General features: G+C 39.2%; 3 protein-coding genes across 10 annotated transcripts; 2 read left to right on the plus strand and 1 right to left on the minus strand.

Moving 5' to 3' along the window:
• Positions 1-13864: 13864 nt before the first annotated feature.
• SH3YL1 (SH3 and SYLF domain containing 1) lies at positions 13865-96086 on the plus strand. Of its 6 annotated transcripts, none has more exons than XM_065056007.1 (11): positions 13865-13869; positions 50314-50349; positions 62581-62691; positions 63682-63795; positions 64284-64348; positions 67297-67409; positions 69800-69928; positions 71885-72047; positions 72691-72763; positions 73483-73539; positions 95490-96086. In XM_065056007.1, coding segments are annotated over exons 2-11 (1026 nt in total). In that variant the 5' UTR covers positions 13865-13869; positions 50314-50348; the 3' UTR covers positions 95690-96086. The 6 variants fall into 6 exon arrangements, 5 of the variants coding, with proteins under 5 accessions (XP_064912079.1, XP_064912076.1, XP_064912077.1 ...); XR_010471143.1 differs by lacking the exons at positions 13865-13869; positions 95490-96086 and adding exons at positions 76005-77282; positions 79718-82383 and having other exon boundaries at positions 50154-50349; XM_065056004.1 differs by lacking the exon at positions 13865-13869 and having other exon boundaries at positions 50154-50349.
• ALKAL2 (ALK and LTK ligand 2) lies at positions 15183-28644 on the plus strand. Of its 3 annotated transcripts, none has more exons than XM_065056011.1 (6): positions 15183-15443; positions 16380-16711; positions 19249-19302; positions 19415-19495; positions 21823-21889; positions 27968-28644. In XM_065056011.1, exons 2-5 carry the CDS (start codon positions 16453-16455, stop codon positions 21885-21887), a joined length of 459 nt encoding a protein of 152 aa, XP_064912083.1. In that variant the 5' UTR covers positions 15183-15443; positions 16380-16452; the 3' UTR covers positions 21888-21889; positions 27968-28644. The 3 variants fall into 3 exon arrangements, with proteins under 3 accessions (XP_064912083.1, XP_064912082.1, XP_064912084.1); XM_065056010.1 differs by lacking the exon at positions 15183-15443 and adding an exon at positions 15529-15779; XM_065056012.1 differs by lacking the exon at positions 15183-15443 and adding an exon at positions 15764-15934.
• On the minus strand, positions 29955-50079 carry ACP1 (acid phosphatase 1). Its single transcript, XM_065056009.1, has 6 exons — positions 49932-50079; positions 40790-40863; positions 40565-40678; positions 35883-35944; positions 33368-33473; positions 29955-32381 (listed from the first exon to the last, which is right to left on the minus strand). The coding sequence occupies exons 1-6, from the start codon at positions 49972-49974 to the stop codon at positions 32304-32306; spliced, it is 477 nt and encodes a 158-aa protein (XP_064912081.1). The 5' UTR covers positions 49975-50079; the 3' UTR covers positions 29955-32303.
• Positions 96087-144179: the final 48093 nt, after the last annotated feature.

A 144179-nucleotide genomic window follows, 5' to 3' on the forward strand; every position in this document is an offset into this window, starting at 1 on the left:
AATAGGTACATTCTGATAACAATTAGAGTGAATTATGTTCCTGCTACTGGTCTCTGCCAGATACTAGCAAGAAAAAAAGCTCAGCCAGAAGATAACCAAAAGTAGACTATTGTGTTATGAACGAAAAAGAACTGAGGTTGTGTTTAGGCTCAGGTTGCAAATCAGGAGTAAAGAGCTGGATATTAAGTTCATTGCTGGACCATGTAAATTCCTTGGGGTTTTCACAATCCCCTCAATGAATAGGTTACAAAGCAATACAATGGATGATGTAGGATTAAGATACTAGGGAATAAAACCTGTTCTTTGCATTGTCTTCATATGTCAGTAAAGATTTTCTTTTTGACAGATGGATGATTCTGAATTGGAACTAAGTAGAGTAGTATTGCAAGAAATTAGCTGGGAGCAGCAGAAGTGGGCTGCTGTGACCAGTGTCAGGTAACAACTGCTCTGAGGGAGAAGGCAATTTAGGAACACAGCAGGTGGAGCAGTGACTTAACTGACAAGGAGAGACAGTCCCACAGAACCCAAGAGCAGAATATGTCCACTGACAGTAACCAAGGTCAACCAATAGGACAGTGATAACTGGACAAGGTCATAATCATAAGGCAGGTCTGAGATCAAGCAAGAAAGTCAACCCAGGATAAAGTATAGAGTCAAGCACGTGCAGACCTGTGCTGTAGCTCAGACAAGGGCCAGGGACAAGAGCCTAAACTGAAATTGAGCTCCTGAGCCAGCTGAGGCCTCCAACACAGTTTCTCAGAGCTTTTTCACAACTCCTTTCACGCCTGTCTGATCCCAGGTTACACAGCTGCATTCCATCAGAGCCAGCCCTCACCACAGGTAGCCAAACACCTCAGAGAAGGGAAAAGACTGCAGTGGCTGTTGGTGCACTCATGACCCTGACAGCAAGAGTGTGTGGGGAACACCTTTCCAATATTTTAGCAAAAAAATCCCACCATGAGAGATGAATGAGTGTATGCTACTGTGAAAGAAGCACCCAGGAAAGCAAATCAGCTTCTCGGAGTATTTCTCAGTTGCATTCGCAGTATTATTCTCAGTTAACATTGTTGCAGCCCATGCAAGAGTTACACCCCAGGTTAGCCTGCTGATACTTCCACTGAAAGAAAGACATCAAAATGTCCCAAAATCCAGGAAAGATAATTGTGGCACAAGATGTAACACAGTAAATACAGAGTCAGAACTCTGTCACACTTTGTAATCAATGTGGTTGAGCTATCCTATTCGCTATGTAACTCTTCTCACGTTGCTAACATTTGTTTTGTGCTATTCTTTTACTGTATGCTGCAGGTTTTCTATATTCAGAAGTTATGCAACTATCTGTATAGAAGTGTCCAAAAAATGTGTGTCCTTGTTAACAAAACAAACATCTCTGAAAACTTTCCAGGCAGCTGCTTATCTTCCCGTATTATCCTGGGAACAGAATCTCCATGTCTGTTACTGTGCCTCAGTCATGAAAATCAGGAGCCAGTTGAAAGCATCAAGGCTTTGCTAAACATAGTTGATCCAGGCCCTGTATATTACAGTCATCCTTCACAACATGCCACAGAATCCCATTAAGATCAACAACTTGTTCTCTCTTAATGAAGCAAAAATATATTAATGGTTCATGGATGCTCTAATAGCTTCTGATAATGCTTTTCTTATCTTCTTCATAACAAGTAACTAGTTTTAGTGAATACTAGACCACATTTTGACTTGTGATCTTCCATTCCTGTAGAATTCCTGTAGCAGGTCTGGCATTTCCTAAGCTGCCTTACACAAATTGGATGGTTTGACAACTCAAGGATGTCTGGATCTCGGTAAGACACTTGAAAACTCCAGCAACACTTCTAAGTTCCCCTCAGGCTGATTTTATTGGGAGTCATTCATTGCCTGTGAGTTTCAACATCATTGTACTTGGTCTTATATGTTGATTTTCTTTTTATGAGGGTCTACTGATCAAAGCAAGAGCTTTTAATGCATTTCCTTAGTTCTGGAGCCTCTTGCTTTCAGTGTTGCTCCTGTAGCTTCAGCTCTTACTGTTTCATAAGTTCTTGCAATTGCTCACAGGTTCTTCTTGAAGCTTGTATGGCAGATGCTGCTGCTGCCTTTATAACTGTGGTTATAGGTACATCTGCCGCAACTGTTGCTGCTGGTGTGCTGCTAGCTCCTTGTTTCTTTCTAAGGAACTTTGAATCTGTTTCCCATGGGCAACAGCCTTGCTGCACACATTCTCCATCCAGTGGGACTGGCTTTTCCTACTGTCATCACAGGATGACAGCTGGTATCACTCTTGGACAACTCTTGATCACTGTTTCACCACAAAACAAATTGGCAATTCTACCCAGGGAACAACAACAACAAAGCCTTAGTTCCTCAAGTAAACAATATTTTTTTTTCAGTTATTATAGAAGAATCAGGACACATAAAATGGCAGCCCCATTCTTTTAAAATCCACATATACTTGAAGAAATTGTATGCAACCTCTCCTACTGCTTCCAGCCTGTACCTTAGCTCACCAGGGCAAGAATTAACCTCCTGGGCTTATTGCAAGAATGTGTGTATCATTTTATTATGGAACACAAACAGTCAGTTTGCTAGATTCAAAAAAAGGCACATAAAGTCTATTTGAGGAAGCTAACAAAATTAGTTCTTGTGAGTCATCACTGCATTGCTGGTAAAGTGAAAGTATGCAGAACAGGAAGAATAGATTAATTAGTTTCAAACTTGAACTCAAAAAGTTTGCATGGCTAGGATAAACCAGGAAGCAGCAGGCATATGACTTTTATTTTGTTTCCTAGCAAGTATTGATAGGTGGTTTATAAAGGTAACACACTGTTGTGGTTTAACCCAGCAGGCAACTAAACACCACACACAGCCATTTGCTCACCCCTCTCCTCACAGTGACAGTGGGGGAGAGAATCAGGAAAAGGTAAACTTCATGGGTTAAGATAAAGGCAGTTTAAGAGAGCAGAAAGGCAAATAACAATAATAACAGAATACATAAAACAAGTGATGCACAATGCAAACACTCACCACCTCTCAACTGATACCCAACCAGTTCCAACCAGTGGTTCCCCTGACCACCTTCTCCCTAAAGACATACTAAGCGTGATGTCACATGGTATGGAATACCCCTTTGGCTAGTTTGGGTCGGCTGTCCTGGATGTGCCCCCTCCCAGCTTTTTGTGCACCTGGCATGGTGTGAGAAGCTCAAAAGTCCTTGACTACTTAGCAACAACTGAAATATCAGTATTTTATTAACATTTTTCTCATTCTAAATCCAAACCAAAGCACTATATCAGCTACTATGAAGCAAGTTAACTCTATCCCAGCTGGAACCAGGACATAGAGCTGAAGAGCAAAGCATAGTCATCTACAGTATTATAATGAGGGTCATACATCATAACTGTCAGAGGTGTTTAGCTTAGAGTAGAGTTAATTCTGCTTCCAATTAAGGTTTCTTAACAGAAACTGCTGATTTTTTTTTTTTTTTTTTTTTTTTTTTTTAATACAGATATTACAAGATCTTCAGGAATAGTTGGAGGTCTGGAGCCATCAAACAGATGTTTATTTCTGAAGCAGCTATGATCATCAAATTATATAAGAAATAAAGTTGTTTTTCAGAAACTCAAAATAGGTTTTATTGCATGTGATGGGATCCTGGGCTACTACTAAGCAAATGGTTTGGTCTGGAGACAGCCTACTCTAATTCCAGTACATACACTCCAAAAGAATAGTCATCAGCTCAGAGATCAATCTACTTTCTGTGTAAAATTTAAATTATTTTTGCCATATATTTTGCTTAACATTAAACATACCTATACTGAGTTTCATCTGCCATTACAGAGCACATTTGGTCTTTCATGAACAACTCAGTGTCAATAAACACTATCATATTTTCCAGGGAATGCCTCATTTATTAATATGCTGGAAACCATCAGTCTTAGCACAAGTCCCTGAAAGGCTCTACTGATAATCTTCTTGCACTGCAATAATTTGGTCCTTACTCCAATTTGCATTTTCTCTATTCTGGGCAATTATTTACCTATGTAATGACTTTCAGTACTTATTCAGAGGATGCCTTAGTTATGTAGGAAGCTTTTAAAACAGTTCATTGACAGTGTCAGCCAGATTTCCCTGATGCCAACTCCTCCAAAAAAGCAGAATGGATTTCTTTCCTTTACAAAGCTTGTCTTAATAATATTGGAACACAATGATAGGTAGCTAAAACCACGTGAACTGTAGGAAAGCTAACAACAATGGAAAAAAATCCATTTGTGCACACCTAAGACTCAGGAATTCTAATGCACTAAAAAGAAATGAATCATAGCAATGAAACGGGCCTTTTAACTAGACATGAATTGTTAAATTATTAATAGTGCAGAAAAGGAACATTTATTCAATTAATACTTTTGTTCTGTCTTTAGATGGAAGCCAGATAAGATACATGGATCACATAGGAATAAAGGAAAGATTCTTAATTCACTAGTAACTCAAAAAGATATTGGACAACATCAAAAACTGATAAGCATCTTACAGGCACGTAAGGTGTTTCCAGTAACACTTAATTGTCTGCTGAGGAAATATCCGCTCTCCTGATTTTAATTTTATTTATTTATTACAGTGACAATGAAACTGTAGAAGACTGAAAACACTGATTATTTTTTTTTTTTTGTCACCATTCAGGATGAGGAAATGGAGTGAAGGGATTATAAATGATTAGTCTGATTCCAGTCAGAGGTAAACTAATATAAAAAGATTTTAAAATCAATAAATAAAAAATTAAAATATAGGATTCCAGCTAGTCTCAGTCAACATAGATTTTACAAAAATAGATTTTGTCAAACAAGATGGGATGGATTATTTTTTTAGACAATAGATTTTTTGTTGACAAAAGTAACCACACAGATAACATATTGTTAAGGAGTCAGAGAGGTGCTACTAATATAATAGCTCAACACCATCCTGTAGCAAAATGACAGAATGAATTGGCACTTGCATTTACTAACAAGAGATATACAACTGTAAATCCAGATAGAGCACTGGTGAGACCGTTACTGGCGTGCTATTAACTCTTTTGATGTTTCCTTTTACAAAAGGATCTTGGAGAAAAAAAAGTAGAAGGACCCCAAAAAAGAACACACAAGTTAAGGGATGTAGAAAGCGTCAAAAGAAAAATTCCAGTATCAACCGGAAAAAGACTGGCAGTCAGGTGTTCTTGCCCTGAATAACAGGAAAATCTGTTAAAATGAACAAGTAAACACAACAACTTATCTCTGTTATCTTTCATTAAACTATGCTTAATCCACTGATGTCTGAATAGTTAATTGGAGCTGACTTCATTAAAAATTTTGTAGAGACATAAGGTATATGGATACTTCATCAACTGAGAGAACCAGAACCAAGGTTAATGTGGTTCTATGGAGTTAAATAACACCTGAGTTTGAACTTCTGTATGTATTCCTTTGGGCAAGAAAGAACCATGACATTTCCCTTTCATGGCAACAAAAACATACCTGTTTTCCACATTATCTGGAGCAACTAATCGGAGCATCCTTTTATCCTGTACACATACATGACCAATATTGGAATAACATTTCTCTTCCAAAGTATGCTACGGAAAACTGCCAGATCCATTTGCCATTCTCCTGGGATACATTGCTAACAGATAGCTGTTTTGCTGTCAGGGACATCTCCCTTTGAATGTAGGCTAATGAGATGAAAATATTTATTTTTACCATGAACATCATAAACAGAATTTTTTCTGACATTTATACCTCACTGTTCAGTACATAACTGCTTGCCTACACAAGCACTGGCTTGTTGAACACAGCAAGGTTGCTCCATTAATTTCTATTCCTTCACCCAGTTTCTCAGACTGAGAACTTCCTAATACATGACAAGAGCTAGTAAGATGTTTTCAAACCTGGCAATAGTTCATTAGAGGAGCACTCCTTTGTTAAAAACAAAGTTCTGCAGAAATATTTTACTTTCTATCAAACCACAAACATAGCTCCCTAGTAGGTTGCACCAAAGAGATTGCTTCAGTCAGGCAACTGGGGATTTAACAGACTGAAGAGCCAACCTCAAGATCAAGTTTCTTGGCACAGTCAGGAGTTACGGGACATCACAGAGCCAAGAACATAGTAGTCTTGGGAAATCTAGGTAGATCAAAGCTTTAAAGACCCTGGAAGGACATTCAAGACTCGATTCGTTAGACATCCTGTTTCACATGTTCCCTGTGCTAGTCCTAATTCTGGAGAACTCCCAAGAGTGCTCCCACTTCTCAATTAGCTGGGTACACCATTTAATTTTGGAAAAATCATAGAATATTCTGTGATTTCCTGAAATTCTTTTAATATTTATTTTCTACTGTCAATGTTTTTGATGTTTTTTTTATTTGTTCTATTTGATTTGTCTCAAATCAAAGGCAAGATATTTTGAAATGTTGGACTTCTACCGAGAATGGAAGCTCCAGATTTCATCTAGTTCCTAATCACTACTACTAGATTTCATCTAGTTCCTAATCACTACTACTACAGTTAAACCCTTTTTCCTTTCCGTATTGTCCTCTTACTCTTCTAACAAGTAAGGAATGGACAAAGAAAAGGAGACAAATAGCTCTGTCTGAAACAAGGTGGGGTTTTATTTCCTCTGAATCCTGTGTTTTTAAATAGAATAACTGCAGAGGTCACAGCTGCATTGGGCAACACTGACCAGGAAATGTTCTCACTCTATGACAGGCTCTAACAGAAAAATCTGATTGCAATTTCTGACTTAACTGAAACTACCAAAGTGATATTTTCACTAAACTCACACTGCAGAATAAGTAAGATGATGGGCGTAAAAAGCCATATCTATGTGCAGGACTTGATGGCCACTTGATGGCCATCTGCATTCCTTCAGTTATAGAGACAAATTCTTTAGTATATCAGAACAAAATGTTCCCATATTTGCATACAAGAGAAATAACTTCTCAGTTGAATATTTTAATGAGAAATTAACATTTTAGGACAGAAACCTTTCCCTTGTGGCATCTGTCACTGAATCATCATAAAAATGCATGAAGGTTTCCCCAGATTACTATGCCAACTTGAAAAGGTGAAAACAATTGCACTGCTCCTGTTATCCAGGCTAAGCTCAATGTAAAATCTAAATGAATAACATAAATAGTGAATCGTCAGTTAGATTTTTATCTTTTATGATAAAAAATAGGTACTAATTCAGCAATATAAGGTCTCGTCATAGCTGTGTGTTTGTTTTGTTTTGTTTTCAGTTAGCTCTTAGAGTGAAAACTGTAGAAAAGGCTTTTACAACATGATTTCTTAATATGACACTTCAACACCAACAGTAAAATAATCCATAAAAATTGATTGGTCCCACTTTGTAATGAATGTCAGATCCAAGTAAATTTTCAGTTTCAGAACCACTTGGCATCAAGGTTCTGTGAGACAAACTTGGACAAACCTGACATTTTAGCTTAGAATAAGAAAAAAAAAAAATGAAAAACATGAAAATACTACTAACAAACAATGCCTCAAATGAATAGAATGTTTTCACTGGTCTCAAAAGGGTATTATTCTGTTATGTGTGAAATTTTTTCCATTTAAAAATGGACCAGTAATTTTGGGGGGAAAAAAAAGGTCAGGAAAGAGGCTGAAGAGTGCAGTCACAGCATCAAAATATTCAGTAAGTATGTTATAGCTAATATATATATAGCTATACATATAACGTAAAGTCATTTTCTGTCTCAGGAGAAAGACCAGCTTGTAAAGGCCACATAAAATTATTTTTTTACCTTTTCTTTTCCTTTGAGCTAAACCTAAAGATATGGACAATTTTGGTCCATTGCCATACAAGATCTAAAAAATATATTTTTATTTTGTTCTGTAACTAAGTTGGTATCACTGTAATTCTGCCCAATTTCCATTGATTCTTTGCTGCCTCCAGTGGAAGCTGTGTACAGCTGCCTGACTAAAGACACGAAACAATTTTTTAAACTGATTTCAAGTTCTGAAGCTGCTTTTTGAAGCCGTTGCGGTTCCCAGATTCCAGTGCTTATTTTATTCCAGTCTGGGCTGTGATGCAAAAAAGTTCCTGTCTGTTGAAAGACCCCAAAGGGGTGGCTGGTTTGCAGCTGCCTTTATCCCTTGAAACATGGGTGGGACCCACAGGTTGTGCCTGTACCAGAAGATAAAACTAAATGCTGCCAGGGAGGGTTCCTGGCACTGGAACTCAGCCATCGATACCGTTAAATTGTTAGAGCAGTTCCTGGCACTGGAACCCAGCCATCGATACCGTTAAATTGTTAGAGCAGTCCCTGGCAGGTGGTTAGTCTGTGACAACTCTCCTGATTGATTCCTGGGTACTGTTGGGAAGCAAGGCATTCCAGGCAGCATTCCTAATGAGTAGTTTGCGTAAGGCTGTCTTCTCACAGGCTGTGAGAAGGACGGACAGAACGGATGTGGCCCATCCTGCGCCAGCTGGCTTAAGTGCCACAGACTTTATCAATGGTCTTGAGCACATTCTGTTTACTCCTCCAGAAGTAACCCGTGCATGCCAGATCCTGGACTTCCAACAGTTTATCTGACTCAGGATGTTTTCTCTCCTCTAAAGGACAGCAAACGTCCATAGAAGAAGAGACAACATTCACAACCCTGGACTAGCGGATGATTTTTTTATATTACTTCAAGTGCAGAATCAAGAAGGGCTAAGAGTTGAAACCCGAAATCTATAGACTGCTCTTATTAGTCTTCTCCTGATGATGAGTAACTTTCTGCATTTACCCTGAAAGGCATCTTATTTCATTATGAAGTTGGTCACAAGGCTGTCTGGATACAGCTGGGATTGCAAGGCTGGTTTTCAGAAGGAGAGAACCACTGGTCAACAGTAAGCACACATACAGTAGGCTTACAGCTGCACAGGAGGCATAGTACTGCTTATGGCCTGAAAGAGAGTTTCTTAAAATGGGATTAACCCCCCCCCCCCCAATCCCTTAGCTGCTTTTGTAGGCACACTATCTCCAAAGAGTATACTTGCCTACAAGCATTCTGTAAACCCTGATCTTGCTGTCAGGCCCGCTCTGCATCTGATCTATAAGAAGTCATCCAGCTGTCAAACAGACCATCACAGGGCCCGACCATGGAACAGGCAGCATGGTTGCCTACTGATGACTCACGGAAGGAAAAAAGTACCTCTGCTTTTTAAAGTTCTCAATGCTTGTGCACAGCATTCAGATGCTGATAGCGAGTCATATGGGATATCCTTGTGTTGCCTAAGATGGCATTTGATTTTCAGCATAAATTTTTTACGTGGTGCAAACACATTGTGAGATAACATTCTCAAATTTAGTCTATACTATCAAAACATGTTATAATTTATCAGCAATGGCTCTAAAAAACACATGTGATCCACTTGTCTCCTCAAGCTAAGAATCATGGTTGGGAATGAAAGAGGACACTACTCTAACTCTAAAACTACTGAGTTCTTATGTGTGTTGAAGCCATCCTCTTTCCTTTGTCACAGAGATCAGAGCAGGCCAGAAAATGTAATGCACTCTATCAGCTAATGAGACGTCAGCTAGGGCTTTTACTTGTCTTAATTTGATGTGGAAAGACAGTCTTTCCAGCTGTACCTATAATAACTCCAAGTGGACAGATAGGAGTCAACAGTGAACACACATGTAGCAGTCTCAGAACTGCTTACAGCCTGAAAGATAGTTTCTTAGACTTGGATTAACCAACCACCCTCCCTTAAGCTGCTTAAAATTCAGGGATCTGGTCTCTGCTAGTTCCCTCCTGTAAGCAACAGTCTACAGTCAAAAGACGTTTGGCTCGCTTCTTTGCGGCATTTATCTTTACTGTGCAAAATAAAGTATCTCTGAAAACCAAAATATGGACTAATTCAGAGGAGCAGTCTCTAGAGATTTCAGTGAATGCACTGAATACCATGAAAGGCAACTTAAAAAATCAAGACTGTTCTAATAAGATTTAATTTCTTCCTGCTAGTTCAGTAGCATTTCCACAGTAGTGCTGCATTGGTGCAGCACTGTAAAGCTGATTGAAGGCAATTCTTAAACTGGTTCAATAACTGATGTATTGGCTGCCTTTAGCCTTGAATTTATACATTGGGAAACGTTTTAGCTAGAAATTTGGTTTGGGTTATTTGTTGTTGGGTTTTTTTCAACTTTCTGCCAAACATCAAGCTGGCCCTGTCTGTAATAGTGATAAAACATTTGGGAACTGCATCTAAGTTCTTCACTTTTGTTTGCAGCAATGATTGATGGTATTTTAATCCTGTTGGCATCTGCATCAGGTAGGAAGTGGGGAAAATCCTTAAAATGCTCAATTGGCTTTAATACCCCTAACATCTGTTGAAGTTTTTATTCTAGTTATATATGTTCTCTGGCTGATTTCAGTGCTACAGGAATTCTTAATGCCTCATCTTTACTCTCCCCAGCAGCTGTCATTGGGCATTGCCTCTGAGAGTTGAAGGCTCACAGAAATGACTGAGCCAGGTGCATAAATATTATTTTATACTTATGTACAATACATTATATTGAAAACATATTCTGCATTTTCATAACTTAGAGAAGAGATTTTGGAAAGCATCATCTATTGGACGCAATGTATATATTTTTCTGTGTATATTTAAAAAGTAACTATCATACATGTAGATTCCGTGTGTGTGGTCGATATTTGGGAAGTCCAGTTGCCACAACAGCCAACTGATACCCGCTCAATTAACCCAACAGAATTGCCAGCCCTTCTCATTCCATCATATTTATCTCTAGCAGGATTGCTGTGTAACTTGAAAACTGAATATTGCATTTCTTTTGTGAGGAGTGAAAAGTCTGTTTTTTAAACCAACATTGCAACTTGACTTTTAAAAATTTTTATAAGTTTTTGTGATATTTAAGGAAAAAAAAAAGATAAAAATATTGTTTTGGGGTTCTAAGGTCAATAAAGAGCAACACAAGAAGCATTTTTATAGTTTAGTCACATGAGTGTCCACTGAAATTTTCTCCTAAGCATACACTAAGTTCATATATTGGTTATGAGCTTGATTTAAACAATCACTCTGCTTTGCAATCACTTCAGAAGATGTTGCACTTGCTTTTATTAAATATAGATAGGAACTCTTATGTCTGTTATAATCAGCTGAAACAAGAGCATGCTTGAAACTGTAGGGCTCTTAGCATGAAAATTTCACCAGTCTTAGAAAACAGGACTGAAGAGAACACATTTTCTTGTTTTCAAGTACACCCCATAAGTAAAAGAAGTCAAGATATCTTTCCTTTACTGTCTTAGCATGGCATAATAAAATGGAATTGGTGAAAACAGTGACGAATGTGTGTTATTTAACAAAGCTAGAAATTCAGCCTGGCATTTGTTTTGAATCCCAAATGTAGTACTTCTGTTTCATAACCACCAAGAAAATGTGGAACAGCACACTGGCTAAAACTATCCAGCAAATACTGCATTTGATCTTCTCATTCATGTATGCTTACTTCACAAGGTCCTTAGACCGAGGATCATGATCTTTACTTCAAAGATAGGGCATTTTTAATAACATTGTAGATTGATCTATTTGTAGATTTTGATTGCAGAAGTGTTCAGTAATGTCCTGTAAAAATAAGACAAAAAATGTTTTCAATGAAATCTCTCCCCCCAGGACAAGCCAAAACACTCTCTGGATAGCATTACCTCTATGATCTGTTATCCCAGGTTCATGTTGTTTTATGACACTGGGTTTTGAATCTACCTCTCCGCCTTCTTTCAAGGAATGCAAGCAGGTTTTGTCCTGGCTGGGAAGGTGTGTTCACCTTTCATCTCTGCCTGAAGGGACACAAGCTTATATCTTGTAAATCCCAGAAGAATGCTTTCTTCGTCATCCTGGATGCTTAGTGTTGACAAGAGTCAGGCACTTTCCAGTACTCAGGGGAGCAGTCCAAGGACCTGTGAGCTGTCATGGCCGACAGTGCATCTACTCACTTTAGAAGCTTCAGGAGTCAGGCTAAGGGTGGTTGGAAGTCTCAAGGACTGAAGTTTTGGCAATATATGTGCAGAGTAGGAGCCTGGTAGCATTTAGGTGGTTAGCATCTAAGTGGTTAACTCAGATGGAGCCCCAAGAAAATGTATTTAAGAGAATGTAACCTGTTGGATCATTAAATTATCATCCTGAATCTACCAGTGTAAATTTCAATTAAGTACACCAAAGTCATAGGAGCCACTTCACATCTTTGTACAATTCAGTGTGTAAACACACCAGAAGAGACCCTCGCCTCAGTTTCTGCATGTATAAAAAGGCAACAGGCTATTTATCTACCTATCTCATATCTCAGTTAATATGTCCACTGCACTTTGAGTCTACATCTATACTAGTTAATTTAAAGGAAATATTGCTGAGCATTGGAACGAAATTGTCTATGACATTAATCTGTCCTTGGTGTGTCTTTGGCCCATGCCAGTTATCCCATTCCCATGGTGGAGTTACTTCATAAGAGGGATTAATACAGAGCTTTTGATAATGTCCACTGCCTCTTCAGAAGGAAGAAAGCTACATAAACCATATTATTCAACAACTCACAGATCACTCCATGCCAACTGGTCTCTGTGCCAGACATGTCTGGGTACATCTGACTTCCTAGGAAAGGTGCAGGCTGGTGTTCCTGAGTTGAACTGGTATGAATTCAAAACACAGGCTGCTCCTTCCTTATGGGTTGGTGACCAAAAATTACACAGAAATTGTAGCTGTAAGCTACGGGGGAATCCATCCAGGTGTTTAGTTGACTTCCTGAACACCTCTTCCAGTTCTGCAGCTGTATTTATCTTTTCCAAAAGAGATTAGTTTGGGTGAAGGACTACTTGAAATGTAATCATAGAAACAGAACACCAGACTATATACTACCTGACTCGTTTTCCACCCTCCCTGTTTCCATTAGGTGACTCTAATGTGTCAATATTTGGCATGACTAACTTGTAAATATAGCCATACCAAGATCTGTCATGCAAAGGGACATTCTCTCTCACTGTTGAACTGCTCGTTCCATTTATTTTTCTTACTGAGTCTTACAGTGACTGGGAACAAACCACGAAGCTAAAGAGGAGGAAGGATTCTGGACTCCTGACAAAGAGTTCTTGCTCAGTCTTGCCCCTGGGTGTCTTTCTTCATCATCCTGTGTATTTTTCCCTTTTTTTTCTTTTTTCAGTAACTTAATTCTGTTAGCATGGGCTTCTTTGTAGCAATAGACATGCATGCCATTTATTTCACAGAATCACAGAATGTTAGGGATTGGAAGAGACCTTGAAAGGTCATCTAGTCCAATCCCCCTGCTGGAGCAGGAACACCTAGATGAGGTTACACAGGAATGTGTCCAGGCAGGTTTTGAATGTCTCGAGAGTAGGAGACTCCACAACCCCCCTGGGCAGCCTGTTCCAGTGTCTGTCACCCTCACTGGGAAGAAGTTTCTTCTCAAATTTAAGTGGAACCTCTTGTGTTCCAGTATGAACCCATTACCCCTTGTCTTACCATTTGTTGTCACCAAGAAGAGCCTGGCTCCATCCTCGTGACACTCACCCTTTATGTATTTGTAAACATTAATAAGGTCACCCCGTCTCCTCTTCTCCAAGCTAGAGACCCAGCTCTCTCAGCCTTTCCTTGTTGTTAAGGAAAGGTAAATCAGATAACGTAGGTAAAAACAATGAAGCCGTAGTTAGGGAACACGGGGATGCGCAGGGAGCGCTGTGGAACAGAAATCGTCGTTTTTTCCCTCAATCTGACAGCCGAATGAGGCCCACCCGCACAGCGCCCCCTGCCGGCTCCCCGCACGCCGGGAACTGCAGCTCCCCCGAGGGGCGGCGAGGAGCGATCGTTAAGGGCCGCCCGACGGTCCCTCGCGCTGGGGTAACGGGTCCCGTGTGGCGGCCGCGCCCCTCAGCGCCGCCTTGCGGCGGACGGCGGCAGCGCCGGGCCGGCGCTGGGCAGAGCCCGCTGGGGGTCGCTGTTGCCGCTGCCCGCATAGGGCCCGGCAGCGCGCGCTACCTGTCCGCCGCTGGGTGGGCAGTGGAGGGGTGGCCCTGCCCCGGTACCGGCCGCGCCCCCGGGCCCGCAGCCGCTGCCCCCGGGGCAGGCGGAGCCCGAGCGCCTCCCGCGCCATGCACGGCGCCTTTCGGGGCTCGGGAAGTGCGCTCGCCACGCGGCCCGGCTCCCTATTTGCCCGTTGCAGCTGCCAAGGGAGAGGTTTATCCACACAATCAAAGTAAACAGAAAAGTTCAGCCGGATCGTGTTTCACGTTCGAGGGGCTCCGCGGGGAGCGCAGCGGCGGATTCGGGCTGAGTTCGTTTATTCTGGGGAGGTGTGTGGGGAGGTGGCTCTCGCAGGGAAGCACAACGCTTGCAGGACACTGTCCCCCCCTCGCCCTCCAACACCGCTCCCTCCTCCCCCACGACAGCACCTCCCCTTCTCTCGGGCTGTCACCTCTTCTGAGGGAGCGGGTGGCACTGCGTCCTCCTCCTCCTCACCCCATCCGGCCCCGCCGGGAGCGCTTCCAGGCAGCGCTCCGCCGAGCGCCCAGGAAGCCGCCTCGCCACTCGGGACTGCCCTTGCCAAGAATCGGCGAGAAAGGCGACACGCCCGCCTCTTCCACCCAGACCCCGCTCCAGCCAACTCTCCGCGGGCTTCCCGGTCAGCGGGAGCAGAAAATAGCCTTCCTCTTCCCCGGCGGTTCGCCGCCGCCCCAACGCCTCCCCTTCCCCGCCGCAGCCAGGCCCGGAGTTCCCGGTAAACAGGCGGCTTCCCCGCCCGCCCCCGCCACGCGGACCCGGCGGGGGACGGCGGGGAGCGGGGCGGCTGCGGCCGCGGGGCCGGGGACCCGCCTGACGGGGAGCTGCGCCAAGGCCATCAATATTTCAGAAGCTCCTCAGCGCGTTTCTAATTAAAGGTTCGGGCGAGGCGCGCCCCCCCCGTCCCCATCTTCCCGCCGCCGCCCCCTCCCACTCCACACACACACACTTGGGACCGTCTCTTTACGTCGGAGAGAGGCGAAGCAGTGACTGAGCCCTGCCCGGGAGAGCCGAGCCAGGGGGAGGGACGGGGGGACCGGGGCGGGAGGTAAGGGAGGGCGGGAAGGGGGGGGCTTGTGCAAGCAGCGACGCTCCCGAGGTTGCCAAGTGGACTTTTATTGTTTTCCACCCACTTCCAAGTCGATACTATCTGCCGTCTCATGTCCATCCTATAGCCTATATAAGCGGCTGCGCTGGGGCTGGCGGCGATGGAGTAGTCTGTGGATACGGCGGCAGCGCAGGGACGGGAGGGGGGCGGGCGGGCCAGCCGCGGAAAACTTGGACTCCCCGCCGTTCGTGGGCTGCTGCCGTCCGGGGAGAGGCGGGGGAGCGGCTCCCGGGGGGAAGATACCTCGGCTTCTGGGACGGAGACACAGGTAAAGCAGCCGCGAAGCCTCCTTCCTCCCCGTCTCTCTCCCCACGCCCCCACCTCTCCCGCCCCGCTGAGCCGAAGCGCTGCGTGCGGCGAGGCCGGCGGCACTGCGGGGACACGCCGGTGACAGCCCGCGGGGGGGAAGCGGGCGCCGCCGGACGCCCGCCAAATTTGGCAGGAGAGAGCCGCCAGAGGGAGCGGGGGACAGGCGTGTGCGCGGGCCGGCCGCCCCCGGCGGCCAGCGGAGGGGACATTTAGCCGTCCGAAGGCGAGCGGACGCGGAGATGAGGCAGCGCTCCGCGCCGCGGCTGGCTGCCGCTCCCTGCTACTCCCTGTGGAGGTGCCCGTGGCCGCCTGCGTCCCTTCCCCGAGCTGGGAGGGAAAAATAGAGACAGGGAACGCTGGCGTTGCCGTCCCTGCCCCCGGACGGCTGCCCTCAGCCGCTCACTGCCCGTCCCGGCGCGGAGCCTCGCAGCGAACGGGGTGGGGGGCGGGGTGAGTGCCCGCTTGGTGCGCAGCTGGCCTGGCTCTCCGGTAAAAAACTTGGGGCAAAGTTGTCCTCCTCGCCTGCGCTCCGCGGGCGGGGCGGTACGCGGCGCTGGCCCGTCGCGCTCGGGGTTCTGCTCCGCCAGGCGCAGGGCGAGGGGGTCCCGCCGAGGCACCCGCGCCTCGCCCCGCCTGCCCGCGGGGCCTCCATGGGCACAGGCGGGCGGGCGCTGGGGCGGCTCCCCCCGCGGGGCGGTGCGGCGGAGAGGGGCGCTCCCTCGGCCGCCCCCAAAGCTCCCCGCATGCCGGGTCCCGCCGCGGGGCTGCCGGAGCGGGCGGGGCTCCCGCGTGGTGCAACCTGCGAAGCGGTCTCGGGGCTTTCCTCCTGTAATGTTTCCGATTTCACCCCAGTGAGCCTCCCCACCTCCGACCCACCGCCGTGTTTCTGTTCCAGTGAAATAGGAGGCCTCCCACAGCAGCGGATCCGTCCTTCTCACCTGCTTGTGCACCCTTCGGGTCAGACTGCAATGAGTGGACTGAGGTCTCCTGGACTGCTGGGGCTGGTGCTCTTAATGCTCTCAGCAGGATATTGCAAAGAGAAGACTGACTCCGCAGATTTGAAGGACAGGCAAAGTCTCTTAAATCTCATCATGGAGATCATTCAGGAACTGAAAAGGTACCACCTGGAGAAGGACAGTGGGGTGCAGTACTTCTCCAAGCACGACTATAACTTGGATCGAAGGGAAGTGACTGACTACGGAGGATACCAGGATGAGCAGAGAGTTGGTAAGTCACAGTGCATGACTTAGAAGATCTTTGTGGTTTGTTTTTTTTTTTTTCTATAAGGTGCCTTGGTGAATCAGACATCACATCAGGTTACTAATTTTATATCAAGAATTCACCACTCAAAATACCCACAGATTCCCTTTGGTATCAGAAACTGCCATGGCAAATTTGGAGTAGAAAAACTCCATCCACATCTCAGAGCCTCTTACTGTGTGGATAATGTACTTGACTGAAAGTCCAGCTTCCTGTGTGTTGGCTTTGAACAAAACCTATTAATAAGGGAAAAGACTGAAATGGGCGGAGATCAAAGAAATCAGGGATGAAAATGCTCTTTTTTTCTTTTTTTTTTTTTTTTCTGGGAGCTTACCACTTTCTGAAATGTGCTTGGTTTAAGTGTTTTTAGGAAATGACCATAGCAAGAATTCCCCTGCAGAACTACAGTATGTCCTTACAGATCTCACATGCAGAAGTTTTTCCCACAGCTCAGCTTCATTAAACTTTTTGCCCCGCTTGTTGGTCCCTTTTGTACTCCAGAGGTAGCACTTTAGAAATAGCAGGGATGTGAAACACAGAACTCCTCTGTCACTGTACACGCTGTGACTACTTTGGGACACCCCTGCAGTCCTGCTCCTTTGCCTGGCTCTTCCCCAGCCTCCAGTGGAAGCCCCGGCTGGTTTGTGGGACATGCAGGCTCGCACGGAGCAGCCCGGAAGCAGTTGTACCAAGGTGCACGCTGATGCACAGTTACTGCTCAGTTTCATGATGCACTTCTGTGCATCCAGTTGAAAGTTGATTTGGCTTCTCCTGCTGCCATGTCTAGTTTACTGTTCACTGTCACTCCCAAACCCCTACAGCATTACTGCTGCTCATCGTACCCCTCCTACTGAAAGGGACTTTCTGAATATTTTCCAGCAGATGCCTACTCACCTTTTTGCAAACTGTCTTTCATTTTGCGAGTATGCTATTTATTTTGCCTTTATTGATCTCATAGAGCTTTGTTGTACCTTTTCTTCATTCTCACTCATATTCAGATGTCCTCATGATTTGCATTTGTTGGTGGTTGTCATGAAAATGTTACGTCTCCATCTGGATGATTAATGAATATACAAAGGAAGACAATTTTGTTCCACTTGAGATCAGCGCACTGAGAACATTTTGTTTTATAAATGTTGAAAAGTTAAGGAGGCCAGACTAAGCAGGGAACCCTGATCTGCATAACTATAAATCTCAGTGTGGAATGCGGGCATAGTTTTTGACCACCCTACATCAGCATATTTGTGTGAAACATCTGATTTGTGCTGAACAGTTACCTATGTAAAATAATAAGCCTATTTCAGAGCAGATTAGTTGGTAGTGGTGTCATCGACTCCTAAGCAGGACTTTTTCATTCTGTTATTATAATGGAGTTATTCCCAGCAACTCTGAAAAGGACCTACTGCTCAGAGTCTTTCATTTCAGTTTTGGCATCACTTTTCCAGTGAGCCTGTCCCATGGGAAATTTCTGAGTGAAGCATGTGTGTTTTTAATGTTCTTCATGACATAATTAGGTCAAATATGATAAAGTCAATTTTACTTACACTGACTAAAGTTAGAAGTAAATGAAGAATGACTTTCGAGAAGTGTCTAACCTCACAAGTGAATCAGATCTGGATGGAAATGCTCTCTGCTTTATATCTGATAAGAGGTGCCAGGGGAATGAAAAAGGCTGCTCAGGCATTTATGGCCAGATAAATAAAGCACCATGTAGTGTATAATACACAATCAGCACTAAGCTATCAGCATAGAGTTTGTGACGGAAAGCAATCAAAGATAGCTGTAAATCAGGAAGACACAAGCGAGGGTTAGGGCTAAAATGGATTTCAGTAAACCAGTTTCATTTTGCCATCTGCTGACACAGAACGCAAGGCGGTAAACCACAAACACAGGGAGCCAGAAGAGAGCAATTTGCTTGGGATCATTTCCTGTGAATTTTATTTACTGCTAGAGGGGGAGAAAAAAAGATTCCTGTAAGTAGATCAATCCAGTTTCATGATTACAGTAGGATGGTGCTTGTATAAAAATATGTGAAATACCCGTGACAGAAGAGTAGATACATTTGCATAAGAGAATTAGAAGACACAAAACCAAACCTGAATATATCTTTGGCTCTTAGCGTTAGCAGAACATGCCATTTCTGAGCAAGCATGAACTAAAATTTCTTGAAGAATTTAATTCTAGGTAAACTAATATAATTCATAGAGAGCTAAAATCTGACTCTTAGCTAATCATCATCGTTGCTAATGACTGCACACCTAACAGACATTAATTGTTTCATCGTCACAATGTGTCTCACTGTGCATTTTACAGTGGCTTCTTATGTAAAACAAATGCTTGCAATTTGGCCTGCTGTATGCAAAGGACTTCTGACCTCCGTGCATCTGTCAAGACGTAGTGGTGATGTTTGCTGGACAGAGTTAATTCCCTTTCCCCATGCTATGCTTGGCAAGTGTAGTTCCAGTGCAGCAAAGTGACTATTTTTTTTTTTGCCTAACCAACAGAAATAGTTCCCAGAGATCTGAGGATGAAAGACAAGTTCTTGAAGCATTTAACAGGTATGTTTCAAATTTGCATTGGTATCCTTCATTTCACGTGCATACCATAAACTGCATAACTCTTCCTGTGAGCTGTGCTGATTCCTAACTTATTTTTTAATTTCTATTTCAGGTCCACTCTACTTTAGCCCAAAATGTAGTAAACACTTTCATCGGCTTTATCACAATACAAGGGACTGCACTATCCCAGCATGTAAGTGACAAAACCAGAGACTTTCATAAAACAACAGCAAACTCCAAAATTTAATAGCTCAATGGGGTGCCAGTAGTGATATGTTGTTAGAATACATTCCTTGCAATGAAGAATTTTGAATGCTCTAAAATGTACTAAGTACATTTACACTTAGTATGCTTTACAGCATTGCTAGAGCAGGATTAGCATTGCAGTGAGGGAAATGAAAACACAACTTTTCATTGCAAATACACTGCACAGAGTGGCTGTAAACCCTGATTCCTTAGGTACTGCTGTAGATGCCTCTTTGGTGCCAAACCAAAGTGCTTGTTTTTCATAGGAACATGTGTCTCCCCTTGCAAACTTCGATTTAATTTCCAGTGCTGCAAATTCAAGATAGGATCAGAAATCCAGGTGGTGCTATTTCCTTTTCGTTGATTATTTATGTAGAACATATTTTATGGATGTTTTATATTTTGACTGTTCAGCTACCAGTCTACCAGTGATGTTGACAATGAATCTTCGCAACCCTTGTCTTTGGTGCATTATGAAAGTATAGCTTCCTAAGGCTTTCTAAAAAAATAAAGTACTGGTGGACACAAATAAGAAAGCGGATCTTATGGTATCTCATCAGTGTTGGCAGCACAGTGAATTAAAAACAATAAAATCAAACACGGACATTTATAAGGCAGTAGATGTGACTCCAGATTCATCCTGAGGTGGACCTGTTGAGTAAGCAGATGCTATTTTAGTGCAGCCTTTTCAGAGTGGAAGCACACTGTATTTTACTTGTCTGAGGTCAACCAGCTGGGTCAGTAACAGAGCTGTAAATAGAAACAGGAGTTACAGATTCCCAGTTTCAAGTATTAATAAATATATCAGCCCAATATATTTTAACAGCATATTTGGTAAGAATTTTAGACTTTTTGCCTATTTGTAACGCTTCAGATTAAGAGTACCTTGGAAAGATAAGGATTTCTAGATAATGGCTAAACAGATCATGTTCCGTTTACATGGATGGGGACAGAACTAGTCTGTTTTGAACAAGCACATGGTCATATTATTTTTCATAAGGATCACCTCACTAATGTAATTTGACTCAGTGCTAATTGAGTACTCCAAGCTGTGAAGCTAAAAATTGTTGGTGACATACCTCTCAAGGTAATGTATGGATAATGGAGGATAATTTGTATGAATGGCACTTATAGCATATCTATGCTGTGAGTTAGGGATTGTTAACATTGCATCTCTAGAAAATGTTAGATGTAGTTACACATTAATGAAATAATGCCTAATGAAAATTAACATCAGTCACTGGACTGGACTGACTAGAATCTCCTTAAAGTAACTTTCTTCTAGGAAAGTGAGGCCAACAACCTGCTTTAATTCTTTATGCACAGTACGATGTTACTTTTTGTTTATATCCTGATTTCAGGTAATATTGCTCATTCAATGTTGAAACTCAAACGCCAAACAACAAAGAAGCATCTATGGTGCCGTAACACAGTGGTAGCCAGTACAGATGCATTTTTTGGAATACCTTCTGGCACTTTGTACAGTCTCGTAACATTGACACCTAAAAAGTAATCTAGTCTGATGTCTGTCCATAACCAACTTACACAAAATTTGCTTTCAGATTGCCATGTAAAAGAAAAAAAAACATCTCTGGATTAATTTAGTTTTGTGTTGGTTCTGCCCTTTATTATGAATGCAACAGAATGCAGAAGGTACCTAAAATAAGAACTACTAACAACAGGACTGCTGTGGAAAAAAACAATTTTACTAGTTTTAAGATACAGTTATGAATGTGTTTGTATGATGTGATCACCTACTTTGGCAGGATGTAACATTCCTATGTCTAGGAGATGTTATTTGTCTAATTGAACAGTTTTTTCAGGAAGGAAATTTATTGCAGAGTTGCATTACTTGAATTCAAAGACTTGCTCACTGAGGGCTGGATTTCAAAGACAGATGAGCTCTGCTTATTCTTCCTCTAGAATGGAAATACTACAGCCACATGTTCAGATGGTTAAGCACAGACACAGATGTATAAATTTCCATACTTACATACACTTGGAGAGCCTCCAAGCACATTCATGCTGTTTGTTTATAGATAGTGTGTATGCAGAAATTGGTTGCGTAGAGTTATATGTGCCATCAGACAACACTCTTAGTTACAGAATTTTTACACGCTCCATTTCTAAGCATAAGTAGCTCATTGCTATACTGTTGCAAACTATGGTGTTCACTGAATTTATTACAATAATTTGCACACCACTACAACTTTTTATTTTTAAAAGCAAAATTGGTTGCTTTAGTAATCTATTTATGCTCTTTTTTCATGACAGACTATAAAAGATGTGCCAGGCTCCTCACTCGATTGGCAGTAAGCCCGATGTGCATGGAAGGATAAAGGTAAGCTTTTTGTAGCAGTAATGACACTCTACTGAACAGCAAAGCAGCGGATTTTGCGTTTCACACATGAAAATTCATGGGAGTGTCATAAAAATGTCCTTTGGGTAAAGTATTTCCCCTTTCAGAGTATGTGAAGTAACTGGCTTAATGTGACAAATCCTGGCGATAAATAAAGGGTACCCCCTACTGGAAGTCATTATAGGAAAGTCCATGTGCATCAGGTATGAATTCTTCGTAGCAGCATGCAGTAAGCAGAGAGTGAATTTGTTGTTACAGAACAAAACACAACAGCTGTAGCTTATTTTTCAAGAGCTGACTCAGTGCACAACTGGCGGTATTGGCAGCAGCAGCCCTTTTGTGTGTGCAGCTGTACATCTATGGTGTACATTTTGGTATGAGTTAATGTATACATAGCTATACACATGAAAGCTTTATAGATGCAGATAGGTTGCAGGTGCTTTTATAGTAATTCAATTAAAATGTATTATTAGTAGCACTGCTAAACTAACTTTAAGCTATTCAGATTTCTTGGGATATTCATTGTGTTCACCTCTCATGTCTGTGGGTTTATTTGCTCCCTTTTTACCTAAGATGTACCTCTAAATCCCACAAATACTTTGGGAATTTCACTATGCACCAAAATAAAAGCAAAAAACAAGCAAACAAATGCTGTCAAACCAAGATATTTTAACTCTGTGACAAAATACACATCATGTGGAGTCAGTGAGACAAAGCAATAAATGTTAAGCATCTTAGTTTATTTTTTTTAAAGCATTGACATTGTTTTATATGGCACTCTCACAAGCAAACTAGGGAAATGTGATCAAGATAAATGTAAAAATGGCTGAAAAAAATGCAAGTTATTAGTGCTTCACCGTCAAACTGCAAAAATATATTGAGCAGAGTCACACAGCTTCATTTTGGGTATGATATTGTTCAATATTTTAATTAATAACTTGGGTGAGAGAATACAGTATATTTATGGATGGCAGCAGTGTAGGAAAAGGAATCATGATAGAGTTAAAATTTTGAAATTGGAAATAATCTTGAGAAATGAGCTGAATAATCTAAAGCTGGGATAAAATTTCAAGGAAAGAGAAGAATTACGAAGTCATGCAGGAGTGATCAACTGCAGAAATGCATGGCAAGTTGTGAATAACTAGACAGGTCTGTAGAAGATGTAGGGGTTGTAGTGGATCACTGCACGTCTACCATGTCACACTTGAAAAAAAACCCACAACATACTGGAATCTATAAACATAAACATTGTTTATAAAACACCTGAAGTAATCACTGTTGCTGGAATATTGTATTTAATTAAGGACAAAGACACATGGGTACCTTAAGAGTCCAAAGTAGCGCAAAATGGATGACCAAAGACCTAGAAAACTTCATTTACAAGAAGAGCTAAAAATAATTTCGATTATTTAATCTAAAGAAAAGACAAGTGCAGGAAAACGTGATGGAGATATTCAATTTCATAAAAAGTGGCTACAAGCTATTTCTATCTAGTGTGAATAAACAAGACATAATGTGTTTAACTTTGCAAGGATTCTAGCTAGACATTAGAGAAGACTTTTCTAATGGCAAGGCAGAGGTAAGATACTAAATCATCAGATATAACTCAACATTCTGACTTTATGCTAAATTACTCTGCATTTCTTTAAGTATTTTCTGCCTGACTTCATAAAATAAACCTAAACTAGCCCAACTTCAATGCAGAATGTCCAGTAACTGTTACAATACTTGTTGTCTTAATTTGAAACATGCAGCCATGGAGCAGAATCTTATGCATACATTGTGTGTTCAGTGATGGAATCATTGTAACAACTGCATATAACATTAGGACAAATAAAAATTAGTAAATAGGTAAATCCTTTGATCTAACTAGAAGAAACGCCAGGGATTCAACCTGTCGATTGTAAAATCCAGAAACAATTTAGTTATTATATAATGATATTCACCTGAAAAAGATAGCTGAATGTTATTACCAGTACTAATAAGCAGATACATCAGAGAATTCTTTTTCTCCCTTGCCTTAGAGAGTTTAAATCTGTATCATTACATCCTCTCATGGAAACACAAACTCACGGTATGAAGGAACAGTAACTAAAGTGGTTCACCTCTCAAGATGGGATTCCAAGTCCATCTCATTCTGCCAAATAACTCCTTTGCCCAACTGGGAGGCATGTTTCAAAGTATCAAGCCTCCGCTTCTGTTATTCCACACAGACACAAATCCTTACTAGTATCAGCACTCTTGAGCAACTTCTGTCAGTAGGAAGAAAGGCTGTTCTCTGCCATGTGTGTCGTGAGATGTACAAGTGGCTCCATACATTTAAGCATCCTTCCTCCTCAGCTTTTCCACAGCATCAGTTCAATTTGTGTGGGTAAGACATCCCCTCTCACACAAAAGTACAATGCAGCCTATATTTGCTTTCGTCATTTCACAGACTGAGCTGTAGAAAATGGTTTTCTTTGTGTTTTTTCCACTTACCAAATGAGCCTTTTTCTTCACAAAGTGTATAGCTATCTGTAGTCCAAGCTGTTTGCAAGAAGTTGTAAAGTTTTGAACATCGTACCACTTATACTTAGCAAGACGAGAATTCAAAGCCGTTTCTTACTTAAGATGGCTCTCCAGTGTACAAAGAGTTTATTTAGGCAATAGGTAAACACTTCTGGTTCCTGCCATAAGGCTCTTAGTATCAGCTCTAAAGCTCAGATTAAATCCTGAATATTAGATAACAAGAATTTCTTCCATGATACTACTCCACAAAGGTCTAAATTCACAAGTAGAATTTGACTGTTTATATTAACATTCTTAATTATCGACACATACTTCCTCCTTCCTCCCCCCCAATTAGATTTCCTGTTTTACTTGGTAGCTGATTTTTGTTTCATTGGAGTCTTATGAATGGGCTGGGCTTTAGATGAATTTTTGCTTTTTGATACTTTGTCAGATTAGTGGTTTTGATCTATTTTTCAGATCCATAGACATCTGTCCATGTTTAGAGATCAATTTGGGGGTAAGAAAAAAAAAGGCTAGATTTGTTTTTTTATTTGTACTAAAAATGCATTTTGGACTATCATAGTTTTGAAGCACAAAAGACATTGAAACTCAGTGCTAAGATCAAACAAGAAAATAAGACATGAAAACAGGAACTATGCATCTCTTACACACCCAAGGGCTGTGTGATACACTGCACCTTATGGAGCATTCACCTTTTCTCATTTATCCTACACATACGTAACTGGGCTCCATCTTTTCTCTTTTTTTAGAGTGTATGTTCACATTTTGCCCACCCAAGAAAATAAGCACTGCAGGGCCCCACTAACAGCCTTTTTACTGGTTGAGATGCAGGAGTGAAGGCAGAGCAGCATTTCTGCATTACCACATTGCTCAGTAGTCCTTTTTTTCCAATCAGTAGCCTGGGCTGCGTTCCCTGGTCACCAGCAGCACCATCTCTGACTGGTTCTATTCTGCAACACCTTCTCCTTCTCATGTTTAACACAGCTATGCCGGAGTCCTGTCCTTGGTGCTCCTTTTTTTTTTGTCCTTCAGCCTTGTTTTCCTCCCAGTTTCGCAATAGTTCCCATACATACTCCATACTTGCTTTTCTCCACACCCCATGCACATACATCCAACAACTGTTACGTTGTCTGTATCTGCAGCAGGTAAGAAATGTCAGGAACAAGATTCCTGAAGTCTTCACCTGAAGTTCCCAATTCAGACTTTGTGGATTTCCCGTGGCAGATGGTGATGAATTTGGAAAAGAAAATCTTTGACAGCATTTGTCACAATCACTTTGGCTGCAGTCATACAGATTTTACTGTTTTTGTTTGAACAGGTGCCACACTGTTGGTGCCCTCCCTTTTCCACTGCCTGTTCTTTAAGCGTTTGCTAGAGACCGACACTGATCTCAGACTGTTATGCTTAAAAACCTCCTTGTACCATAAGCAGTATTTAAAGGACTAAGGACAACAGACGGATCAGTGCTAAAAACCTAGGGCCTTTACAAGGGTTTCTGAAAACGCTAGGGATTTCAAAAACTGCAATTTAGCTGAGCACTGGGAATCTAAAACCCACAGCTTTTGATCCAATATCCATACAAAAACAGCTACAGATGACAAATAGGCATCTTATCCAGTTCCAGTTTGTCACCCTTAGTGAGCTGCATATTCCTATTAGTATTAGTAATGAAAAACCTATTTATTAAATTGTCAGTTGTACCATAAACTGATCAGACCAAAAGCACGTTAATTTGTTTTTAAACATCACAGCCTAAACAGGGTATGGAAGAGGCACACAGAGGAAATAAGCTAGATGAAAAGGCAAGACAAGGAAAATGTATACCACTTTCCCTTCTAAGGAAGGATATTAAAAAAAAACAAGCTATTTGTCCTATCTGCAAAGCTAGAAAAAACAGATGACATGAAGCTTTTCTGTAACATTATTACATTTCCCAATGATTTTAAAAAACTACAAAGTTAAATGTTTAAATACTACTAACAAGTATTTCTTTAGGCACCATTAGCTTGATTTCCAGGGGATTATGTCAAGTCTGACTGATCTTCATAGAACGGTTTGGGTTGGAAGGGACATTAAAGCTCATCTAGTTCCAACCCTCCTGCCATGGGCAGGGACACCTTCCACTAGACCAGGGTTGCTCAAAGCCCCATCCAGCTTGGCCTTGAACACTTGAACACACAGAGTGTGCACAACTTTTCTGGACAGCCTGTTCCAGTGCCTCACCACCCTCACGGGGAAGAACTTCTTCCTTCTATAAAAGCTAAATCTACTCTTTTTCAGTTTAAAGCCATTAGTCCTTGTATCGCTACATACCCTTGTCAAAAGTCCCTCTCCAGCTTTTGACTTTGCATTTAAATGATTCTATTACAAATTATACTTAAGAGTAGAAAATGTAGAAACTCAACATATCAAGATAATTTAATTTACACTGATCATGGGACAGATTCATATTGTTTGTCTGAATATATGTAAGTTTTAACTGTGAAAAATGACATCAGCAGAACTCTAGTATCAGAGAACCCACTGTTTTTAATCTCCCACATGGACTTTTGTTGTCCATGAGACACACAAGCTTCAGCTCAATCTGTTCACCTGTGAGAGCAGCGTCTTTCACCCATGCAGCTCCTGTGGACTAGTAGGACATAGTGCATTTTTTACTTCAAAATAAGGGCATAAACAGGTTGTCTTAGAAACACATGAAACTAGGCAGACTTGCAGCATTCAATGGTCACCTGTCTAGAAAATGTGGTTGCAGCCAACTCAGAAGTTACTGGAGAGAGGACTGATTTCTGGATTTGTAAATAAGCAATGTAGAAACCTATAATTTTGTATGAATGATTTTGATACCAGTGTCACAGAAACAGCTTTGTTTTCATTCCAAGTACCGATCCTGGGAAGAGTTAATAGAATGGGCAGCAAGTTGAACCATTGCAACTCCTACTCAGTTTGTGTTGCCTCTGTGTTCCCAGGTCCCAGGGGCTATAGGAACGACCAGATTTCAGAAAGTTACTTCTAGTTGTTTCTTGTTTATGAGTCCAAGTTTCTTCACTAACGGACCCAATGAAATACCAACTCCTTCCTAGATCCTTCAAACCTTACTTCGGCAGATTTATATTAGTGGACATTGTATCAACAGCTTCCTGACACCAAGACATTGAGACAGAAATTTGCAATCTGTTAATACTGTCCTTGAGGTTTATTCACATTTTGATTTCACAGCTGCACTTGTAGAACAGGCTGAACATACCTCCGAGCACATTTTAAAAATAACTGTATTTTCCAAATCTGTCAACCTAAATTGAACCACCACAAAAAGGGACAACTTCCAAAATTTCAGCCTTGATGAACAAACAAAACACTAATTTAGCACTCAGGCTGACACAAACCAAACTGAGCTATATCAGAAATGTACAACTGGATTTCTTCAAAGATGCCACTGACTTCTTAAGTTTTATTTACTCTTTTCAATATGATAAATACATTGTTAAACACACGTATGCAAATATAAAATGATGAAACACAATTTTCTTCTTTCTTTTAATCCACCAGATGTTATCACCATGAAAAGAAACACCAAGAACCAAGAGAAGTGCCTTGGAAACCAACAGGGAAATATAACTTATTACCTTTATAACATATTCCATTGTGAACAAGAGATTTATTTTTGCAGATTGACAGACTACTTCCCATAATTCTTTTAACATGCATTTTGTATGTCGTCAACAGTTTGCAGATTGACATTCTTTACAGTAGCATAACTGCCAGTAGTACTTAATGCTCCATATTTAAAAACACACAACTGATGTGTAATGCTGCCAAAAATATGTAAACACAAATATTTCACCAAGAAGATTGTTGTTCTATTGCTTAATTCTACAATTTTAAGGAATGTTTGTTTGTATATCTAGAACTACTAAAAATCTGCTCCACAGTAGTTGTGGTCACTTGATATCCTTCACGCTTATGCAATTTTTTAAAAGTTTGGTTAAAACAGACTTGCATCGGGGTCACATTGTACCCTACGAGTACAAATTGCATGACAAACAGGAACGCAATTCCAAGTATACACATTTTTTTGGACAGTGGAGCATGGATTTTGTACACAAACACAAGCTGCCATTAATTTACTTTATATAATAAATGTATCAAACATTCCAGCGAACGTGCAATATGTAAATACTGTAAATAACAAGCATAAGTAATAAAGTGTTTGGTATTAAGTTGTCCTCAGTTTGCTTTCTGTGCATTGAATCCAGAATTTGATGAACCAGCTATCTTCTGGTAGCTACTATCACATATCCACACTTAAAACTCTTACCAGTAAGTTTGGTAGAGTAAGAAAGAAAAGTCCACCCACCTCAGAGCAGTCCAGCAATTTGGACATTCTCTGCGGATTTGTGAGGATGGACAGATCTCTGTGTTCCAGTCTCGCAAAACGCCCAGACCACAAGGCCACTCCAAGACTCTGTAGCATTTTAAACTAGAATCTTTATGACAAATGTTTGGTGGTTTTTGTTTGTTTTTCCTCAAAAAATCTGCAGTCTGTTAATGATACAGCAAGATTATATGATGAGTGTCCAATAAATCGTTTTAGTACCATGGAACTTTTGAGTTGGCGAGCACTTACTCAGGAAGCCTTGATACACATTTCCCTTTCTTCCTTAAATCAGATTTAAATCCAGTGGTCATAATAAAATGGCTCAAACAGAAAGAAAGTTATTGTATGTGATCTGTAGATGAACCTCAGGTACTGTTCTCTTAATAGTGGCATTGGGCTTTCACTGTATCTTCAATTCAAACACAAAATAACAAAACAAAACCAAACATGCTCCTACTTGCCTTGAGAAATATGAAAGCTAGGAGCTGGGATTCTTGAAATTCACACTTAAGAGCCTTCAGCATCTAGTTCTTTACAAGCAAAAAAGAAAAAAAAATGGCAGAAGTACAAAACCCCATCCTAGAACATGGCTGTATTTAGAAAGGAAGAAATACATATTTTGTCATTTCTTTCAGTGATCACTAAATGTTAAAGTTTTATTTCCCAACAGGAGTAATACATTCACACTAAAAACCTGGTAATTAATGGAATCTACTGCTGCAGGATTCACTTGGCTGCGCATGTGCAGCAAACACATGGCTGGAACTCTGTGCTTCTCTGTGGTTCCACTGACTGAAGTCAGGTCACAGCACATTACTTCGCATGGGAGTCTAAATTAGTATAAATCTTTATAGTAGGGCACCTGAAATCTGGGTGAATACAACTTTCTAGAAAATTTCCTTGTAAGAGAAAAATAGTAATTTATTTAATGACTTAAAAATGAATACAAATAAATTAATCCCGTGGAAGTTTTCACTAGATTTAACAGAAATCAGCATGCTTTAACAGAAGATTCACCTATACTAGAGCAGATTTTTATTTATTAATTTATTTTGTATTTAATCTTGGATATAAGTTTACTACCTAAACTAAAACAAGCCATGGTGGGGGAGAGGAGTAAGAAGGACCCCGTTTTGTATTTTTTCATTCAACTTTATATTTTTCATGAGTGGTATGTTAAACCTGTAAGAGCTCAGTCATCTGTATGATGCACAATTTGCATATTAATCCTATGTTCCCTGTTTCTCTTGGAACCCAAACAATGGTACTGTGCAACTGTCCTTCCTGAAGGCAATTCCTGTTCTATATCCTTGTATTCTACAAATTCCTTTAAAATACCATGGTGCTCTCCTTCCCCTCCTCCAAAAGAAGCTCATTAAAGATGAAATCAACTCATCAGCTTTTTCCTTCTAGTAGAGCTGGTAAATTATTTAGCCAATAGATTACTTGCTGAAAATACACCTCAGGGCTGAAACTTTTAAAATCTGAACTGATTTTAACACGAATAGTTTTGACTTAGTATCACTTTACAGGAAGAGTCCTAAGCCTAGTGAAGGTAAACAACAATACCCCTTTAATCTCCTTTCTGTTACTCCAGCAGCTCAAAGATAAGGATTTAAGACTCTTAAATCTTGACTTTAATACGTAGGAAATCATGTGTTCAACTCCTACTCAGCCATGAATGGGAAAGCTCAAACAATAGTGCTCTCAATCTCCTGAGTTATTTTGCTTTCACTGGAATATTTTAAATGGTCGCTCTGTCAGAGAATAACATTAGATTACACCTAAATACTTCCACTTCTGAGGTTAGTCCATAAAACCACATTTAAGATGGTTTGTCCCTAACTGCCCCTCATTTAGTTTGTTAAAGCATTCATAAAAGAAATGGATGTGGTTTTTTTGCCAGAGTCAGTGCTTGATCTGACCTGAAGTATTATACATATTACTCTTTGTCCCTGAAGTGAAACTGCTATTAACTGGCAAATTCCAACTTTGTTCTTTTACAGTCAAAACTATTGGTACTGCGATAATGCACTAAGACCCTAATTCCTCTATTTTAAGTGTTCCATCTACCACTTGCCTTTTTTAAAGCAGGTTCTTAAGTTTTATATCTGATTGAAATTTTAGCACAAAATGGAAACTTCATTAATACAAACACATCTGTCCTACAGCAAGAGTCCCCATCGTGCAAGGCTGCAGCACATGCACCATGACACCAGGATTCCTCCCTTCCCAGGAGTAACAGGGTCCTCTACCAAAATGCATCCCTCTCCCAGAAGGGAGAGTGGGTAACAAATATAGAGGCTACTCAACTAGTCTGGAAGGCAAACAGAGGCAAAATCAAGGCTAAATAAATAAGAAAACAAGTTGTACAGGTCCAGTTTTACAGATAATATAGTAATACTAGTCCATACCAATGGTGGTATTATTCAAAATATGAGAATCATCATGGTATCAGTGACATTATTGATCTCAGTACAATGACATTTCTAAGGCAGAAATGAAAGGTGATGTTCAGACAAACAGGCATGGATTTTTACAAAGCATCCAATTTTTGTCCAAAAGCAGAACCTTCTACTTCCCGGCCTTCCATTAACTTCATATTATATTACAGATGGCCTGTCTTCATGTTGAACTATAGTCTCAGAGAACACTTTTGACAGGCAATCCATTGCATGGATTTGAGTATATTACTAGGAGATACACAATGTATATCTCACATCTAGACTTTTAAGCTGACCTGTTTTGTCCTCAAAGTAAATGCTACGTTACATGTACTTGTACCAGCGTGCTGGGAACTGACCACAAGACCAAGGCTACCCAGAGAAGTCCTATTTATGTAAATCACTATTTCTGAACTTGAGTTCACCTTAACTACTATAAAAATCTACTAGAACAAAAATTATTTCTTCTTTCAATAATTGAACATTTAAACTGATATAAAACCCCATTTTCACAGGCTCCTGATGACACACATAGAGGTTTGCTTGCTTAAGCTTTGAAATAGTGCTAATAGCAATGTCTGTCTGGGGGCAGGCTCAATGCCAACCAGTTTCTGCCCAAAGGCTGCCTGATGACACCAGGATGACATGCCCAACTTACCACACATGACCTATTATGTTGCAGACTCCCATTGAAAGTTGATTTAAATTAACTCACTAAGGGCACAATGAGAAGATCTCAGTTTAGTTACTATAGCATAAAAAGAAGCAAGACATTACTTCTGCAGTGCTTGTGAGAAAGCACTGGAAGAGTTTACAGATAAAATATATCATTCAGAATAAATCTATTATTACTTTGATGTGTGACAAAATAGTTGATCATCTAGTCAAATTAAAACCTTTCTATATTTTTAATTAGGTGACAGAAAAGCTACAATATAAAATTAAACTGAAAAACTTTTCAACCTACAGAGGCGTAATTACAGTTTAAATACATCAATCAAGTAAACTTTACATATTCCAGGAGAAGCTAATTATTTTATTTTAGAAATAAAATGATGAAGCATTAATGAGGCTTCTCCAAAAATGCTTTACAGCATCTAACACACTGCTCGTAAACAGTTTCAAAGTCCTTTTCATTCCCCTAGAAAAGAACACAGGAAAAAGAATGTAAGAATAGCAATACTGTCTTAAACAAAAAAACCAAACATTTGCAAACTAGTTTCTTGTTGTCAACAATGGCAAATAACTGATATTAGGGAAGAATAAGAACAGTACAAGAACTTGGAGATAGTTGAAATTAGGGAGAAATATGCAAAAAGTATCTGCAGCTCAGGAACTTTCACAGCTGAACACTGTGACTTTAACAGTCCTGGATGAACTTCCCTTCACATATTTCTTCCATTCCCATTTTGAGCCCTTAAAAGCCTTTTCTGTTTTGCTTTACATTCACAGTAACCTGTCACGTTGAGTTTCACAGTTTAAATGAAGCACCATGTGGAAAAAAAACAACTTTCTTTTGAACCCACTTCCTACTAATGCTATTTGATATTCTCTACTTCTTGGGCAATGAACAGCAACTCCTCACTCACCTTTTCCCATGATACCAAGATTTTATAGGACCCTACTGTATCTTGACATGCTTTTCTTCCCTAAACTGAAGTATCTTAATCATAGAATAGTCTGGGTTGGAAGGGACCTTTAAAGGTCATCTAGTCCAACCCCCCTGCAATGAGCAGGGACATCTTCAGCTGGATCAGGTTAATCTAACTGGTTGTTCTTGGCTGACATTATTCAATTTCTTTGACCATGTCTGTCCATGTCTTTATCTCTGTCTTTCCTGATTACATGCTCTTTGCAAGGAGGCTGACCAACCAGGGTTTCACCCAATATTGAAAATATAGCTGCACTGCATTATTTAAATTTCAATAAGTGTTTTAAGCATAAAGACAAGTTTTCCTTTGCTATCCCAATAATTTGTATCATTTTGGTAAGTCCTTTTAAAAATTATGTTTACACATGGCTTTATATAACATAATATGTCACATGTCAACTGTGTGATCTGGAAAGATTATATACAATACATAAACAATTTTTAATCAAGCCACCCAAAGAATTTCTTACACATACATAGTACGGATCTTCAATGATAAGTTGTTTCTGTGGATCGTAAGTTCCAAGTAATTCAATTTTGGCCTTGCAATTTTGAACTTGGTTGCTTTTCCTTTTCAGATCTCTGTAAAAGAGAAAATAAAATTTTCCCATGAATTTTTCTTCAGAATTTTTTGGCATCAGCATCAGATGCTCATGACTATTTCTACAGAACACGGAAAAATAACATGCATCTGGACTCAGTTCTATGGACTCTCTACACTGCTGCTTGTTTTTGTTTCTTTCTTGTTGTGTGAGTTGTTTGGTTTTTTTTAATTGGCTATGGAGGACATACACATAAACTTCATCAGAGCATAAACACGCAGTGAGGCACTTGACCTAAGGCTTAACAGAACTTTGTAAGTTCATAAACTTCTTCCTCAAATCCATAATTAGTACTTTCAATATCCATCTTTAGCTTGTACTGCATAAAAATAATGAAAATTATCTAGATATTTTTCCACAAGTATGAGTAAGCTTCTTCCATCTGTTCAAAACTAGTGTTCTAAATTCCTAGGATGCAAGTTGTCTCAATACTGCCTCTACTCAAGTGAAGTCCTCTGACATTCAATTAAGAGAAAATGGTGAATTGGTGAGCAAGACCTGTCTTCCCTTGGACATGCTGTGACATCTCATCAGTTGCCACATCCTCTTTCTTCTATGTTACCTCCTGCTGATAAATGTAGGATCATAGAATCATTTTGGTTGGAAAAGAACTTTTAAGATCATCGAGTCCAACCATTAACCTTGCACTGCCAAAACATACTGGTTTTGAGATGGTATTTTCCCCATCTACTTAGAAATGGCCACCCATTATCCTAAATGCAGTTAAAATGTACTTCTCATCACCTTCAGACTAAAAGCAGTTCAGTACTATGACTTTCACAATGGAGAACAGTCAGGACATATTACATTCTTTTAATATGATACTTCTCCATACCAAATCATCATTTTACTTCCTCAGCATTAAAAAAGGAAAAAAAAAAAATCCCATAAATACAGTCATAAGCATAATCAGTTTTAAGAAATTAAATTCTAACAATTAATTTTGATTAAGGAATTGATTTCAGATAGTTCAGAATTACAAAATAGCAGTGAGACCACAATACTGCTTTTTCTTAAAGAAAAATCAGGACTTCACTATCATCTAAGAAGTTATTGCTTGAATTTAAAGATTTTCAATAATTTTCCAGCCTTTTATTATTAAGAAAACGTCTGACTATTTCCCTTCAAGGCTTTTGCATGCCACTTAATGAACAGGAAAGGGTCAGATGGCTCTGGTACTAAGGGAAAGGGATGTCCCAAATCTTCCTTTTTTGATATGACATCAACACCTGGAATCAGCTTCCCCTCCTAGTGCTACAAATGGGTGCTCTCAGGGAAAATGGTTGAATTGAGTGCAAGTGTAACATCAAACTTAGGTGTAGCAGTAGCAATATCCCTCCTACAGTTGTAATGTTTCTTCTGCTCTACAGCTCGTATCTTATAAATTGTTAATACAGAAGTTTTCATTTAAGAATTCAAGTGACAATAGAAACAAGCCTAGTCACGTCTTTGCCTGACACACTGCAATCAAGTCAGGTGTTCTAAAACCTTCATTCACGCAAGCTGTGTAAGAGAGGCCATTCAAAACGTTTAGAAAATTCATCAAAATTATACTCCTTTCAGTTAAGTGGTGTTGCTTCTTGAAGTTTTTACATGCTATTAACAGGGTTTTATTTGTTTTTTGTTTTGTTGTTGGTTGTGGTGTTTTGTTCCTCTTTGCTTTGTGTGTGCTTTTCCCTTTTTTTTTCCTAAACTTTACAAGTAATGGTGCTTACAAGCACTTTGATGCTTGCAGTTGATTAAAGCTCAGCCCCTTAACACCAATTATCAACATGTATGTAATTAAGTAGAAATTTTGCTAATGATATCCAACTTTTCACACTAGGCAGCTACCAAGTATTTTGTAAGCACAAATTGCCTCAAAAATGCAGTTAATTAGAACATGGCTAACACCAACAAACAAGACGTCCCCCTGCTAACAACCTTACTTATTTCAGAGCTCACTATATTTCTATTAAAGAACAAAAAAAAGACAAAACCCCACACTATAGTTAACCTCTTTCAAGTTTCCACAGTGTCTTGTAGATCCCATGCAATTAGGAAAACAAATCACTTTGCTCAAAAGACAGTGTGTCCTCCTCCTCCTTAACTATACAGGCATCAGGTGCACATCTATAGCACAAAGTATACTGAATTTCCATATGTTTAATCCTTGAGTGGCATGTACCATACAAATAAACCACTGAATTCTAGCTCATTAAACATATTAGAAGAATCCATCTATTAGGATATTATTCATACCACACATGAAAAAAACCCCACACTCAACCAAACAAAAAAACCCCATGACAAGCTAAGCAGTGAAACATGACATCTGTTTCCAAAGTGGGTTATGAGATATCACTACAAGTAATCCATATGAATTTGTTCCATTTCTTCAATACATTACCTTAGATTGCTCTCATCCATACAAAGTATGTAATCAAAGGTCTGGAAATCATCTTTAGTAACCTAAAATTAAAAATATGTGCTTTAGGCTACAAACCATTTGATTTATAAAAATCAGAGAAAAAAGTATTTTCAAATTTTGTAGTTCTGATTTATTAAAGGAGAAACAGGTGGGAAGAATAACACTGTGTACCTTCATCAACTTTTACAATCATTTAAGGCATTTAAAATATACTCTGTTATGATTATTTATCCATTTCTGCAAGTTTTCCACAAAAAATTAGTTATTTTACCATTTTTTTTTTAATATCTCATGCAGCAACTTAGAAACATCATTAGAAATGACATTTCTAACACTTTCCAGTAACTAAAGCATGTTTCCAGTTGTAGAAACCATGCAATAAAAATGTAGACAAATTACTTTCCTGATAGGAAAAAGAATAAACGTAGGTAACCTGGAATCAGCTGCAATACTTCCAATCTAGAAATTTGTCACTACACAGAAAAAGATACTAAGCAAAATTCAAAGCTGAAGTATGATGGTAAGAGTTACAAACTCTGAAAAACAAATGCACTCACAGTATTTTAAGCCATATAAGTTCACAAAATGTACTATATGATGTGAAAAAAAACGGGCATGTATTGTTCATCTTCTTTTTCTTTCCTGTAGCTTACTGACTCCTGAACATGAATATTAACTACATTCAGGGATCTGAGTTCAGAGTCAGGTAGGCAAAAATTGCAGGTAAAACATAACTACTAAAGTTATCTGTACTGGAATAAGGATGGCTGTTGATGTTTACCAGTGTAATTGTACGTTAGTTTACATTTAAGCCTTAGCTTAGGGTAAAATCTTCGCAGGACAAGCCCACAATGCACAGTATGCTAGTATAAGATATCTCAACCAAGTATCCATAATGAGGATGAATAAATCAAATAAAATGTTTCGTGAGTTGACATTAAGACTGCATTTCACACATAGTCCTATGTGTAGTATCATAACCAAGAAAGCTGGAAAGTTTGTTCAATACAGGTTTTTCTGGCAGGCATCTCTGGGAAGGACGGGCTAGAGAAGTGAGTGAGCAAGTACACAAATAAAAAGGCAAAATGTATTATCCTAGAAGTCAGAGTTTTAATTTATAAAAAATATTTATACATTCAGAAAAAGGTTTAGATGGCAAAACATCCATTTACTTTTTGTGTGTAAACAGCAAATAGATAGTGATTAAGCTCCTATAACAGGGAGTAAGAAAAGACCTATAGAAACCATCACCAGACTAAAGCCATAAATGAAACATTCCACACAAGAACCGGAGGGCTGAGGTGGGAGGGGAGAACATTCAAAAAGAAAGGGTTAATGGCGACAACTAATGCAGGCTTGTTTATTTTCACTGCAAAAATATTTGCTGTATTCAAGCAGTGCCTTTGACCTACAAAAATATTTTTGTAGTGGAACCAGCTCTTTTCCTGGCAACTCTACGCAGTACCTCTACAAGCTGCTTCTGGTTCCTCTACACAGCTAACACTGGCCCCTGTGAAAATCCGTGGGCATAGACTTCTTTGCAGTACAGACATATATAAGAATAAAATAAAAAACAGTGAAAAGGAAAAACACACCTGCCACACTTCCCACACTCTCTGTATATTTGACAACTTGACAGTTACCCCATGAACCAGAATTAACACAGACACAAATGCAGCCTTAAAAACAAGATTACTGGTTGGCTTATACTCTTAAGCCCTACAGTAATATCAGACACAAAAAGCTTAATTGAGCAGACTCCATTGAACTGAAGATATTAATTAAAACTACAAAACCTAGTATGTGGTAACAAATGGAGGACATTCACATTTACGAACATTTTGAGAAGAGCAATGGAAAGTTCAAGTAGTCAACTTTGGATGGAACTATGCAGACAACAGTAACTTTATATTAAAAAAAATGCATATAACCATTTTAAAGACCATCAGTGGAGAAACACATAATCATTCCAGTTTATTTGTTAAACATTTCTCTTTGTTTACATAAGGGAAATGTCCTTTTCTCTGTCTAAAACCCAAAGAGATGCAGTAGTTCTCAAATTTGTCCAGTTGTGAAACACTGTTTATTACAACTTTCCTCTAATCTCCCTTTCACATTTAAGGCAAATGCACGGTATGAGTCATAAAGAAATCAGTTTTGGACTCAGCATGAATAAAAGTGAAACTCATTAATACCTATCTGTTTTGTGCATGAAGACTAAGAGCATAGAGAATTTCAATGGGTGCATAAACATACAGCAACTTGCCATCGAATAAAATTTTAACAAACTATTTTATATATAAATGTACACATTTATTTTTACACTTCAATTTTCACTTCAAATTTGCTTGAACAATCACTGTATATGATGCAGGATGTAACCAGTTTAACATTCCCTCTTATATAAATCATTCTTGTAGCATTTATGTCAGTTTTGACTAAAAAAAGATACAATCCCTGATTATCATAATTATGCACAAAATTACATGAAAGAAAGTGCCTTTCACTGGGTGGGTAACAGCTTTCCATAGAAGAGAAAAGGCTAATTGCATGAGGTAGTCATCTTATGACACTGTTTCAAAGGCAACAGAAGACAAATCCCTTCTCTCTATTTCTACAGCTTCTGCGTTCAATCTTTCTTAATCTGTTTTCAAACAAGTCACACACAAAATTGCATCCTCGAGTTTGTCTATAATAGTGAAATAAATATACTCCCACTTGTACTAAGCTGACCACTCTGAAAAGTCCTATTCCGCATGGCTGAGTCCCTCTCCTTCCAGAAGCACTACAAGACCAAATCAGGTCCACACAGTTTAGAGAATCAGCAGAAACCATTTGACAGAAGTTTGAAAAAAAAAAAAAAAAAAATATTGGCATTACGTAGCTTACATCAGTGCAAAATGAACCTGTAGTTAAAGGATTTGGAAGTTTTCTTTATAAAAGAAACTGCTTGTACTGGGATCTTTTAGACAAATTTTCCTCCTGTTAGTCTTTCATTTTATTGTCTCATTCTTGTTAACTTTCTCTCCCTGTGTACATAACATGTTAGGCTCTTCTGCTTTAAAAATCTCTTCATTTGCCCAAATATCTAAGCAAATGTCTTCATTAAAGTGTTTTCATTCCCTTTCTGCCAGAAGAGAATATATAGATTTGTTTCAAGGCAGAGGATCAACTGGTTTTGGATGTTTTGCTTTAGTTTAACTACTCATAAACCACTGTAGTAATACCCAAGAACAGTTCTCAAGTTTCCAAGGCTTATCTTTTAAGAATACAAACATGTTACACTACTGTGACTGAAACACCGACTGATTAGTTTCAGTACCATTTAGCTTGTATAATGATAATAATGCTGTAGGCACTGACAAATAGTAAACCCAGAACTTGTGAAAGGAAAAGATCATAACAGACTTTTTCCAGTGATTATTCTAATAGTAAAACATTGAAAATCTGAAACGATGTTGTGCTCAATCCTGTTTGTCTTATATAACAGAGATTAGCATCAGCAAAGGTCAGCAAAGGGCAACTGACTAATTGAGGGAATTTATTTTTAAAAGTAAAAAAACTAAACATGTAGTCTTTGAAAGTGAAGAAAGTAAATATGACCTCAGTAAGGTCTAGTAAAATTCTGAAGGGAACAGAAATGGACAATAATAGCAAGACCACTTGATCTTTTTGTTAGCACAAGAAGTAGTGGCATAAACTCAAGCTAAGTAAAGGTGAAGCCCTAAAGGAATTTATTATATCCAGAGAATAGTTAACTGAAGTAAGCTACTGAAGTAAGTTATTCAGACACTTTTCAGTGTCTGAATGATTTAAAGATGCAGACACATTTATTTCTCATCTCTCTGGAATGCAGCATGGAAATACACACTCTTTTGTTAAGGAAAACTGAGATGAGTTTTGGAGAAACTTAAGACAATTTCACTAAGTGACAAATCAGTCTTTGACTTAAGAATGCTTCAAGGGTAAATTTTCCTTTGAGATTACCACCAATTATGCTACTAATCTTGAGTTTGAGTGCCCTCATTCCAGTTTAGCACTCTGATTTTTTTTGAAATATCTTCATGCAAGAGCAGAAGCTTTTTGTGATGATGAAACAGATATTCTACTTCTTTTTGGACCTTTTAAATAAAAATACAATTCCTTGTTGAAACAGGTATCACAGACTACTAGAGCAAGTCCATTGTTAAAAACCATTTAAAGTGTTTCAGAAACATGCCCAAAATACTAAACATTTGAAGGCAGGATTTTTCTATAATGCAAAAAACTGCTTCAATGCTTCCTAATTACACTTCCAATAAAGCTTAATAACAAGAACCCCACAAACTTCAACTAGAAAAGTCAGTCCACTTTGTAGTTCTTTGAAAAACTGCACATCATATTTATTACTTGATACTTAACCATGCATTGGTGAAATGACTTCTGTGATTGTAACGGTTAGGGCTAAACAAGGCATGGGTATGAATAAGAAAGAAAATATACTCTCTTCTACCTGCCGTGCTCTATGTGCTGTCTCAATGCCATGATTTCTTAGACAACTTAAAGCCCTTGCATCTGGGGAGCGCCCCACGTTCCAGTCTGAAACAGCAGCACTGTCTGTCATCCACTGTAACAACAAAACAAATACATACACATATTTAAAGAAAATTAAAGTACGGTACCTGCCTGGCAATATGATTCATGGTAATGCCATGCTTCTTCATGCAAGACTGTCCTCGATAGTCAGGAGGGCTTCCTATTTCATAGGCAGATGTCGCTGCACTGTCTATCCTCCACTACAGAAAAACAAATTCATATTTTTATGTTTTCTTTCTCACTGCTTGTATTTCTACTAACTGACTACGAGGCAGTTATATTTTAGGCAGGAACAGAAATTAATAGCTTACCTTATTTTCAACTTTTTCATCAGTTACAAGTTTTCTAAAAACTGCTTCAGCTATTGGAGAGCGACAAATGTTTCCTATAGAAACAAGAGATTAGAGTGAAATTTCAGATGATTAAAAACAAACACAAAATCAGTAATTGTGTGGATTTGTCAGTACAGATCAGATGAAAGATTTCTGTTTACTTAGGTAGAATGTGGATTGCTTCTGTTATTATAACCCAAGAGATTCTGCAAGGGTGGAAACCCAGGGTCCTACACTGGGGTCAGGGCAACCTCCAGTATCAATACAGACCAGAGGGATGAAGGGATTGAGAGCAGCCCTGTGGAGAAGGACTTGGCGATCCCGGTGGGTGGAAAATGGGACATAAGGCAGCAACATGCGCTTGCAGCCCAGAATCACAGAACAGAACCACAGAATCATTTTGGTTGGAAAAGACCCTCGAGATCAGAGTCCAGCCATTCACCTAACACCGTCACTAAACCATGTCCCTAAGAACCTCATCTACATGTCTTTTAAACACCTCCAGGGATGTTGATTTAACCACTTCCCTGGGCAGCCTGTTCCAATGCCTGAGACAACCCTTTCTGTGAATAAATTTTTCTGGATATCCAATCTAAACCTCCCCTGATGCAACTTGAGGCCATTTCCTCCCATCCTATTGCTTGTTACTTGGGAGAAGAGACCAACACCCTCTATGCTACAACCTCCTTTCAGGTAGTTGTAGACAGCAATAAGGTCTCCCCTCAGTCTCCTTTACTCCAGGCTAAACAGCCCCAGTTCCCTCAGCTGCTCCTCATAACACTTGTGATCCAGACCCCTCACCAGCTTCGTTGCCCTTCTCTGAACTTGCTTCAGCACTTCAATATCTTTTTTGTAATTAAGGTCCCAAAACTGAACATAGTACAGGAAAGACATGTACCTGTTGGAGCATGTCCAGAGGAGGAACACAAAAATGACCAGAGGGATGGAACACCTAAGAAAGAACCGGGTGTGTTCAGCCTGAAGAAGAGAAGGACTGAAGAGAACTGATTGTAGCCTTTCAATATATAAAAGGGGCTGTAGTGACAGGACAACGAGCAACAGTTTTAAACTGAAAGAGCGTAGATTTATATTGCATATAAGACTAGCAACAGGCTGCCCAAACAGGTGGTAGACACCCCATCACTGGAAATGACAGGGCTTTGAGCAACCTGCCCATGGCAGAAGGGTTGGACTCGCTGATCCCTTCCAACACAATCCATTCTATAACTCTATAATATCCATCAATCTGTTGAAAATAAAATATATAGCTTGTAAAAAAACAAATAGGAGGGGTATTCTGTAAGCATATTGATCTTTTCTTCTCCTCCACAAAGAATCCATGATCACAGAACACTGGGCAAAACACGGAATTTTAATACAGAAAATAATTTTTATCTTCAAATCTTCCTACATACTGGCAAATTTCAACTAATCCTTTACTGGAGAATCACAAATATTTGCCTTTAGTGTTTACATTACTACCTACTTGATAAGAAAAACTTTTAGACAACTCCAAAATACAGTCACCACTGCTATGGAACCAACGTCATGAAATGGCTGAACAACCTGTAGTAGAAATGCTCTTGACCACTGAAGTGAAATCACTGCAGGTCAAACTGAAACCTCATCAAGAGCAGCTTTCAGATACCAATTCTAAAATCCCACAAAAAGATATCAATTACAGAAGCTCTAAAAACAGCTAGGAAAATAAATTTTTCAAATTCTTTTTGGATCAAACCGTGGAGGAACAAAATGCACCTGATGGCAAAGCTGAAGTGATGTTAATCAGCCAACAAACAGTTAAGATACATAATTTAGTAAATACATCATCAGTCTTCTCCTCCAGTGACCTCCAATTGCACCAATCACTGGTCTGACCTTATTGTCAAGAAGAATCTACCTCAACAATGAAATAGTGCCTCATTTAAACTAGAAATAATGGATCTACAGCACTTTTGCTCCACTGCTGAAGCTGTAACTCAGTTAACTACCAAAGTAGACCTCTCAAACATGCACGCAAAAATACGTATTATTTGAAAAATAATGAAATGTCTCAACAATAAAAAGTCTATTCAGCTATTACTTGAACTCTTTCTACCTTTCCATCCTTCAGAAATCCTAAATAACTAGATGGATATTCATAACATTTGGTATGTCACCCAGATGCACAATAAATCATACAAACAAATCTTCACTTCCAGTCAAATAGAATGTATGACTTCGCCCGTCTCTGACTTTTGAGCAGGTAAGTATAAAATATCACAAATGGCAACACTAATTTCTATACCTGTAAATAAATCACTCTTCTGCTACTGATTAAATTCTTTCCAAATCTCCAATATTACAAACATTAAATGTCCACGAACAAAGCTAAATTTCTGAGAGTAAAAAGGCATTTTCAGATCAGGCACTCAGCCTCATTTTTATGCCTATATTTTCAAACAAAATATCAAGGTAGATAAGCCATTGCTTAAGAGAAAGAGGCTGCTATGATCTGGGCATTTAATAACTTGCTGCCAATCATGCCAACTATTAAAAAAATGAAGTGGGAAATGAACCACTGAAGGAATACAAACTTGTTGTTGAAGTTTTAAAGAACCTCAAATTACTAAATAGTCAAAAGGAACTTGCTGAACATTGAGAAACTGATCTTGTTGAAACATTAAGTGAATTTTGATGGCAGTAGATCTTCTTCCAAGAGAAAGCACACTATTTTCTTTGTTTGAACTAGTTTATTCCAAGCAGAGAAACTAAATGAGTCTTGGTAGAAAAATAAAACAGAAAAAAGTTGGGTTTATTTATAAAATGAGAAAACAGGTTAGTATTTATTAATAATATAAAAGTTACATAAGATGGTAATAAATTGAAAAAGCTCACTTATTTGATTGAGTTTACACATTAAACAATATAATTTTAATAGGAAACAGAAGAAACATGGTGACATATAGCATAAGACAGAAAAGAACCTTCATAATCTATGAACCCAAACCTTTGATATTTCAAGCATATACAGTATCACTTCTCCTAAAAACTCATCAAGTTCTCCTTTAAACAGCCTATTCCTGATACTCCTTTTCTGTGGTAGCCAGACACTTTCAAATTCCCACTTAATATTTTTTTCTTGAAGTCTATGCTCATCTGATCTTGGTTAACATTACCCTGTGTCTTAAAAACCTTGATTTCCTTCAACTGATACAGAACCCTTGTCAAGCACAGCTGTGCTAAACTAAACAAACCAAGCTCTCAGCCTCCTCATGAAATTAAGTGACCCTTAACTAATCGCTCCAGTTAAGCCAAGTCTGCACTGGTTCTAATTTGAATTTATTTTTCTTGAATACTGACAAAACTACAGACTACTCTGCGGGAAAGGTTTTTACCAATTTGCTTTATAAAATAAAAGAGTCTGAAATATTTATTTAGCTCTTTTGAAAATAACCTGAGATAACTTCTACAATCACGTTTAACTCCTTCATGAGGATCAAATTTGCAATTAATAATCCCCTACTTCTAATTTGTCCATTCTTTCTCTATTGCTTCAAACAGGTGACCATTAAGTATTCTTTTTTAATTACTAAATTCTGCTTCCATTACACCAGCTGTTGAGGCCACCTACTTATTCCTGTGCAATGTTTTCCTCTGTAGGAATGATCCCATGTAACTGTGCATGAACAGTAAGTTTCACTACTACACTCAACATTTCAGTAATAAACAATTATTAATACTAATTCATTAACTAATGCCCAGAATTTCAAAATGGTACATTTGAAATCAATCCTTTGTGGCTTTTTCTGTTTATTTAACCTTCTGCTTTACCTGGATTGAATAACCTGTTCCAAGTTTTCACTCTTCTATAAAATGATCACTACTCAAAATAAATGCCATAAATATAATCTTTGATGATATCATATCATCATGAATGGCACCATGATTACCAAGTGATTAAATATATGACTACTACTTCTAGCAACACCTAGAAACTGCAGTTACATTATTTTTGAAACAAACACGTAACCTAGTTTGTGATCTAAAAATTAATGTCTTTCGTGATGACATATTCCAGATCTTACTGGAGGTATTAATACTATTGCGGAACTGCAATCACCATTTAAATCTATTACTGGGGACTGTGGACAGAATCCCTGAATGGATTTAATAGAAGCTCTTTTCTCCACATACTCTGCAATATTATTTTGATCCTAAACAACTCTGTTTAGCCCTGCTATTCCTTGCAACTGGTAATGTTCATCTCATCATTAATGTAAAGCCTTATCTCACTGACTTGTGCAAACTTCAATCTTTATTTCCCAGTCATCTCTTTCCCACTATAATTGCTATACATTTCATATCCAGTTTTACATCCCACATGTATTTTCCAGGCTTTGTTGAGGTTCCCACAGATGCAAAATATTTCCTAAATACAGATTCATAGCCAGCATTGGGGAATGAAGGGGGAAATCTCACAAAAAGGTTCTTAGAGAGATTACCTTCTTCCTTGGACTCAAACCATATTTTCCTTAAATGTTATCTATACTTTATCTTTGCTACCTATCATCCTCTGTGTTACTTTCTCCTTAGTTGTATTTGACTGATCTGATCATGCTCTTTTTAAGTAGATGTCCCAGTTTCGGCTGGGATAGAGTTAATTTTCTTCCCAGTAGCTGGTATAGTGCTGTGTTTTTGATTTAGAATGAGAAGAATGTTGATAATACAGTGATGTTTTGGTTGTTTCCAAGCAACGTTTATACCAAGTCAAGGACTTTTCAGCCAGAAGGCTGCAGGTGCACAAGAAGCTGGGAGGGGACACAACTGGGACAGCTGACCCAAACTGGCCAAAGGGATATTCCACACCATAAGACCTCATGTTCAGTATATATTTTGGGGGTAGAAGAAAGAAGGGGAACTTTCAGAGTGATGGCATTTGTCTTCCCAGCTCACCATTACGTGTGATGGAGCCTGGCTTTCCTGAAGATGGCTGAACACCTGCCTGCTGATGGAAAGTAGTGGATGAATCCCTTGTTTTGCTTTGCTTGCATGTGCAGCTTTGGCTTTACTTATTAAACTGTCTTTATCTCAGCTCACGAGTTTTCTCACTTTTACTCTTCTGTATGGTGTTTATTTGGCAGCTGGGGTTAAACCATGACAGGAGAAGTTAACAGTATTAAAGTTCTCTAAATCTGCACCATCTCCCTTTATTTTTAAATTTCAAGCTCTTACGTTGCAGTGACATTTTCAGTCATAGGAAACTAGTACCCAAGGTACCCAGAAAGAGTCTCCCCATTGAAATAAATCCTACAAACATCTCAAACATCTCCAAGTATCGTGACTCGAAGTTTCAATCACAGTATCAGTACTGGAACCATTTGTTGTTCACATTTATGGTGTCATGCTTTCTCACTCACTTTCTATGGGGAAAGGATACCACTGATGGTTATCCAAGCCAATGCTTAATCTTTTGAACTCTTATTGCAGTCTGTACATTAATCTTTGATTCACTCCCATACAAAAATGGAAGCGTTGCTTCTACTGGCAGGAAAGACAATTTGAATCCATTTCATGCTCAGGTCCAAGGCTCACCCCTACATACTGTTGATCTATTTCCCTATCTTCATTGTTCCTTATTCAGCTCTCTAACTCCCTCAGACCTTACATAAATGCAAACACATTTTCTTTTTCTGTCTGCTGTTTCCAACAAATTTTAACACCTTTCATCCTCTCACGTTTGAAAACCTGCTTTTAACTCTACTTTTTCCATGAATGGTCTGAGTGCCTTCAATACCGCTTCCCAGTATCATTTGCATCATCCATCAGGTCCCCTTCATAGGAAAGTGTTTAAAACCTTCTATTCACTCTCTTCCATTCCCTAATTAAACTCCCCTCTGAACTTCATGATTTCTAGTTCTTTCCATTCAACTCTATCTTGTCACACTCAGCATTCAATTAGTTTTGTAAGGCACCTTGAAAGGTGCTTGAACAGCTCTGATTTTAGTCCAGATTCCTTGGCCTTTCAATTCACAGTCAATTCAAGGAATACTTACACTCTATCAGAAACACCTAAGTATATAGCTACCTAAATGAAATCAGCTAACTTCCATCTATCCTCCCACTATCAACATACAGTGGGATTTCTCTCAGAAGTTGAATATTAGTGCGTGTGTGTGTATATATATGCATATCTACACAGATGCTGCACAGAAGAAAGGTATTTTCTTTACGTTTATCTAACATTCTTTATCCAAAAAGGGGTATAAATTATTTGTGACAGCTTGCTAAGAACACTCATTACAGCAGCTGTTTTTCATAGCTTCAATATCTTATCCAGGCAATTGCTTTCCCACAGCTATAAATGGCATTCTGATCCATGAAACCTTGTATTTGTCTATACCTGAACACATATTATGGACTGTGACAACTGAACTAGGAAACTCAAATCTCTCTGTAACTGTAACCTAATTTCCTCATACTCAATAAATTGTTACTTTAGAAATTATTTTATGCAGTCTAGATCTCTGACAACAATACTCATACTCAGTGGTTCACAAAAAGCAACCATTTTCTGAGGACCCAGCCAAAACCACTTTGCTTACTGTGTACCTGTCTCACAACTGTTCCTCCATACACGGAGGAGATCAATAAGCCAGTGCCTGGTATAAGATGCCCACACAGCTTGTTATGTTATAGTGGACAAGTCATCACAGAGAAAGAAGCTGACTTATGTAATACAGCATCATATTAAGCTCATTTCTGGAGATGAACCATTAGTTAGATGAGCTACTTAAGAGTAAAAAGAGCAAACTGCATTTTGGTTCACCTCCAGTTTTAATTACTACTTTGCCTTAAACGAAAAAAATTCTCTTCTGGTCCCTTATCAAATACTGTGATTACATAATTTGCTGGGTGCTTCATTTATTTCTCAGTGATGAGGAACCCTTACCATTAATGTAATTATGCACATTAACTAGATTATATTTTGTTGTGTAATTTATTTCTTCTTATCTCATTACAAACAAATAATTCAGTCAATAGATACTTCAGTAATAGGTTTCTTTCAGAAAAATGTAGAAAGAAAATGTAATTTTTCATGAAGGCTTGTATTTTCAGGGATCAGCTCAAACTGCATATGGCAAACTTCAGAATAAATGTGCTTTATTAATTAGCACAGAATATTACACATAAATTTAGTTCTAGAAATCTGTTTAGCACTCTTTTCAGAAATAACCAAGGGTGTTCTTTCTAATAACGTTTAGGAGGAAAAAAATCTATTATGGCATCAGGATCAGTCTTCAAGACTGATAAAATGCATTAAGCAAACTTAAAGCAGGAAGAAGAAAGAAGTTGCCTACAAAACCTAACTGAGTACGTATCGACTGGAAAAAATAAGTGCTTGTCATGTCCACTAGGTTTTAAGTCACACACCACATACCATTACGGTTATTTTTCATCACCCAGTAACATAGAAGGGGAAATTTAAAAGGTATTTACAACATCTGTTCTTAAAAAATCCATCTCATTAATGCCAGACCTGACTTGTTCAGCCTTTCCTCAAGCTTAATAATTTCACCTCACACCTAAATTATTTAATAACAGTTCCTCTGAGACTCAACTGGATTAGGAACTTTTAACAGTGCAAATCACCATTGTGGGCTTACAGACCCATGCATATATATGAATAATTTCATGAAGATTACTACTGCATTTAGAACATAGTGTTTGGAAAGAAAGATGCACAGTAATTAGATGTTTTTATACAAAAATGTTTGTTTAGACCACTGGCTCCCAAACATACAGCAGTTGTTAATCCCTTGCTAAAGAATGTTTTCCCTAAATTATTACTAGGGACTGATTCTACTCTAAGGTAAACATCAGATCATATTTCACACACTAAACTCTTGTTTTGCTATTCAATTAATCTTCATTTCTCCTATTACAACAGAAAAGCAGATAGAACAAACAAAACCAACCAAATAATTATTTAAAAAAAAAAAAAACAACCAAACAAAAAAGCCAATGGTTTTGTAACAGAACTGGCAAAATGCCAGGGATTCACAGAGATCAAGTCTCAGCACATAGGTGAGATTACAAGGGCTACAAAGCAGATAATGCTAAAATCTCTTCTAGCTCTGAGCAAAGAGCCATCTAGCTTGTTATCCCCAAAAGGGAGCAGAAGCAGATGTTTAGGGAAAGCCTGTACAAATGGGGTATGGACCTCTAATCCATGTAGTCAGGTTAGCAACTTGTTGGTTGTGAAGATACAGAAGATCATCTTGCTTATCAGTAATCAATTGTCTTAAATTTCAGGAAACCATCCGAGCCCTTTTACACCATTTACACCCAAGCCCATTTACACTTCTGTTTTCCGTGATTTTTTGTGACCTGAAATTCACAACTTAAACACATAAAGATTTCTTTTTTTAAGTAGTTTCCTAGTTTTCCATTTAGGTACCTCTTCAAAAAACTCATATTCTTTTCACCCTTTTTCATAATAGCCATAACCTCATAGATCAAAATCATCTCCACCCTCTACCAAGTTCTTTTCATTACCTGAAGTCCTAATACCTTTTCATTCTTCTTACAAAGACCGTTCCATTAACTCCAGTCACTCCTGGCACAGTTTTCTCTCCTTTCAGACCTGCAAACCCACCCAGGAGGTACCGCTGCCGCCATGCATCGCCAGGACACCGACTGGAGGGCTCTCCGTTCTCTCCCCGCTGTTCCCGGGGCCAAGCTCTGAGCAGCCCGTCTCAGAAAACCATTCACAACCACCGCGCAGCGCTGCTCTTGAGCAGTAGCGGTTAATTCAGAGCTTATGCTTGTTTCTGCGTATCGAGGAGCCGCTCTGCCCCACCTTCGCGTTTATCAATACTGGATTTCACCTGTTATTTTCTACTAATCGCTCTGTCACAAGGACAACGGGAAGGACATGGATACTGCTCTCTCCCCGGGCAGGCCGACACCCGCCGAGCCACCGCGGGCGGGATGGGACGGAACAGGCCTACCGCAACCCCGCGGGGAGGGACAGCTCCCCCCGCCTCACCGCGCTTCCTACACCCCCGCCCGGCGCCCCGACCGAAGAGCGGCGGGAGGAGGACGGAGAAAGAGCCGCCCCTCCCCTCGCCCCGCTCACCCAGGCACACGAACAGCACCGACTTCACCTCTCCCGCCGCCATCTTCGCCCGGAGCCAAGCCACCTCAAGGAAGGGACCTTCCCGGCTGTCGCGCAACTTGAGCCTCACTTTACGGCACCGGCCGTTGCAGCCGGCTACATTTTTTGCCTGATTTGATTTAAAAAAAAAAAAAAAGGGAAAAAAAAACCAACAACCTTGATGCTGTGCCAAGCACAAGTGTGTGCACCGTGGTGGGGATGGGGGGCGCGGGACACGGAGGCGGCACTCAGGCAGGCGGGCGGTTTGCGGCCGCCTCAGCCCCACCCCGCCTCACCTGCGGCAGGTGCGCGGCTCGGCGGGGCCGCCGGCCGGCCCAGTGCGGCGGCGGCGGCGAGGAGAGAGGAGAGGAGAGGAGAGGGTGTCCCGGCTCGGGCAGGAGTGAGTATCCGGGGGGGTGGCAGGTGGGCTCCTTAGCGGGAAAACTGCGGGGGAGATCCCGGCCCTGCTCAGGCGCCGCCGGGACTTCCCCCGCTGAGGCGGCCGGTCCGCTCCGTCCCGTCGCCTCCTCCTTTACCTCCGGGCGGCCGCTGTCCGGTAGGCATGGGAGCGGGGAGGGAGCCGGCCGCTGAGGGGCCGTCAGCCCTTGGCCGGGCGGGGTTGCTGCCCCCGGGTCTCGCTGCGCTGAGCCGGCCGGGCTGTCACCCTGCACTAAGCGACCGAGCCCCTGCACCGCGAGCAGCGCTTGGTCCTTGCCCCAGCCTCCCTGCCCGCCCGGTGCTGCCGCACGGGGGGCGCACTCCGAGGGAGACTCAAGAGCGTCGAGTCGGTGTTGGCCTGAGCAGGCTGCTGGCGAAACTGAGCACACACGTTCTCCACCTTCCCAGAAGAGCTTGAGGTTTTTGTTTTGTTTTCTTTTGTATCTGGCTTGATCTGTTGGGCTACCCCTGTACCTGGCTGGGTTTTGTAATGCTGGGCGCCGGTCCCGCGGTGGCAGGTGTGGCTGGGACTGGATTCTTCTGCTGCTTTCAAGACTCGTTTGCCTTGTTTTACAGTCAATATGTGGCACTGTGGAGGTTAACTAAAAAAAAAAAAATAAGATTCTATATTTTGTGTCAAATCTGTGACTGTCAAATGTGATGGCTAATTAACCATTATAACCTGAAAATCTTATATGTAGCATATTTTCTGTGGAATGGAACACATTTCCCTTTATGCAACTTCATATACTGAGCCACATGTATTGCTTTTGTTGTAAATGCAGTTGTACTATTTTTTTATATTTACCAGTGGAAATGATGGGTGATCAGAAACATTCGCTCTCCGAGCATCCCCTCCTCGTGCACTGCCGCACTCCGCTCTGAAGCGGGTTGGCTTGCAGCTGTGGGGAGCATGAGGTGCTGGAGCCAGGAGGGGCCATGACGCTGCTCAGGTGTCAGATGTGACCTCAGTGAAGGAGAGAAGGGCAAGATATGTCGGTTGGGTAGTTCTCACGTGTAGCTCTGCCGTGCTTTATAACCTGAGCAGTGTAGGGTGCCTTAGCTCCTGCTTTTTATCGAGTGGAGTGCTTTGAGATGTCAATATAGGAAATAGACTCCCCACCCCCTTTCTCTGCATTTGCCTGTCAGGGGAAAATGTGGCTGTGTATAGAAGTGAGTGCATTGAAACACCTTTCTGGAGTTCATGTAAACCCCAGTATTTTTATGTGTGTATGTTACGTATAGGCACATGCCTACCTTTAACTTTGAGATTAAGTATTTCGTATTTCCACATCTTGGGGAGAGGGCTGGGGAGGATGTCTATCTTAAGCGCTATTCTGCATTCTCAGCCCTCAGTGGTGGGAGATTTACCTTCTTCGGTAAATGTTAACTTCATAGCTTTGAAATGAACTGCAGCAGAACTCGTTCTTTGTTTTGTATCATGTTTCTCACCACTAAGAATTACTGTTTCTGGTGTGATAAGATCTATGTAGTTCTCTCTGGTTCAGGCCACAGCATGTTTAGAGGCCAGAGTCTTGCTGTTTCAGTTTTATATTTGTATTAAGTTAAAAACCTATCAGCCCACTTCTGCTGTGGATCATGTGCATATTGATTCTTGAAGGAGCACATTTCCGTGTTGTTAGGTTTCTTTGGATAATAGACACAAGCATACTAAATCAAATAATCTGATAAAAAATAAGCACGGGGCAGTACTGAATTGGTCTAGATTTTTAAACTTATTTTATTCTCTTTCATCTACAACTTCCTCAAGAGGGGCAGCAGATGGGGAGGTGCTGATCTCCTTTCTCTGGTGACCAGCAACAGGGCACAAGGAAATTATCTATGAAATAGAATGAAGCTACGTCAGAAGTTCAGATTGGACATTTGGAAAAGGTTCTTCACTGGGAGGGTGGCCGGTCACTGAAACAGGCTCCCCAGGGAAGTGGTCACAGCACTAGGCCTGTTAGAGTTCAAAGAGCTTCTGCATGATGCTCTTAGTCATCTGATTTAGTTTTAGGTAGTCCTGCAAGGAGCAGGGAGTTGGACTTTATGATCCTTTTGGGTCCTTTCCAACTTGAGAGATTCTATGATTCTATGATATTTTGGGGTTTTGTTAAACATCCATTACATTGTTGTAAAAGAGCCTGTAATGCAAGGCTGCTATGAAGAACAGGCTGTATGACTTTGTGGGAGAGAAATGCTATTGTGAATAAGACCATGTAAGAGCTTAGGTGGGACTAGGGTTTTTCAAACTTGATTAATAAATATCAAGCACTTTCAATTTTGTAAATGTTTATTCCTTCTAGTTTGAAGAAATGTTTCTTGTGTGATGAATTCTAGAAATTAATTAGTTGTGGGAATTAGTAGCTTCTTAGATTTGCATCAAATGGCACATGTATGCATCAAATGGGACATGTATGAAATGGGGGAATGAGAGGGTCAGAATGATGCTGACAGTTTTGCTTATAGAAGTATTAAATATTTTCTGCAGAAAATAGCTGGAGTCTGTATTTTGCTAAGGTACCCAAATATTTTTTTCATGTAGGTTATTATTGTAGCACATGGGGCTATTGTGTAGTTCACATTGGGGTTGTGTTCTGTCACACTTTTTTCTCTCTGTGCTTCTGTCCCTGGTAGAGAAGATAAACAAGATGTGGTTTAGGATTATTTTTTGAAAAGCACAGCTTTGTTTTAGTTAAAGCTTTCTTGTGTAAAGGTAATGTTTACCTGCGGGGATTGCCTTGAAGTATATTCTTTGTGATTCAAATAGAGTTAACAAGCCAAAGTTGGGATTCCCTTTGGGATTTTTCCCTTACCCCCATGTCTGAATTCCACATATCATACCAACTCTTGAATTAACCTGAGGAGAGACAGGCAGAACTGAATTCCTAGCTCTGACTTATCTTCGGTCATGCTACTTATCTTGCTTGGTGGGAGGCACCCTACCCTTTTGGTAGCAACTCAACTGTTTACACATCAAACATATTACAATAAGTGTATATGAAAGACTTGCTAAAAGGATTTCAGGTAGACAGGTTCCCAAGGCTTGGGTGGCAGGGTGGATAGGTGTGGTGGCGTGTTTTGAGCAAAGCCTGCAATTCTCGTAGTACTAATTATTGGAAGTGTTCATTTGTTAGTCTCAGACAACCTCCAGGGTAACTCTGCCTTTGCTTGTTGTAGAAATATTGCTGTCTCTATATTCTTGAAAATGTTGTTTTCTGACTGTTTTTTCTGACTGTCTTTGTACAATCTGAGTGATTTCTTCCCCATGCCCCACATACTTGTTCTCTCCTAGTGCAAAGGCCACAACTCAGTTGTAGAACTGTGGACTTGGGATTTTAGCATTGTTGTAATTGCTAAAAGTCACAAAGATTTTTTAAGATCTTTATCTGTAGGTGTTCCACTGCTCTCTCCTGCATTTGAACAGATGTCTGATGTGCTTTTTGGAACAACTCCTCTGATTCAGCTGTGCCTCAGGCAGTTAGCAACTGTCTTCACTTGCCACAGTTCCTTGGAAGTAAGGAGCCATCACCTAGTTGAAACATCTTGTATATAGAAAGAGAACACATTTTTTGTTGGAGTGCATTGTTCAGTTATGTCAGTATCATTTTACCCTCATATATTCCAGCTCTTATCAGAAAGTTCATCCTTCTGGGAGATGAGAGGAAATTCAGCATCTCTAATTAGAATTTCCTCCAAGCTGACTTCAGTACAAAAACTGCTGGGAACCCAACTCATCAAATGGTTTTGACAGTGTGTGTGGCTCTGTGTGATACAGAGGTTTTTTTCAAGTTCCTTGACTTTTCTCAAGGAAATAGTTAATTCAAAGTGGGATTGAGGACTGATATCCCATTAAGTTACTAAGTGATGCAATTTGTGTTTGGATTAGTTAAGTTCTTTCTTCTTTGTTGAGAAAAGTAATTAAAAATATGCACACAATAAAACTCTGGGCATGGGATTTTTTGCATGTTGTGTGGTTTTTTTAGCATTTGATATTCCCTATGAAAAATACTGAGCTGACATGGTCTAAAAGTGCCTACATAATTGGTAGCAAAATCTGAAAAGGCAGCTCGTCAACACTAGCAGCTGACCAAAAACTTTGTATGCATTTGGACACTACACATGGCACTATTCGCATTGACATAACTAACGGTGAATAGTGTCATGTATAGTGTCCAAACTATTAATGGAATTGACTCAGATAGGCTGTGCAGACGTTAAGCTTATTTTTGGATATGCTATTTTATGTATTTACTGCATTTCAAATGAATTGGACTTTGCGTTCAGAAAGATCATCGGCTAACATCTCAGTTTTTATCTCTGTAAACCTGAGTTTACAAAATCCCTGTGCCTAGTGGACAACAGCCTAAAGACTCGACCAGGAAGGAGAACTTTTCTCCTGTAAAGAAGCCATAGCAGGAAGCCCTAAACCAGAGTTAGATGCTTATAAAGGCTGCAAAGAGCAATTTGCCTTGGAATAACAACTAAGAGTAAACTAGTACAAGTGCAGGCTGGAGGTGAGGCGGTTTCTCTTTCTAGGTTCAAAGTTAGCAGAGTTACATGCTTCCAATAATACTGGCTTCCTTTGAGTTGTCTTCAGAGGTACTTGGATTTCCATAACTCAAAATAATGTATTAAAACAAAACAAAACACAACAACAAACCACAACAAAACAACAGCAAAAAACTCCACAGATTTACAGATATGAGAACAAAAATCTGCTCTCAATTGTAAGTCTTCTGTGTTCAAAGTGGCTCTTTTTTGAATAAGGACTTGTGTTGCTGTAGGGTTTGGTTTGACTTCATGCTGTGGATTTGCATACCAATATCCAAATGTAGATGACTGGATTTCTTGTAGTTTTTGCCTGACTTCTTAGCTGTCTTGGAATAAACATACAGATTCAATGCAATTTTCCATAGAGTTTTTCAAAAGTACTGCTATTGAAAATGGCATTTGTCATTCCCCCCCCCCCCCCCCCCCCCAAATTACTGTGATTTAAATATATAAATATAAATATGTAGTTTTGGAAATGTATGCTTCATAAATTCAAGAATGATTTCTTACTATAGCCCACTTCTCAATTAAACCAAAAACCTTGAAAATACTGTAAATATCTTAGCTTTATGTAGTGATAGAAATGTCAGAGATTATCCTCTGAGAAATAAAATTGTTGGGCTATTTTCATTTCAGAGCGGGTGCTATCTTCTGTGACATTCCTTTTTCATATTTGAGTTCTTGAAGACTGAATTTGGTTGTAACTTTAGTATGCTCATGAGGTTTTTCCTGTGCACAGGCTGTCGTCAACAGCTAACTTTAGCAAGTTATTGTAGGTGAAACAAAGAAACGCAAGCTGGTTTTAACACGGATAAGAATGGGTTTTGTTTGTTTGTTTTTAATTTTCAGCTTTATTTTTAAGCACTATTTGACTTCCTTCCAATGCAGTGTTTGGGAAGAAAAATCTGATTGTTCTTATATTTCCATCTGTCTTAGGTAAATCTTAAAACACTTCCAACTCCTTGTTTTCTGTATGCTGAAGGCTGCAGGTTCTGCAGACCTTTCTGCTTTGTTTTCCCTCCCAACCACTGCCAGCACCACGTTCGTGCAATACCATCCAGTAAACTTCTTGTTATTCAAGGTGGGGAAGGAGAACAGAGTAGTTAGTTAATTCACAGTACAAAAACCTTCAGGGCTGTGGAAGCACATTAGAGTTGTCCAGATGTCTCAGCTGCCACCCTGCAGGGCCATGTAGACCCTGCTGTAGTACTTGCACCCTACCATAACTTGAACTATCTCTGGCATAGCACCAACTACTCACACCAAGCTTGTTGAGAACGGTACTACATGAAAGTCGGTAAAATTTCAGGAATCCAAGTGATGAGGAGCATGGTAAAAACGCATGAAGTTAGCATAAGGCTTTATTGTGCAGAGAGACCCTGTTTTCTCCTTTTCAGCTTTGCTTGCATTGCTTTACACCAGTGTATTTTCCTGTTGTCTTCTGCTGTTCTCCAGGTGCCTATGGCAGAATTGTACAACACAGACAATTGGCACGAACCTTAGCATCAATAATTGCTACTTTCTCATTTACTGCTACTGCTTTCCTGGGCTCCTTTTTGCCATACTATTGCTGCTTCCAGCAGGGTGACCAAAGTGCACGTTGTGAGGCTTTCCTCCTTCATGCTTCTTGGAGTGTTGAGGAAACAATATCTACTTGTTGGAGTAAGGAGCTCAAGCTCTGACAACAGAAGTCTGCTGGGTTTCAACTAAAGGGGGTGGTTATTGTCTTTATTTTATACCATCCTTCTCCTCCAGGTTCCTTTTCAACTTTCTGCCACTATTTCCTTGAACTCCAGAGATCTTTTTCTTGACATTTCATTGATCTGGCTGCTTTGCTGTCTACCACTGGCTTCATGTGTTGGACATAGTAAATGGAGGGAGACTGATGGAGACATGTTCAACCTAGTCTGCTGCTTGTCATCTGCTGCTCTACATTGCTTCACTTTTTCTTGGGTTATGCAAAATGCTTACAACGCACGTCTTGCACACTGTTCTAGCAATTCCAGGTACCAGATGAATCCCAAGGCTGAGCTGGCTACCACAGTACCACAATGTTACACATTTGTGAAACCAAAATTACACTAATGTCTTTAAATATAATGCTGAATTGAAAACTTGTTTAGAGTGTTTTCCAACACTGCACTGTCTTGCTTTTCAGGTTTCTCTTTCCCATTAGATGTTCTTCTTTCACCTTTCTTGACTATGCTAGTTCTTATGCTTATGAATGTTCGTAATCATAATTTAAATGTTCTGTGTTCATACAATTTTTTTAGCATTTAGGTTGCTGCTGTAACATGGATATTTGCAAGTCAGCTATGCTTTATTTTTGTGCTGTTTCTGAACTTTTTATTGAAGTGCAAATGAAGACTGAATTACTGTCTGAGGCTTGTAGAAGGTATTTGCCATTGTTTTTTCTTCTTTTTGTGACCAAAAAAAAACCCAAACCCACCTTCCACCAAATACTGCAAAGGTCGTACATAATGGGCAACGTATGTATGAAATCTGCATGTGAGACTTTGTCTCCACTTTACCGGTGATCTTCTTTGAAACTGGACTTTTGATGTTCAGGTTCTCATAATGCCAGCATCCTTTATTTCATCTGTTCGTATTCAGCAGAATATTGATTATATCAGAATTAGTTATACCTTTTAAGTAAAAAGGCTTTATTTATTCTTTATTATACTTTGCTCAGATGATTTCACCAAATGTTCAGCCAACACACTATTACTGTTAGTCAGAATGTAAATTAGAGGCTGACGCACTTGCCTCATCAGCTTACAAATTAAGCAGTTAATCAATTTTGGTGTGATATTCCCCCATGGGTTTTGTGTTGCTGACTCACATATGCTCAATATCTTCTCCTTTCAACAACAAGCAGCAGTGCAGATGAAGCTTGCTCCCAGCTGAGGATTCGCTGGTCATGGCATTCCAAATCCATCAGTCAGTGTATCCTCCTGACAGATATTATTGTCTTATTGCTCCTGGTTACCTCTTTCCTGAACATTACTTGAATACAAAATGGGCAATTTTGTATGCATACTTAAAAGCTGGTAGTGAAGACAGTGCTACAGGATTATTCCTTATGTTACTGAAGGGGTAAACTGAATGTGGAACTTCTGCTTATTTATAAATATTACATACAGTATTTTAATTGAAAATCATATACTTCTATAACATCTGTTCAATTGACCTGCAATATTAAATTGGTTATTAAGAAAATAATTTTACAGTTCAAATCTGAAGGTAAGCTTGAGGGGATCGAGGACAATTTGATCAGTGAACAGAAGTTTAAACAATTTTTGATGTCACGGGTATCCTACTTAGGGTTTTGTCTGTTTATACACTGGTTAAAGCAAGTAGAAACAAGATTTTATTCCTAACATTCACTCTAATTTTTAGTCACTTTATACCTGTTGTATTTTGGGACAGATACCACTGTTTCCTAGTGCAAGCCTCCATGTACTCTTTTTTTTCCTTAGATGTTAATAAATAATTTTGAATTGTTTTGACATATTTGTGCAATTTTCCACCTACTAGTTGTTCTTATTTTGTTTTTTACTGGAAAAGCATAATGATCTTTGCATTTTGACAAAGTTTTGTGAAACTGGTTAATCTAAAACTTAATAGTAAGAGTGAGGCCTCACCCATGCTGTATAGCTACCATTAAACTTCGCCTTCTTCGTGTTTGATTGTTGTCTGTGTCGTCATTTGATCTTCAGACCGGTCAACAAAATCTTGAGTGTGTCATTGCCCAAGAGGGAGAACCAAACCTCCCCCTTTCCTCTGTGATAACAAATATTATATTTCTTTTGCTATGGCTCCAACAATCTTAGCAAAATGGGAGTCCAGCCAGGATTTATCAAGCACCATATTGTACATAATTAGGTCAGGGTGTGGGCTTTTTGTTTTGGGGTTTTGTTTGGTTGTTTGTGTGGGTTTTGTTTGGTTGTGTTTTGTTTTTTGTTTTTTTTTGGGAGGGGGGGTGTTTTGGTTTCAAAAAGTCATCAGTTCCTCAAGACCCCTGTAGGCATCTGCCAGTTCCTTAGTATCTACATAACATGTAAGTAAATAAAGGACCTCAAAATGAGCCACATCACCTATTTCATAGCCTGCTTCTGAAAGAACACGAATCTGGCTCCATGCAAAATATCTGGCAGAATGTTGTCAAATCCTCCTGCTGTTTCTTAGTCCAGAAAAATAAGCCAGCATTGCTTCAGTCTGTCTCCAGAAGGGAAAAAGCAAGGGACAGTGGAATTATGAATTCCTGTAGATATCTAGTGGATGCAGAAGCAATATTTATGTAGGAAATAAATAATACAGGGAGAAAGTGAAGTTTCTGCTGTTATTTTGAGGATGGGAAGTTAGGTTATTCTTGTGCTTCCTCTTGCGGTGTACAGCTAGATGAGGAATCTCTCTCTGTCTCCCCTGTCCCCTGGTAATAAAGGAACCCCCCACCATGTGGCACAAAAAATAGCCTTTTAGAAGGAGTGGAGTGGAGTGGAAATACATAATTTTCAGTTTTCTCGGGTGATGGTATTTCTATATGCAAAGCTTGCATGTGGGAATACAATGTTTAGAGTCATAGTGCAGGTAAAACAGAATAGTTGTTTGAAAGAGTCCTTTAAAAGTCATCTAGTCCAACGCCCCTGCAATGAGCATGGACACCTTCAGCTAGACCAGGTTTCTCAGAGCCCCATCCAACCTGACCTTGAATGTTTTCCAGGGATGGGGTATCTACCACCTCTCTGGGCAACCTGTTCATAAAAAATCATCCTCATAGCAAAAATATTTCTTCCTAATTTGTTCCTAAATAGCAACACCAGGATAAAAGTAAACCAGATAGGAAAATCATGGAGTCATCCTAGTTATTATGTAAAACTTTCAAAGTAAACAGTGAAAAGGGTCTCTTTGGCATTCTCACTCCTGCACCAGGGTACAATGAAAACTTGATTTTGAAACCGATTATGTATTTAGAGTTGAAGGGAGACTGAGATAGTAACAATATTACTTTTACTGAGTCATGGAGTTCAGCTTTGAATCGTCCCCGATTTAATAGTAACTTCTATGTGCACGAAAACGCGCACACACTGTTTTCAGGTGACCATCAAATCTTTCTGAAGCAATTCTGAATCTGAAAATATGTATGAAAACTTTTTTTTTTTAACTAATTTCTTTTTGCTTTCAGACGTTAATTCATTTCATGTCTGACAACATCTCATGTTTTCTCAGTTGACTTAGCTAAGGGATTCCTCTTCTAATCTGTTTGAAATATGAGCTTTTTTTTTTTCCCCTGTTTAGTAGTAAGAATGAATTGTAGATGTTCCTCCAATTTCTGAGATGGGCAAAAGAGAAGGAAAGGGGAGTAAGGAATGCATGCAAAGTTAAGGAAGAGGAGAGAGAGAGGAGCACAGATTTTTCTCTGTCATCTAGAAGTTGTATACTGCTTGCCTTTCCTCTGTAATGGTTTTTTATCTCTGTAATATATTTTATCTCCACAATGTTTTTTTCTCCAGCATGCACAGGTCTTATTTTCATTGTCTTGATTACTTTGCTGGGAGTCCTGCATGGTCAGGCATGTAATTGTCCATTTCACCACAGCTAAAATGAAGTTATTCTTCAACTTTACTCTTATTGAACCATAAGAAGAATTAAGTACTATGCAATGTGTATCTTGGGTAGGCCAGGTAGGTGACCCTCCCCAAAGTCAAGACGTCTAGACTTACAAAATATCTTAAGTGAAAACCTACATACAGAAGTGTTCACCTGATTATGCAAATGGACATGCACTATGTTTTGCAATATTAATTATAATGTTATTAATTATAATGTTATACTTGCTTCATTTTCACCAAAGCCAAATGTTGCTCCAAGCTTTCACAGGGGAAGCTGGTTCAGAGACTCAGCTGGCAAAATCTCTCTTGTTCTGGGAATCTTCCTTCTCGCTTGGACAACATACTAGAGGAATATAATTCACTTTGAAAAGTAGAGGTGTAACTCCTGTTCTAGTCAGTGGAGCCTGGACAGAAACTTGGCTGACTTGCTGCTATGTGTTTCACTTAGTCTGAGCAGAATTACTCTCCAAGGTTCATTGATTTGATCTCAAAATGTGTTTAGTCCTCACCTTCATGACTTTGGATGGGAATGTTGCCCAAAGTGAGGAGGTGAATGAATGTTCAGGGAACACCTACTAAAAAACTGGTCACTCTTGACTGAAAGTTGTTTCTCTATATGCCATCTTTTCTATGCTTCTGTGAATTAAAGAACAGTGGCATTTTATTGAAATACTGTCACTTGTTCTTTTCAGAGACAAGACATTAGGTTAGATGCATCTTTGATCTGACAATATATTAATGTACTACTGGGACAACTTGTCACTGATAAACTTGGAAATGGTGGGTGTTGATATGTCCAGACAAGAAAACAAGAATAATTAAAGTGCTACTTTTGAAGAGTTTTAGTAGATGTAAGAATCAAGACTAACTCATGTCTTTTTATCTGCACTAAGTCTCTTTTTGCAAATCTACAGGTGAAAGGTCACTATCCATACATATATACTTTTGCAGAAGATTAATATCTTATAATACTTGATTCTGTTCAGTAGTTGATTAATGACAGCAGATCTCTTCTGCAGAATTTATGATCTCATGGATCTGGGGGGTAAATTTCAAGATTGTTTTTGTGTTTGCTACCGTAGTCTACAGGTTTATAAAGCAAACATGATCTATCCCTAATCCCTGCTTTTTCCCCAGTTGAAATCTACGGAGATGCTTATGTTGGATTATATTGGAGAGAAAATATTGATAAACCCTTGAACAAGAAGTAGATTTTTAAAGGAAACTTCTTGATCTGAAACAGAGTTTTCTTCACTTTCAGACCATACAGCAAGTTTAGCTCCGTAAAAGAAATCTCTTAAGAGATGTTAACCTTTTAGTGTTCATGGGCCAACAGCTGCCAGTTGGAAGGACAGCAGAGTTGATGGTGGTGCAGAGAAGAGCAATTAGGGTGATCAGAGTGATGGAGCAACTACCTTGAGGGGAGACTAAGGTGGCTGGGACTCATGAAGAAGTGGAGAAGGCTGGGAGGCTGTGGCTATTTATATAAGCATAAAGGTAGAGGATAAGTCGAATGTAGTAGTTGTTCACCAGAATTCATGAGACTTGAACTGGCAGGCATTCACTGCAACTAGTAGATTAATTTAAAATACATCAAGCATTTAAGTAACAGGTAATGAACTGCTGCTGCAGGAGTTTTGGAGGCAAAGGATATTGGCAGGTTTGAACAGGTATTACACAAATTCATGTGCAACAAGCCCGTAAATAAACAGTGACAGGAACAACTGAGTAGGTATCTCCAACATCCTTGCTGTTACCATTGTGGATTCTAGGAAGTACAAGTGGAACAGATTGTGGGAAAGAACCGGGTTTGTGTGCTCTTCCTAGGTGGCATCTTCTGTTACAACCATCAGAGACAAAATGTCGATCTGATGCAGAAGATCATTTCTTATATTCGCTGTTTCGTGGTTTGTTTGCTTTACTCTTTATTTGTAAAAAATCACTTTTCTCATACAAATTACACTTTTTATATGAGCCATCCTGAACCGACCATAGATATAACTTTTTATTTCTTTTGTGTTTTACAGTGAATAACCCTATACCTTCCAACCTGAAGTCAGAAGCTAAAAAGGCTGCTAAAATATTACGAGAATTTACAGAAATAACCTCCAGAAATGGACCCGATAAAATCATACCTCGTGAGTAATGAAAATGTGTTGATTCAGCTAAAACCTCCAGTACTTCCCTGTGCTGCAATCACATACCCTTTACTAATTCCCTCTGTTTTCACTGTCCATAACTTAGAGAAGAATGAAGATCTGGGATGCCATAACTTTTGTGAAAACATTTTGGAAGTAAAGACATTCGATTTGCTGTATTCTAGGCAAACGTTTTGCATGTTTACAACTACACAGTATCCACACAGGAAGGCTTCCCTCTGGCGTGGATGGGCTGTCTCATGTTCGCCCTGCAAATGTTCTTAAGGGAGAATGTGGAAGAGTAGCTCTACTTCTTTAATATCTGTGTTTATTAGAATTAGCTAGATGAAAATAAGTTAAAGGAAATAAATCAAGGTATGTTTCTCCTTGGATACTGATTAAGCACTCTTCTTTGCTGCTTTCCTCTTTATTTTTGCAATTGTTATTCTGTGTTTCTCTTAGTGTCTTCCTTCAACCAGTGCTGCTGGTTGTGGCTTTGAATTGTAAATATTATGTTTCAGAAGGTCTGTAATAAGACTTGCAGGATGATGACACTTTATTTGCCAAAAACGCTCTCTAATGATATAAGCTGATTAGGCTGTTCTGTGTCTCTGTGATTTAAATTCAGACTCCTCCAAAAATCTGTAGAGATGTAAACGGCAAGTATTTACTGCCTCTTTATCTTGCTAAGGGTACTCTCACACAGTGTTCATGGCAATAAGCAGACTAACTGTGGCTGAGGTAACCAGGATGGGTGAAGCAGGTGTGACAGTGTAGAGATCGGCACAGGCTGGTCTGACCTAAGACTGGCTTTGTGGTTGAGGATGGAGTGGCGGCATCTTTATCAGTTCAGCTTTTTTGCCATTTTCTTTAAGCTTTTGCTTTGATTATTTGACTCTTATGTGTTAAAAATGTGAAATGTAGTTTTATTTTCCCCATCTCTTAAAGTTTCTCTTACAAGACCTTGAATAAATTCCTTTGCTATTTCAGCGCATGTAATAGCTAAAGCCAAAGGCCTTGCAGTGCTGTCTGTTATTAAAGCTGGATTTTTGGTGACTGCTCGAGGCGGAAGTGGAATTGTATTAGCTCGTCTTCCTAACGGAAGTAAGTGGATGTTTTCCTTTTGTATTTCCTGGGAGAATTTGAAGGAAAAAGGTTTTTTTCTTCATTAATTCTTTTCATAGTATAAAACATGAGATATGTAAGGAGCCAATCCAGCAGGTGAAGATATTTGGTTTGAAAGCTGTCTTCAAAATGTTGTGCCTGTATTGTACCTGATTTGAATAATGCTTTCAGTATCTTTGTAGAAAAGGATGAAATATGAAAGCATATAGTTTAAAACTCGCCAGAAGAATGAATTATAACCAATTATGGAGAACTGTATGATAAATAGTTTTAACAAATATTTGTATATATGAAAGTTTGTATTACGTTCTTTCCTATGGGATAAACCAATATGGTTTGATTGCATTGTACTGGTTTTGAACATAGCTTTAAATAGAGAATTTGTTGGTGTTTTTTAACTCTAATGTTAAATATTTCTTGTAACATGTGGTAAAACTTCTGTAAATTTGTCTTGTTTTGCATGACAGCCTGGTCTGCTCCTTCTGCAATAGGAATTGCTGGCCTTGGTGGTGGATTTGAAATTGGAATTGAGGTATAACTTTGCATTCAAAGTACTTGTTGGTAATTTTTTTGCAAGGAATTAAAATGCATTGATGAAGGCCTGAATGTTAGTGAAACAGTAGAATCAATTTTTCTGTATAAAAAAAGCTATTGTAAAATTCAGTTATACAAGACAAACAAAATAGGGGGTTTGATCCTATCAGTCTCATTGCTTGGAGAGATGTAAATGAAAAGAAGTGACATAACACCTATTTCCACAATTTCTCACTTCTAGCAGACTGATTTTTTTCCCTTATGGAAAGCTTCCAGTCAGTGTTCACATATAAGCCAATTTGAGTTAATGAATAGTATCCTATACTTAGTAGTGTATCAAGTGTTTTCTTGAAGAGCACAAGGACTCCATCTGGCAAGAAACAGTGGAAGGAGTTGCAGGTGGAGGGAAATGAAGCCCAGCTAAGGCTACTGTACTTCAGGCATGTTCCACTTTGGTTTGGGAGCACCAAAACTGATGGTACCTCCTCTGAAGGAATCAGAAATACAGAAAATGAGCCAGTTTCCAGCCAGCAGAAATGGTGAAGTAAGGGGCTCACACCATGTTCAGAGAAATGCTGTTGATCTGAACCCTGACAGCTCTCCCCCTCTGCTTCCCATCTCTTCTTCCTCACAGCTCCTTCACCCTTGTTTCTTTGTGTCTTCCCTTTTCTTTCCCACCCTAGCCTCCAGTGCTGTCCTTCTGTTTTGTTTCTCTTTAGCTTCTGTTCTGCTGATTCCCAAAGAATCCCAACAAGATCTCTGGCTGTGGGCATTCTGCTCTTCAGAAGAATTGATGCACAGCTGATCTGGGTGGTACGCAGCAGCCACCAGTGTGTCCCCTACAAGTAGCCAGCTACCCCTGTCCTGACAGCCAGTCAGCCAGCACTCACATCATGAGCAACTGATCGATCTTTTATCGCATCCTCATTGTTCACTGTGTGATCTTGGGTATTATTACTGTGCCCTTTTTAAAGGGTATTGTGAAATACAAAATTATTATTCTTTTTCGAGGTTTTTCTTTTGCTTTCGTTAACGTAGGAATGTATTAGAAAATGTTAATTTTGGGTCCCAGAGTTTGTGTTTGGGTTTTGGTTGTTTTTTTTTTTTCTTTTATGACAGTGAAACAGACTCTTCACATGTTTTCATTAATTGATGAAACTTTTCCTTTAATCATTTCCATATGATATTTTAGATAATGTAGCCATTTACTATTGATACTTACCAAAATAATTTCAATACAGAAGCTGTTTCTGAGAGGGTGTTTGTTCTGAGCAATATAGTGTGCTTCATTTGAAATCCTAGTCAGCCTTCAAAATAGTGTCCTTACTGGAATTATTGTAACACATCTTATTTCATTTTTCTAGAGAAGAGATGCTATTCAGAAGTACCTAAGTGGTTTGGGAGCCCAGAGTCCAATTTCAGCATTCTTTTAGTCGCATATAAACTTAAGCCATGTAGAAATTTGTTGAATTTTATTCCTGTAGGAGAGATTTTAGTTGGCATCATTTTAGTGGTACTTATGGGTACTTTTAAGCAACAAGAAGGAAGTCACAGACTTCAGAAGTCATACTAAACAACTTGGTACCTCAATTAAAGACTAATTTTCCAAGTCATCTAAATGCTTTCCTTGAAGGTTTTCTCACTATGGATTCGTTTAACTGTAGCTGTGGGGTGATCCTCTTAACACGTAAAAGGAGGTAGCAGCATCCTGAATGACATTCTCTCTCCATCTCTGGATGATTCAGAAACTACTCATGTCAGCCATCATTTGTTTGGGATGGGATGGACATTACAGGGGCGCTAATAACAAGGGCCTCTCTTAAGCTCTGTGAAATACTTCTGGGCCAGCCTTGTTTTGCAAATAATCTGGTATTTCCTCTTGTATTCCCTGCTGCCACTGTTTGGAATTTGGGGTAAGTTGAAAGTTTTTTCTGAACCTGTCTTTCAGTCAAGTCCATCAGATGAAAGATCAGGGACGGTAGTCAAGATATCTGTTGAAAAGATAATCCATCACAGTAAGCTGGAAAAGTGTTATCTACTCTGTCAAACAGGCTGGTACTGCTGTAGTAATTATTTTTTTAATACATGTAGTAAGTTTACTGAGCTTTCAAGTAAGATTTAGTAGGATCATGTTTGTGTTTGAAAGAGTTTTTCTTTCATTAAAATGCTTTCTAGTTTGGGAAAGGAGTTGTAGAAGACGTCTGTTGAAATTTTTTACATCAAATAGAGTTATAGTTTTACAGTACTGATGGTAATAGGCATCAAATAAATAGCAGTGTCAGTTCTTTGATAAGTACATTTTGTGTCACAATCCAGACAAACAAAGTATTTTAAAAATAGTGATTTTATTTTTTTTTTCCATTTTGTATTTGAATCTTTCAAAAATACTTTGTTAGCTCTTCAGTTAGTTGCTTCAATAATGGGAAAACCTGTACTTTTTTGCTGTTATTCTTTGGACAGTAATTTTTGTTTTGTCTTACTGTCATTATTTTTCTTGTAGAAGGATCTGAAAATGCCTTCATAATTGTTTGCAAAACCGTTGATAATAAAAAATTGGTTAACTATGAAATTTTGAATTAAAATAAGGTTTCTTTTACAGCTTTTGTTTATCACACACTGACCATATCAGTAATTGAAAAAAAATCAGTCAAATTTGATTTAAAAAGTAGGTGAAAGGATTTTTGCTTTCAAAATACCTTGCAGAAAAATAATCAAGCTTGTTATGAAAGCCATTTCAGAAGAATCTTTTACAAGAAAGGAAGCAATTCTCTGAGAGAATGAGAGATTCTCACTTGAATTAAAATCTTGATAAATCTGGAGCTAGTTTTCATTTGGGGAAGGGAAAATCTTTGATACCTGTTTTCCTGCAAAACAGAAGATGCTTCTCCCATGTTTTTTTTAACTTTCTTCTTAAAAAGCACAGTACTTTTATTTGCTATTTTATAGGTTTCAGACTTGGTGATAATATTGAATCATGAAAGAGCAGTAGAAGCTTTTGCCAAAGGAGGGAATCTTACACTTGGAGGAAATCTTACTGTGGCAATTGGACCTCTGGGGAGGTGAGTAAAATACTTTCCTAGCATGGGGTAGATTTAAATATAGGGTAGAATTAAATATGGATGATAGTTTCTAAAGCTATATATAAACATTGGCGTGGCTTTATTTGATATATTACAAAACAAGCTGGGCAGCCTGTAGGTTGACTGGCCCATATTGTTATTGTAGTGTTATGCTTTTTCAGTCACCTGTTGTTCTTTTTTTATTAATACCTATTTATTTCCCGATGAAGGCATTTCTTGGTAGAAGCAAAGTGTTCTGAGATATATTGTCTCTTTGCAGGAGATTGCTTGCCTAGTCTCAATGAAGAGCTCAGGTGCTACTGTGCCTGACCGAACTATTATTTTCATTAACCTTTAGGTCTGTGCTTTCTGTCACCACAGATCTGCCAGATAGTAAATAAAAAATACTCCAAATAATTACTTTTAAGCCTTAAGTGGTTAAATGAGCTCACTTTGAAGGATGAGATGGTATAATCGCAGAATAATTTAACTTGGAAGGGACCTTACAAGACCTCTACTCCAACCTCCTCCTCAAAGCAAGGTCTGTTATGCCTTCAGATCATGTTGCTCAGGCTATTATTCCAGTTGGGTCTTGAAAACCTCCAAAGATGGAGACTGTCTATGCTCTCTGGGCAACCTGCTGTACTGTTCTGCTGTCCTCATGGTAAAAAGTTTTGCCTTACACCCAGTCAAAACATTTCTTGTTTCAGTTTATGTCCATGGCTTTTTATCCTTCCACCACACACCACTATAAAGAGCTTGCCTTCATATTCTTGATTGTCTCTTCATAGATATTTGAAGGCTGCGGTTGGGTGCCCCCTAAGTCTTCTCTTCTCCAGGCTTACCAAGGCCAGTTACCTCAGACTCTGCTCATGGGGCACTTGGCTCCCGATTCCCTTTTTGTGATAAAGAAGGTTTTACTGATGATTTATCATCTTTTCTGACAAAATATAAGGCTAAGATGATACCTATTCCATGCATGAGAGAGATCTGTGGATTGGGGGAGGGCAGTGAATGTCATCTGCCTTGCAAAGGCATTCAGTGTGCTGTCCTTCAACACTTGTGTCTGAGCCAGGACATTGTGACCTAGGTGTCAAGGCAGGTAAGACTAGCAAATAGGTGAAAAACAAGATCATCAGGGTTGAAGAATAGTGGTCAAAGATTCATGTTGTACTTCAAAGACAGGTTTCTGTGGAATTCCTTAGGGGATTGTTCTGGGACCTCTCCTGCTAGATGTTTTTATCAGTGACCTGGAGGAGTAGATGCAAAAGGCAGTGAGTTGAGCCTGCGGTGCATCCTTACAGCAAAGGCAGCAAACAGTGCAGGGGACTGCATCAACAGAGCTGTAACCAGTAGACAAGGGAAGTGATTGTTCCCCTATACTTGGCACTTAATAGGCTATGCCTAGAATATTGTGTCCAGTTTTGGCCCTGCAGTACTTAGAAGATGTTTATAAGCTTAAACGCATGCAGTAAATGGCTACCAAGATGGCCAGGGACGTGGAGCATATAAACGATGAGGCTGTGAGAGCTCGGCTTATTTAACCTGGAGAAGTACTTGAGGTCTTCTGAGAGGCTGCGTTCCCAACAGTGGATCACCGAGAAGAGAGACTCCAATTCTTTACCGAGTGCGGGGCAAGACAGTGAGATATAGTAGTCATAAATTGTTTTGAAACAAGGAAGGTTGTGACTGGATATAATAAAAAGAGATTTTCAACATGACTATAATTGATCATTGGCACAGGTTGCTCAGAGTGTCTCTGGAATCTATATCCTTGGAAGTCTTACAAAACTGGCTAGACAAAGCCCAGAGCACCCTGATCTCAGTTTGATGTGTCCATTTTGAACAGTGTGTTGGACTGACTGACTGTCTGAGGTATCTCTAAGCCTAAAATATTATGTGATCCTGTGTAGCACAAAAATTATAATAATCCAACTCTGCCGAGGTTCAACAAGGCTTTAATTAAATATTTTGTGCTGTTTTGGGCAGCATAAAATCAAGGAGAATTTGGATATATAAAGTAGAGTTCCACATCACCACAAACATAATCTGATCATTTTAAAACATTATTAAAATATGGGTTACTCATTTTCAGACTTCTGAATGCAAGATGAAGTCTAATGTGAAGCATTCACGAGGCAACATTATTCTATGCTTCAGAGGAAAACTTAGCAGACAACTTAATTACTTTGTACTTGGTCCTGTCTGAAATAAGAAGTAGAAATGGATTTCAAGCCTGTCCCACTTATATATATATTTGATAGGGTCTATAAGAGCAGAGGGAAGTTAAATTCTTGCTGACTTTTGGTAGGATTAAAATAAAAAGATAATTGCTGTTCGTGTTGCAAAGCCATATTGAAGAATGTCAACCAAAACTTTTTTCCTTCTAGAAATTTAGAAGGGGATGTTGCGCTGAGAAGCTCTGCTGCTGTCTACACATACTGCAAATCTCGGGGACTGTTTGCAGGGGTATCTCTTGAAGGAACCTGTTTAATTGAAAGGAAAGAAACAAATCGCAAGTAAGTTATCTTCAAATCTAGAAGATTCAGAGAAAGTATAGTGACAAAACGAACTAGGACACATTCAGTTTAGAAAAAAAGTTTGTTTTGAGAACATACTGTGCTGAGTTTAGAGTTTCTTGAGAGGCAAGGGTTTCTTCAATTTAGACATCTTGACATAAGTAATTGAGATAATGCTTAATGCTTAAAGATTATGTATCTGTGATGGGTCAACCTTGGCAAGCCACCAGATGCCAACCAAGCTGCTCTGTCACTCCTCCTCCTCAGCAGGATGGGAGAGAAAAAACAGGCCAACAAGCTCGTGGGTTGAGGTAAAGGTAGGGAGATTACTTACCAATTACTGTCTCAGGCAAAAAAACCCCTCAGCTTGGGGAAATTAGATTAATTTATTGCCAGTTAATAAGAGAGTAGGATAATGCTAAATAAGAACAAATTTAAAAGAAAACAGGTTTCCCCCATCCCTTCCATCTTCCTGGGTTCAACTTCATTCCCGATTTTTTTCTGGCAAAGGGGGACAGGGAATGGGGGTTGTGGTCAGTTCATCACATGTTGTTTCTGCTGCTCCTTCCTCTTAATGGGGAGGACTCCTCACACTCTTCCCCTGCTCCAGCGTGGGGTCCCTCCCACAGGAGACAGTCCTCTATGAACTGCTCCAGCTTGGTTGGGTCCTTTCCACAGGCTGCAATTCTTCATGAACTGCTCCAGCTTGGGTCCCTTGCACAGGGTGCAGTTCTTCAGGAACAGACTGCTCCATCCTGGGTTCCCTGTGGGATCACAAGTCATGCCAGCAAACCTGCTCCAGCCTGGGCTGCTCTATCCATGGGGCCACAGGTCCTGCCAGGAACCTGCTCCAGCATGGGCTTCCCATGGGGTCACAGCCTCCTTCAGCCATCTACCTGCTCTGGCGTGGGGTCCTCCATGGGCTGCAGGTGGATCTCTGCTCCACCATGGACCTCCCTGGGCTTCAGGGAGACAGCCGGCCTCACTACTGTCTGTACCACAGGCTGCAGGAAAATCCTTGGTGCCTGCAGAGTTGTTTCTCTTATGTGTTCTCAATCCTCTTTACCAGCTGCTGTTGCACAGGTTTTTTTTCCCCCTTCATAACTATGTTATCTCAAGGGTGCTACCACTGTTGCTGATAGACTTGGCCATGACCAGTGGTGAGTCCATCTTGGATCTGCTTGGCGTTGGTTCTGTCAGACATGAAGGAAGCTTCTAGCAGCTTCTTACAGAAGTCACCCCTGCAGCCCAATCCCTTAGCAGAACCTTGCTATGAAAACTCAGCACAATATTGTAGAAGATAGGTATTGAGGCATTTACTGCATAATGAGAAATATTCTTCTAGACCACTTGAAACTAAAAAAAAAACGTGGTTTAGAGTGTCACTGAATTTGAGAAAATACCTGGCTTATGGATTGCTGCCTCCTTTATGCAGTCTATTAAGTTTAAAAATCCGAGGAACCTCTGAGTGTCTTGCCCTTATATGTTCTGTGTTTATAGAAACTTGGATTCTGATAATATTAGCAAAGACTAATACTGATTTTAATGACAGCATGTCACTAACTTTTAGCTGTCTCCATTCATAAAGCTGAGGTTCAAGTATTTCCATTACAGAATTTTACTACATCGTTAAGGAATCTATTACGATGATTTGCAGAAATGATGTGTGTTTTTTCAGTTTTCAAATAGTCTAGCTGATGCATACTGCATGATGAGGAACAAAATATTACTGGTGAAGAATATTTTGAAATAAGGTGGTAGATAGGCATTCAAGTTTGCTACAGTTACTTATCATTCAAAATTTATGGTGTCAAACTAGTTCTGTCATTTCTCAATAGGTGATCAGTAGGAGAAATGCAGGGCTGGGGGTGGGGAAGACATTTGCATGGGATTAATTTATCTAGACATTGAAATGTAGTGATGATCAAATACCTGGCATGTTTTCTTTTGTATCAGGTTTTATGGGCAGGATATTCGTGCTAGTGCCATCTTGTTTGGTGATGTGCCTGTTCCTGCTCAAGCAGAAGATCTTTATGAAACTCTAGCATCCTTCACTGAAGTATATGAAAATGAAGAACAAAAAAATAATCCAGGAAAAGCTGTAAGGGAACACAGGAGGGTTTGTGCACCACTTTTTCACACAGGCTTTTTCTGTTCCTGTAATGTTGACATTCATGTGGCATTCTTAATGTTTCTATTGGATGCTTAAAGGCATAACACATTGCAGTTAGTGCATGTGAGTAATACATTCATTCAAGTATTGCCCTGGTAGACTCTTCTGGACAAGAATGTTGCTGGTTTTGCTCTTCATCCTCCAGAACAACAAAGTATATCCTTGTTTTTATAATAGTCCATAATCAAATCTAAGGTGATGATTAGAAAAGTTTGTTCAACTATTTCTAATCAAGTTAATCTGTAAATAATGAGCATACCAGGTTTGATGTGGATACTCTTCATTTTCTGTTTTTTTTGCCTTCCATTGAAATAATTGAATGTACAATACCATACTGAGCACTGTGGAAGATGTTTTCTTGTAGATGCTGATGTTACTGGTAGACATCATTGTTAAACCCACGGTAAATTACTTACAGTCATGTGTGTGTCACCGGTTCTTTAGTGTGCTTCTTGACTTCATACAATTTCAGTGCAGAAAGAGTGACTTATTTTTTCTTTTCAGTGTAACTTGAAATACCTCTAGGCTCTGAAGTTACAATCTGCTTCCAGATGTGACATAGCTTTTTATAAAAATTTGTACATTTTAGGTGAATGACCCACCTGCTAGACCACCATCAAGACCAGACCCACCTAAACCTGCTGTTAGACCAACAGCACCAGGTTAAAAACTTTTTTATAATGATTGATGTATTCTCTATATAAAATTAGACCATTAAGCTAATGAATGTTATGCAATTATTATAGTAGTTGCTGTCTCTATAAAAATATTTTGTTAATGCTCTTCCTTGGGCAAACACTGAAGGCATGTTGGGATAGTGCTCTGAATGATAAAGGGTAAAGGTTTTGTTTGTTTTATATTAACAAACCTTTTCTCTTTGGCAGATTTGGTATAGAACTGATGTTTGCATAGTTATGGGAGCATATAATAGTTCAAAGGAGCATTTGTGCTATTGGATACATAGAAACCCCATGGCGCAATGAAACTTCGTAGTAAAAAGAGCAGTCCTGCTAGAAACTACTAGTCCTACTTCTAGAAACTTCAGGTTTCTAGAGCACTTGTGTTTTCTTTTAGGTTGTCATCTTTTAATAGGTAGAGGTCTTACAGTAAAGCAGAGGAGGCAGAATTTTGGCTCCATAACACTTTGTCTGCCAAGTGCGCCATTGAAAGTGTGGCTTTACTGTGCAGCCCCTGTTGTTAACTTGATTTATTTCTCTGGACAAGGATATATAAGAAAAAGTCCTTATTTCTTTCTTCTGTGCTGCACCTTAGATAACTGTGGTCATTTTATAACTATTGAACATGTATTACAAAAGCAGTGTATGAAATATAACAATGTATGTTAGTGTATCATATAACATGATACTATTTTATCTTTCAGCTAAAAAGAGTACAAACAAACTTTATCCTGAACTTCCAAGTGATTATGCTTCTGTGGGTGAGTACTGACCTTACACATGTTTTATTAATGCAGTATGGAATCTGAAAAGTCCTAAAAGTTCTTTGGAAGACATCTAACAGTATCTGGCCCTATGTATATTTCTTTGTTGTCCATGTGTTAAAATGAGATGTAGATCTTGCATGCTGTCCTGAAAGTATTTCATAAATGTGAACCTTATTCCCTGGCTTTACGTTCCAACAACAATCTTCTTCTTCTAAACAGCAAAAGTTCATTTGCTTTATTCAGTGAGCTTGAAAAATGAACTGAAACTAGTAAAACTGGTTTACATTACTACCTAATTGAAGTGCAAAAGAAAACTGATATAACCAGCTTGTGTCCAAATCCTTATGCAAGGTACTATAACTCCTATTTTAATTAAAAAGTGCGTCCACAGGTCATATCTGATTATACTTGCATAAACACAGATTTTTGTTGCAGTTATACTCCCTGAGGTTTTTGTATTGAGATAACTCTGCATTATGCCAAAAATATACCACTTGTTCATTGTTCTATTTTGATTCTATGAAGTTTAAAGCAGTTTCAACTCTAATGGGAGGATCTTACTCTGTAGTGTTTGCAATGTAACTCTTGAACTGTGGGGCCCATGATCTGGAAACTCGTGAAAAAAAAAGTGGTTAAGTTCATTTAGTTGCTTTAGTGGTCTCCCACCAGGACTCTTATCTTTCATGGGTAAAAGACTGTTAGTTGTTTCAAAGTCAATGAAGGAGATTGTTTATCCCATGAAATATATTGTCCATTTGATAAATAAATGTTTTAGTGGTCTCTGCTAGGATCAAAACCAGGATCAAGGCATTCTGTATTTCATATTTATATATATGTGAATATGTACACACATTTTCACATATTGCATGCACCACTTGAAAATAAAATGCATTTTGCTTCCTATTGCAGATTTTATTTCCATAGGTAGCAGTTCAAATGCTGTCTGAAACCACAGAGGTACTATTTGTTGCTAAAGAATTGTTCTTATCACAGGAAAAATCAAGGCTGAAGTCAGTACCCCTGAGTGTCTCAATACCGCAGCCTACATGCATGTTGATGAGAGGCTGGAGAAGAGTTAGTGTCCCTTTCCCATCAGTAACGAAGGGTGTATTAATGCTGGGTAATGGAATAGATGGAGCGTTAAATCCATACTGCCTGTCAGTAATCCCTTCCTGACTGTTTATACTCCAGATGATTTCAGCAGAGCAGCTATGGCTTGTACCAGCCAATCTTTATTGCAGGATTAGTTGCTGCAATGGTTGTTCTACAGCGATCTGAAAAAAAGTTCAACATTTTTTTTTATCTTTCTAACTTAAAGTTATTAGATAACTAATAGAAGAGTTCATGAAACTAATCTTTAGGAAGCTGCATTTTAGGCATAATGGCTGGTGCAAGGATAGGTTTTGGTGTTGAGCTTGCCTGGGTTGCCAGTAGTAAGGACTTGCTTTTGGGTGGGGAGGCGAGGTGTTGACATTCTGTTAGGAGGCTTTGGTTTTGCAACAGTTACAAAAGTAGTAGAAACGCTGAAACATTAATTCTTCTCATTAGATGGAAGAAGAGCTAGGCTCGTGGATAAAACATTTTTTATTACTTTATGTGGACCTGAATTATCTAAATAGTTAGTATAATATAACCTATTTCAGGTTACATGAAAAACATGTTTTTCTAAACTGATAATGTGAAACTTGAACTCAGATGCAAGTAAATTGTTTTCGTGTAACTGAATAATACTTAAGGTAATGCATTTAGTTGTAGATGAGGTTCAGTATTGCTTTAAATTTTTTCCAGAAGCTTAGAAACACCATAAATTTTATTAAAAGAAAATAATAATTTGCAGAGAGCTTTTACAATTCTGGAAAAAAAAATAACCAAACTCATAGCTGATATAGTTATTGTGATTCAGTGATGTATGACGTTGCTACACTAGTAGAGATTTTTCTGAAGACTGTTCAGATAAAGAAATTAGATTTGCTTATTAGTGTGAGAGTTCATGCCTCCTCCCTTACTAGAATTAGGGATTTGCAGCTTCATTTTTCTGCTTGTTCCCTCTATGTTATACAACCTAATAAAAGGGCTGACTGGTTCTTCCACGTTTTATTACCAGGATCTAGCTTTAATTTATCTAGATAGGAGGTTTCTGCAGAGTTCTGTACCATGTCTATAGTATAAATGACTTGTGATTCTTTTGTGGACTACTGGGGCATTGTAATATTTAGTTTTATCTGAGGGAAGAATGGGTGCCCTCTTTTGATATTAGAATCTATCTGCAGACAATGAGCCCTTAAGAATCTTGCACATAAAATCATCACATCTAAACCTGATCATATTAAAACTTTGAAAAACTCAAAATAAGATTTGTAACTATTTCTTTTCAGCTGAAACTTCTCACTTTGAAAATAATATAAAAATATTAACAGATCGTTACTGAATATTAGGCATATATTTTTATTCTTACATAGTGAAAGAAGTGCTATATCAAGCCTACTGATGAAGACATGGAGACAGATGAGAAATTTGTCACTGTTTTTGAGAAGCTAAAAAGAACCTCCTTCCATCAACGAGGGTTTGAGTGATTAGTCAACCTCATTGTTAAAAATTCATGCCTTCTCATATGAATTTGTCTGTAACTTTTAGACAATGATGTTTGTTGTGGCTTTATTCACTATATTAAAGAGCCCTTTCCTACCCAGAGCATTTTTTTGTTCCCTTCTTGTTTCCTTTGAGACACTTGTGCTGTAATCGAATCACCTTTTGATCTTCCTTTATCTTTCTTTTGATTGCTACAGATTGATGAGCTCTTTGTCACAAGTCATTTTCTCTTTCTTCTCAAATTTTAAATAGTGCTACAAATAGCAAATCCTGAGATGTGAACTCACTGAGATCAATAAGATTTGGTTTCCTAAAAGCCGTGATGAATTCAGAGGAAACTCCAGTCCTTACTTTTTGGTTATTTATTTATTAGTGTATTTATTTTAACCTTCTTACACATTGCTGCTGTATGTTAAAACCATTGAGGCAACATCAGCTCTTTCTGATTATGTTGTACCATGAAGTTGTTTTAAATTTGGTTTGTGTTAACTATATCTCTCTCAGAGATGCTGCTTTTCATGGTTACAGTTCTCCAGGAATCAAGTCTGGCCCAATTCTCTATATAATTTCAGAGGTGTTCTCGATGTTTCTTTCAGTAGTCTATGAATGCCAGATGGTTCAGTAGATCTATGAAAATCTGTTTGCTGTGAGTATTCCAAGGCAGATTTTCATACCTTCCGAAGTGTATTTTGTGCAGGAAACGTGATGATCTGTATGTGAATTTCTTTTTCTTAGTAAATTATGGGGTTTTCTGTGGCCACTTAAGAAAATATGCACTGCGACAGCACAGGTCTGAGAATTTGTAGACTGCTTCTGAGATAAAAAGCTTTAAAAAAGTCTATTTTGCAGCTCTCTGAGGGCAATAGCATATTTTTTACTTGTGACTTCGCCTCCCATTTCACTTATTTTACTTGCATTCATGTTCTGCACTTCAGTTTCCATCTGACTTATGATCTTGTTATTTTTTAGAACTACTATCCTGTAGGATGATATTGATCAAATTCAGTGAAAAGACAAAATATAACATGGAACTTGGATGCTATTCTGGCTGTCTCTGTATTAATTAGTACCTCTAATTATGGGTGCTGCTAGGCTTGTTTAAACACAGTGTAGTGAAACAGTGGAATTTTTAGTCAGAGCTGCTAAAGGTGAGTATTGCTCTACGTGTTTGACACTTTAATACAGACTTGCTTTGCTACATTTGTATCAAAGCAATTGTGTTATTTTTATGATATGCTTTTCTTAACATAGCTTTAACAAAACTAGTACTGTTTTAGAACAGCTCAAATTTAACTGGAAATGTAACATGCTGCTATTTATAACAGCTATGCAGTTCCACATTTAGAAATACTGACAAAAAAATTCTGATAACTACACTATAAGAGAAAATCGAGTGTACCCAAATCTCCTCTTGATGAGCGACTTTTGACTTATTTATTGTAATTAAAACAAAACACCAGGATAGTAGAATAAAAGTATTTCATCAGCTGTGGAGCCAATAAAATGCAGTTAGCGCTGTGGTCTCAGGTTAATATTTTCCCAGTATATTATATAAATTCTTGCTTTTTGTGTGTTGTCAGAAACAATATGCTTAAAGTGTGTCTTTATAGAATAGTGTCAATATTGCAATTTTTGCTTCTCTCTGTCTGTTCTGGATTAAGATGACTTAAAATGTTGTCATCATTCTGCAGATTAATTTGCCAACATGAGTTGTAATAAAAGTGAGTCAAAAGCTTTCAGCTAAGTAAGATTATAAAATGTTTTTTTTTGTGCCGTGCTATCTGCATAGACCAGGAGGGGAGAAGGAATCCAAAATATTTTGCTTTTAAGGACAGAAGGAGACTCCATGGTTCACAATGAGGGAAAAATGCATTTTGCTTTTGAACTGGAAATGAAACGATCCATAGAAACATGGGGGTTTTTTGTTACTAAGACTGGCTGATATTTCAGAAATGTTGGCCCCGAGTCATTTTCGTAGGCATTAAACTGTACACTTTTCAAGTTGTCTTCATTAATGGAGGTATGAGAACTCAGAGATAGATGGAGTAATCTCCTCTACCTGAGGGTGCACTGATAAAGGAAGCCATTCTTTCACATGAAATTCTCATGTTTTCCTGTAACATTTCTGTGCTGTTACTCCTTGTAGATAAGGCAGTTAACTGGTTAATGAATGTTTTCTCCCATGAGAACATGGAGTAGACATTTCTTTATGGTGAATGAAAGATAGCTATTTCAATAATTAACTGAAAACTGGATAAAATAATTGAAATAACAAACTCAGATGAAATCAGATATGTGCCTGCACAGTACACATCTTGCTGTGGATGTGTACCGTATATTCAGAACTAAAAAAAAAAAAAAGCTACTTTTCATTCTTCAGTTCATTAAATACTCCTTTTTCAAGAAAGGCAGAGATTTGCTGTAGCATCAAGTAGAACTACTTCACATTGTAAGCAAGAACCCTCATGAAGCTGTGCAGTAATCCATTCCTTGTGTACTGTCACTTGAAGAGGAGCTCTAGCAGATTACAAACTGTAAATTCAACAAGGCAGCTCAGTGTGACTAATAGATATTTGTTTTAGAAAATTTTTACAAAGTGAAATATGTGATGTTATCTGTCATAATCCTTCATGTAATTGTCTACTAATTTAGTAAACACGAAGAAGTTAACCCCCTGGAAATTAACTAAAGTACCTTTTGTTTTGTTTTTAAGAGTTTTAGCTAAGCTTGGTCTGTTTTTGTGTTTTTTTGTGGCAGGGCTTGTGACATGTTTATATTTAGTTACCGGAAGAATAAAACATCCATCTGGTGGTCCCCCACAGTATTAATTTTCTTGCTATTATGAGCTCTTTCTTAATGCTAACCAAACCCAGGAAATCCCAGGAAATTATTTTTGAGACTATTTTTATCCCTGATTCACTTTTACTAGGATCATACTATTACTGTCATGAATGTAATAAGTCAGATAATCAAGCTGCTTATGGCTTATGTTGTGGCAAGCTGAGAGGAAAATATGTAGCATGCAGGACTTCACCGGTCATACTGAAACAATAACTTACTGCATGTAATCAGCTAACTCATAATACAACAAGACACAGAGAGATTGAGGTCAGACGTGTTAGGATGAAATCGGGGTCTTTCTGATGTGTGCATGCGTTGGCGGAGGGCTCTTATGCTAAATACGAACCAGATATACTCGCACAGGGGAACAGCATTTTTTCTCATCATTTTATAATGGCTTGGAATAAAAATTAGGAAAACAGAGCTAGATCACAGGAAAATCTCAGTGCAATCTACACTTGTTTTTTAAGTGCAAGGCACTATTATGGTGATAATTCTGATTCACAGCAGTTAAAATGTGAAATTGTTCTTGTGAACATACAAACGTTAAATGGTATAAGTTGAAGTCTTTTGTCTGATGCCCTTGTAAAGCATGCAGCTTAATATTTTAGCATATTTATGAAATATATGCTTTAAGAGTTATTTTGAAACTGTGTACCACATTTGGTAGTATTTTCTTTCTGTATTGTTCAAGTACTAGGGCAAAGGCAAGTTTAAATTGTTTTCCTATCTGTTTATCTAGCAAAGCCTTTGGGAGTATGGGAGCTTCTGCTTCATTAATACTAATAGAAGCCAAACAGAACTTTAAGTACCTCAAGGAAGTGATGGATATACAGGATTTCTATCCAGACTGCAGCAAAATGCCCTGTGCTTGATTGGCTTGACATGAAAGCTGACACTCATCAAGTAAATGGAGATCGTTTTGCAGTAATGGTAGGGTGAAGCTTTGCAGAGCCATCTTGATACCAGGGACAAGAAACTTCTCTACATCTGAAAAGTGCATTTTTGAGAACACCTTATCTTCCACGCAGTCCCCACCACTGCCCTTATCTCAGGTGAGAGGCAGGAAGAAGATGGGAGTAAATGCTGTATGTCTTCCTGGAAAAATACTGAACACCTGTTCTATAATGAAGGGTTAAGAGAAGATTCTGATAATACTTTCCTTTATTTGGAAATTAATTAGTTTTTTTACTCTGATGGAAGAACTACTTTAAATATAGTTTTACATAAGCAGTAAAATTACATGCCATGGTTCCCCAAAAAGTGATGTGTTCTCTGTCATGGAGAGACCTGTGGTCCTGAGTCAGTCTTGGCTGTGCTAGTTCAGCGTCACATCCTGCAGGTCAGCCAGCTGGATGTTGCTGATTGAACCAACAAGGTCATTCACATTTTCTGGAAAAACTGGCTTTCTGTTCTTGGTCATCCTGTTCCTCATCCAGTTTTAAACATTGGTGATGAGAATTGTCACCAGCACTTCACAAACAAGGCCTTGTACAATACTATTATTTTGTATGTTTCCATATGAGATACCTCTTTGTCTCATATAATTCTATTATTTTTAACCATTTTTTCTAACCAGTGCAGAGAAGTTTTCCTCCATGCAAGACTAACAAAATTTTCAATCAGTATTTCACAAAACATTACTATAAAAGCTGGCAGAAACTATATAGGATTAAATTGGGTTTATTACTTTTTTTTTTTTTTTTTTTGAGGCTGTAGGTTGTTTCCCAGAGTGGGGTAAAAGCTTAGACTTGTATCAAGTGAACTAGCTTATGTGCCAATAACACATTGGCAGAACTCTTGAATCTGACAGTACAGAGGTTTTAGAAGCAAGATTCAGAGACTGTTTTCAGGTTGAGATATTCACTCAGTATGTGTAGAGGAAACATGGAGAAGCTTGTCAGCATAATAAAAAAATCTGAAAATCATTCTTAAATCGTCAATTTGACCTGAATGAAACCGTGTTTTGTTCTCGTCACTGTACTGTACTTTTCAGAATATGAAGGTTATGCTTAGCACTGCATCTCAGCTTTTACAGTATGATTTCAGCACAGGCATTTTTTGCATTAATGTAGTCTTGAACATAATAAAGCCCTTGACATTGATAAAGTTTATTTGACCATTTCAGTTTGAATGGAAATTTAAATATTTTTGAAAAGGCAGAAAAATCCAAAAAGTAATCAGCAAGAGTAGTTACGGAATTGATTCTTTCAAGCAGGAGGTGGGCTTTTTATATCCTAAATATCAAATGCATCCACAGATGCTTGACAAAAAAGGCAGTTCTTTAATGCAAAAGCTGAGTGTGCTGAAGCAAAGATAGAAAGCATTCCATCAGCAGATGAAGATGATGAGCCAGCATGTTCCCTAGTAGGCCAGAAACTCAAAAACAGTGAAATATTTTTCATACTGAATGAGCTTAATTTGCACAGTAACTTAAACTTTAAATATCATCAGGTCTGTTTCAACCACCAATGAAACCACCAGCTTAGTTTGCCAGATGTGACACTGTTCAGTTGTGACACAAGTTGGTGACATGGAAGCTCCTTCGAAATGGTCCATTTCCAGCTTATGTGGAAGACATAAAAAAATGAGCCTTTTTCTGGGTTTTATGAGTCTGTTATAAAAGTGTATATAATAACTGCATTCCATTCACAAGGATTTGCACCTGATGGTGAATTTCTGATCTGTTGAGGCTCTGGAGCAAAACGTATGTTAGCAAACCTTGTACAGAACATCTGTGGCTAACTTGACTTTGTACTGTCTTTAGCAGCAAGTATTAAACATGGAATAGTTTTCTCTAATGGAGAACGTAGTTATTAATCTATTCCAGAAACCAACCTTGTAACACTGGAAACCTGGACAAAGTTACTTAGTTGAAGTGATATCGAATGTCTAGCTCTGCAACTAGTTCAGAAGAGGGTTTGCGAGGCAGTTCCTGGGGAAGTGGAAGAGGGCTTAGCATTTGGTTTCGGATTCCTTCCAGAACTGGGGTGTGCATTTAGTACTGAGAGGTATTCAAGAATGTAGTTCCTGGAATGATACAGGCCCTTCTTGATGTTATCCAATGTACCCTGAATGTTTTGGTATTGCCATAAATCTACAGCTGCCGTGACAAAACAGACATCAGGTCTTTTGGGTATGGGGCGCTTCTTTGCCTTTAAGTGATTGTAGAGTAGAGAAAAGCAACTGGTGCCGGCCACCCTCTTCACAGGGGGTTTGTGCAGCTGACAGCACAAATAGGTATTTGTGTGGGCATTGGATGGGTGCTGCTTTACTGCAGTGTCAGCAAAGCTCAGTTACTCCAAAAAGTCCATCCATGTATTTTTAGCTATGAAGAAGAAAATGTTTTCAGATTTCAATGTTGAATTTAAATACTTTGAGAATCTTAAGAAGCTTTTTTTTTTTTTTTCAGTAGAGAAAGACAAGCAATTTTGTTTACTTGCCCTAAACAAGCCCTTGTTAGTGGCAAAACAACAACTAAGGCAAGAGATTATTTGTTCTGAGTGTGATTTGCTGAATATTATGTCTCCTGACCTATGATCAGATAAGCATTATTGGAGATTAATTGGATCAGTGGTGGCATATGACATAGTTCAAGTATCTGTACAGAAAGATTTGTGCTATATCTGATTATAGCAGATTAGTACCTGTAGATATAAAATGTCAAATCTACTGTGCATATTTAGGCCTTCCCAAACATCTGTGCAGTGAGATCTGAGGTGGTTGTTTTCTGTATGCTGAGGGTTTTTTGAGGTGAGTCAACATTACAAAAAAAAAATTTAAAAGGCAATTAAGGAAATTAGTAGTTTAATGTAGATAGGACATTTGAGATTTCACTTGTAAGACTGAACAAACACTTGGTTTGTTATTTGTGCAGAAACAACTAAAATTAATTTTCTAAGTCTATTCTGCTCTAGAAGCTGAGATAAAGCCCTTTCTTCTTAGGTTAAAGGCTGAGATGTGTGATCCAAGAATATGGAAAATGACGCACATTAGGTTGAAAAACACAGTGATCTGTATACTGGTGTGATTCAAGAACTGAAATTATTTTCTTGACTTCTAGTATTTAGGATACAGTTGGGCTACTATTTTTCTTCCTGAATGAGAGTTGCACAGAGATTTTACTTCTAAGGAGGCATTAGCACGTGTAGTATTTTGTTGCCATACAGGACCTGAAAAGTTAATTTCTTGAGAGAGTCCCAGTGTGTAACATACTCCAATATGTTGCTGCTTTACTCCATTTTCCCCACGCCCCAGTTGATGTTCCATCTTGTCTTGAGAGAAGAAAGCCGTGACATCTTTTAGTTTACAGCCTGCTTTTTCTCTGTGTAATAACTCATATGGCACTTCCTTTCATCCTTTTTCTGACCTTCCTTACTTCATTTCCATCGTAAGTCCTTAACCGGAGACCAGTTGTCACTTCCCAAAGATGCTGCTGCTTTAGGCCTACCACCTGGTGTAATGAATGATAAAGCCTGAGAATGGACATTGCCCAATAAGTGTCCAGTAAGTGGATCTTAACATTATAAGATATTCTGTTTCTGCTTATGGTGACACTGTAACCTGGGTTATTCAGTAATGTGACCTAACTTTTGCGCAGCCTAGCTGTGAACACCTTTGTGGACCTGAACCCAAACTTTGAGCTGAAGTTCGTATTACCTAAACAGTATTTGTGAGAAACTACTTAGGAATAGTAAGGCCTCAGAATGCAAATATCATCAAAGCAAGGACTGTGAATTGCATTAAACTTCTACATCCATAAAATGTTACCAAGTATCCAGTGACCTATGCCTAATGAGGTTGTAATCTCTAAGATACCAATTTTCCCAAAGTCACATGGAATAGAATACTGTATCTGTCATATTTTAATTATTGCATGTGGTCATAAAGTGGATATTTTGAGGTGATGTTGTTTCAATATTTTATAACAAGTTTAGTCGCATACATGCATGCTTTCAGACAACTGAACTATTTCTAAGATAGTCTTCTAGAATATCAACAAAGCCTGTCTTCAGTTGTTTGTTTGTTCTAACTCATTAGAGTGTGACTCATTAGAATTATTATGATCAAAACCACTGTTAATTCACATATCTTGAATTTAAAACTAGTATTCATTTTTGTTTTAAAACTCCTACTTAAAAGCAATTCCAAAATGTAGTAGTGACGTAAGGCATGAGATCCTTAAAGGACTGAACATCTTGCAGGAAACTACTATGTAGGAATAATTAGTGGTCTGGTCAGAAATCCAGCACTAAGACTTACATCTTTCTTCCACACCCTCCCTCTCAGTTCCCTACTAATGCTTCTTTGACTCTCCCTGACACAATTCACCTGAGAAATCAAGTCTTTGTGGGGCATAACTTTATGTTCATAAGTTATTTTCATAGCTGCTGTTTTACATAATACTTCAGAAAAAGATGTAAAATATAGTGGAAACCAAGAGGGTAAGTTTAGATATAGTAAAAGGTAGATACTCTCCAGAATGATTGATCATACATAACCAAGACACTGGATTTGCCTCGTTCTTGAAAAAGGTGCTGTATCACTGAGACTATTAGTAGTTTCAGCTCCATAATTCTTTGAAGAAGAGACAGTTGAAGAATTAGCATTTTATCAGACAACATGCCATCCAGTTTCTCTCTCCATATTGGTAGTCCAGTCTTCAACCTGATTAATGCTATGCTTAACAGTTTTCTAAATTAATATCAACAGGTCAGTTTTAGACCTGTTTCCTTAGTCTCTTTGAAACAGCTGCACCATTTAACACATGTGCTGGCATTTCTTCTTACGGTCAGGGAACAGATAAAGGTACTAATCACAAATACACCTTTATTTTCCCTCCTGACTTTGCATCCCTTCTTTTTTCATCTTCAGTAACCTTGGAACTGGCTCCATTATTGTACACAGAGACTTTTCTCCTTTCAAAACCTACTAGTATTAAAACACTTTATAGAACTGATGGCTTTTTTTTGGATTAATGATCATCAAACTAATGAGTAACATCTGTGTTTCATATCGTATTATGTTGAGTTCTAATATGTCTCTGTGTTTAGAGTTCTGGGATTTGGAATATATCCATTCATATTCAAAATCTGTCTCTCTATATCGAATTTTCTTTAAATTATGTACACATCCCCTTTATTTTTATTTCTCTCAGTCTTCATTGTTAGTTTTTGTATCTTCATTATCATTCTTTTAAATGATTATGTAACCAGCATGCAAGTGTGTAACCAATAGGCTCTTTAGGGTGTGAATGTAGTGATAAGATTTTGCATATAATGGCTGTTACTTTTCCTCCTGGTGTGCTGGCTTTATTCCAGTATATCCAGACTTGCACAACTCTGTGATAAACAGTATATAGTCTCTGTGTGCTACAATTTGCCTCCTTTTTGCACACTGGGTGACAGAACCATGTTTTTGGAACAACAGTGGTTCTATTCATCCTCAGCTCACATCTTCTTTAATCTTTATAGCTTTCATAGATGCAGAAGATTCTAATTGTTTTGTCCCCTCTGTCTCTCTGTCCAAGTTATGCATCCTATCTTGTCACTTCTTTTTGATCCTCAAATTCTCAGTTTCATCCAGCAATATCTCTTCCCAGTGTTTGCATCTCATACACTTTCTATCTGATAAAGCCCACTGTTGATCATATTGCTGTTACCTAGTCTGTTTTATGTTGTTGTTTTGGAGTTCTTCAGTACTATTGTGGGCCCTCTTTAAAGCAGTTTCTCAGTGTTTCAGTTCAAACCATTGGCTATATCCATGTTGATAAATTAAACATTGCCAGGGAATGTTTTTGGGCACTGAAACGTTATCATTTATTCCATTAAATTGTTAGCAGGTTCCTGGGATGATTTTGATCTGGGAAAGGTAATGGGCTGTCCTTAGTAGTTTGGAAGTTAGCATGTGACAGAGACTGTCCCCAGTAGTAAATATCAATGGAGTTACTCTGATTTGGAGACATGGAGTTTCAATGCATGGACAGGGCCAGACTGGCACTTGGCCTTGGTACTGCTCCTTTCACTGATGTAAATGTATTTTCCAAGTCTCTGGTGACCACTTTATAACCACATATTAAAAATCACAGTTTATCTTCCCTTAACCTGATAGATTAATTGTCATCTTCTGGGTTTTTTTGGTAATACTTGTTCTCCCCGAATTCCACAGCTGGCCTATGTCTGTAATGGCCTTTACATCTGTATTTCCAGTGTGTCACCAAGAAGACATCCTTATCAGTCCTCTATTTCTCTGTTAAGATTTTCCAGCTAGTTATCCTTTGCCCCCTTTAATTTGCTAGATAACATTTTCTGCAGACAACTCATAACTACCCTTGTTCCAGATCCATCTCTTTCTGCATTATTCTGGTAGTCCTTTGTTAACTAATGATGAATCCAAGATAAAAATAGTCAAATTGAATCTGAAATTGCTTGTTGCTGATCACTGCAGAGCACATGATCTTCAAGTAGAATTTCTTGAGAAGCTCTCACTTTCTGAGCAATGAGTCCTCCTATAGATTGTTCTCTGAATATGATTTCAAGGATGCAGCCCTTTCTTTCCATCTCCACTTTTGTCCAGGCTTTTGTCGTGTTATGATTCAATTGTTGTAACATCATTCTCCCTGACCTTTTCAAATTCAATATTCCTTTACTCTCACCTAGATTCATTTCTTGCCTCACAGTTAATTTCCTGCCCTATCACTTTGCCCATCCTTTACATTCCTCCACTGACACTCAGGTTAAGTGTATCTTTGAACTCAAACAGAACCGAAAGCACTCCCTGCCAGATCCAGCTTTCATTCCATCCTTGAGAGTATTACACATTGAACTTAGTGATTCACCTACCTGCTTCAGAGTTAAACTTAAGCCATTTCTCTCCCTGCCTTTAAACATCATTGTGGCCCAGTGCTGCTGCATTCCTCAAGTCAAAATTTTAGGTCTTTATTTCCTACTGTCATGAGCCCTAGCACTAATTTGGAAGCAATCCCTGTCATTAGGAGGTACCCTGATGCCTTCAGAATTTACTGCATGCTATTTCCTTTACCCACCTCTTGCCTTCCATATTCTAATGCACTGTGTATTGAATCCATCAGAAAATGTTCTCTTTGGTGCTTGCAGTTCCTGCCCAAAATACAGCTCAATAATCCTCAAGTCTGCAAATATGAAGGAGCGGGGCAGCAGTAATCACTGTAAGAACCGGACCCGTTCAGACCCCTACTAACAGGGAGTGCAGAAGCTGAATTAACTGTTGCTGACTGGATTCCATACTCAGATTCTAGTTCCACTCTTAAAACTGACTTTGACTGTAAGGCAGTAACTCATATCCACCTCAGTATAAACCATTAGACATTTGTCGCTCTCGTTCTGTCCCTCACTTGTCCTGCAAGGATCCAATGTTATCTTTTAGTTTCCAGATCTACCTCTATCAGTTGATAAACATGGCTAATCCAGAAATATCTGTAAGATACTCTTGCCATTTAATGCCTCATCTCATTCCTGATATTGCTTGTCCACCAATGAATCTTTCTCTTCAGCCCCTTACTTCCTGAAACTCTGATCCCAGTCTTAACTTTAACAGTAGCCCAGTCACGCTGTCAGTCCTAGGCTAAACTGATTTGGTTTTGAAAATAAGAAGTCATCCTAGCTTCTCATGGGACTGCTAGTGAACTCAGCCTTTTATTATGTATCTGAATTCCTGCTCTCATCCTAGCTTCATCATCACAGTGCATACTTGCCCTCCTTACTAGATCAGCAGTTAAATAAGTTTTTCCATTATAATCATTAGTCAAAGGTCAGCAATGGCTGTGAGGCAGTCAGTCTGAACCCTAATATTTGCTGTGGGAAAAGACACTTTTGCAAGAACTGTCACAGGGAAATACCTCTCAGATCATATAGCTTAAACCAAAATCAGGATCAAAGTGCTTTATTAATTCACTAATGACAGATAATTAGCTAGTAATCTGTGAAGTATACATTCAGGATCAATATCAGCATTACAACAAATAACTGACAATGTTAGACAACTATAAAAGTTAATAAACACCTGAGGTTTGTAAATGCAACCTCTGAAGTTTCACTGCACTTCCAGGCATGCATGCATAGCAAGTGTTGTGTGTACAAAGCTTTACGTTCACACACATCCCCTCTCAGAGGCAGTATGGGTTACGAGCACACACAGTTTATTCTGCCAGTGCAGGCTGTCCTTCTTGCACAAACCTCTTGTTGTAGATGTGGGTGCTGCAGCTCTATGTGTGCTCATGCAGCTCCCTACAAAACACACTGATTAATACATTGACAAGAAAGCCCCACCACAAGGTCACATGCATACAAAGAGATGCAAGTCCCTACTGGGGGCACCCCATGCTGGCCCTCCCTTAGCTGGGGACAGGCTGGTCACAGTGTCTGGCAGGGAGCCTGCTCTGCCTGGCCTAGGCAGGGGCGATGCTGGCAAGGTGACTTGCATTTGAGTCACACTTGGTTTTGATTACTGCTGTTCCAGTCCAAGATATCTTCCCCTCCAATTACAAATTTTCATTCTGCTTTTATACTTCAAGGTAACTTTGTTTCAAAACTCTCTTTGAAGCTTTTCACGAAACACATAATGGTTGAAGTTGGAAATGGCCTCTAGAGATCATCTGGTCCAACCCCAATGCTCAAGCATGGCTACTGAGAGCCCGTTGCCCAGGACCTTGTCCAGACAGCTTTTGAATACCTCCAAGGGTGGAAACTCTGCAACCTCTCTGGGCAACCTGTGCCAGTGCTCAGTCACTCTCACAGTAAAAAAAGTGTTTCCTGATGTTCAGAGGAAACATCTTGTGTTTCAGTTTGTGTCTGTTGCTTCTGGTCCTGTCACTGGGCACCACTGAACAGAGCCTGGCTCTGTCCCCTTTCCACCCTCCCTTCAGCTGTTTATAGACACTGATGAGCCTTCTCTTCCCTAGGCTGAATAGTACCAGCTCTCTCAGCCTTTCCTCGTAGGAGAGGTGCTCCAGCCCATCATCCTCATGGCCTTTGCTGGACTCTGTCCTCATCTCTCTTGTACTGAGGTGCTCAGAACTGGACCCAGCACTGCAGGTGTGACTGCACTAGTGCTGAGTAGAGGGGAGAGATCACCTTCCTTGACTTCCTGGCCATACTTTGCCTAATGCAGCCCGGGATACTGTTTGCTGACTTTGCTGCAACAACATGCTGATGGCTCCTGTAAAGCTGTGGAATCAAGCTAATGGTTGTCTTCCTCTTTAACACGTCCAGTTGATAATAGTCTTCCTTTTTAACATGATAATTTGGGGCAAACATGCTCAGGCAGTTTAGTGTAGTCAATATATGTGTATGTTCACACACACAGTATTTACACTCACAGTTATATCTTAGCAGGTGGTGTTATCCAGACCATTTGCTAAGGGTGGCCATTGAGATTTCCTATAAACTCCTAATTATTGCAGACACTAACTATCATTTTTCACTCAGAGATTTGCAGGACCCAGTAATTAACCTAGTTCGTCAGCTTGCTTTGGATTCTTTCCTGAACTCTAATTATAAACACAACTCTCATCTTTTCCAAACAAAAGCCCAGTGTCCTATAGTGGGTAAAGAACTAAGATTTCTGTCAGTTCTGTTAGTTACAGTTCTCATCCTAAACCTATGAGCAACACCCAGAACTTTCAGTGCCTCTGAACACGGTACTAGCAACAGTAAACCTTTTTGATGCTCGATATATTTGGTTTTAAAAGCACGTATGTTTGCATCTGCCTAGATCTGGTAGTTGTTTTCCTTCATTTGATCTGTTTGTTGGTTTTCTCTTACTTCTGCTGCACAAACAGGGTTTATGTGGTTGCTTAGTTTTATATGTCTCCATTTAACCAATGAGAATTATGTGACAGCTTTTCTGTAAGCTGATGCTTTTTGGTGGAGGTTTTATGCCAGCACTATTCAACTTCTGTCATCTCTGATGCTGGAGATTCATCTGACTTTCAACATTTTGTGTGGCAGTTGCAGTCATTCCTCTCTACTTCTTTACAGAATACAGAGAAAGTAAAAGTTAGCATGTTGAATGTGTTGCTCATTCAGATTGATACTTAAATAACAAAAACTATAGCCATGCATTCTAAAGGTTGCACAAAAAATGAGAAAGGTAGAGACTATTCAGTTTCAAGGAAAAATGTATCTACCTAGACAATCACATTTTTGTATGGTACGTTGCTTCCCAATAGAAGCAATGTTATAACCTTTCAACTTCAAAAGAAACCAGACCCACAGCCCATTTACCAAAGTAGAGATTTAGCAGAAAGTACGTAATATATGGACAGTCAACAACAGGATTACCCTGCCAGTCACCAGTACCCTTGATCAGATGGCTTATTGGTGGTCACAGGGCTCCTTTTGTGCAATCTCCTTAATATGGTTTAGATTAATGCAAAACCAGTAGTAACAGTTGGTATTAGTCCACTTATAGTTTCTATCAAACATGTGTACATATGACCCACAAAATCATGCTAGCTCTCTAATTGCTGGCAATTAGCAAATTTTGCAAAGTGGATGTTTAGCAATCTCACCAAGGCAAAGCAGATGAAACTTATTTCAGTTTCATTGCTGTGTCAGTGACCAAAAGCAGCACTATAGCTTTTATATAATTCTTCTGCAAGATCTTCAGCATTAGGCATTCAGTGGCATGGGGATGTTTACATCTATGCCAGTAAATCTGAATTTGAGAGCCACAGACGGGGTTCTAGTTTTTGCAAGCATAATAAGCTGAACCCAAAATGATGAAAAATACCTGTTTTTCTCTGAAAACCAGTCTTAGAATCAGCCTATGGGTTTGCTAATATTTTATAGTTTCATATTAGAATGTGAAACTAGTGGCTACATCTACTAGTAAATTAAACAATGTAAAGGCACGTGCCCAAGCACTATAATTCGGTTACCTATGTGGTCGTGTTGTTAGAAGGCATTAGGAGTTACTCCAGCATAGAAACCAGTAGGTAGTGGAAACCAGCATAGAAACCAGTAGATGTGGCTCTTCTCTCTGGATGGTGAGCGTTTACTAGTATGTGTGTGACTGGTCTATGCCAGTTGGCCTCAAAGTCAAAGCAAAGCTCTGGCACTCTGCAATCGATTAATAGAAATGTAGCCAGAGAATCTATTCTGTAGAAACTTTCTAGAGAATGCTTTGAATCTGTGGTAAATGTGCTGTGATTAGAGACAGTTTTATTGCCCTTTCTCTGGAGCTGATACTGCAGCATGCCCAAGGGGCTGCAAATTCACTCTAGTTTATACCTCATCATGTCCTTAATCCATAGCAGTAGTCCTTAGCAAAAAGTTCAGATCATGATGGTATGTAAAAATGAATAAAAATGAAAGGATGTTGTGGTCGGAGCTGTTTGTTGTCCAGCATACGCCATACCCATGTGTGCTAGAGCACTGAATATGTATGCTGGCTGCTGCACTAATTGCTCTTCAGCCAAAATTTCTGTATTTCTGTTTTGACCACTGTGTTTGTAGGAGTGTGCTGTGTGTATTCAGATACCATTAATTAAGGATTTTCCACAATGTAATTTGTTTTTATTTCAGTGTGCATGCTCATAAATCTCAATGATTTCAGTATCATATGCTGTATGTAGCACTGTAGCACCATCTTGTGTGAGCTGCAAATGTGGTTTCAATACTCTCATTCAGCAATCTTCTTGTTGACTATAACAATTTTTTTTTAAAACGCTTTCCTGTAAAACTGAAATTGGAAAAAAAGAACATGAAATAGATCCCACTTATAGTATATGTGGTAGATTTCATAACAGTGCATTCATTTAAGTTACACATTTGTTAGGATGATCCTTGTAGCTATGAAGCATGGGATGCTGCAACCTGGAGGCAATAGCTATGGAATTTTATCTGATTCGTGCTACAAAAGTACAGAAGTAAAGCACTGAGATTAGAAACTTTGTGAGAAATAAAATGAAACTATAGTATAGGAAAGAACTGCTAGGAAAAATTAAATAGGAATTTTGGTGAAATAGCTGCCAAGAATAAAGCCAGAAATGTTTTTAAATTATAGCAGGTAGCAAATGGGGCAAGGACTCAGAAATCAGCGTTCACAATCGGATTTGGAAATATACACATCCACAGGGCCAAAAAGTGGGAAGGGAAATGCATAAAACAATCTTGTTCGTATGACTGAGCTAACAGTGGCTAGAGGTATGATTGTGGTGCACCCCTGCACTTTAACATCTCACACACACTTCTTTTGTTCCACCTTTTCATGCTTTAAGCTGTGTCTAGTTTCCCTTAGTTTTTCTTCCTACTTTTACTGAGCCGATTTCATTATACTCAGTAGTTTGTGTAAAACGTATTATAGTCGTACTCTTAAAGCAAATTCAGCTATGGAGGAGGTAACTACTACTTGCTCCCCTTGCTACATGTCCCAAATGTTAAAGTGGGGTAACAGTTCTTCTATTGCATGTAATGAAAAGAAGCTCTCACAGTCACTTCTAGCACTTTCAGTCTCTTGTGATGTCGATTATCTAATTTTTCCAAGTATATTAACGTAGTTTGGTCAATTATAAATATATAAGAGCTCTAATTCTCCTTGAGTGGTTATCCTTTTGAACATATAGGTGATGGAAACACATATGGTTAGGAACTCAAAGTATAAGAACTTGCAGCCTGTGCCATAACATAAAATGCACTTTCACCCGTGTGTGCTGCCTGAATGTGGCAACAGGGTAAAACACCCCATCTTCCCTTTTGTGTGCAATGGAGTCCAAACTGTTTTCATGTCTTAGCATCTTAATGTTTTCTTACTGTTCTTGAATTAAAACTAGGAGTAAAAAGTCAAAGCATCTTTTACTTTTGTGGTTTTTGCTATGATTTCCTCAATCAAAATATCTAACTTCAAACCACACTTCACATGGGAACACATCATATCATCCTGTCTGCATCAAATGCTTGAATTCTTGGAGGAAGATCATGTAATTGCTGAGTACCCAATCTGTCAGGGTTTCAAGTGTGAAAGTAAGAAAGATATTTAGAAAAGCTGTATTGCTGCCCTTTTTTAGTAGAAGTAACTGGTAAAGATAAGGACCCGATATATGTGGGTATTCTTGTCTGGTTTGGTTTTGTCGTGGTTTAACCCCAGCTAGCAATCAAAACCACAGTACCCGCTCACTCTCTGTTCCCTGACCCCCAAATAGGGGAGAGAATCAAAAGGGAAGGGAGAAACTCATGAATTGAGATGAAAACAGTCCAATAAAATAACAAAACGATACTAATATACTTCTGCTGCTACTACTACTACTAACCTATATAAGATGAAAATAAAATATTAAATAAAAGGTACTCGGTGCAATTCCTCACAAACTCTGTCCTCACTGACCAGCCAGTCCTGGGAAGAGAGAGCACCCTGGTCCTGAACTGCTGATCCCAGGGAGAGAGAGAAAAAGGCAGAAATGCCCAGAGTCCAACTGCAAAACAGCAGAACGGCAACAGATCAAACGAAAGGGACTCCTGAATGGAACTCAACCGAAATGGAGCAGAACCGGAATAAGTTCTGCTGGAACCCAGCCGGAAAACCCATGTCACATTAAAAATTGTGCATGAGGCTAATGGCATGGAACATTCTCATTGGCCAGCCTGAATGTCAGTCAAGGTCTGTCCCATCTATGCCCCCCTTCCCCTCACACCTGCAGATAGAAAGCCCAGAAAGACCTTGGTCTCCCAGACAACAGCTAAGATAATAGTAAGTTCTTACAGTCTCTTCATTTAAACTCAAAAGCACTAGAAAGTTACTTGAAGAAAAACATTAACTCTGTCCCAGGTTGCTACCTTCTTGTTCTTAAACTAAATCCAAACGACTGTGCTAGCTGCAAAAAAAAAAAAAAAAAAAGAGTTTCTAACTGCATGAAGAAAAATAACTCAATTTCAGTTAAACCAGAATGTGTTTTCACATCAAAAGAAATAGTGGTGTGTGACTTTAGGTCATGAATATAGCTATCAGGAGAGAGAAACTGTGTGACCAAGGAGATCAGCATTTGCCTTCTCTGCAACCAACACTCTCCCAGCACATGGCCAAAGATTTTTGTATTAAGTTTTGAGGATTGCTACAAATGCAGATCATGAAGGCAAAGAACTGGTGTATGGAATGAAAATGTATATTGACAATTGCTCGGAAAAAAATCTGTGCTGTTTATGCATACCTTTGTAGTCCATTGCTCTTCTCTGTCTGTCCTGTTTTGGCTACAGTTTGTATTGGGGAGGCTTGGGCACAAAAGGATTTTTCCTCTTTCTTTTTTGAGTGATAAAAGCAGCTAGAAGAAAAGTTCTGTGGGTATTGGCTATTGACGACAGACTGCCAAAAGAAAGGTTGTATTGATGCTTCTCTCACCATCCTTTCTAGCTCCGTACTTGCAATGTTTAGACTAAAAAGAGTTTGGGTTTCCTCTTTTGCAACACAGTTCTGGCAGCAAGCAGGTACAGCTAATGCTAAAAGCCTTTAATCTTGCATGCTTGAGCATCTGTGCGGTTATCATGTCTGTATGAGCAATACAACCTGAAGTCTCTCCATCTGACCATGTAAACAACTTCATTATTTTCTCTTAACTAGTCTTCTATTTTAGGTGCATTCATGTGAGACGTTAAATGCAACTACCTTGTGTTGTTCTGACAGTTAAAGGAATTGAGAGCAAACAAGGAAATTGAAGATAGTCACTTAGATTGAAAGTTCAATAGTAATAAACATTGCTATATCAACAAGAGTGGAGGCTAGATAATGGTATCCAAGACTTCGGGTGATTTTAACTCTAGATCAGAAGATTCATGGCATGAGTCCAACCTCAGCTAAGGACTTAAGTAGATATGTAGGAGCCTGGTGGAAAGAGAACAAAAGCCCTTTGTATATGTAGTCTAAAATACCACTATGCGAGCCAAGTCACTTCCGATATGTCAAACCACAATCAGTTCTTTCCACTAGCACGTTTTGTGTGTTTTCTTCAATGTGTGAGATACACCAAAATCCTAGATACTGCAAACGCTATGGAAAGAGAAGGGAAATACTGTGGTTATTTTGTATTTTACCATCTTGTATTCTGAATATTGTTCAAAAATCAAAATCACTGCTTTAAGTTTTGTAATTTCTGTGAGGAAACTTTCACAGACAATGCATACCAAAGCTAACACTTGAAAGTTGTTCTGTTCAGCAATCTTTCAGGAAGTACTCACACTTTCTTTAATGTGTTGCTTTTTTCCCCACTGCCTCTGACCATATGAGGCATACAGAAAAAAATACTGATCTTTATTTTATGTACTTTATTTATTAAATAGACTGTACTGGTGGGCTAGAATCCAAATTTCACTTACCTAAGAATGTAGTGGACAGGAAGGGTTTTTTTTTCTCAACAGTTTATATGTTCGTATAAGTTATTTTGGTGTCTTTGTCAATGTTTTCTACTGCCATTTAATAATAGTGTATTTAAGGACTTACTGTGGTTGCAGTTTAGTAATTTCCTTTTTATTTAATTTCTTTTACTTCAGGTAACTCTTGGAGCAATCCAGTAGAAGTGACAGCCCTTTATTCATTTGAAGGACAACAGCCAGGTGACTTGACTTTCAAAGCTGGAGACAAAATCACAGTCACGACCAAAACTAATTCCCAGTTTGACTGGTGGGAAGGAAGAATCGGAGGACAAACTGGCATCTTTCCAGCCAATTACGTCACCATAAGTAACAGCTAAATTTGTATAGAAGAAAATATTGAAGCAGTAATATATTTACACTGAAAAATATACTTTAACTTTTCAGATTTTGTTAAAATGAGATTCTTGCTCAAGGCTATCCTAACACAAAATTGAAATGCATTAAATAACCCTAACTTTTCCCTAAATTTATTTCTTAAATAAACAGTAGGTGATAGTCAATTTACAGTGAAGTTTTATTTTTGAGCAAGTTGCCGTATGAAGAGTACTCTAATTTGTGTCTAGTTTCAGTTCTGTCTTACTAAATGGATTTATTTTTACATGAGAGAAAAATTGCAAACAATTTACAACTGGACATGCTGAAAAATTACTGATTTCTATTAAATTATAATTTATGATCTCTTTCTATAATAAATGCTCTCAAATTTGCCTTAAACCATCTCTGAGTTGGAGTTCTTTACTTTTACTAAACACATTTTTTCACAGGTATGGCAGAAGAAATTACCTTTACACTTGGTTCTAAAAATCACTTTAGGCACTGCAGTTTTTCTTACTAACTGCTTTAGGTCTAGTCCCCAGTTCTTGTCCTTGTCAGGCATATAAAAGCCTTTTTTTAAACATTTCTCTAACAGTAAAGCCGTTCAGCTTCTCTGATAGCTTGCCCTCATCTTTGAAGAATTTAAGCACTTCTGAAAATTTGTTTAATAAGGTGCGTGAATAGTCCCTTCCAGAAAATATACAGACTTACGATGTCACTTGATTCCTGTAGGAACTTGTTCTACACATGGAAAGCAAAACAGAGAAATCTCTGCTTGGTTCACAAGTAAGCTTGCACAACTCTTGCTGTTTCTTCCCATTTTTTTTAATGTTTAATCTTTAAGGAAAGAGCAACATAGAGTAAATTACAGAGTAAACAGAGTAAATTATTAACAATAACATAGAGAAGATATTTCTGTAGGACATATGTAGTAATAATGCATAGCACTAACATTCTCAGATTTCATCTTGAGTATTTTTGTAAAAAAACTTCATTTTACAAATCCAGATATTGACCTGAAAGTTGATTGACAAATCAGAGCAGAGGTGAGAATGAGACTGGGAGATTTTGAGAGCCAGTTTAGTTTCCTTCTCATTGCTGGATGTGCTGAATTTGCCTCTTATTTTGAGTTAATGCCAAGATTATAGTTATGCTTCTTGAGTCTCAGCTTTTCCTCACTTGAAAATCTGGTGGTTTTAAGTTCTTGTTCCTTCTAATAATGCCATGAATATCAGATGGAAAATCAGTATGTGGGATCTTTCCACTAACCAAGTTGCAGTTGATCTGCTGTTACGATCTCCTGATCAAGTGCTGTTCAGCTTTAAGTTATCCCATCTGAATGACAAAGCTAAGCCTGTTATAGAGTAAGACTTATCATTAGAAAGTCATTGCATCCTACTTATTAGCTAAAGTTTCTGCATTTCTTTCAGACTGGCCCACATATTTTTGATAAGCAAACTCAAAATTAAGCAGAAGAGACTGAAACCATAGTCAAATGTGTTTACTGCCTTTCAATTAAAATCTTTCATATTCTTTGCCTCATAGACAAGGCGGATGTATGTGATGTGTCTTCAGACAGATACTACCACCAAATGGATCCACACAGCTTGCAGCTAGTTTTTTAGGAAGTATTTTCCAACCAGTTGGAAAGAGTTACATAACTTTTTGTAGCTGCATTGGAAGTGGTACTATATGCCTTTTGAAGAACTGTTGTAACATCTGCCAATTTGAGATGAGAAAGCAAAGTCTGTGCTTCCCTGTTTTTCGTAGACTGCATCTATTGCTTACAAAGCAAGACAACACTAAATCATGCAATATCAAGACTCAGTAGCATTAATAATAATATCATAGACCCAGAAGCTAGGTATGCCACATATTCACAAATAATCACTCCTGCATCTATTGTGCCCTGTTGCTGCACTTCAGTTATGCAGCACAAGCTGAAGCATCCGCTAGCAGAATTGTGCTGTAGTACTTCATTATTCTTCTCTAGAATGCTGGATACTTTTTCAGCCAGTGTACTTGCCTTTGTGTAGGGTTGTTAAAGCTTCTTAACTCATCTCAAGTGTATTCTTCCATAACTGTCAGAATTTATGAACTTGCACAGTAAAATCTTTTTATTGTTTATGTAAATTCAGTTTCTTGGATTGCCTTAGCTGAGTTTGGGGAAAAATGAGGGTTGTCTGAGTGTTCATGGTAGTCTGCAGGCTCTGCAGGACAGCACTGATTAATTACTAAATCCAAGCTGCATTCTGAGGGGGAAATATTGAACTGGAAGCATATCTCATACCTGGAATATTTCTTTCTTCATCCAAATATAGTATAGGAAGGGAAAGATGCAAGAAAAGCCACTGCTTGTCAAAAATAAACCTCTTGAAGCATTACAGAACTCTACTACTTGATTCTATTATACATGCCTTTGACACAGGCTGGATCAACCCACATCAGTGGGCTTAGGCTAATTCCAGAAGTGCTTTTACAGTAAAAGTCAGTTTGCATAATTCAGTAAATTAAGAGATCTCTAAGGAACATGTAGTTATATAGCACGTTCTCTGCTGTAGGTCTAGAGATAAAAACCTGGAGACATACAGAGTCACCCATGAGACACCTTTGTTCTAGTAAGAGAGATTTTCCATGAAAAACCACATTTGTGTTCCTTTGCTAGAGGATGCCCAACCCAAATGCAGAAAAGAAGATATTGAAGATGATGCCTCTAGCACAAAGTTTTAAACGTGTTTGTAGACCAGTTATGAGATGCCTGGCATCTGTTTTTTAGTAAGGGGTTGGGAGGACCAAATCAGTAGGTACCTGTACTAGAAGAGGAAAAATTAGTTACGGAGCCATAGGCTTCCCTCAAGGGGATACATAATAACAGGTACGGAGATTATGGGCAAAATACTTCTGCTGTGGTGTTGAGCAGGTTCAATTCACCATGCTCTTAGAAGCAGTTACCTTCTGCCTATAAACCAACTCTTTATTGCTGAAGTGCAGTTAATCAGACAACAGTAATTTATTGATGTAAAATACAGGTGCTTTCCATATTTATTTCATGACTATCTTTTATATATGGTATCCCAACTTCCTGTCTGTCTTCATAGGCTTTATTTTGAGCAAGGGAATTCCCAGAGGGTGACAGTTAGGTCTGTATGCTCTGTGTTCAACATCATCAGGTAACTCAATCATAATTCATCTTAACATTAGATATTTCACCGTGTTAAGCAGTCAAAGTAGAGTTCTTTATAGGAGGAAATCTTATGGCTTACCATATTAAAGGCTTCAAATTTGGAATTTAATGTTGTCTAAAAATAATTTTTTACATTGTAGCTCTAAGAATTTTTCTCCAGATATGACTGCTGATGTGTCACTGGACTGGCAGATCAGTATTGCAAGTTATGCTACAAAGAATCTTCCTTCTGACATGTCTGGCTGGTGTGAATTCACTAACACGTGCACATATTGATAGAAGGTCTGCAAGGAAGTTTTCACCAGCTCTGGCCTTTTGTAAAATATCAAATGATTTGTCTGCTACAAGCATTCAAATGCATCTTTCCTGCTGTGTCGGTTCATCCTTTCAGAAACAGATGCTTCTGTAAATGTCACAGATGAAGAACAAAAAGAATTAAAGCTTAGGTTTTTCTCACCCTCAGCATGATCTTGGGCCTTGCTTGATTTCTAGTGGACTCAGATATTTCTTGTAGTAGTTTAGAGGACTAAACTATTTATTCATGGTAAATCCAAGATTATTCAAGCCTCACTGTCTATATCCAGTTGTAATAGCTTTCATTGCTTACAACTGGAGAAAGATAAAAGGAAGAAGTTAGTCTTTTAACAGTTTCCATAGTCTCCCTAAGCTGTATTTTCCTCCTAGCCATATTTCAAACTTGAGTTTAAATTACTTCCTAAGCTCCCTCTGTCACTTACAGGAAGGCACTTTTGGAGCCTCAGAGATGTTAAGATGATGTGGCTTCTCCACTGGTCTGAGTTTGTTCAGTGCATCCAAGTGTTTCCTCGTGAGATTGTTCAGTGTCCATTTCATTGTCCAATCCACTGTCATATTCTATTATTTTTTCTATTTTTTCTATTTTTCCACAATAAAAGCTAGCCAGAGAATATATAGTGATGATAACAAGACTATTGACCAAGTCTACCCAGCAAGAGTTCAACTCACAGGAACATTCCAGTGCATACAATCCCTTCATTAGCTTTTGGATCAAGACTTACTCTCCTTCTTACATGCTTTATGGTGTCTCAAGTCATATGACAGCTTAGTTTCTTGAAATTCACCCTTTCCAGATAATAAAACTTCAAAAGATTTGGTATCTCTTTTATATTGGTATTTAGCAAAATTTACATTATGTAACTGCAGGGTCTATTAGTTTTGCTAGGAGAATTCATTGAAAAGACTTGGAAATCCCATAATTATTAAATACACTGAGTTTTACATAATGTTTGTAATAGTGAAACAATGATATCTGACAGTTACGTGCTTCCAAAATTTTAATTCACAGTATTTACACAACCATCTGTCAACAAGTTAAGCAAACAGGGAAAGAATTCAACTTCTGGTAACTGGACAGGATGGTACTTTTTAAAGTCTATCTTTAACCATTAAGATTAACTTAAAAACTAAAGTACTAATTTTATCCTGATACTGGCCAAAGGTACAAAATGCAGGGGGGAAAACTGAAAAACAAGGTTTTTTTGCTTTCTTACAGGTGTTTCATCAGCTAGTTGTTAAGACAGGAACAGAGTGTGACTGTTATCAACAGATCTTTCTTCCACATGCATTTTTTATTAATGGTTCCACTTTAATTAACTATTTAAAACAGTATCTCTGTTTTCAGAAATGTTAAAAAGTTTTGTAAACCTTGTTCAGTTTATTCCTAACATCTCTTTGACAGCTTGCATCATTTTGTCCATTCACAGTCAGAGGGGGAAGTCCCGAAACAGCCCCTACCCTGTCACTGTCGGGCAGAGGTAGGGGACCGAAAAGACGATGAAAGGTGGAAGCATATTCCGTTCAGCGTCATGGGCAGCCCCCCTCCCCACCTGCTTTGCTTCCCCAGATGCCCCTACATAATAGGTTTGAGGCCCTGGATCTTGAAGAAGAGGTAGGTGAGGAGGTGGTGCCAGACCTGCCTACAAGGTCATTTAGGAAGAGGCAGTTGACTCCACAACTCAAGACTGCCTCCAATAAGAAGGAAAGAAGGGTAATTGTAACAGGAAATTCCCTCCTGAGAGGAAGAGAGGGCCCAATATGCAGGGTTGACCCTCATCATAGGAAAGTTTGCAGTCTACCTGGTGCCCGGATCAAGGATATCGCTAGAGAGCTCCTCAAATTGGTGCACTCGACAGACTACTATCTGCTGCTGGTATTCCAGACAGATGGGGAGGAAGATGCTTCTCGTAGTCTGAGGGGAATGAAGAAAGATTTCAAGGCCTTGGGAAGGATGGTGAAGGACTCTGGGGCTCAAGTGATGTTCTCTTCACTTCTTCCATCTTCGAATGACGATGTGGGATGGAACAGGAATATTCAGACTGTAAATGATTGGCTCCAAGGCTGGTGCTACAGGCAGGGCTTTGGATTTTTTTGTAATGGCTGGTTTTATAAGACTCCAGTCCGGACAGTGATACGTGGGAACGGCTTATCTCACAGGGGCAAAAGGATGCTGGGACAGGAATTAGCTGGGCTTACTTGGAGAGCTTCAAACCAGGTTCGAAGGGGGATGGGGTTGTAGCTGGGTTTGTCCCAGTGGGGCAGCATTCTAGAACCGATGAGGACCAGGTGGCCTCCTGTACCCCTAGGGAGAAATTGGTGTGCTCGGCATGCTCCCTGAAATGCCTGTACACCAATGCGCGCAGCATGGGGAATAAGCAGGAGGAGTTAGAAACCTGTGTTCGATCAGAAGGTTACGATCTAGTGGCAATTACAGAAACATGGTGGGACAGTTCACATGACTGGAATGTGGTCATGGATGGCTATGTCCTTCTCAGGAAAGACAGGCCAGCCAGGACTGGTGGTGGAATTGCTCTCTACGTGAGAGAGCAGCTACAATGTACTAAATTCTGCCCAGGAGTGGATGAGGAGCGAGTTGAGAGTGTATGGGTCAGGATCAAGGGGCAGGCTGGCAGGGGTGACACTGTTGTGGGCGTCTGTTACAGGCCACCAGATCAGGCTGAGGAAGTTGATGAGGCCTTCTATGGGCAGCTGAGTGGCCTCACAGTCACAGGCCCTGGTTGTTGTGGGTGATTTTAACTTCCCTGATGTTTGCTGGAAGGACCATTCAGCCAGCAGGCACAGTCCAGGAGGTTCCTCCAGTGCATTGATGATAACTTTCTGATACAAATGGTGGAGGAGCCGACCAGGAATGGAGCACTGCTGGATATCATCCTCACTAACAAGGAGGGTCTGGTTGAAGCAGTAAAGGGTGAGGGCTGCCTGGGTTGCAGTGACCACGAGATGGTGGAGTTCAGCATCTTGTGTGGTAGGACCAGGGCAATAAGTAGAATTGCAACCCTGGACTTTAGCAGGGCTAATATATATATAAAGGGTGAGTGCCATGAGGATGAAGCCAGGCTCTTCTCGGTGGCAAACAATGATAGAACAAGGGATAATGGGACCAAGCTGGAACACAAGAGATTCCACTTAAATTTGAGAAGAAACTTCTTCTCAGTGAAGGTGACAGACACTGGAACAGGCTGCCCAGGGGGGTTGTGGAGTCTCCTTCCCTGGAGACATTCAAAACTCACCTGGACATGTTCCTGAGTGACCTCACTTAGGTGTTCCTGCTCTGTCAGGGGGATTGGACTAGATGATCTTCTGAGGTCCCTTCCAATCCCAAACATCTGTGATACTGTGATACTGTGATTTGCGATACTTTTAAATACATGACCAAACCCATGATTAGAGTGTGTTCAAATTCCGTTCTTTCTGGTACCTGTTTTGCAAAAATCTGTTCATTTATTAGTAATCTAACTTTAACCCATAGTTTTAAAAATAGCCTTGGTAAAAAGTACAACTACAAAGCTTTTGATCTGGCATTTTCTTCCATTACACACACACACACACACACACACACACACACTCTGGGTGGTTATTTTGGATCTGTGCTTGAAGAAGGACCAGCTCAGTCTGACTTAATGTTTTCCTCAATAAAGTTCTGTTCTGTTTGCCTTAATAAAGTGGGAGCAGGATGACAGGCAGAAATTCATGGAATTGAGTACTGGCATCTCCTTGAAAAATGATTTGGTTTCTCCTTTAAAAGCTCAATAAATTTCTACAGTAGCTCTAGTCATCTTTGCACAGATTTTAAAACCAGTCTTTTACAAATTGTGTCAAACTTAACAGTATCAAATCCATATTGCATACATTTCTACCAATTCTATACAAAACTTTTGCCTATATGATCATAAGACAAAAATAGTTTTTTATGTAGCCTTTGCAGTAGATCTTTAAAATATTTGTCTGATTGAAAGGAAGCTGAGCTGCAGCTGTTTAAATTGATTTATTGTGGTTACTTAGATGCACAGAACTTTCAAAATATAGATCTTTCTTCTATATTACCTAAATGTAGACACAGCAGCCTACCTATATGCATCTATTTCTCAAAGAGCCTAGCCAAAACATTTTGAAATCAAATTAGGTTGTATTAAGAATCTAAATTTATCCAACACTTCAGCCCAAAAGTTCATGGGAAACAATTTTTGAGTTTTTAATTGGTTCTTGTTCTTAATTGAATTAGAAATGCTGCAAGGAAAACCTTTTGGGCTCTTCCCATGCCATAACTAATGTAAGAAAAATAAATAAGAAGAAATAGCAAGCTTCATTCTTTGGAAAAATTTTTTAGTTAATTTCATCCAAAATGAAGTGCAAATAGTTCCTTAAATGTCAGGAGTGTATGAACTTACGCATACTAAACCTAGTGCTAGATGATTCTTTTTCTGCCATCCATGCTGTAACTGTTTACCTATATCACTTTTTTAACAGCATAAATAAAAAGTCCTGTAACTGTGGACTGCAGAGGGATCCTGCCATCTGCATCGCTGAGTCTTTGCATCTGCCTTTGTGAAAGCTTATAGGTTGTCCCAGCTTTGGAGTTCTCTTCAACGGTTCTTGAACCTTTCGCCTGTTCCATTTAACATTATGGAAAAAGCAAATTCTAGCATGGTTATGCATATTTCTAGCCTTCAGCTTTGGAATTTGTTTTATGCAAATGTCTATATGAGAGACAGAGAAAGCAAGCCAGGCAGTGCCCAGAGGAGCTGAACAAAGCTGTCTGTCACACGGAAGATGTCCCTAGCTGAGGAACCAGGAGCTGCTTGCTTGATGAATATGAGGACATTGTCTATAGCGGTAACATGACCCAGAAGGTCATTTTGACTATATGAAATGTTACCTTAAACTACTTGAATACAATTAATTCATTCACAAAAGCAATAATCATAGTTAAAGTCATTTTATTATTTAAGAAATTTTGAAGCAAAGAACTTCTCCTTTCTTCTTCTTTTCCACCTTTGTGTCCTTCTCCAGTCTTGTACTATTCCTGTGCTAGGCATGGCCTTTCAGTATCTGACTTGCTGAATGCTCGAGGACTATGACAGTGTCCAGGGTAATTAAACCTGACCTTCCTGTGGCTTCCCTCTAAACATCCAAGTAATGCCAACCACTGTACCATGTAGTTAGGTGGGGAAAAAATAAAAGACCAGTTAGCTGGCTTTGGCAGCCTATGTTCTCACATCATTCCTGTAAATGGAAGTTGTTTTTCTGTCACATCAGATATATGGTCTCACAACAAACATTATTAGAATTCTAAGTTTCTGAACATCCCGTTTTCACGATATTTGCACTGCCTTTTATGCTTTCAGACATTCTAATTTTATTTTCCAAATGCAAATGCTAGTCAAATCCTTTTCTCCAAGGGTTTTAAATCATTTTAGACTCTAATTTTTATGCAATTAAATGTGAGTTATGCCTCACAATAAATTTAGATAATGCTGTTGAGGGAAAGAAATAAAGCACCTGGATGCAAAAGTATTGTCACAGATTGACAGTTCCAGCTGCTTGGGAGACATTTTTGATTATTAAAGTATCAAGTCACTTAAATAGGTGCCATTCTGTGAGATTTTATCAGCTACAGCAATTTGGACCAAAATGAGCTTATTTTAAGCAGAGGTGATGTCTGTTAAAATACTGGTTTTATTTTGAGTTTTACATTCTCCGGTGGTCATTTTTTCTGGAAAATATATCTGCCCATTACCTTTTAAACCTGTCTCAGGTTATTACTTGCTCTCAGCCTGGTATTCCCTTTAGTGTGTCTTATATTTTAATGTTCCCAATTTCCTTCTGCCATATTTGATGTCAAAATTAAGGCCACAGTTAAGCCAGAAATTCAAAACATCAGTCTCTTATTCTAATTGGTTTCTTGTCAGCCATCAGATTTTAACAAATGTGAACCAGGACAAGCTGCTTTAAGATTTTGCAGGCTAAGATTGTGTTTGATGTGTTTTGGATCACTTCTTTTGCATATCTGATTTCATGCTTTTCAGACTAACCCCTTGTTTTCTTTTGGCAATACTGAATATATCTGGGCCTGTTCCAGATGATTTTGCATCAGTGGGATTCATTTGGTAGCTTTGAGGTAGACTTTAAACATTAAATGTTGCCACATTTACTTAAAATATATGTTACTGTTCTGACTTCACTAGGAGCCAGCCTGCTACTCAAATTACAGTATAACACAGAGGTTATTGATGTATTTACATGCTTCTGAGAACCATTCAACCAGTATTTTCTCCATTGCCACCACACTCTCAAGCAATACAGATTCTTAACCTAGCTTTCCAGGAGCTCACATTCCTAGCAGAAAGGATACTGACTTTGCATCATTCCATGCAAAGTATATTTTTTCCTCTATCACCATCTGTTTGTTCTTCCAGAAGCTATTTCTGCATTTATAAAGCCATCCCATCCATCTCACGTGTTTGAAGCCAATTACAACTGAAGCTCTGAAGCAGCACTGACCTTCTTTGCAGATTCCTGTGCAGTTTGCCAACATCTTTTCCAATAGATCCCTTGGAGTCTGGTCATGAACATGGCAGCCAAAGGAAACGGACTTTCTTTTTCAAGATTCCTAATCACAATTACTCTTTGGATAGCATAAAAAAGAATTTGCTGCTCACAGAATCACAGAATGGTTGGGGTTGAAGGGACCTTTGAAGATCATCTAGTCCAACACACCTGCTAAAGCAGGTTCACCTGGAGCAGATCACACAGGAATGTATCCAGCCAGGTATTGAATGTCTCCAGAGAAGGAGACTCCACAACCTCTCTGGGCAGCCTGTTCCAGTGCTCTGGCACCCCCCAAGTAAAGAAGTTTCTCCTCACATTCAGATGGAACCTCCTGTGCTTCAGTCTGTGCCCATTGCCCCTCAACCTATTGTTGGGAACCACTGAAAAGAGTCTGGTCCCATCCTCTTGACACCCACCCTTGAGATATTCATAAACATTGATGAGATCCCCTCTCAGCCTTCTCTTCTCCAGGCTGAACAGACCCAGCCCTCTCAGTCTTTCTTCATAAGAAATATGCTTGAGATCCCTGATCATCTTCATAGCCCTCCACGGGACTCTCTCCAGTAATTCCTTGTCCTTCTTAAACTGGGGACCCCACAAGTACTCCAGATGTGGCTTCAACAAAGCAAAGTAGAGGGGGAGGAGAACCTCCCTCAACCTGCTGGTCACACTCTTCCTAATGCACCCCAGGACACCATTGGCCTTCTTGGCCACAAGGGCACATTGCTGACTCATGGTCAACCTGTTGTCCACTAGGACTCCTAAGTCCTTCTCCGCCAAGCTGCTTTCCAGCAGGTCTGCCTCTAACCTGCACTGGTGCCTGGGGTTATTCCTCCACAGGTGCAAGATGCTACAGTTGCCTTTGTTAAATTTCATCAGGTTCTTCTCTGCCCAGTCCTCCAGCCTGTCCAGGTGTCACTGAATGGCAGCACAGCCTTCTGGCGTGTCAGCCCTTTCTCCCAGTTTGGTATCATCAGCAAGCTTGCTGAGGGTACACTCAGTCTCTTTCTCAAGATCATTGATGAACAGGTTGAACAGGACTGCACCCATTACTGACCCCTGGGGAACCCCACTAACTACAAGTCTTCAAGCAGACTTTGCACCATTGATCACAACCCTCTGAGCTCTGCCGTCCAGTCAGTTCTCAATGCATCTCACCGTGCATCATCCCACCCGCACTTCTTGAGCTTGCCTATGAGGATGATGTGAGAGACAGTCAGTTGAGAGAGGGAGGTTGCACGAAACGCTTACTAGAGTGGTTTCTGGGGTTTGTAGTAGAGAAGATGAGCTTGTTCCTTGAAACTGTCACTCTAATGTCTTTTTGTTGGCAATTCTACAGGATGATCTCAGTTTATAAATACTTCACTCTTGCTTTTCAGAAATAAACATGATTTTTTTCTCCATGACCTACTAAATTAAGCAGGGAGACACAATTTCAGATCTTATTAATGAAAATTTCCAAACTGCAGCATGAACTGAAACTATGGATAACCGCCACCCTGAATGAAGAATGGAAAAATCTAAGAAAGGGAAAGATACAATTAACAGCAACATAAGATCATATCTACTTCAGTAATAGGAATTAATATGGGTTATTAATCTTAGTTGCTAGTTTTGACACACTTAAACTATCTGCTTATTTCATTATTGCCTTTTTTGGGACTAAGACAAAAGCTGCATAAAAATAGGTAACTAACTTCAGAGAATTCTTTTTGATTAATAGAACAACCTATGGGTTATTCTTCTGTTTGTCAGTTTAGAACTATTCTTGGCAAAACACAGACACAGAAAATACTGAGCTGAAAAGAGGACTTCCTGAACTGCAGAAAATACAGATCTCAGGCAAACTATTATTTCTTCTAACTCTTCAAATCATCTTTTGCTAAATAGATCATCTTAATCTAGGGCTCTTAAATTAACAATATGAATTGTTGATGAAATCTAACAGCATTGTACATACCAAGCCTAAGGAACTCAGGTAGCCTGGAAGATCTTTCTTTTACATGTTGTAATATTTAAAGAAAAATATATTTATATTCTTCTCCTGAGGGTGATGTCAGAATAAAATGTTATTGACTCACATTTTAAAATGTCTGTTTTATTAAACATGAAGCGATTTCTATTAACAACTGGACTCCAAAATCCAAATGAACAAAATGTTTAACATGGAACTCAGCAGCTTCATGTTAATAGATTCTGGCTGACAGTATGAAACTTGGACATTATTGATTACAGTTCCAGTGAGATGTACTAACTTTAATACGGCGTACAAGCAACATGTGCAGGCAAGCCAGATGCAAAACTGAAACTTTATCTAAACAGAGTTGATTTCAAATGTTTCAAATGTAAATAACCCACTGGGTGGTCCTTGAGACTGTCAGCAGTCATTATTTTCTGTAGCATAAACAGGGCTGTCATCTGGGATTTCTGTCACAAAGATAAAAAGTCATTCTGGCCTAAGAAAGCCTAGGCTGTTGTTTTTAAAGAAAGTCGTGCATCTCCATGATAGATGGAGAGTTCCTTTCCGGATTTTAATGGAAGCATTTTATAAGCTGCCATGAAAACCAGAATATGTGTCTGAACAATGCAGACTAGGAGATAAGTGAAGGTTAATGGAATTAGCAGAGTAATAAGCCTTAAAATTCAGATATTTTAAAATAAACACATCATTTCCATTGATTATCTGTGTTTGCTTTTCAAAGTTTTCTGCTGGTAGCAAAAGCTAAACCAAGAAAATAGATACCAATACATAATAAGCATATAACCTTGGATGAAAAAATCATTGTATGTTTGAGGCTAAAATAAAATCAAAAATACTAACATGATCAGTTTAAGTGATCTGAATTTAATTGATCACAGGGATTTATACTGTGGTTTTAAATCGTCTAATCTGATTCAGATACTGCAGAACAGTGTGATTACACTGCCTGCCTCTACTTAGTTCAATGGCAGCTGAGCAATTAAAATGTCTTAACAGATCTGGTGTGACATCTCTAAGCACAAAATGAATTATGTAGCACTATCTTCTGTATCAACAGTCACTTCTTGATTTTATAACCACTGAAATCTGCAGGAGCATTGCTATTGGCTTCAGTGGAAACACGATTTTGGGTAGCAAAACACACCAAAGAGTCTTTCAAAATTGCTGAAGACTTTTCCAACTGATTTCCTGGAAGAACATAAAATTTTAAGGTCCTCTCAAGACCTTTTTCACATTTCCTCCTGGAAATGGGTTGTCAGGGGTCTATACTTGCTTTCTGTAGTTGTTCTGGGCACTGACATAAAACTAGAGAACTTGATACTTTACTGAACCACAAAGATGTCTTCTTCCTTTGCAAATATTTTCTTTGTGCCTGAGGCAGAGAATATAGATTCTACCTTCCAAGACAGAGTCATCCTTTGCAACCTCTATTTATACTTGCTTGCGTGGCGCAGTGAAAGGTAGGTAGAGTCAACTGAAAGCATTAACAGTGTGATTAATCCCTCCTGGTGCCTTGGCTCCTGAATGTATATCACATCCCTTAGTAGTTTTTGGAAAAAGGAAGGAAAAGGGAATACCTCCTCTGGAGTGTGACCTGAAATGTAAAGTCTAAGGAAACAATGTACATTTTAACGTGATAAATGAAAATGGTGTAAAGCTTTTGAAAAGTGTCAGGCTTGCACAGTAAGTCTGCACTCTCATGCTTTTGTAGCCAGGAACATCATTGCAGTTGTTTTAATCTTAAACTGAATCCCATGGTTACACTTCTTTGCTTCCAGATGGCATGGCAAGACAAACTCAGCTGTATTTGACACCACAAAAAATATCCCTTCATCTAACAACCTATGACCAATGATGTAGAATTGGCTTTCTTCAAACAGTCTCTTAGCATTCAGCGATACATGCAGAAAAGCATTAAAAAGTCAAGAAATCTTTATTCCTCTCTTCTACCTAAGTCTTTATTCTTTGCTTGTATGTTCTGCAAAGTCTGTGTGATGTTACCTTTGTGCTGATCAGAATGCCTGGCTACAGTTCTCCTTTTTGCTTTCCCCCCTCTTCAGTGTGCTTCCCCTTTTCTCTCAGGCGGCTGCCAAAATATGCTATTCACCTTTCATTCCCCAGAGCATTTTGTATGGGCCTTTCCACCCTTGCGTTCCTGCCTTGGAAAACCAGCTGTATAACACGGCTGGCACCCTGAAGCAGCGTCTTCCCTTTTAAACTTAGTGTTTGTACTTAACTGTCTTACATTTTCTATAATTGTCTTTATGTTTTTCTCACTACAAAACCTTTCAGTTTGCATAACTGTATAAATGACACTGTGGGCATCCCATAACTTTCTACTGCTGAAATGAATTTGATGGCTACTTCCTAGTGAGATCAATTAATTAGATAAACCTAAAATAGTATGGGAATATTGCATATTTTAATTTTGTGTCAGAATTAACTTTAATCTAAATGACAATATATTTTAAATAGTTCTTTAGTTCAGCAGGTGAGGTCAGCAGATACTCTGAGTGCAAGGAATCTAGAAGTGTCCTTGTCCCATACATGCTTCAGGAGGTAGAGAACAACTATCCCTTACTGAAACAAGATGAAACTTGCCCAAGTACCATTCAAACAATGTTTAAACTTTAATAAAATTATTGTGAAGAATCTATCACAGGACTTAGTACTGGAACAACATAACCATACGTGAAGTATTGCACACACAAGGATGGCAATTGTACCTATGCTTTGTGAAACAAGTTGATGTATGTTAGTATGAATTTCCACTACTTATGTGGGAAAGGTGAATGTGTTAATCAATGGTTATTCAAGTCTATTTTTTCCAGCACATTGGTTTTAGTTCTTTAAGAATAAAGGCTGCTCTAGGCAGCAGCATGCTCTAAGCACTTATGCTAACCATCCACAGATTTTTTTTCCCTTGTATTACACTTTGGCTAAGCACCACCCCATATATACAGCTACCTCCATGCCATCTGCTGACCTGCGTAACCGGAATGAGAACAAGGAGGGACTATCCTTGCATAAGTACTGAGAAGTGTCTCAGGTTCTGGGTGCTGAAAGGGGAATGTGCTCTTGGTATGTGGCCTTCTCTGGTTCTTCAAATCACAGCTTTGTTTTTTGTTTTTTGACAAAAGTCAACAGAATGGAATTTTCCACTAACTACTCCCTTTCACAAGAATTGTCCAATTTTTGAACTCATTGAAAGTATTTAGACTTTTTTCCAAAAAAAAAAAAAAATGGGGTGGGGGAAGAAGATTGAAGGATAATTTCAACAAAAATCAGGAAAAAGAAATTTTTTTTCCAGTGTGTTTGTTTCAGGTGTTTCAGCCCCTTGAGACTTTTCTTCTACTGCTCCCAATAGTTTTGTCATCCTACAGTGTTTCAGTAATTTTCACACATATTGCTCTTAGATTTGTGTTTATGCATTTCATGGCCTTTCAGAACAAATACACTTAACTACTGAAAAAGTTTTTAAAAAGGATTGAAGTCCCTGCAACAGAATGTGTGCATCAGAGATACAGAAAGCTGTCAATGTGCATTTTATACAGTCCTTTTTTCCCTTGCTTCTTCACCTGGCCTTATTTTTCTCGTACTAACAGTGCAACAGTTGAGTAATTGTCTGGAGTAAAGAAAATGTAAAGTAAAGTTTCTCCATGTCTGATTTGAATGTTAAAGGAAAATACACTGAAGCCAGATGTAACTATGGTTGCAGAGAAAGAAGGTTCTTTCAGATCCTGTTCTTCCTATTCATTGCATTTATTAAATTAATGCTGAAAGGCTTTACTGCCTTCGTAGTTAATAAAGTGGAGGGACTGAGTAAACTAAAGGTAAGTCCTGTGTAGCACTTTTTGTGCATGTTCCTGCGTGTATGTGTATCTATATGTAGTATTTGGTGCAGAAATAATGCTCAATTCAACCTCTTAGATTGGATTATATTGCATCTGGCCCTTTCTATAATTGTTATATTATTAGCTGATGTTTATTTTCATAACTGTGCTTTCACTACATCTGTAAAAAAAAATCAAGAGCCTTCTTTGAAGTTCAGGGTTATATTGTGCCGGGAATATTACTTAGAAACTGGCTAAAATACAGCAATGAAGGGAGGGGACAGAGCATGGGAATTTTAAGGCTGAGTGGAGCACAAGCCATAGATACTCTGAAGCCCTGGTCCCGTGACCTTTAATGACATAGCTTCACTTCTCTTCCACTCCACAAGCAGCACCGCTGATTTTCTTGAATGAATAAGACTTAAAGAATTAAATCTCTAACTTGACACTGGTGGACATATTGGTATCATTTGGCTTAATCTACTGTAAGATTTAATTTTGCTCTGATTCAGAAGAGAAAAATTAGAAAAGCAAACTCCCCAAGTAGTCACGGGAGAGAGGCAAATGCTTCTGGGGGCCACTTGGGCAGTGTCAGTAAAATGGCTAAAGCAGACAGTGTATTAATAGATAATGTGATTCTGGAATATAACCCTACCATGTGGATATTGAAAAGCTAGACGGAGACTTGGGTGCATGTTAAAATTAGTCAAAGAAAGATAAACTTACGGTGGAGTTCTTGCTACTTTCATTTGGAATGTTAATAGCTCAAATTAAACAGTGTAGAGTGTTCCAAATACCAGAGCAATGAAAAAGTTTACAGCAATGATATCAACATTTGGAGTATCCATATTTTTTCAAGGTCTGCTCACTTCCCATGACTTTCAAAATACTTGTACACTGCCAGATATAACTCAGGGTGCAGATATGATGTAGGCCTGATTTTAATTTGAGTGCCTGGGTATAATTCCTTCACCAATGTTACCTCATGAATACAACACAGAACCAAGCCAAATAATGTTGCTTTCTATTGTAAAAAGTCTATTACATCCCTATAGAGGAAACAACGTTCCAGGCTAGCGTAGTCAGCAAGGGGTCCGAGGAGTGAAGTGGCACAGAAAAAACTCTCCCTATAAGTAAGAAAAAAGTGATTTTCTAAGGTCAGCACAGAAATGCCAGTAACCCCTGCTAAATAGCTTCTTCTCTGGGCAAATGGGGGCAAGTTTGTTCTCAAAGTTGGATGACCTTGTTTTTTACACTCCTGAATTCGGGTGTTGTACGCAGCTTTCACAGCAGAGATAGTGGCATGAGATAAAGCATAATCTCCTTAAACCAAAAGATGGACACACATTTTTTTTTTGTGAAAAGAAGGACCAGAATGTCAGATGGAGAAAAAGACAAAGCAGCAGGCAGAGAGAAAAAAGTTGGATGCTTTTGTCCATTGAGCTCATAATCTGCCCTTTACTGGATACAAGCTCTTGGTTGAGCCAGCCTCACTATTTAAGCTTCCCCATGTGCAATGTGAGGAACATCCTGTGTTTAGAACACTTCACAGAAGGAGCTGAACACAGGCACGTTTGAAAGATAGAAGTGAGTTTCCAAGCCAGCCCTATTAGGCTCTCTGTGTTGGTACACTGGCAGCACTGTTCTACTCATGGCTTATATGCAGTCACTCTGGACTAATCACTTGTTTGAGGAGACAGCACAGTTACAAGCTGACCTTCCTGTGGCCTGCACGGTGTCAAAGAAAGTGAAAGCAAATGAGTTGCAATATTGCTATGTGCCCACAAACTAATTGAAGCTGTACTGTAGAGAAGACTTGCTGTGTTGGGTAAACCTCTGCTGTCCTAGGCACACGTCACTCCAAAAGCAAACCTTTGGCCCCTTTATATTTTCACAATTATATGTGTGTTATCAAAAAGAAGCAAGAATGTGGGAAAGGCAAATAGTATTTTAAAATAAGCATCTGTACTGTGGGAACATGGTGGGGAAAGAGTGGCAAAGGCAGCAGCTTTCCTCCGCACCAAAGTGGAAGTCTGTGCAAGGTTCTGCTGCATACATAACCATTTTGTTTAGAAAGACACCGTTACCTGAGCACCTGTCTGCCTTACCCTAAAGCAAAGAGACAGCAAAGAGGTCTGTCTTAGAGATGCTAAAAATAGCCGTAGTTTATGCTTACTAGGTCCAAAGCAACAGGAGGGCAGGCCAAGCAAATGCACCTTCTAGTTTGGCAAGTTTGGGTGTTACCTGTTCGCTGATGAGAGTATACAGATGCTACATATCCTATATAACTTGAAACATCTGTAGAAAGTAGAAGTATCACATGAATGATGAATACTGAGCAGAAAATTCTCACTGGGAAAAACAACAACAACAACAACAACATAGGAAACTAGATTAAAATAGCTCATGTGCTAATAAAAAGGTTTGATCCAGTTGCTCTTGAAATCATTAGGCATTAACTTTAGAGAGTTTTATATCAAATGCCTAAGGACATTCTTCTTTTAAGAAATGAGCTGCCTCACTGAATATATTTGAATAGTTTGGGGTAAAGGGCATTTAATTTACAGAGCTGTTGGCTAATGTGTCAACATCCATAGAGTTACAGTGGTGCCAGCCCCAGGCAAATCACAGACAAAAAGATACTATCAATGTCAACAAGAACAGCGATGGGCTCTGTGTTAGCTCAAGAATACCTATGTTTACCATCCTCTTATCTTTTGGGGGTTTTCCTCTGATATTTCGAATGTTCTAAATTAAGAAGCTGTTCAAGGCTTCTTGATAAGTGTGTGCGAGACATACAAGACACTGCTGCCTAGATACCAGTTTCTTCATGCACATGGAACAGGAAGAGTCAAAGACCAAGTCTTGTGGGGCAAAGGGAAAGGAACAAGGCATATGTCACTAGTGGAAGAGAGCTCATGATTCCAGATAAACAGAGAGGAGGAATGAGTATCTAAAAAGCTAACATGATCTTATGACTATGCTTCAGTAAAGAGAAGCTGCAGTGGCACTGATAGACAATCCAGGAATTTGTGACGAAATGAGGAGTTGGGCAAGATATGAAGGGAAGGCATGAACTCGGGTGTCATCTTTAAGGCCTAGGAGGAAGATAGCAGAACTGAGGACCCCATTTTCTCCTATAAACTAAGGATAATTGGAAGAGATGGAATTGGAAAAGATGTCTGTTATTCTGTTGAGTTCCCAATGAGAATAAACATACTTTTATTTTTTTATTATTATTATTATTTATTTTATATTTTTATTCTTTTATTTTTAAAATTTTCTTCTTCCCATAAAGCCAAAAGCATAAAATTGGCACAACACTGAGATGAACGAGCCCCTCACACAAGGATTACACAGAAATCTGTGAAGTGTTCTACAAAGCCAGAAATACAGTTAAAACTTGAAAGTCCTCTCAAGAAAAACGATGTCTCAAGCAAGGCTGTTTGTAGTTTTTGATAGCAAAACTTTCCTTCCCATAGATTATGAAGAGCGACCCTGAGCGCTGGTCAGGTTGAGCCTGCCGCAATACTGGCATGAGCAGTACATCAAAAGCATTCAGCTGTAAACAAATGTGTAAGCAACGGACCATGCAAACCTCAATGAAGCAGCTCTCCACTTGGCCTTTGCGCATCTATCCCTAATGTGTGTGACTTCCAAAACCTGTCAGAACTAAGTAAAAAACTGATTTCTCCACATTCACCATCCTGGAATATTTTTTTCCACTTGCTTTTGGTATATCAACTCAGCTCCTTGCAGATCAAAGAAAAAAATGCTGTTAAGCTCATTACAAATGTTAGCACACAGGGGAGAGAGGGAAAGAGACATTTATTGTTATTTTTCTTAGATATTTCTGTGGCACATTACTACTATGATTACAGGGCTTACATCTACCTATGCAGGTATTTGTTAAAAAAAAGAAGCACAAAGAATATCTTGACATCTCAGGTGATTCTATAACTACAGAAAATTGACACAGTCCATTTGTTTGCAGGATGTGATAGTTCTTTCTGCAAATTTACGTGATGTTAAAATGCTGACATTTGTATGAGCTCCATAGATTGTAATATGCTTTTAAATTTTTATGTTTACTTAGTCATTAACTGAGTATCTGTGCTTCACATTATGGAATAAAATTTAGCAAGGAAATAATATACAGAAGGGCTGAAGTCTTCATGAAAGAAGCAAATTTCGAGTATAGTTTGGCTGCCATTCAAAAATGCAAAGTTCTGATGGCTCAATTCATTTCAGTGGGAGTCTTGCTCTCAGGCAGCCTGAACTTGTCAGTGGCAGCCAACAGTGCCATAACTAACTTGGCTTTTGATACATAGAGCTTCTTGTTAGGCAGTTGGGTCGATAAACGGTTTTAAAAGCATTTTTGTATTCACTGTTACATTGACAAAGTTGCAATTATTGAAATTTAAATTCTGAATTAGAAAGAAATCTTGCATCCTCATGTTTGTATACATGCATTGCATTTACAACAGTGTATTTTGTTTTGGATTCCTTTTATTTTCTTTGAACAAGCACTTGTAATTTTTCTTTGGTTTTAAACATACCATGTGTAAATTACATGTTTAGGAAGACTAAGTAATTGTTGAATTTTTGCTATTTGTCACAAAGGCAAATATGTATCAATGTGAAAGGTTTACAAGTCAATGACCTCTCTTGAACTTTGGATTTTGTCCTGAGTTCTAACAACTAACATCTGACATGGAGAGAAATAACTAAAGAAATATATTTTACTCCCGCTGGAGTCAAAAAAGCTGAGTTGATAGTAGGAGAACCTAGAGTGAAAGTTACTGGGTAATGGCAGTAGCAATCTGAAATGCACAGTCTGATGCTGTATAGGTGAAAGATACATAGATATATTCCATTTCTCATGAGAAAAACATTTAACATGCTTAAGTCATACAGGACTTCAATAAATGCTTAAATTTAACAGGGAATTAAGTTTCTTGACTGAACTACAGCCTGAATTAACTCATTAAAAAATAAAATAGAGTTTTCTAGTCTCGTAGTTTTTTCATCTCTAATTAAAATATGGGGAAAATGCTAAAATAAATAAAAGCCTGAAAAATAAATAGAGAGAACAGATGAAATGGAAACATACAGAACAAGAAATTGTTACTTATTTCCAATTTCTTCTAGGTTTTTGAAAAGCAAGGACCACAGATTTGAAAACAGGAAGGATGAAAACAAAGCCAGCACAAAAGTGCATAAGGAATACAAGGAAAGAAACTACCAGAAACAATTGACCTTGAGCCAATCTTTCAGACTGACAAGCTGATGAAGTTAAGGGACTAGATTAACAAGACAAGACTATCAAAGATCAGACTGAAAAAGTCTTCAGCCTTTTTAATGCCATTGTGGCACTGAGCTAAAGAAACTACTGCCTTCCCTCCCTTCTTAATTTCTTTAAATGATTTTTTTTTACAGGTAGAACAATGTCAGCTTAATCATACACACTGTTTACAGTTGGGAATGTTTGCACGGAGAAAAGATAACTTTATCACATGACTTTTCATAGTGCTTTTTTCAGCAGATCTACTAGGAACTATTAAGTTCACTGCTGAAAGATTTGGGGTGAAATCATGGCCAGTGGGAATTTTGCCATCAGCTTCGAAAGAGTAAGAGTTCATCCTAGATCTTATTTGTCTAGCAAGAAAGTGCTTATTTTTCTATTCTTTTTTTTTGTGCACAAACTGTCAGCGTCGCATGAAACAAACCATCCCAATTTCCAGAGGGCCCTTCAAAAGCCGTGTGATTGCCAAAATTGCAAATCCAATTTGTTCTCAGATTGACCAGCGTGTGATCATTCCAATTATATTTGGCATATGTCAAGTGGAAGAATCAAATCTCCCTCTTTTTGGATCACTTATAAACACTTCAAAAAAAATAAACTCCTGATATAATTAGCTGCCGAAATGCTTGGCAGGTTGCCCTTGAAATATCCCCACCAGAAGAAAACACACCCCCTTGATTCTTCCCAAGCATGTTCTTCAATAAACTACTCAGACCTTGTCCTCTGCACCTGCACTGATTAGTGTAATCCTCCTGACTGCCCGTGGGTACCCCCAAAAACTAGTTTTCCCACAAATGAGGTCCAGGAACTGTGTTACATGAGAGCTGGGTGATGGGGCAAGATCGTTTCCCTCCTCAGTCTCACCCTGAACAAGCTGCTGCTCAAGCACATCTGCAAACTGAATGTGTGCCACAGGGCTCATGGGCACCTTTGTCCTTCCATAACTCTGTTACCAATATATGTTGAGGTTTTCTTTTAGTGCTTCAGTGAAAATGCACAGCCTTGTCCAGCTACCTTTTCCAGCAAACACCTGCCTTACTTCTTAAAAGAAGTCCTTCTGTTCTGTCTATTGCATAATCTTGTCAAAAGGCAAAGGAAAGTTTAACAGGCAGGTTACGCATTTTTGCTAACATCTTGAAACACAAAAGCTCCTCCTCTTATTTCTTTATGGTTTTCATTTTCCCTCACGGTTATTGTCATGAGAATAGCTTCAAAATAGTCAGACACTGAGAAAGAGGAAAACACAACACTGAAGAAGCAAAGCAGAACAGCAGGTAAATACATAACGGAAACCAAGCTTATACAGCAAAACCACATTCTTGAGAACAGTTCAGCAAGAAAGAAAACACACCTGTAGACTTTTTAAAAGTCAATTTTTACTTTGTCATCAAAACACTGGGGACTTTCCACTTCTTAATCTTTAAAAGATGTTACTTCTGAAGCTAATTTGAAGTCATCTGGTGCTCTGACTTCCACTCGGTGCTGTCAGCTCTCACACTATTTCTATAAATTGAGGTCTCAAGATTGTCCAGATCTTGACCCCCCTCTGTGCTTGTAATGCTTCTCAGTGTTCTGCTTTTTTAGCAAAGTTCGTAAGTACCCATTTTGTATGGGACTACTATCAATTAAAATATTAAATCAGACCCATCTCATGACCGAGGTCTGTCAAGAAAAGCCCTTTTCAGCTCCAGAGATACCCGCTCGAAGCAACACCTCACTTTCTCCCTATTAGGTATTTCCATACTGATGATCACTTTCCGTTCTCCTAATTTTCTCCATCTCAGTTCTGTTCTCATGTAGGACATGATCAAAGGCTGGAGCAAGTGTTTTAGACAAGCCTGGACAGTTTGGCTCTGGTTCATCACCCTTACCCAGGAACAGCTTATCACAAAAGCTGCCAGATAAGCCTTGCATAATCCATATTTGGTAAGTATTGTTGCATTTCTTCTATATCTTTACTCATGTTTTTCTTCAAAATTCTTCTGAAAGCATGAGTACTGACAAATGGATCAGTAGATGCCTGTTTTGTGTTTTTCTTTCATTAAATATAGCTAGTAAGTTTATTATTCTCTAGTCAAAAGCTACCACAGTCAGTGTGATGGGTGTATTTATAATGGTTTCTACCAGCCTTCCAGCTCTGTGTGCCAGTTCTCTCAGTGTTCTGGGATCATCTGATCCCTCCAGCTGAACTGTGGTGAACTAATTAAGACTGTCTCCTGTCTTGTACACAGTAATGTTCGTACCTATATATTAGCTCTCTCCCATTTTCTATCAAATCTTCACATTGAAAACGGAAGAGCCCCTTCATTTTAGGAGCAAAAGTTTCTCAATATTGGAAAATTAAATTCTAAATTTATGTTCACATACAACATCTCATGAAACTGTATGAGAGTGTTACCCAAAAACTGTGCTTTTCTGAGAAAAATAGTTGCGTTTGTAAGGATCTTTAAACCCTAACACAAGTTTGATGAAAATAGATTTCACTGGATATCTAGTAAGAGAGTAGGATCTTCCACATTTCGTTTCATTTCAGGAAAAGAATGCCTTCAAAGATAACAGATTAAAAACTTACTGTTAACATTCTCCAGAGGATTTTGTTGTGTAATGTTTTTTTCTGCTTTTTAAGGCAGCATAGCAATCCTCACTTATATGTGCAACGTTAAGGCATTCTGCCTTTTATTTATAAACCTGTATTTCTGGATGTCTAGAAATCAGCCCCTCAAGATCATTGCAGACAGAAACTTGGCTACTAGACTCTTGGTGCAGAGGAGAATGATTTTCTTTTCTTCTTGAATTTGGCAAAAGTAGATTTGATCATGTGTAAGCCACACCACTGGAATGCAGTAAATAGACATTCAAAGGATGTATTAGCAGCCTCTGCTCGTTTGTTTACCTATCTCTAACTCAAATGACCTCAGTTTGAGGCATAGTTCAGGCATTCAGCTGCTCGCTGAGGTCCTGCATCCTGCTCCCTCACCAAGAACAAGGAACATGAACAAAGAGAATCCTAACATTTGGGAGTATTCAGGAGCAACAAACACAGAGGATCACCAAAGCATCAGGACCACATTCGAGAGTTTACTATCACATTCCTGAATCCTGCATCATTCTGGTGATGCTTTGCCAACAGCTCCTGAGCACAGAGGGCACTGTAGGCACTGCTTACACTGCATCCAGAAGGTGAGATTCTGGACGAGGACACCCAAATGGTAATGGGATCAAGCTGGAACACAAGAGGTTCCACTTAAATTTGAGAAGAAACTTCTTCTCAGTGAGGGTGACAGACACTGGAACAGGCTGCCCAGGGAGGTTGCGGAGTCTCCTTCTCTGGAGACATTCAAAACCCACCTGAACATGTTCCTGTGCGACCTCACCTAGGCATTCCTGCTCCAGCAGGGGGATTGGACTAGATGATCTTTTGAAGCCCCTTCCAATCCCAAACATACTGTGATACTGTGAAATCTTCCCATCCCAGAAGGCAAGCCATGCTAATGCTCTGCTGCTATTCCACTCTCACTTCATTTTTGTAAGTGGGAGGAAATTCAGGCCACAAAGAATGAAGGTAACGAACCAAATATTACAGAAATTCACTGCCATTCCCTCCTGTCACCAATATTCTTCTATTGCTATTCCTCAGCTGCTGCGGAGTACCTTCTCCCAAGCCCCTCCTGGGGTCAGTGCTATGAATATCCCCTCCAGCACAGCAAGCCAAGGCAGGCAGCAGCCACTGGTGGCATTTGGTTTGGAGAATGCTTAGTTTTGTGAACGTCAGCATTCGCAATCTGATTCATAGCCTGAATGGAGGTTGCAGGTTTGCAGGCTGGTATGCAGACACATTCAACACTAGTTTGCAGCCTTACCAGCTCTTTTATTTAATCTGAAGAGAGTCAAGTTACAATGAACATTAAAAGTCTTCAGAATCCCCTGTCCACTTTCATTGCCCTCTTTCCTCCCCATTCCCTGTTCCTTTCCAGCAGGAATCAGGAGTCCATGGTTTAGAGAGGTACTGAAGGAAAACAAATAGTTATGTATCAGTGGTTTCTCTGCAACCACATGAAATTAATTACTTTGTCTAAAGAAGGCAAATGCCATCTGCTATCAACTACAGACTTGATCAAGAGTCTCAAAGGACAAGTTTCATTGTTGAAGAGGGAAAAAGAAAACCCAGCCCCTGTCCCTTCCACCCCTGTAACCTCAACACTAAACCAGAACCATCCAGCTCTGCTGTGGCTTGTGTCTAAAGTATGTGAGTCTCCTCCATGGCCTCACAGGGAAATGGACATTTCTAGAGGATAGTTTAAGTGGCCTCACAGTGTTTCAAGCCATTAGATTCTTAATTCAGTTGCCAGCGTAAAATCAAGGAAAACTGAGACCACAGTTTAATGGAAATAAAGGTACTACCTGAAAGGAGGCTGTAGTATGGAGGGTGTTGGTCTCTTCTTCCATGCAGAAAGTGATAGGAGGAGAGGAAATGGCCTCAAGTTGCACCAGGGAAGGCTCAGGTTCAGTAGCAAAAAATTATTCCCATAAAGCGTTGTCAGGCATTGGAACAGGCTGCCCAGGGAAGTCACCATCCCTGGAGGTGTTTAAAAGATGTTTAGATGAGGTTTTTAGGGACATGGTTTAGTTCAGTTAGGTTATGGTTGAACTTGATGATCCTGAAGGGTCTCTTCCAAACAAAATGATTCAGTGATTCTATGATTCTATGTATGAAAAAGACAGAAAAAAACTCCATAGTGTGGGCACAGGTAAATAAAAGACTTCAACTACTTAAAAATTGTGGTTGGGCTTTTTCCCCTCTGAGAAAGTCTACTTTTAAAATATAAGAAAAGCCTGTAATTGTCTTCTATACCCTGGTTTCCACTTATTTCAAGTTCAGCACAGATCCCTAGTTCTGTTTAGTGGAAAAAGAGAAAGATTTGGTTATTTAAATAGGTACCCAGTCTCCATGGGATCCACAGATTTTGTGGAGTTTATTGAATTGCTGTGCAGTCCTTATAGCTAAAACTGTTGATGAAAAGCGTTATAAATATGTTTTTCCCCTAAAACAATGAAACAATGTGTGGAGTTGTCCTAGATTGACATTTGCTTTTTGATTACTTTAATTACTGAGTTCTCTATAAACAAACCAATTGTGTAAGGATGGATTCCGGCTCCTCCTGAATCCTCTTTGCGATGTCTTGATGACACAGCGAGATGTTGATGGTGCTGACAACACCTGGCAAAGGCAGAGGCAGCCTGATGCCATCCATCTGCTTTTCTCCAAGCTCCTGATAGCTATGGTGGCTTGGGTGAAGAAAATAAGGGATTGAATGGCTAGAAGTGGCACTACATAGCACCTGCAACAAGCCCTCTAGGACTTGGAGACAGAAACAAGGTGTAGTGTAACAGCAGCACATGTCAGCCATTGCAACTTTGCTACATGTACCTGAGCTCTTTCTACAGTAAGGAACCGAAGTGCAGGGACACACACAGCTGGAGCTGGATTCAAGTGCGCTGTGTAGGCTGAAGAATCTAATGAATTCAGTTTAAGATGTAGGGACTGACTGTGACAGGCATGTAACAAACACAGGGACCATTCAAACCTTGATGCCCACCTTTGTCTTAGTGGAGATGGTGCAGAAAGGATTCCAGTAACCAAGGCTATCAGTCTGACCTAAACAGCAAAGACGTTTCTCAACAGGTCAGCACAGGGCAATAGGCAGTTTTTTCCCCACTATACCAACCCTGAAGCATCATTCTGAGCTTCAGTGACCACCAGCAAAGTGTGAAGCCTCTTAGAGCAAGTTTCCCAGTTGGGCTGCTTCTGCTGCTAGCAATGTAAATTGTGCATGAGGAGAAAGTCCTGTAACCGCATTTCAAGCTGCAAAGCAAGTCAGAAAGCTCCCATGGTTTGGCGTAACTACTTTGAAAGCAAAAGAAGTCTAATAGATAGGTGAAATCACGTTTCATTTTCTGTGATTCATTTTGTCTGTGTGAGGCAGAAGGACCAAAACTTGTTGGTTGTATCTGAAAATATTTGGGTTTTCTCTCTTAAGATAAAACACTAAGAATCTTGGGTTTATTTTACTGGTTTTGTATTGTTACAGCCCTAGCAGTCTGAAGAGAGGGGAGAGGCAAGATCCGTATGAAGCTATACTGTGTTCTGGTATGTCAAATGATGCCTGTTAATTGCTAAAACCAGTCAACATGACTGCAGCCATCACAGTGACTGTTCCTTGACACCAGAGCTAAAGAAATGTATAGACAGTTCACTGGTCCTCCTCTGATGTTATATGATTCAGACAGGTAGCAAGTAGAGAATGGTGCAATGAGGAGAAAACTAACCAAGCTGAACACACCCTCACTAATGTACATGAACTTCAGGTTAGCACTGGGAGAATACTTTTCATAAAGCAGTCACTTCCAACTCTGAGCTGTCAGACCTGTTCCCCTTCAAAAGCTGAACTTGAAAATTGAATTTCATAATTCTACTTGTTTTATAGACAATAGAAAAACTTCTTCCTATTAAGCTTTTTCTTCCACAATTGTCTTGTCTTTTATTCCTCTGGGACTAATGACCTTATAATCTGCCCTCTTCTAAAATCCACTACCACTCTACCTTTTTGTTTGTTTCAGATTGTCTAATTCATTAAAATAACTAAATTAAACTCAGAGTGGTTGTTTTGTTCTCAGCATTTCTCATCTGTTCTTGACCTTTCTTAACTTCAGATTTGCTGTTTCTACCTGAGACACAAAGGTTATTTATCCCAAGGGCTGCATGTTTGTCTCACCTGTGTAGAATTTTGCAGACTGCCACATAACCAAGATACTTACTTTTTCTTTTAAGAATTACATAATTTTAATAGCACATATAAACTAGACTTCTTAAAGTATAAGAAAAAAATAAACAAACAGTGTTTTCATAGAACCATAGAATCACAGAACAACCTGGGTTGGAAGGGACTTCGAAAGATCATCTGGTCCAATCTTTTGCGAGAAAGGGGGAGTAGATAAGCCTAGATGTTAGTTCTTATAATATCTAAGGATTACAAAATAGTGGAAATAATGTGAATAATCTTGTAAACAGAACTACTGTTGAGTAGGCAAGGTGACGTTTGATATTTAAGACTGTCCTTTATAGGCAATGCAAACTTTTGCACCTTCTGTCACTGATGATCAAAGATCTGGTCACATATTGTGTTAAATGAACCATCAATCATCATCTCTTTTCAAAGTAGTATTAGTCTTGTGTTTCTAAACTGCTGGTTCCATGCTGCAGAAAAGTCTTTGGACAAGTTGTTATGTGCTTCTGTGTGTGTTGGAAATCTATAATGTCCCTTTTCTTGTTGTTGATCATCATTACTTTTGAAGAAGACAGAAAATATATGTGTTTAAAGCTTTATTAGTACAAGAATCTTTCATGCATATTATCTGTTAGAAATTCCTTAATCAAGCTCTTGGCTTATCTTTTTCTTTCTTTCTTTCTTTCTTTCTTTCTTTCTTTCTTTCTTTCTTTCTTTCTTTCTGTCTTTCTGTCTTTCTGTCTTTCTGTCTTTCTGTCTTTCTGTCTTTCTGTCTTTCTGTCTTTCTTTCCTCTAACTACTTTGTCACTATTTTAGAAACTAAGATTTATGTCTTTGTTCATAATTAATAACTGGGTTTAGTGGATGACCTCTAAAATATGGGTTAATGAGTGTTTATGGGCAATCTAATATAATAATGAATTTGGAGGTGGAAATACTGCCATATTAAAAAACAAACAAACAAAAAACAGAAAAGAAACAACAACCCCTCCTCCCCCCACCCCCACACAAAACCAAACCAAACCAAACTAAGAATTAGTCCAACCCAAAGCAAATTATTTTGTTTCAAACTATCCAGGTTTCATCACAATGGCATTTTTCAGTTGCAATCAAATTTTACGTCATCAAAATGCCACAACTTGGCATTCTAGGTGCCATCTTACTGGTGTGACAACATAAGGGTAAGATGTGTGCTTTTGAGAATGCAGATTTGTGCTGCCATCAGAGGTGAGTGTCACAAGAGAGGTGCCTTCAGCAGAGCAGGCAGCCAAGGGCAGGACTGACAGCCAGGGACCAACTTGTCCTCACTGCACTGGGACAACAGGAGCAGCTACTTCTGCCACCAGATATATTCCATCTGACTCTAAGATGAAATCTTTGCCTAGGGCTCTGGTGAGCTGAATGAAGTTTATAATGAACTAGGTCACTCCCTTCCATGCTCTGAGAACTACCTTAATGATTAGAGATGTTATTACAGGATGCAGAAGGAAATAAAGGGTCTCTATGGGAGAGATTAAAAACCACATATTTTTTAGGGAAAATGGCACTGGCATTATAGGGTCTCTGGGTCGAACACACCTTCAGGGGTGTAATCAGGATTCCCTGTATTTTAGCTGTTCCCCATGTTCTGGTGGCAAACATTTTTCTCTCAAAACCAAATTAAAAAAGACTTCCTTGTGACTGTTAATATATTATAAACAGTACGAACTGCAGGCAGGATTTTCAAAAGTATTCTTTGTCAGTCTACCTGTGACTTTGGAAATCAGAAACATTTCCCCTGCCCTCCATTGACTTCAGTGAAACTGCTTAAAAATCCCTTGCTATTTTCAGATTACTGGCATTATTCCATAGATCTGACTTTAAACTTATGCTCACATTGTCTTACCAGACCAAGACCATTCAAAGCATTTTTTGAATCGATGGTTTTCCCATGCTTTCTACATAGAAAATTGTTCTGCTTTCACTTTAGTTTCTCCATAAATCTTAAGACAGAGTCAAAATGCAATGCAATTTATATTCATTGTGCTTCATGTATGTTTCCCAAAGGTGCCAAAACAATAAACCTTGGGTAACAGATAAGTTGTTGCTGATAACTCAACCAAGAAATATATGACAACTGTGACAGCACGGTTTGTTCTTGGCAATTATTTGTATTCTCTGAGAGATGGAAACTGTTCCAGAGCCTGGGAGCACAAAGCCTCTAATTCAGCTGTTAGGAAGAGAAGATAGATTCACTGAACTGCTGGGCTGCAGAGACTGCTTATCTCTTTGTCATTACGCTGGGGCAAAGGCAATTATTTCAGTCGAGCCTGGGCACACGTTTGTCTCTGAAGGAACCTCAGATTGGGAGCACTTGATTTCTCCAGGGAGAAATATAATTCATCCTATTCATAAGCAAATAAGTAGGCTAGTAATTAACATGAGAAAAGCCTATATGAAGCAGATGGCAGAAGGAAGGAGAACTGGAACCTCAGGTGACTATTGAACAGCAAAGCAAGGTCACATGGGCTGGTGTTGGCAGCCTCATGCCCTCTCTGTGTCCATCCAAGGTCAACCACACACAAGCTGCTTCACTTGGGAAGGTACAGGAGACATGTACGTGTGGAGTGAGGCCCAGTGTGATGTAGCTGCACTCTTGGTGGGGCTGTCAGTGGTATAGCAGGAGCACAAAAGGGATGCACAACTGCCCAGACCCATGGTGTAAGCGCTGCTTAGCTGAGCGGTCCAGGAGCTGAGCGGTCCCAGAGTGGGCACACTGAAAGCAGGGGTAACCCTGTAAAGATGTGCAATATGAAATTTCAATGGAACAGGGTTATTTAATCAGCAATGTGTTTGTAATAGCACGAATGGCTCCCTGGTCACAAGTATATGCAGTAAATGCTTTCCAGAGAACAGCAGAGTGACCATGGGCCCGAAAACCTCAAGGAATGAAAGGCACTGGGATCCTCCCAGCAGTGTAGTGTTACAGGCAGCATTCAAAAAACATTTGAGTTTAAAAATACAGCAAATAAACAAGCAAGCATGTCACCCTCCACCACTCCTTGGTACATAATCTCTTGCTGAGAAATGAACTGTCAGCAGAGCTGGTAATTGAGATTGTCACACCAGAGATGTAGGGCAAAATTCATGCCATTTTTTGGAGATCAATGTACCAGAGTTACACGTTATCTCAACTGAGCTCCTTCAATAGCAAGAGAAAAGGCTGCCCATCACATACTCAGGTTGTGTTCTGGAGAAGACTCTTCCGCTGCTGAGATAGCTCGGAATGACTGAAATCCTGTGACATCCCTCACTAAATTTGGGAAGGGAGAGAGATATGGACTCTAGTGCTCTTATATATAGCCTACTCGGAGACCTTAGACTACAAGGTCTTTTCATGCTGCTTCTTGCCCTTCTTTCTGTTTAACTAGTGGAGTTCCTAGCAGGAAGAGCCTCTGGTATGGTTACCAGGAGTCCCAGGTGCTGGCAACACAATTAATGAGACAGCACAAGGTCTCATGATGACACCATGGCTCATCCTGCTCTTCAGTCCATCCCGCTGTTCCTCTCCCACATTTTTGCATTTACAACATGGCTGACTTCTTAGCAGAATAATCCCAAATTTGAAATAATCCTGTCATGAAAGCTAAATCTCCAGAGTATTTTTTGTGCAGAATGGTATGACCAAAGGTGCCTGGATTTTGCATTCATTTCTGTAATCCCAAGTGGGTTTGGATGGGAGGAAAGGAGGAATTTTTAGTAGAGGCACTTTACTTTGAGACATACCTGGTGAAGAATGCATCCTGTTCAATGTTGACTCCCGCAGTGATCTGTTTAAGGAAGGCACTGATGCCCCCCAAGACCTGTGCTGCCAGAGATCTGCTGCTGCTGCACTCCCATACCAAGCACAATTGGGATCCCCAGGAGCCCCCACCTCTCAGGGCAAGTAGCACATTGCTCACCCTTCCCTCTTGCCCTGAAATACCCATTATAACTACTGCAATGCTGCCAGCAGTAGCGGGTGGTGTGCTGCAAGGCTGTAGGTTATGTGACATTCAGATCTGGTCCTCCAACTCAGCAGTTTTATACCAAATGGTTGATGCCTAGAAATATCAACAGCGGGGGACCTGAATGGTAAATTTAACTAAAACTAACTTCCCGGACTCCCCAAAGTAGGATCAGAAGTGCTGGTTAGGAAGAATGTTTATTCACTTCCAGTTGTTGAATACAAATGAGAAGCACATGAACAAGAATCTCATTTCTTAACCAATTATGCTTTAAGTTATGTAATAACTTAGGCATCTAAAATGTGATTAAGCACGCCCTGCCTTCACCCCCATATATTTTCTATGCATTGAGTAAACGAGTGTCCCTCTGCCCTTGGCGACTTGCAGAGGGGTGCTAATAACATCTAATTCATATAGCAAAATAAATAACAACTATTATTTACTACAGGAATAAATGTAAACATAATGTCTAAAGACCATTTGTCCTGGTTTTGTTAAAAACAAGTTTCTCTTTTAGTGAATTTGCCTGTCAGCTTAAAGCCTTCATATTAGCTGCATTTTCCTGGAGAACCAGACACATGTTTTGGTAAACATAGCAATGGAATGCGAGGTTATTGATAAGGACAGATTCACATCTCGCGAGAGGGGCAACGAGAAACAGGTGACCAAGAAACTGGCCAACAGTGTATAACATCCCATTCACATGAATACTTCATATGAAAGTGGGAGTTCACGAGGATCTCGTTCCTTTTTCCCTTCTGCTTATGGCCGACATTAGGAGAGGACCTTGCTAGTTGTCCCTGCGAACTGAGGCCCAGTGACAGACTGAATCCAGCTCCAGCTGGCTGAAGAGTCCAATCCAGGACTTTGGTTGCCGGCTCTGCAGTTGCCGGGATTTTCAACATTGGGTTTGTATATTTTGTATTATTTTCTCTATTCTTATTAGTAGCATTAGTAAAACATTTTTGATTTTTCCAACTCTCTTCTCTCTCTCCTTCTTTTCCTCTCGATCGCCTGTCCTGAGTGGGAAGGGGGGGGAGAGGGAGGGGCTAAAGCAGAAATGGGGGGAGAGGGGGTTAACAATACATCTGCCACGGTTTTATTGTCACCCTGCAATCAAAACCCACAACACCATTATGTTTAGTAGTCTTGATTTCTGAACCAAAAGGTAAGGCAGTCCATAGACATGCACTGTAAGCAGATATTTGGAAATGAATTTTTAGTCCAGCAGTGTGCCCTTGCAGTTTCAAATGCTAGCAGAAGTTTAGCTTTAGAAGAAACATAATTTATCAGCCACAAACTTTTAGCATTTTATGAGAAGTGATTTATTTTTATGTTCATCCCTAAAAAGCTGCCAGCGCAGCCTTTGGCAGAATGCCCTAAGACTGTCATGCCACTTTTCGGAAAATAAACCACAAATGGTGAATGGTTTGTAATTTCATGGGATAAAAAGGGTGTAAACAGTGTTATGGTAAAAATTTTCTGCTCCAGTCAAAACCTGCAATATTTAAGTAACTCAGAATGTAAAGTGGTGCCTCAGCACTTATCCGTTTCCACAGACCATTTCTCAGTCACTGTAAAGATGGAAATGTCTGTCTGCAGACTTCAGCATTTACCACCGTGGCTGGAAGTAACAGTTAAGAGTTCAAACCTCTGGTTGCTGTTTGGAGACGCATGGAGATAAACGTAGTTTCCAGAAAATGTAATACTCGAAGATAGTCCCTAGATGTCACTAAATACCACGGCTGGTTTAAATATAAACAGACGTTTTGCACCAGATGAGCACTTTTCCCTCTGGAGAACCAGCATATTCCTACTAGCTGGAAAATTATAGCTTTCAATTTTTTTTTTTTTAATCTTTTTTTAGTCCTTCAATTTCAGTGGAGAAATAAATGTAGATTGAAAATTAGGAAAGTTAGAGCACGACAAGCTGCTGAAACACCAATGTTAGGGCATGTCTGGGTTTGCTCCCAAGCTCTGTCAGACCTGCCAGGTGGTTTGTGTCTCCTTCTGGAGGTGACCTGGGGCTTGATCCAGCAGCTTCTAAACTGAGAGGTAAAACTCCTGTTCCTTCAGTAAGTCTGAACATCCGTCCTTTTCTCTTTCTTGTATGAAATTCCTTTCCACTTCAGCTTGCCCACACCTTGTGCCCTTTTCCTTCCCAAAGGTGGCCGGTCCTGTAAGAGCCCCCAGGGCTGAGAGCATTGGTTGGCAGCGACCAGGGCCACAAGCCATGGCCGTTCCAAGCAGCTGTGTTCAGTTTTAAATTGAGTCTGAGTTTTGTCTTCCTGGGGTGGTGGCCGCGGGTCATGGCCTGTTCTTAACATCTGAAACCAGTTCAGGTGAGATCTACACAGTTTCTTCAGTGCTGCCTGAGGAGTATCACCATTATAATGTAGCGTATTTTTCACCATCTTGCTGATTTGTGAAATGACAATTTGGATATAACTCATTACAGGAAATCTCTCAGTAAGTATATTGTTTAAAATTAAGTAAATTAGTGGTGTTATATGATAATGCTTTCCGCCCGGTCCCAACATGACCCAATTAAAGATGCTGGGACCACACTCCAGCACTGAAACCAAATGGTACAGAGCAGCATGTGTTTTCTGCTCTCTTCAAAGCACTGCAAGTGCATGCAGGCTGCTGTCATAGCCTGTCATAGCACCCCAGCCACTCCTGAAAATAATTTAGAAGATTTCTGGTTGATCCAGACCAAAACTATATCAGAGAGCAGCGTGGGTGACTGTGCTGCCATTCATGAGGTTGTGACTTGGCGCTGCTGCTCCTGTAGCTGTGGAAATAAATACTGTCTCCTTGAGCTCTCCAAACAGGCAATAAAGAGAGTAATGTGTAATGCCTGAATTATTTAAAATGTTGATTCAACTTTTAAAGCTTTTCATTGCTTTGAAGTGTAAGAGCTATGCATGGCCATGCATGTTCATTATTAGTTTATATTTCAAGTGCATTTTCAACACTTCTTTTATCTAACAACTAATCCTTGGTCTTTCCTGGTAACATTTCTTTTCAAAAAAGCATGCTATGTACTCCTGTTTTAATTACACTCTCTGTGGAATTATATCTGTATACTTTCTGCAGAGAACTCCCCTTCATATCAAGAATTTTAGTTAAGAGGCTGCTTTTGACAAACAGTAGGCCTGTGGGGAAGATTTTCAAAGGTAGATGTGACAGGTGATATTTTTGATTGTCTGTCTTTTACATTGCGATACTGTAAACTGTGCTGTACACTGATACCTTCTACGCTTACTGACGTCTAGCATTTCCTTGGACTCCCAAAGCATCCCAAAAAGGAGTGAACTTTATAGCATGAAATGTATTAGTCAAGTGGCTTTTTCCTTCGAAAAATACTTGCAAACATTAAAGATCTTCCCCCAGTGGAAAAGAAGCTGAATTTAAAATGGAAGGAGATAAGAGATCACATTTAAAGTAAGAAAGAAAAGCAACGAAAGAAGTCCTATGTGGTTTGTGCTTAGAGAAGAAAGGCTGTAAACCAGAAACATGTTCCACCAACAAATCCAGACAGATGTTGCTGTTGCTGTTACAGGCTCCCCCTCAGTCAAACAGCACCGCCTTCCCTGCCAGAAAAACACCCGGGTCCGAGGATTTATTCTCAAGGTCAGGACATCTGGCAACTTTCTGTAGAGTACATTAAATCACACCTGAACTTATACTGTCTTGACTACTTAAGTGCTCTGTTCAGTGTACTAGGATGGCACAAGTTTAGCTTTCTTTAACTTTTCTTCCTGGTAATTCAGCAGCCTCCGGTTGTGCTTATGTGGGACTGCCAGAGTAAAGCTTTTAGTTTGTCTCTGGCAAGTCTGTGTCTAGGTGGACAAAATTAAAGCAATTTAATATCGTTCTTGTATTATTTCTGTATCAAATGAAAATAAAACAATACAACAAATGGCTGGGAAGAAGCAGGCATGGGGTGAATCATAGGAAAACAATGCTTCTCACAGGCATCAGTGTGGATTTACAGTAAACATCAGCAGTGCAAGGGTATACACAAAGCATGACTCTGCTCTACAGCTCTCCTGTCATCATTCCCTTGGGACACTGTAATTATTAATAGCAGTTATTTTTTTCATACTGTAATTGTGCCTAAGAGCCCGCCCACAAAACTGGACTCAGCTGCTCTATGTGCTCTACAAACAGAGGACAAAAAGCCAGTTTGAGCCAATAAGCTCTGAGGTCTTCAAGGTCTCAGCACTGCAGCTGCAGGTTCTCTGCTGCCAGTGATACCACCAGCTCACCAATTTGCCCCTGGGGCAGCACTCATGGGGCATCCAATGAGTAACAGCGCATGTGTGAGTGTTTCTAGGAAGTCTTGGTAAGGTGGGATGGAGGCATCACAGGAGAAACTTAATGTTTGCTTTAAAAATGTAAGAAGCAGGTGATGGACTCTGTCGTTTTTGGCTGAGCAAGGAAGGCTGTAGAAGAGCCAATATGATGTCACAATAACGGAGATAAAGTAGGGACCTGAATGAAAATATTGCCTGGGTGGATGGACAGAAATGATCTATCTTATAGATACAGAAAGAGTCAAAAGAAATCAGGGACAAGATGAGTAGAAACATACAGATCCAAAGCTGTGGAAGAAAACCAGTGTGATGGGCCTGAGCAATAGAAAAGATGAGTTCCCAATGACTAAGAGAGAAGATGGAGGAAGGTGTGCACAGGAGAGCACGTGGGATGGGCTGTATGATTTTGAAACCTATATATTCCCAGGAGATCTGAAATCACGTGTGTTTTGAGTTAGGACAGGCAAGAAAAGCTTATAGAGCAGAGAACTGAAATACTCAAGTCACCAGCATACATTTATGTTTATAAAGGAGATTACCTAAAATTATTTCTGTGTACATGTTTGAAAAATGAGATTATGTGAGAAACCTGAGATGCACTTGCCAGCTGCTCAATGCTGCCAGCTCCTGGAGAGTGGTTTGAAAAGATCACCAGGCATTTGTAGTTGTCACTCTGGCATGTTTACATCCACGTATTTAGTAACACTGAACAAGTTCAGACCTTGTTCTTCCATTCCATCTCCTTGTGTTGATCTCCTGCATGCAATTCAGGATGCACAAGGTTAAAGAAATCCGTCCCAAAAGTTTTCCTGGTAGTACATTCAAAAATCGTATTTAATATTTTAAATATTCAGTACAATGAAAAAAAATAAAGAACAATGCAATATAGTTATAACGTATAAAATGCACATTATATGATGATAAAAATGTATGCAGTCAATTATTGTATAGATATTTAATTAAAACAAGCATTAAAGTAAGAAGGAAAAAACCCACAAAATTTAGGGTCATTTTAATAGGGTGCTATTAGGACAGAAAATCTTACCTCACTTAGGTAACTTTACAGTTTTGTAGTATCTACAGATAAGAATAATCACATGTAAACAGCTACAAAGTCAGCACTGGACCTCCTTTTCATTATCTTGAACAGTAATATAAAATCAACTTAGTCTATGTAACTTAAGTGGTTATGATAAGAGGATTGTAAATTGGTCCAAAGAAAGGAAAAATAATCTCTGCTGGCTATATAGCAATCAACCTGGTTTTCTGACTTTTTTGCTCATGGAAAGTCCCCGGTTATTCCTGCCTCTTACTTATGGAGTTCCTGCAGCATCTCACTTCCCATTAACCTAATGAAAGCTATGGTGGAGTACGGTGCTTGCAATGGCTGCCTTTACAAGTCAAAGTACTTCTCATGTTACCTTGTTTTAGCACTAATATTGTTTCCTGTGTTACCTTATAGTAAACACTCCTCTTAAGTGTACTCAGAGTAAGATGAAATGCTGTGCCTACACCTTGTGCTGAGGTATGTATGAAAAATCACCAGGGACGAGGACACACTGTTAGACCTGAGTAATATTTTGGAGAGAATTTTGGACATTTCAACTGCATAAAGGCAAAAGCAAAAGTCTGCATTGTTATACATTTTTGCCATTGCCTCCTTTCTGCCCCTCACCAGCATTTTTGATAAACACTTTTCAAACAGCTATTTCCAAATCTCTGTAGCTTTGGGAATCATGCTGCGTGTGAACCAAGCGCATCTGACCTTGGGGACCTGTAACACATCCTGGAAAATGTTTGTATAAACCCTGAAGACAAATTTTGGGTGCTGTACTGAGGCAGAAATAACCAGCTCCAGAAATACAGGCAAGGCAACATGTTGCTCTGTAGCAGTCCTGCATAAACAGGGCAGAGGCTTCAGCAGCTCACAGACCGAGACAGTGGTGTCTTGCCAGGGCAGGAGAAGCAAGCTCCTGTTTGAACAGAAGATTGCCCTCCCAAAGATTCAATGTACGTTTAAGGCCCCATCTGGAATACTGTGCTGCAAGTTTGACAGCTTCACTTGGACATATGCCTGAAGGTAGACCTGAGAAAAGCAGCAAGAATGATAAGAAGTCTAGAAACCTCTGCCCTATGAAAAAAAAAAACAGACTGCTCGAGCAAAGCAGGGAAGAATCTACCTCAATGCTCACAGTGAGCTGAGCAAGAAATAATGGGCTGAAGCTGCAACAAGAAAAATCCAAATTTTCCATTAGGATTTTTGTTTTTTTCCTAATCATCACAGCAGTGAAGCAATGGTTATGTGGAGGTTTGTGGAGCCTGCATGGTTAGAGGTGCCTTGAGATCTCCAGAAGGAAAGGGCAGTAGAATACATGACCTCCTCCAGCCCCTTTCGAGTCTAGGAATAATGATTCTGTGATTCAATGAATGATGTTAAATAATTGTAAATTGAAAATATTTCCACATTCCACTGCAAATCTCATAACAGCTTGAGTTACCACATCTATCTTTAAAGAGAAAACCCTACTTCAATCCAATGAAACGCCATCTTAACTACAGTTTGCTTCTGTCTATATTGGCTGCTTTTCTTTTGACATCCATATTACTAAAACCTTATTAAATCATCATTTTAAAACTGTTTAAAAACTAAAGTTTTAAATATTTCCTTTGTTTAGAAAAATAATATAATAGTAATGAAAAAAAACAATAACACACATATACACAAAACAGGAAAGAAAACAGCAAACCACCACCTTTTTTCCTTTACAACTATTACTTTTCCTCTTTTTCTATAGTCAGGCACTGTCAACGCTGTAATTTCACTGCATGTGTGGCAATGCATTTAATTCTGGACTCCAAGTCCTCACATCAAAACTGTCTTTCTGTAAGCAAGATCAGCCATGCCACTTTGAGACTGCTGACGGTCTGGGATCAAAGGCACAGCAATGTACTGCCTTTACACCTGATTGCTACAGTGATAAATCAGATTTGTCTTTCAGTCCCAAATTCACCACGCAAACTGCACCAACATAATAAAAATTTCATTAAGCAGCTTTATTTGTTCCATAGAACAAACTTCAAAGGAAAAGAGTATTTGGAAGAAAAAGTGCATGATATAATATATTAATAAGAAAAAAAAATACAGCTCCAAATGACAGGATGCTGTGGAGAACTGGGACACTCCTTTGCTGAAGCTGAAAATCACTCCTCAGCACTGAAAATCAGGCCAGCATTATTTAACCAAGATGGGCCTTTTTCCACATATAATTTATCAGCACTAATCTGTAATAATCTTACCAATGAGTAACTAAGCGAAGAGTTTAGCCTTAAATATTTCTGTTGCAGTGATTTCTTCCACATTTTATGGAGATGGTATTTCTCCCTTCGTAATATTAATGTTTGAGGGGAATCAGCGAGCACCTAAACCCTGATGAGACTGAAAAATGACACAGATTAATTTGAAAGGAGACCATTTTGGAGCATTGCCAAGAATGACTGATTTTTTTTTTGCTTTGGGGAGATGCTAACACTCTTCAGTTTCCTGTTAGCATGATGAATGGTGTGAGGCATCCTAAGAGTTGCTCAGCCTCCATCAAACCATCTGGAGGAATACAGCTTAGGTCTTTATGACCTTATAGGTAGGACTTTTACACTGATATGTGCAATCCCCTTAACTCATGTAACGAAAGACAGATTGCAGCAAATAATTAGACGTCAGCAAATTCATAAATGACAAAGGGCTCACGACCTGTGATCCCTTTTTATTCTATAGCGTGTTTCACATATAGTGGCTCCCTCATATACTTTGTGCCATAGAGATTTTATTTTACTTTATTTTTATTTTTTTTCCGCATATTCCAGGCAGGCAAATCCCACTGAATTATTCTTGATAAGTAACATGCAAAGTAAATTCCAGCTTACAAACTTTAAATTTTTTGTTTTAGGGGATGTATTTTTTGCATTGCAAGCAAATGTAATGTTCACTGTAATTTCTGGTATCTTTGTTCCATACCTTTTCATGCATATTGGTCAACTCAGAGTCTGCCTTGCAGCCAGTAAAAATAAAGTAGAAAACAAAAACAAGGCAAAGAAACAAGGTTAGAAAAAAAAAACCACAAATATGGGCAACATTTTCCCAAAGTGTCCTCTAAAAATGAGTATTATCTAGTGAATTTAGGGCCATACAGTAACCTAGAATGTGTCTTTCTGGTAAGGACTGGCTTATAGGAACAAACTAGCTTCCGGTCAGCCTTTTCATATTTGATAGTTTCAAAAGAGAGTTTCATTTACACTTGCACACTAGAATCTTATTGCCTGTGTCTGTAAAAAATTCAAAGACTGATCATGTAAGATTCATAACCATTGAACTTACATCGAAAGTGGCATTTGGTCTTCTAATCTCCATCTGTTAATATATATGTTTCACACAAAATTGCAACTAAATTTGAAGTATGACAAGGGTGGAAAAACCTATGGCCTTGGGGCCTGAATTCAACCCATAGCTTCGTTTTGCAAGGCGTGTGAGTACATGCTTTTTTTCATGTTATTATTGGATAAACAATTGTGGTTAATGTTTGGCCTCAAAATGTTTTTGAAAAGCCTAGTCAGCATTTGGCAAGGACTAGTTTCCCCACCCTGAATATATCCTATTAAAGCGATGCCTTTTTTGGTATTCAGAAATCCCAACACCAAAACATGTAAAAGGGAGCTTGTATATCACCCAGAGAATATCTGTTATATATCTGGTCACAAGATACAGGGAAAGAGGTAGAAACCGAGACCCAAGAGATGAGTTAGAATCATATCTGGTTGCAGAACTTCTTGACATATTCATACTGCACTGACCAGTGCAAGAGCTTTCTGCAGTGAAATCACCATGACCTGTTCTCATTTAAAGTTGGCACTTTGGAGGCCAATTTTATTTTATGCGTATCAAATAGAAGACATACGCTGCAGATAACATAGCCTGGGTGTAGCAATTACATTTTATGTCCTTTAGTGTTCCTGGTGAACCAAATCACCTCTATCACAATTATATGGGCTTCCAAGAATTTTGATCAAGGGTGAATTGTGTCCATTCTACTTTTTTTAAACATTGTAAACAGTACGTTATGCATTCTAGTACTGTGGAAGAATTTCCATCAATTTAGTCATGATCTGGTGATACTTAAATTACTTTTGGCCTAACTGCCATTAGGAAATCTGATGTTCAGTCAGTAGCTTTTTCCTAAATATTGTTCTGACATGTGATATACATTTTCTGCCATGCAATTCATGCACCCAGTACAAGATAAGGAATCAGTCTTATAAAAGTTGGGTCTGGTCTGGTGGAAGTTTCTGCTACTCAGTCAATCAAGTAAGCTCAATTTTTGTTTAAAAAGTTATCCTTTTGGAATTTTGCCAGCCTCAAAGTTTCTAAACTCAAGCCATCCACCAAAAAAAAAAAAAATAAATAAAAGATCAACATAACTAGGAGACATTTATCAAACAGGAGGTTGTGGCAGTCTGTTCATTTTCTGCTATTTTTAGAGTACATTTTGGTCATGCTTTCTGGCTTTCCTCTTAAGGCACAGTCTCAAACATTTCTGATTTTTAATTAATGTTGGTTTTTTTTCCATAATCTTATGGCTTACATAACTGAACTTGAAGAAAGCTATCAGATATCTGGAAACCTAAGATAAACTTACAAGAGTTGTTACCACTTCAACTGCATGTACAAACAGGGAGATAAGATTGCCATGCATGACTGACTTCCCAGTCTTTCTAAAACCATATTCCATCTTGAGACTGTATTTTTACCCTTCAACCTTATCTCCAAAGGAATTACTTAGTATGGTCAATCACCTGCAATAACACTATCTATTATGGGGTTAATTTGTAGCCCATACTTGTTTCCCTGAGATTGGCCAGAGGAAAGAGTAATTCAGAACTTTTCCTTTATTCTTATGTTATTTTGCCTGAAAACCACATAGTGTCACATTTTCATATGGTCTTCTGGTTTTGGGTTACCCAGCTATGAACATGCCTGTCTATATTTTTAATTTTAGACAGCTCTGTTCGCCCTGCAGTGTTCATACTGACTTTGAAATTCTGAACCTTAAAAATACTTCACATGTTCTGTTTTCACTTTTTGAAGTTTCTAAAAAAATGTTTTGTGACTTTTACTGATACTTTTCTGTATAGTTTGGAATTTGCTTGAATAGAGTAACACACTTAATAGGTGGCTACTAAAGCTAAAATTAAGGAAGTGGAAAAAATAGAAAAATATACTGTCCCTTTCATGTGGATTGCTTCAATTAAAGATGTTCTTACGTTACTTATTTCCTCTAGGGCAGTCCCTGGACCCAACAGAAATTGTTCTGCTGCTTGGCTTTGACGAGATTTATGAAGCACTGGTGTCCATCTTACATTCAGAGGAGGGAGAAATGTGCTGAGTCTGGGGAGAGACCAAAGATAGTGTGAGCAGAAGAGATCCCTCATCCCTGATGAGAGGACTGTGGCTACCAAGATCTCAGGGTTGCATTGTCCTGAAACCATTTAAAAGGAATTCAGATTCTGTCATCATGGCGGCCAGCTTCAGAAAAAGAGATTCATGATTGCAAGATGGTTAAACTATCTCATTGCTAAACATATTATGTCCCCAGAGATGGCAAACGGAGGGTAACAGATACCACCTTTGGCCAGAGGAAAATTAACATTGAGAAAGAACTGACTTCGAGGTCTTTGTTCCTTGCCCTAACCAGCACAGCTACCAGTACAAACCATACTGCTTAAATGTAGGACTAACCAACTAGAAGTACTAACCACCACTAATATCCCTGGTAACACAGTAAATCACTGACGAAATCTGTTCTTGCTGTTAACAGAACTTCCCAAACTCTAGGCGGACTTTCCATCTCAAGCTTTATTTACTCCAGACTGCAAGTTTGCCTTAAAATGAACAAGCCTTAGCCTTCCAGCTCAGAGGCAAGTTGGGATGGCTTCCTCTCCTCCAATGGAGACAGGGATAGAGGAGCTAATTTCTTTCTGCACAAGGGAAGCAGTAGCATCCCAAGTATTTGAACATCTGTTATGTTCAAAACAAATGAATGGTGAAGGTCATCTAACAGGTAGATGAGCTTATTTCTGCCATATTCATCCTGAGATGGCATGACAAGAAATGCATAAAGAATTCAAGATAAGAAGTACCATGATTAAGTTCTCCGATTCATTCTTTTCTAATAGTGTTTAACATGCATTGTGCCTTTGCAATCCCCACTAAGCACTGGGATGATGTCTCAGGAGAACTTAGTCACAACAGCTCCAAAACTTCATTTTCTGAGCAGTAGCAGCTCATTTGGCAACCATCACTATGCACGTATAGCTATTGATATTTTCTCCATGTTAATTCATTTGCATTTAATAACGTTGAATTTCATCTGTCATTTTGCCATTTACTATTGTGAACATCTTCAGTACCATTCTGCATTCATATTTAATTTTGAACTTACTGAATAAATTCCTATCCACTGCAGACCCTCACCTCACTAGTAATGCCTTTATTCCAGGCTAATTCTGAATATGTTGAACAGTACAAAATCCAACACTGATCTTCAGAAGCTTCTCCTGACAGTTGTGATCTAAGCATTTTTTCTTATCCTTAGTTAGTCCAAAACCTGATCTTCTCTCCAAGCCAGCAAGAAACTTTTATGTCTAAAAGTCAGTTGAGAAGAATATCATCAAAAGGTTTTGAAAGTCAACTGGCATCATAAGGATCAGTTCACCTCTCATGCCAAGGTCATTTAAACTTTTGAAAACATGACTTCCATATGCCAGACATCAAAAAAACAGGATCGGGGCTCGGCGCAAGGAAGAGAAATGTTTTGGTGGTTTATACCTCCGCTTATCATTGGTATTCCTTGCAAGGCGTACCTCTTCTCATGATGATTTCTTAAACACTTTTATCACACAGCATTGCTTGCTTCCTCCACTGCTGTGCTGGAAACTTCTAACTTCATCCCAAATCCCAGGCTCCTAGCCTGAGAGCATCCAGCCCCTGAAGCCTCTTAAGCCTGGATTTCCCAGGCCCCTGCTCACACCTCTCTCTCCCAGGCCCATGCGCCCCACCTGCCCTAGATGTCCTGCCTGGCAGGGATTCTCCTCTCTTTGTTCCCCAAAGTCTCTCTCACTGTAGAACTCCTTTCCACTTAAAGGAATGCAAGGAACTGCATGGAAGATAGTTCAGACCACTTTGTGCTGAAGATTAAAGCCCCACAGCCCTTTGCCGCCAGCAGCCCCTCCAGGCGTAGTCAGCACCAGTCAGCTGAAGGTCCTCACCACTGGCAGCCTCCACTGCAGTGCAGCTGGGCCTCGGTGAGGTCTGAATTATTTCAGTGCCTCCCCTGGTAGCTGAGCACTAGCTTGGAGAATATTTACTCTTCAGTGCTGTTGTAGTAGCAGTGGCTACAGTGCACATGTCCTGAGAGGCCTTTGTGTTGTCTCCAAGGGAAACTCAGTGAGAAGCTGACGAAACTGATGAAGCCAGCAGCCACTTTTTCATTTACAACAAGATGTGCCATTATTTTAGTACAGTCTACTTCACTAGCACATTAAAGGGCTACTATTCTGTTTCATAAATATGCAGTTTTAATGGTTAGAATCGCAAATTACAATCTAATTATTTCTTATAAAAACATGATTTTTCTTCTGGGACAATAAAACAGTTTTTAAGACCCACATTCAGATGAATTGTTGTGAACAGTAATTGGCATGGTCAGCAATTTGGAACTTTGCAAAATTAAAGGTTTAGTCTTCTCTTTTCTCACTGCAGACCAATACAGACTTCCTGCTAATCTTTCCCTGAATGTTCTTTGACTGTGCTTTTCTTAGATTTTAAGGCCAAACAAGAGCCATTATGATGCTCCTCCATACCATTGACCCGTTTTTCCGGAGCTGATAGTTTTGATCAGCCAACGGCAACGTTTCTCAGCTGGTGTGATGTGACAGAAAGTAGCCTCCAGATGACAAGTGAGCGGTCGTATAAAGGATCTCAAATTGTGTTATCAATCTAATACTATTAATAAACCACAGGCAGTATCTGGATGTGGGCTTTGCACTATTTTTCACAAAAACTTCACCTGGACTACATGAAGATTTTATAGGCTTGTGATTAACGTCACTCATATATTTTTTAGTTTCTGTAATGGATTTAAGAAGATTAGGTCTCTTTTAAAAATGAATAGACAAAAAACAAAGACCCCACAGACACTCTAAACTTTAATCTGAAAAAGTTGAGAAATGCTCATGCAAAAGCACGTGTTTTAGCAAGGTTTTCAAAGCTTACACATTTTCTATGTAGGTTGTGACCATCAAAGTTAAGCTTTTAGGGTACATGGATTTCACTTTCATTAAAGAGTTTGAAAACAGAGAAGGACTAAAATGTTATTTTAAGGATCTCTGAAGTGTAAAGTTACCTTTAGGTGCTCTCAGTTCAATAGTTTACTTCGCTGATTAGGCATGAAGATGTTCTAAACCATTTCTGCTGGTTCCCATTTGAGGTATTTACAGATGTCTCTGCTTGGTAGGAGACCCTCTTTTGCAAAACTACTTCTGAAATTCCTCCTGGCTTGATTTTGCCCCTTATCAATTATCTTCATAAAGACAGTGTTAAGAAAAAACAATTGCCCCCTGACTGAGAAGTTGAGTATTGAGTCTGAGCCCATACCATACTTTTGCAACTACATTTTTTAAAATGTCACAAATATATTCATAATGCTACTGCTGATAGAACTTTCATGATTGCAGTGGTAGGAGAGGCTGTTATGGGATAATGCATATAAAATATTCTTCAGATAAATAAAAGATTAACATCTCTATGTGAGACTGTAGAATACAGATAAATGAAGTAATAAAAATGAACTGAACCTGAAGCACATTTCTATTCCACCAACTTGCCTGATACAGGGAAAATAGTAAAGATCAAAAGAAAGGGGAATCAATAGGATTAGTTTCAAGCACAGTGCAGTGTGTTTCTGATAATCCTCTCAAAAAAATTGTTACTTTTTCAAACCTTTTCAACTAAACTTTGCCTCCGTTTTGATGCCATTAGTCATGCTGATCCAACGCTATTTCCCTTACTTGCAGGAGTACTCTAGACAGCCCTTGTAAATGATGCCCCAGTGGATTATCTGAACAATTTCCCATAGAAGGCAGTGAGTAACCACTGAGTGCTGAGGTAATATAATTTCAATAAATCAGTTCCATCTGAAATGTCAGATAATGGCCAAACTAGATAATGGAAATGGAATCCAGCCATATCCCTTTGCAAAATGCCAGTTTAATGTGAAATAAAAGCCATCCATCGTTCCCACTCCCTAAATCACATCAGTTGAAACAAAGCAGAGTTTGTTGATGCAGAAATTTGGATTAAGGCATAGATTCAGTGAAGGAGGTAGGTAACGGCAAGTTGGGTGGTGCAATACTTTACCCCTGAAGGGAATATGGATTACCTGTCTTCCAGATGTAGAGTATGGGGACTGTTCAGCACTCTTAAAGGTATTGGCCCCCATATTTAGATATTGGTTTAATGGTTTAAACCATGACCAATAAATAAAATATTCAGTCTCTCCTTTCTTGAGTGGAAGTCAAATAACCGAGGTCAAACCCACTCCTCTGATAACCAAATGGAGTTCCCTAAGTATCTGGTTATGTTGTAGAAAACAGAGTTGAAGATGATTTCTCCTCTCTAGTGAAAACTGTTGTTACTACCCAGTGAAGAGCACAAGTTGCACAGGGCAGAGGACAGAGCTAGCAGAAGATTCCCTAACCTCCGGAAAAACTGGTGTCCTAACTTGTGGTTAGGACACATCTTGAGAAGTGATGGGTGCTGGTGTGAACCATCTCAGGTGTTAGAAAAAATTAGCTGTCCTCTCTCCGATACAAGCAGCTGGGTCATAAACTGCAACTGGAAGTGAGGTTGTGGCAGAAAAGTTTGGGAGCCACTTAATTATATCAAGAGGACATAACTGTTCTAGCCTTCATCCAAGTATTTGTCTACGGGCCCAATTCTGTCAATGTGGGATCTCTCAGATAAATTATATAGGAGAATATCTGCACTGGGGAATGGTCCAAAAATAAGCATGAAGCTGCTGAGATGGGGGACAGTTCAGGGTACTTGCAGAAGAGTAATGAGTCCTTTGGATGCCCATTGGTCATTTTAGGTGTCTTTAGGAGAAGGGGCTTTTGAGCAGAGGGGAAGTATGGGACGCGAAAAAAGATTTGTGATTCACAGCCTGCAATTTAGGTATCTGAAAGCTACCTAAGTGCTGGTTTGGCTCTCAACCCAAGCTATGCTGTGAATAGCAATCACGCCTGAAAGATTAACGCAGTACAGCAAGACCCGAGATGACAAGAAATTGTCTCCATGGAGGCTGGAAGCCACAGCACCATTTCAAGGCAGGAGACAGTGTTAAAGGTGCAGAGAATGAAGGTTTTAATAGTACTCAGTTTACTAGGTGTGACATATAAGGAAGACACAGCAGTCTTCAAGCTGAGAATTCATTTTGGCAGTAAGGATAAATAGGAAGAAACACATTTTTCAAGCTGAGGTTGGAAAAATAGGAACAATATTTGGCAAAGTCTTTGCTCTGGTAGGAAAAAGGAGACAGAAATAGCTTATAACAGTGGTAACATTATTATTACCTAGTTCAATCTGTACACTGTTAAAAAAGATATTTGGAGAGAACACAGACAGCAAATCCAGGCATCATTTCCTAAGAGCCATTAAAAACCTACTTAGGTAAAATAAGGAAAAATGAATTTGATTAAATAAAAAAAGTAATATGATGCCTAACATTAAAGGGACTATGCATTCAGACATCTTCCCGGGTGTATAAAACACGGAAAGGTTCAGTCTTGCAAGCTGATCTTGCCTTGAAAACCGCACAATGACTCAAATAATTTCCTGGCCAACAAGACAAAGGGGTCAAGGGAGCAGTGAGGGACTCTGTGATTAGGACAAACTCAGACACTAACCTTCTGCCCCCAATACATTTTTAAGTACAAAAACCCTATTTTGACAACTCACTGCATGGTTACAGACCTTTGTCCCGTCTTACAGCCCATTAATTGGGCTGGGATCCACATGTCCACCAGTGCAGCATCAGCTGCTGGAGTCTAAGGGGTTCATACAGTGCCACCAGCAGTGACCTGAGGTCCATCTGGTAAATCATTT

This window comes from Columba livia, chromosome 3, assembly GCF_036013475.1.
Source record: "Columba livia isolate bColLiv1 breed racing homer chromosome 3, bColLiv1.pat.W.v2, whole genome shotgun sequence".
NCBI lineage: Eukaryota > Metazoa > Chordata > Aves > Columbiformes > Columbidae > Columba > Columba livia.

Coding starts and splice junctions, on each gene's coding strand:
- ALKAL2 (XM_065056010.1), top strand. CDS start 15,724: ATGAGGCAGCGCTCCGCGCCGCGGCTGGCTGCCGCTCCCTGCTACTCC. Junction 16,712..19,248: donor CCAGGATGAGCAGAGAGTTG/GTAAGTCACAGT, acceptor CCTAACCAACAG/AAATAGTTCCCAGAGATCTG. Junction 19,303..19,414: donor GTTCTTGAAGCATTTAACAG/GTATGTTTCAAA, acceptor TTTCTATTTCAG/GTCCACTCTACTTTAGCCCA.
- ACP1 (XM_065056009.1), bottom strand. CDS start 49,974: ATGGCGGCGGGAGAGGTGAAGTCGGTGCTGTTCGTGTGCCTGG. Junction 40,864..49,931: donor GGTGCTGTTCGTGTGCCTGG/GTGAGCGGGGCG, acceptor TTGTTTCTATAG/GAAACATTTGTCGCTCTCCA. Junction 35,945..40,564: donor TGAATCATATTGCCAGGCAG/GTACCGTACTTT, acceptor TTTTAATTTTAG/GTTACTAAAGATGATTTCCA.
- SH3YL1 (XM_065056004.1), top strand. CDS start 50,169: ATGGGGGGCGCGGGACACGGAGGCGGCACTCAGGCAGGCGGGCGGTTT. Junction 63,796..64,283: donor AGCTCGTCTTCCTAACGGAA/GTAAGTGGATGT, acceptor TTTGCATGACAG/CCTGGTCTGCTCCTTCTGCA. Junction 72,048..72,690: donor CTGTAAGGGAACACAGGAGG/GTTTGTGCACCA, acceptor TGTACATTTTAG/GTGAATGACCCACCTGCTAG.